The 144,179-nt window shown below is 44.4% G+C and overlaps 1 protein-coding gene across 1 annotated transcript; it reads right to left on the reverse strand.

Moving 5' to 3' along the window:
- Nucleotides 1-2,094: 2,094 nt before the first annotated feature.
- On the reverse strand, nucleotides 2,095-78,705 carry LOC119659291. Its single transcript, XM_038067303.1, has 8 exons — nucleotides 78,372-78,705; nucleotides 39,287-39,764; nucleotides 22,786-22,979; nucleotides 8,379-8,696; nucleotides 7,883-8,088; nucleotides 3,286-3,452; nucleotides 3,053-3,179; nucleotides 2,095-2,860 (listed from the first exon to the last, which is right to left on the reverse strand). Exons 2-8 carry the CDS (start codon nucleotides 39,640-39,642, stop codon nucleotides 2,732-2,734), a joined length of 1,497 nt encoding a protein of 498 aa, XP_037923231.1. The 5' UTR covers nucleotides 39,643-39,764; nucleotides 78,372-78,705; the 3' UTR covers nucleotides 2,095-2,731.
- Nucleotides 78,706-144,179: the final 65,474 nt, after the last annotated feature.

Genomic DNA, 144,179 nt, shown 5'->3' on the forward strand with positions numbered 1-144,179 from the left:
ACTTGCCGAGAATTACCATCCCATTTCCCTCCTCTCCTCCTGTTCCAAAATCCTGGAAAGATATGTCAGCGACTGGTTGTCCGCCCACTTTGGCCAACACATAGGGAAAGAATAGCACGGCTTCGTTAAACGTAGGTCCACTGCCTCCAACCTGCTTGACTTTACCAACTTTGTCGCCAAATGTCTAAATTCACGGCAAGAAGTGCATACCATTTACACTGACTTCGCGAAAGCCTTCGACACTGTAAATCACAAGAAACTTCTATCCAAACTCTCGTCCCTAAACGTTCCCATACCACTTGTTTTATGGCTTGCCTCTTACCTTTCCAACCGATCCTGCCGCGTCTCTTTTGACGGCTGTACTTCCCGCTCCTTCTCCCCCTCTTCTGGCGTCCCACAGGGGTCTATTCTGGGTCCTTTGCTATTTTTTTTTTTATTAACGACCTTCCTCCCCTGCTTACTTGTCCCTGTTTGCTCTATGCAGACGACCTTTAGCTGTTTTCCGCTATATCGTCGCCTATAGACTGTGTTTCCCTTCAGAATAACCTGGACACTCTGGTTCGTTGGTGCTCGACTAATGGTTTAGCGCTAAACGTCAGAAAGTGTCACTCTATGTGCTACTCCCTAAAATCCTCACCCACTTCTTTCTCCTACTCGCTTGACGGACATTCCTTATCCTGCTTAAATTCCACTCAAGACCTCGGAGTCACTTTTGACAATAAGCTCCGCTTTGACACCCATTGCCTCGATGTCATCAATCGAGCAGCAAAATTGTCAGGCTTTATTTTTCGCTCCTCCTCTGATTTTGACTCCATCCAACCCTCCTTAGCTCTCTTCAATACCCTTGTGAGGAATACCCTCGAGTATTGCTCCGTGATCTGGTCACCCACTCGTAACTGTGATTGTCTTGTCCTTGAAAATGTGCAACGTAAATTCACCCGTTCTCTCTTCTTTAAGAAAAGCTTCCCTCGTGTGGATTATCCCTCCCGCCTCCGCTTTCTAAACCTTCCCTTCCTACAACAGCGTAGATCCTATCTGGATCTATGCACATTCTTTAAACTTTCTTCGGGCCTGATGGACTGCTCCGCCGCTGACGAGATCACCTGCCGTCCTGCGTCTTATAACACACGTAACGCAGATATTTTCAACGTGCCCTTCGCGGAGCTCGAAGTCTATTTTCATTCCCCGATTCCCAGGCTTTGCCGAAATTATAATGCAAAACAGCTTGGTCCTTTCAACTTCCCTACTTTAAGTAGTTTTAAACGTAGGATAAGTTTTTTGCTTTCTCCTCCTCCTCCTGAGGACAATAATTAATTGGAATTCCCTCTGTTTGTTGTCCGTTAATTAAATAAATAAATAGGTTCCTTAACCTCGCAATAAAGTATAGAACAGACTTATTCGCAGAGTTATGAAAACATGTCCAGAAGAAAAGAGATATTTAGTGCATCATGGAAACGGCAGAAGCTGGTAGCACTTCCTAAGGCTGGCGAATCTATCTATTTTGTGGTGGTGACTCTTAACTTGCCGAATGCGTTCCATGCGGTCAATTTGAGTCCAATGCAGAGATCTTACCAAACGAAAGTTTCGATATGACACTAACAACTCAGGAGTTCGCACGAAAAGGGTGCCTTCTAGGCTCACCGCTCTTCTGATTCCGGAGGAGGCCACGGTGGTGGTTACTATATATATCGGTATGTGGTTGCAAGGCATCTAGAAGATACCGATTTATATTCATCGAAGCAACAAGTCCAGATACTTACGGGGCAGAAATGGAAGCGGCCCTCATTACCAAGAGAGAAAGGAGGGTAGTTAATAAAAGCTTAATCTTTTCTACTGCGACAATGTTCACAGCAGACGAAATTTCGAAAAATCCTTTTTAAAAGTAAATGTTTTGAAAATGTACTTACGACTAATAATCTTCTTAACCAGTTTGAGCCACTTTAGCTTCTTGAAGGGTCTATTAAGCTAATTGTCATTTTGAGCCCTAAAATACGGACGTAGACGTTGGCTCCTTGCTGCAGTTTTCAGATTTCATAGCAATTGTAACCCAAACTATTCCAAGCCATGAAATAATACACAATGTCCTTATTCCAAAAAAAAGTATTTGATTTTATTATTATGCCAAAAGCTATAGACATAACAACAACAACAATATCTGCATTTAAATACATCACACTTAAATTACGTTTGATTTCATTTTTTATTTAAAAATCTAAATCTTACTAACATTCACGTTCCTTATAATATGGCGATTTATTGTTGGCATTATTGTTACTATATTTGTCTCTAGTGGCTGTATACCCTTTAAATAGTCTCCGTTTAGAAAAATTACAATTTTTTTTCTACCCCTCAACTGAACTTTTGTTCTAGTTTCCCTGCTATATTTAAATATTCATCTACAACCGCTAAGTTAGTTTTCTGTTATTGTTTTAGATGCATCTTGTTCTTGTCGTTGGTGATTGCGATTCTCGCACTCATAAAATTGTTTTAGTTAACAAATCCCTCTAGGCCATTTCAATTATTGTATTGGTTGTCCTTTTTTCAATACACAAGACTGTGATAAAGAAGATATTGTAGTACGTATTATGAGATGATCGGTTTTTTATCGTTTGACATTAACTTAATAAACGCTCCGATTTCGACCTCCCTTGCGAGCCAATTATTTAATATTCATACTACACGAGTATAGTCCCTTGAACGTAGGAAGGATGTTGATGCGGAAGCACTCCAGTCAATTAATGTCGTCCTCGATAAAAGTATCTATTATGTATCTTTTAACTTCGTTGATAGAAGTCCTCAAGCTGGAGCACTGCGACTTTTCGTGGTTGCCGGGGATGATCAAGAGCTGCTGAAGGTCGCCCTGTGTGGGGTTATTTGAGTGTTTTGCATTACATTCGAGAGTAAGGGAAAATTAAATAAACGTCCTTGAAGCATCGTTAGAAGAGTTATTTTCAAAGTGAGGAAACACAATGTACTCGTGTATGTTCCTATCTATTGGAAATGGCAATTTCCGGTCTGTAAATTCATGCATAACTTTAAATTGAAAACTTACACAAAAGCTGCGTCCTCCAACCACGACATCAGCCGCATCTGGCAAAGCGAAGAGTCCTTTTGAAACAATGAAACTATCCGTCCACAAACAGTCCACATAAATTGTGATGAAATCTCCATTGTGCACACTTTGCAAGAGATAATAAAATCGAAAATATATTACAAAGTCCCCGTTTCGAAGTCAGGAAGCAGGTCTTTCTTGGAGAACAAGGATAACAGATTATTCACAATTACCTTATGGCTATCTGATGCCAGCGATTATCGTATAAATCTAACTTAATCGGAAGCATTTCGGTGACGTCGTTCCGCTCTTGGAATAGTTTCAAACCTTCCGGGCTTTGTTCTAAGTACAAATTGTGGGTTGCATTACGCAGAGAAAATATTGTCGCTTGTGACTTTATCTGTTTTAAAGGAGGATAAAAGATTCATTCCGGTTAGTTGAAAACTTTCACGTTCAGATTTGAATCAAATGTGAAGAAAGGATCCGTGACTGCGGAATGCTATATTGTAAAATAAAGGAGGGCAGGTTTCGAATAAATAAAACCGATGGCAAAGTTTAAGTAAAATGGAAAATAAATGTTAATAATTAATAACACCGCAAGCAGTTCAAATGAAAAAAATCTGATTCGTTTGAAAAAATAATAAGAGGTAATAGTTGCTTTCTGCATTGAATTTCCGGCTTTTCCAGGCTTTTATGAAACACAGTGCTACTCGATTTCAAAATTCATCAATTTTAATTTAATTAGAACATTTCAGGTAAAATCTGTGCCGAGCAACCAGCCTATCTAATTGCATTAAAATCCACTGGCTTTCAAAATACATTAAATCGAATAATTGATGCAGATTTTCCTAAAAAATGATTATCTGAAGGATTTTTTTTCTGAATTTTAATGGACTAGACTAACATAAACATCATAGTTTCCGGACAAATTAAGCCACATCTTATGAGACACAGTAACTAGCCAAAACTTGCCAAATCGGTTTACTTTCTCAGATAATAAGGGCCACGACAGTTGAGTATTAATTTTAAATCAAAAACAAGAACTAAACTTTGATCGTGAAGATACAGCTCTGAATGAGGAAGGAACATTGAGTTCATTAGTGGGGAACCTAAGCCTAGATTTATACTCTACAAATTAGGGCAATCGGGACACAGTTGTCAATGCCGGAGGCTAAACAGGTCCTTTCTTTTAGCACTCATGAATCCGAAATCCAATCGGTGCCATCTACTCATGGGTATTTATTTAACTCTGAGTAAACCACTCACTCAACCATATATTGTGTTTCATTAGATTAAATTGCATTCGATTGTATGCATTTCTTGTTTATCTTATCTTAAAGATAGTTTAGATAGATTATTTGATTGATGAGAAAACAATTCGCTGACTTGCACCCATCGTCCCAGATATCAGGCATAATAGTTTTTTGATGCCAGAGACAATTCACAACCTTCACCATCATATTATAATCTAATATAATGACAACCAAGTCATTTACCCCTTCTGGGGTACGTCAACTACACCTCACGTCATCATTTGCCTAAAATGCCCTTCGCCTACTGTTCTGCTCCAAGTGCCTTGGGGTACCCACTCGACGTCCATCTTGAAAGAGAGGATTGCACGTCATGTAATTGCAGCCCCTTCTTAATATATATCCTCTCCACTGGCGTTTCCAGTCACATTGCATTGCTCGACCTGTACGCTGACCAAATTTTTCGATCACAAATTGTATGGGTGCCAGGCTCGTGCGCAGATCGAGTTCTGCGTTTATGATAATATTTCGGGCAGCATCCAGTTCGGTGCCATCGTCGGCAGAAACTATGCTTCTTAGATAAACAAAGTGGTCGGCATCTTCGATACTCTGCCTATTAATGCGGATAGAGCCCGTGCGATGACCCGTCAGACTGAGAACCTTGATAATGTTGGTGTTGATTTTCAGTCCAAGTCTACTTGCATCTCTTTCCAAATCCAGAGCCGTTTGGCCAAGGTCCGTGAGGAGCAAACAGATGTCATCAGCATAGCCGAGTTGTTTCGGGCAAGATGTCACATTCCATTGAATATCTCCACTTCCTCCAAACAAGGCAGTATGAGACACGTCACCGATACCATGAAGAAATAATATCGGTGGCAGGAAGCCAAAATCCTCTTTTGACTTCAAAATCCCCCGAAGTTTTACCTCGGGGCAGCACGTTACCTTTTGTGTCGCAAAAGTCACTCTGATCATAGCTAATAGCTTTTCTGGAATGCCCCTCCTACGTAGAGCACTCCAGACGCTCTCTCGGTTCATGCTTTCGAAAGCTTTCTCGAAATCGATGAAGAGCAAATCCAGCGAAGATCTAAACTTCGTGCAGTGTTCCTAAATGATCCATAGGCTGTTGATGTGGTCAATGTAGGAGGATTCGAAGCGGAAACCAGCCTGCTTTCTGTCGATTAAGCTATCGAGATTGTCTTTCATGCAATCCAGGGCTATTTTAGCTATTCTCTTTGTGGCGGCAACGAACGCACAGGTACCCTTCCAATTGTCTCACTCAGAACAGAATTTTCCATGGAGAATACACATAAACCATTAAAAAAAATCGACAAAATAGCAGGGAAGGAGGAAGAGCTGACTGCGTTTGGAGGCTGCACAAAATGTCTCGCTCACCGCAGTGGCCAGCGGGGGCTGAAATATCCGATGTAACCTCGGGAAGCCTAAATAAAGAGGAAGACTTACCAAGTGGCCTGAGTGACGCTGCAGGTGGATTTGGACACGAGCCGAGTTAAAGTGCAGTCGACAATCTTAGCTAGAGTCGAGGAAGGAAGACTCATCAGGAAATCCTCGGCAATGGTGAAACGGTCGGCAACGTTCCTCCAGAAGAACGTCAACAAAAGGGTCGAAAACGGACCGAGGGAATTGGAGGAACTACTGGACCGCATCTCCTTCTAGAGACGAATGTGGAGAACAGTGGAAGACGCGTGTAAAGCGGAAACAGCCACACTTCCTGCTGAGAGCACTACAAGCGCCAAATGGACCGCAGATAGCCCACTTCAAAGCGAACTGGGGAAAAAGCGGAAAGAGGAAGTCATGCCTGAAGGAGGCTTTATCCAAGTAGTTTCCAGGGCGTAAAAACAGAATTGCAAACAAGGATAAAAGGAAAGAACTGACTACGCCGCCAGAGACCCCTCTGTCCAAAGATAAGAAGGTTGCAAACCAGCCAGTAGTAGCAAAGTCGAGCAAACAAAGGACTAGACCGTCGGCTCTGCTCATTAAGCCGAAAGAAGGAAAAACATTTCCGGAAGTTTTTAGTGAAATCCTCGACAGGATGAAACCCGAGAGGTGTCTTCCATACGAAAAAGGAGGGGTGGCGGAGTCCTCGTCGAACTAGGTTCGTAGACGACAAGCAAGAATACGTTCTGCGAAGCGGTTGAGGGGCTATTGGGGGAGAAGGTTGTTGTTTCTAGCCTAGAGCCTACGTGCTTTCTAGAAATCCGAGATCTTGACTGCTTCACAGAAAAGGTAAAGTGTGAATGTCCAGGGGTAACCAATAACCAGAGGGGAACTCGTGGCCAAAAATTCGCCTTGGTGGAAGTCCCCGAGCAATATGCGAGGAAACTTCTTAGCCGCGGGAAAGTCAAAATTTGATGGATAGCATACAAGGTACGAATTCAGATAGTGACCCACCGGATTCTGAAAATGGCTGGTAGTTTTAAACGCCGGATCCACGCCAACGTTTCGGCGTCCAAGCGGTTAAGGAAGCATTCCTGATATCATTTTTGCGTCGAAATCTCTGGCATCATCCATGGACGGATGGCAAGTCCTAGAAGACTTCTCGGCAAGTAATCACCAGTACATTGCGTTCGAAGTGGTTGACGCTACTTTCCGGCGAGCACCAACCCGACGCTCACCTTACGTGTAGACTGTTGCGAAGGTGAACATCATGAAGTTCGTCGAAGCTGCTGGAGCAAACGAAAGCGCGGTGAAGAGCGCTTCGGGTGAGGGGGAGGGGGGTGGTAGCGTCGCTGCTGACTCCGTCGTAAATTCAGTGATGAACCTCAACAGCTTGTGACGCTTCCATGCTCCGAAGAGACCTCAACCGCGACAAGCCTTCTATGTGCTGGTGGACGACAGAAGTGCGGACCTACGTTGGGAGTGTCATAAGGTCCGCCATTTGGCACAATGTTTACATGCAAAGGAGGAAGCATGCATCCTATAGGCAGAGTATAGATCAGCAACAGGGAGACTCCGCAGCGCGATAAACAAAAGCAAAGCTCTTGGCTGCAGAGGCTGGTCAACGAGGTGAATGAGGACACGTGAGGACTTGGCTATATTCTTGTCATCCGGAAAATCGTGGCTCTGCGGAAGCCCGGAAAACTAAGCACCGACCAGATGGGCTGCATTGTGCGGGTTTTATTCCCCGGACATCCTGTACGGGTAGATGTCAACAGCGCTTTTCCCTATGAGAGAGCTCGAAGAAGCGTTTTGCACTATGAATTACAAGAAGCCGCGAGGACCTGACGGCATCCCGGCGGAAGTTTACAGATTTGCTGCTTGACGCGTTCAACGTTTGCTTGAAGAAGGGCATTTTTCCTTGTCGCTGAAAGGTGGCTTATCAGCAAGGGTAAAGGAGATCCGGAGCTCCCGTCTGCATACCGACCCCTATGTATGCTTGACACGGCTAGATATGCTGGATTTCTATCATATTTTTAAGATATATTAGGACTTGGATGATACTTCAGTATTGTATTCTAAAGACTGCTCAGCGCAAAAAGTATCGGATAAAATAGATTGATGTCAATAATGAATGAAACAAACAAAATAACATGCACATATTAGAAGACAATTTTTCATTTACCTTTCCTCTTAACGTTATCATTATTGTAAAATTTAAGAAACTCTCCCAACTTCGGAAAATTGTTTCAGTTGAGGTTGCTTGGGAGGCTGCAAAAACAGTGGAGTTCAAAGGACTTTGTTGTGTGGTCATAGTAGATTTCATCTGTGATGACGTACCGTCATCACTCGATGGTTTTTTATAGAATTTCAAAAGATCCATTATATCATCTGTAAAGAACATTAAAAGATAAAAATAAATACGAAATAAAAACAGCACGTGTGCCAAAGTCAATAATCGGTATGAAATATAATATGCCATCCTCGGAATAATAAACGATCCCCAAGGTGGAAATAAGATTCAACTTTGCTGGCTTCCAACCACTGAAAATGCTCCCTTTCAGTGGAAAACTCGGATACCATTTGAATTCCAACTTAAGTAAGTCAGCCAACTTTCATCTCATTGTTCCCAGGATCTCAAAAGATTTCCCTGTTACCAAAGGAAGAGTCTTTCAACTTACCACTACATTCGAACACATTACAGTTCCTTTGCTCGATATTGTACCCCTCACACGACTGGGTTGACAATACCTTGCCCTTTTTCTTCCGTCGCTTTTTCAATCGGCTCCCAACCCCATACTTTTTAGGATTGTGTTTATTATTTTGGTCTGCACCATTTATTCTGAGGGTCGATGGCGACGGGTGGTAGTACTCTACTCGTGATTCCATCTCGCTGGTGTCGGCATTGTGGTTGTCAAGCAAACAGCGCCGGAAACGTTGCTGAACACCTTTGCCGCACATAACGCTGCACGCCGTGAAGTCACTCCAATCATCCCAACCTGTAAATGCAAATAAAAATTTAATAGATGTTTGCTGTAACGTTCCTCGAGGCAGGATTTTTTCTGGCTCCGAGGGGATGCTTCGGGGATGTGTCGACTTTGTATTTGTGGAGTTGACTGACACTCGCTGCAGGCTGCTCATATTGATAAAGAGGAAACAGTCGAGGCTTTTGACATTCTGATATTCATAGAAAAACGGATGAATGTATCTTGGATTTTCTTTCATTTTGTGTTGCCTATTGAAAAAGCTCTTTCCAATTCCTGAATGTTTCTATTATGAGGTGGGAAATTGAATAGACTTTTTCGGAGACTGTATCAACGATTTCATGGTTTTCATTAGAAATGTGCACATCGTTTTCGGCACCATTAAGTCAAAACACAGCCTTGACGGGGATATGAATAAATAACTCCAGGTCATATTGATAAGTGTAAATGAGAAAGATTTCATTGAGAACATTGAATGAAAAACGGTTTAGTTACATCATTAAGTTCAATACAAATTGGCCTGCATTGGAATAAAGGACCAAGGACCCAGGACCATACTAGGAAAACAATCTTAATGGTCGCTGACTAAAAGAGATATAAATATCTGTGCTAGCAATTTGGAAATTTCGAAACTTTACTGCTACCGCGTCTCGGATAAGGTTTGACCTCATGGCTACGACCTTTGGCTATGCAAAATGGACCATGATTGGTTTTTAGAATGTGCGCACGCTCCTGGGCAACGATATCGTGACTGACGCCGTAGAAGCAATCAGATTGGTCAATTCGCGATTCATAGTAGTTTTTCTGGATGTGCTTAATATGGCATACTATTAACATAATATGCTAGTCTCAAGCCCAGGTAAACAAGGAGGGTTTGAGGCAACGTACTTTACACTATCTTCAGTAAAGCAAAAATGAAATGCTGAAATCAGGGAAAGAGATAAATAGAGTATAGTTGGAGTTATTCCACTATTCTAAACCCTACCTGATCTCTCTTGGTGACAGGTCGTGCGACAGACCGACCAAGAAAATGCATACAAAGTCGTTAGAAACAAGATGATCGGATTGAGTCACAAGCCTTGGAAAAATTCTAGGGCGTCCACCTCAGTCGACACAGCAGGACGGACCCCAGTCCTGTCGAGAAATAGGCAAGGGTTCTTGACGCATGAACGGTGTCAGGACGCACGCAAGTTAGTCCAAATAAAACAAATACGTGACCCTAGTTTAGTTTAGTTAACTGGGGGGAGCGGCAGCTCCGAGCACTGCGAGCATTGTACTATCCCCGTAAGTTGCCTATTCAATGGCTTCCCGCCTACGGTGTTCGCAGGCTTTAGCGAATCTGAGAACATTCTCAAGAGGCAGAGAGTGTGCAGATTCTTCATTGAAAAAAACCCTGTCAAGGTGTCTTCATCTGAGATCTGAGGATGCCGGGCAGCTGCATAAAAAGGGCTGTCTCCTCCTCCTCCTCACATTGGCTGCACACAGCCGAAACCACTACCCCAATCTTTTCCATATGGTAGTTTAAGGGACAGTGTCCTGTCAAAAGCCCTACTAGGGTTTTCATGTCCCACTTCTTAAGGAGCAACAAAAATGCCGCTCTAGTGGCCCTAGGCTCCTTCACAAGGATTTTCGCTTGCCGGCAAGAGCTCAAATTTCTCCACTCGGTTGCGTCAGAGTAGACTTAACAGTAGACGGTCGGATTCCAAGAGCTGGTTCTGGCCCCACCATTGTGGATCCAGACCCTCGGCGAGCCAGTCAATCAGCCTCCTCATTACCGGCGATGTTAGAGTGCCCCGGCACCCACATCAGGAATGCTTCGTTCAGCCGGCCAAGTTTCAGCAGCACCTGATGACAACTCCACACCAACTGGGTTGATATGTTGTTTCCATTTAGTGCTGATAATGCCGCCCGACTGTCGGAACAGATTCGAACGGTGCGACCCCTCCATTTTTGTCACAGACATGCTACCAATGAAATGGCATATATCTCCGTCTGGAATATGGTCGTCATTTTTCCGAGGGGTCGGGCCAGTTCTATAATCGGATTCTCCGAGAACACACCTGCACCCAATCCATCCTCCGTGACTGACCCGTCGGTGAAGATTATTATGTCTGTAATCTGAAAAGACTCATGGCCACTTGTCGACCATTCTTCTCTTTCGGTGATTACGACAGTGTATGTCTTTTCAAAGACGAATCTGGAAACCATATGATCGGTCGGCATCAGGGCTACCGGATGTTTTTCAAGGAATTTCCAGATAGACGCATGCCCGTTGGATTGGCCGCCTTTCCACGCCCCAATGGTATCGAGCCTATATGCGTCGTTGGCCGCTTTCCGTTTCACCTCCAAGTGAATGGGGGTAAATTTAGGATAGCTTCAAGTGCCGCAGTCGGCGTAGTACTTATTGCTCCAGTAATACTTAGGCAACCAAGTCTCTGAATCTGCGTTAGCAGCTTCCTGCTGTTAGCAAAGTTCAGTCTTGGCCACCAGACGATGCATGCATACATCAAAATGGGTTTTATTATGGATGTATACATCCAATATATCCGTTTAGGTGAAAGTCCCCAGGTCTTACCTATTGCATTCCTACAGCACCAGAGCAATCTGCAGGATTTCTGGTATTGTTCCTGGTTATGATGCTTCCACGTTAGCTTGGAGTCGAAATGTACTCCTAAGTACTTAACTGTTTGTGCCAGCTGGATTTCCGCCCTTCTAAGGTGGGTAGCGTATAGTTGCCCCACCTTACGTTCCTAGTGAACATAACTAGTCCAGTCTTCCTAGCGTTCACCGTGAGTCCATTGCGGAGACACCAGCTGTGGATTACATGCAGAGTTGCATTCGAGCGGTCACATACTGTGTCCGCAAACTTGCCTGTAATTATTACGGCTAGGTCGTCCGCAAATGCTTGCGCGAAGACTTTTTTGTCCTCCAGGAGCCACAGCAGGGTATCCATCACCAAGAGCCATAACAGTGGAGAGAGAACCCCTTCCTGTGGGCAGCCCCTGAGACATCCTGCTTCAATAGACTTCTGGCCGATATATGGATTTTTCTCCACTCTAGCATGTGAAGGAGCCAACTGATTAGCAGCGGTTCGATTCCATGCTGTCTTGCCGCATCACAAATTGCCGCAAATGAGGCATAATTGAAGGCACCTTCGATGTCCATGAATGCGCCTAAGGCGTATTCTTTTTCGGACATCGCCTTTTCAATTTTTGCCGTAAGTTCATGGAGTGCTGTCTCCGTGGATTTGCCTTTCTGGTAGGCGTGTTGCGTATGGTGAAGTGGCCATTTAGGAATGTGTGTATCCCTTATGAACCGATCTACTAGCCTTTCTAGTCCTTTTAGCAGAAAGGACGTTAGGCTGATCGGTCGAAAGCTTTTTGCGCCTGTGTAGGTGGGTTTTCCTGGTTTGGGAATGAACAACACCTTCACATCCCGCCATTTAATTGGAATATAAGCGTGTGCTAGGCGTGCACGATATATATTCCAAATGTGTAGACCCAGGACATCCATTCCTTCTATTACTAGCGCAGGGATGATGCCATCTAGACCTACAGACTTGTGTCTATGCAACGAGTTAAATGCCCATTTCACTTGCTCCAGTGATACTACTTTGCATGCCAGATTCCAGTCTCTCGGTTGAGGGCTGTATGTACCTGTTGGCCCCGAGATTCGATTTTGGATGCTGCCTGGGAAGTGTACTTCAAGCAAATGATTTGCCGTTTCTTCATCGCTTTCTGTGTACTTCCCATTCTGTAAACGTAAATAACCCAGTTTCTGGCTACGTTCATTGACCAGAATCCGATTCAGCTTTGAGGTTGCCACAAGAGAGTTAGTCTCTCCGCAAAAGCGTCTCCAAGATGATCGTTTAGCCGATCTTATGCTCTTCTTTAGAGCCTTCTGTGCCGATTCCAGCTAGTGCTTGATTCACCCTTCAGAGCACGATTAAGGAGCATCCTTGTCGTTCTCCTCTGTTTTGCCAAATCCCATAACGAAATCAATGCGTCTGTGATCCGAGAGTGTGATATCGTTTGATACTCTCCACTTTCCGATCAGAGCCGCGATGTCAGGAGATGCCACCGTGATGTCGGGTTCATTACCCACATTTAGGATCTGCAAATCGGTTCCTACTAGATACTCCAGTAGTCTCGATCCTCTTGCATTGATGTTCGAACTTCCCCACCATATGTGGTGAGTGTTGACATTCACATCCTGCTATTACCCCCATGCCTCCACTTTTGGCATATTGGATAGCTCTGATGAATGTTCCACTGGGAACGTCTTCTACGTCGTAGGGGAAATATGCAGAGCACCATAGTATCTCTTTGTCTCCCTATTGACTTTTTATGGTTAGCTTAGCCGTGACCCTAACTAGAAAGCCCGAGGAACTTGCAAAAGCCCCTGGGAAAAGGCGCATTGATATTTGCGCTCTGCAAGAAACCCGATAGTTTGGTGCCAAAGACTGCGACATTAAACGCGAACGTGGTAAAAATGATGATAAACTTCTTTATTATGGTAGCCCACACACTCAATGTGGTATTGCCATTGCTATCTCTGTGGGTTTCCGTGATGCCATTAAAGAAGTCAAACATATTGATGATCGGCTGATGAAAATCACCATTATATCAGCTCATCGCACTATTCACTTTTTCACGGCCTACGCACCACATCCAGGTAACTTCTCGATGGAAAGACTTGTCACGTGCCTGCTGACGACTATATCATCATTACCGGGAAAGGGGTTCGGAGCGCGCAATAAGAGTGGCGAGCGTATAATCGATTTTGTGTATTATACATGGTTCATCAAACGATTGTCTCATCTCCCTACGTTTTATGGTGGGAACAGTAAAACCCAAATCGACTATATTCTCATAAGACACCGACATTTTGCCACTTTCAATGATTGTAAAGCCGTTCCCTATGAGACCATCGCACCTCAACACCGGCCGTTAAATGCCGTCCTGGGAATTAAGCCACCGATAAAACAGCGTGAGGAACGCACTGGCCGCCGCACATTGAATGGTGGCGATTTCGTGACAAGAAAGAAGAAATGATCTCACTTACGCGAATACCAACCATTACGAATATGGAAGAATCGTGGAACCACATGAAAGACACAATCCACAAAGCGGCCTCTGCAACCCTCGGGGTCACCAAGCCAGGTAAGCGGTACATTAACCGAGGTACTTGTTTTTGGAATGCCGGTGCTGAAAGTCCGTGAAAAAAAAACACCTCAACCACGAATTTCTCAAATGGACAATTGGCAAATTTGGAAGAATGTCAACTGGGAAGCAAAGAAAGCAGTCGCTGTCACCTGAGCGGGCCATTACAAAAGTCTTTACGATAAACTGGACACTCGGAATGACGAGAGAGATCTGTATTGACTTGCCAAAAGTCGTAACGAACGCACACAAGATATCGAATACTTCTGTTGCATTAATGACAAGAACGATACTTTGCTTACCAACCGTCGAGCCGCAACGGATAGATGGCGAGGATATTTCGAGCAGATTTCAACTGAAGAATTTGCTTGAGCAGTTCCACTGGCAACTGGTGCTCAGAGGTAGCGGTATGGAAGACGGGGCAGCAACCTTGTCGGCCAAACCAAAACCAAGCGGCCGAGGAGAACCTCCATAGTGGTGACACCGGGAGACGCTGTACTCACTTTGGCTTGCCGGCCGTAATGCAGTAGGCAAATGCTCCAAAGGCCTAATTAGGGCGATCAGATCCGAGTCTGCACGGGGACTCATCTGAAGTGGCAAATTGGTCACGAAACCTTACCAGGGGTTTACTGGTACCATGGGAACCAGGATAACCACTGGACTCTCATACTTCGGGTGAACTCCCGTTGTATGTGAGTACAGCTCGATTATTTGCGGTTGGCTCCATATTGGGAGTTTCATGGGGGTTATTGGTTATGCTCCAGCGAGAAGAGACCTTCGGGCCTCGGTGTGATGTTGCGTTTCAACACGGGTGCCGTACTCCTTAGTTCGGTAGAGATTTAGGTAGGCCTTGCATCCACCAGTATGAATGCTAAGCCATGCACTTGGTATAGACTGGTACCGTTGTTGCTTGCCACAGCGGGACTCTGATTGTGGTCACAAAATCAATCCGTGTCATAAGAAGACCGTGGGATTAAGTCGTCCAAACAGTTGCTCAGATAAAACCGTCAAGGACTCACTGTCAGCACAATTGAAGTCGAGGAGGCAATAAAACGAATGAAATCGGGGAAAGCCATAGGACCTGATGTCATCGCATCTGAGCTCTGGAAAGAGAAGAGCTGGGACCTAACACTGTGTCTCAGTGAATTCTTTAATCGAGTCAGGGAGTTCAGGAAGGAAGAACAACATCTAACTGGGAAGAAAGCACCATAGTTCCAATATGGAAAAAGAAGCTTAGTCCTGCACAATGTTCAAATTACCATCCGATTCGGTTACTTTCCCATACCATGAAGATTTTTGAACGCATTCTTGAGAACCGTATTCGCAAAATCGTTGAAATAACCTTGAATCAAGTCGGATTTGTTAAAAACTGCCAAACTACTGACACAATATACGCTGCGCGATTACTTATGGAGAAACACCGTGAGAAGCATCGCCCTCTTTACATTGCATTTCTGGATCGAGAGAAAGCGTTTGACCGTGTGGCACACGAACTCATCTGGTATGCTTTGCGACAACACTGGGTGCGCTGGGTTCAATGCCTCTACCATGATCCGAAAAGGAAAAATCTGAAGTGTGGTGGGTGTATCAAAACCGCTTCGTGTCTCTGTTGGTATTCATCAAGGAAGCGCCCTCTCACCACTCCTCTTTGTTCTTGTCATGGACACCGTCACACGGGACATCAACTTCCAGCGCCCTATACACTGCTTTACGCAGATGATGTTTTCCTAGCGTCTGATAGTAAGCGAGAAACTTGTCAAAAAATGGAATGATCGCCTCATGCAACACGGTTTCAGATTGAATCTAAACAAAGCTGAATTTTTGACTACCGCAGTGATCTGCCCAGAACTGAGCAATTTAAATACTTCGGGTCTACGCTATCAACCAATAGAGAACTGCGTTTGGAAATTGCTTCACGTATTAACGCTACGTGGATGAAGTGACATTCCACAACTGGTGTTCTTTGTGATCAACATATCAACGAACGTCTCAAATCTAAAATTTACCGCAATACCATCCGTCCTGTCGCTTTCTATGGTTCTGAGTGTTGGTCAACTCTAGAAGACAATGAACGGCGTTTTGCGGTAATTGAGGCAGAGATGTTGCATTGGGCTAGTGCTTTGGATTGAAGTTCACGTTAATGTAATGAAAAGTATCTTAGATTTATTACAATTAATCCTCAACGACTCTGAAAATGCAACTCATAGACCAGCATAATGCGACATTTTTAGGTACTTTGTGAAAAAGTTCATTACAGATTTCCCTTCCAGCATCAGTTTGAATTGAAAATACCTCGAAGAATCCCTATCCATTTTTCCCAATTACCCAGATTGAATGCCGTATTCGAGGAATTTACAATGAAAATCAATAATAAAATTCTTCTGGAAGCCTGAAGGAAAGAGAGACAGTAAACCATAATCTCGAATCTAGGGTGAAATAGTAAGTTCGAAAAGTAGTATTTTGTGTTTTCGGGGAGGTATTCTGTTGCACCCATGCAAACTGGCTTCAAATTACAATGGAATCCACTTGCATGGAATGCCAAATTGAGCTTCAATGGAATGATACTGAATTTGAAATCATAGCTAGAAACCATACATCTAAGTTTATAGGGGTTTTGGCTTTGCTTTTTGCTAACATTGCGAAATTTGAATCACAAAGGGAAAGTTGGACAGGTTGGTTAGCATTGTATGTTCGAGTCCATGGATATTAAAGTGAACTGAAAGCTAAAACGAAACGGGTTTCAATACCAGATTTGTTAATTTATTTATTTGATAATAATAATATGCGGCTTGATGTTCGAGCGGAGCAACTGGCTAGCGTTTGCTGCCACTTTTTGGGTCCATACACCTTTTTAAGGTTTCGTATTAACCACAACCTTATTGGAATTGGTGGACTGTCTGTCATCTTTTTTTGCCAGGATATGCCAGTGTGTGGAATTTTTACCCATTAAAGCTACTCCCGACTCTCCGTATGTCCCGTGGAAACACTAAAAGGTGCAGCTCACTGTAGCTCGGTCAATGTTCTTCTCTAGGCGGCGCACGGAAAAGAGCTTTTCTTGTGTCGTCTGCCTTTAGCAGTTTACTCTGGATAGATGCAATCAACTCATCTCCGCTAAGTTTTTCCTTTCTTCAATAGATCTTTGACAGTGGAAGAATACTCCATTGCAGTTTGGGAAATTAGCTGAGGTGTCCATTTTAAACCTGTACAGGTACTGACGATATGCTTCCTGCCCCGTGAGGAACTGGGTAAAATTATAGTTAACCTCACCGTGTTATCTCTCCAACCACACCTTGTTGGCGAGAATCAGTCTATGTAGTCAGCAACTCTCCCATGTGTTTCCAATGCCATCTATTTAGATATCTCTCCTTTCCAACGTCCTTCGTTCGGATAACAATAAAGGACAGATAAGCCTCGCATTGTATTCGTTCGCCATCTCATCTGATAAGATGTAAATCGGTATCGTCCCCGAGATGGCACCCTAGTTATAATTTACCGCAATACCACTCCACACACCCCGGTTTTGCGGCGAGGTCCACCAAATCGACTTCCCTAAAAGCTGTCTGTCGTCCTGGCCTACGCCATCGCTCCATCTTAGGCAGGGTCTGCCTCGTCTTCTTTTTCTACCATAGATATTGCCCTTATAGACTTTCCGGGCTGGATCATTCTCATCCATACGGATTAAGTGACCCGCCCACCGTAACCTATTGAGCCGGATTTTATCCACAACCGGACGGTCATGGTATCGCTCATAGATTTCATCGTTATGTAGGACAGGTATAATGCCTCGTTGTCAATTGTCAAGCATTGATTCGCTGCCCCACACCTTGAACATCAGTTGATGAATCGCTTGTTGTAATTTGTCACTTCCAAATTTAACCAATACGGCTATAATTCCATCGGCTCCTAGGCACTTATTTTTAAACTGGTGAGGATGAACTGCCCAGACTGTTCCTTCCATGTTTCTTGGTGGCAGTACTTGTCGTCGTGTTCAGTTGGTTGGTATTTTGGTTGTTAAGCAGTTTATCAAAGTAATCAACCCATCGCCTCAATATGCCCATTCTGCCGAAAATCGGATGACCTATAGGTAAAACTTCAGAGGATTTGTTGATAAAACTTCCGCAATTGGTGCGGTTGGTTTCTGTACTTTTCGAGTTCACAAACTTGTTGGTTCTCCTAAGCTTCCTTTTCTGTCTGCGAAGTCGGGGTCGGGTTCAGGAAAAAGGGCCCGCACAATTTCTTCAATCTTAGCTTCTTTCATAGAACAGGGCGATCGATAGGGATAGAGTTTTTTTCGGAACCATCTTATACTCGAGGCTTCATGGCTCTCCGTTTACATCATTGATTAGCTCCTGCCTTCAAAGTGCCTTCTGCCTGTTGATGTCGTAGCGAAGTTCCTTTTTCCCACTCTTATAGTCTGCGGTTCTAAGCGTCACCGCGTCTTTGCCTCTTGCGCGCTGAGCCATCCACCGAAGTCTGAGCCAACTCCTTCGTAGGATTGCGATTCCAGTCGTCCATCAGTACACCGGTAATTTCCCGGGATGCAGTTTCCTTTTGGAAGCCGATGCATTACAAGCTGCGGTAATTAGGCTCATTGTCGAATAAACTAGCGATTCAGTTGCAGTTCACTTGTCTGCACCTGGATCTTGTTCCTGATTTACCCGTCTTGAGAGAGCCTCGGCAACTTTTGCCACATTGAATTTCCAGATGTTCTACCCGGTCTGCCGGACAGCAGAACATTGGGAAGAGCCGTTTGTCACTGGCCACAAAATCTTTCAGTACCTTCCTTCGTTGGAAGACTGACATTAAGGACTCCGTAGCAAAAGTTACGTCAGGGATCGTGCCCTGTCCTGGCGGCCATCTCCAAAATCTGTGTGACTCCAGAAACTGATTGAGGCGTGCCCCATTGGAGGACTCTGGTGTTAAAATCTCTTCCGACCTGTATTCTCCCTTCCCTCCCTTTGACCATAATCACGTAATCATGTAACCTTCTTGATTACAATTGCAATCATAATGAAAATCATAATCATGATTACGATTTTGCCCAAGTCCGTGCGACAGCATAAGAAAAAGAATTTTAAATATATAAAAAGGTGACAAGTCAGATTGAATAAAATCAGTTTTTGCAAAATATTCAAAGTCACGAGTTTAAATATTATCTTTGATCTCTACTTCAATCGAAACTCCCGCCAGTTGACGACAGAGCGAGGCACTCCAACCAGAGGCAAAGCTCTTGGGGAATGAGAACATGGACGTGGCTACACCGGTAGTGGCAATACCCAGAGAAATCTGGCACCTGGAAGCGGAATCTTCTTCAGAAAGTAAGGACAAACTGATAAGATCCACACTTCAATGCGCGTAGTAAGCGTATGACCAACATATGTTATCTGTGACGGGAAAATGTTAGCGCCTTCTCCTACACCGTTAACAGACAAAGCGAAAGAAAGAGAAGCTAAAGACGTAAGCGAAACTGACTCGATGCCAGTTAATGGAATTAGATCTCTGTCAACCCACGCAAATTAACATGCACCGGAGTGCAACCGCTCACCAGTTGCTAGCACAGTTCGCTGCGGAAGTAAATGCTGATTTAGTGCTGATTAGCAAGCAATACCAAAACAAGGATCCGTCCTCATGGCATCTCGACTTCTCGGGCACCGCTGGCATTTGGGTTCGGGACAACGTCCGACTTCGTGTTCTTGTTGAAGGCCGGAGGAGCGGATTTGTCTCGATCCGGTATTTAGGGATAACGTTTTTTAGCGTTTACCTGACACGGAACAAGACGATGCCGAATTTTCGGCGCCGGCTTGATGCTCTGGAAGACGCCATTTCGAGCACGGAGAGACGAATCCTGGTAGACGATGATTTTAATCCTAGGGCTCTTGAATGGGGCATGCTTCAGTCAGACTCCAGGGAGAAACAGATTCTGGAAATGGCAGCGAGCACCGTTCTCGTAGTTTTAAACACCGGATCCATACCAACATTTCGGCGCAAGTATTCCTGACATAACTTTGTCGTCGGAATCTCTCGCATCATCGGTGGACGGGTGGCGAGTCCGGGAAGACTTCTCGGCAAGTGATCAACAGTACATGGTTGACATTAATTACGGGCGAGCACCGATGCGACGCTCCTGTGGAATGTCGCGAGGGTCGAGAGGGTAAACATCGAGAAGATCGTTGAAGCTCTTGGAGCAGGCAGGGCTGCGCTGGAGCGCACACCGAGGGGTGGTAGTGTCGCAGGCTGACACCGTCGTAAATTCCGTGATGAACCTGATAACGTCGGCGCGCTTCCATGCCCCGGAGGGGCCCCAGGCGTGACAAGCCTCCTATGTACTGGTGGACGGCAGAAATTGCCTACCTACGGAGGGAGTGTCATAAGTTCCGCCGTTTGGCATGACGTTTGTACGCCAACGAGGAGGCATGTGCCATAAAGGCATAGTATAGATAAGCAAAAAGGAAACTCCGCAGTGCTATAGATAAAAGCAAAGCTCGTGGCTAACCGAACCCTGCTAACGAGGTGAATGAGCACCCGTGGCGACTTCGCTATAAAGTTGTCACCTGCAAAATCGGGGCTCTGCGGGGGCCCTGCATAATAAGTACCGAACAGATGGACCGCATTGCAAGAGCATTGTTCCCCAGGCACCCTGTACGGGTTGATGTAAATAGCGCGGAAAGCGTCTAAGATTGAAGTGTTCAACACTTGCTTGAAAAACAGTATTTTTCCTTGTCGCTGGAAAGTGACGCGACTCGCATTGATCGGTAAGGGTGTGGCACAGCAGAGTTAGCAACATTCGAAATTTATTTTATTTTATGTGTAATTTTACAGTTAAATTATAACGAACCTTATCATTTTGAGAAAACAGAAATATAATTCGAAATACAAGAAAGAAATTTCATTTGTCATTCTTTAGAGGCAAATTTGTACAGATCTGAAAATCCTTAAATCCAAACTAATTTCGTGCATCATTCGCGAGTATTTGTCAGAAATAATTCGAAGTACTCCAGACATTTAAAAGGGTAAAGGAGACCCGGAGCTCCCGTTTGCATACCGACCGCTGTGTATGCTTCACACAGCCGGAAAAGTGCTCGAAAAGCTCATCAGGAGTAGACTCGCTGAAGCGATCCGTGCTGCCGGGGACTTATCCCCAAGGCAGGTCGGGTTCAGAACTGGGAGATCTACAGTTGATGCTGTTATGGAGGTCGTAGATGCGGTTCATCGAGCCGAGGCACACAGCCGCCGATCGCGACGGATAGTGCTCCTCATAACGCTTGATGTCAGAATTGCCTTTAATTCCGTAAGATGGACAGATATGCAAGGCACACTAGAAAACTCATTCCACGTGTCAAGCTATCTCTTGCGGATTTTGAGGGATTATCTAAAAGATATGAGATGCTACAGTGCCAAAGGAGAATGGCAATCACGTCGGGAGTACCACTGGGATCCATCCTAGGGCCGGACCTCTGGAACGCTTGCTACGATAGTCTGCTGAAACTCGATATGCCCGAAGAGTCGCGCCTGGTCGGTTATGCAGACGTCGTCGTGGTACTTGTTGTCGGGCGCACTGTTTAACAGGCGCAAAGCAGACTTGGCATATTGATGCGATGGGTAAGTTGATGGATGATGCGTCTCCGAACCGGCTGTGATGGTGAACGCGGGAGTGATCCCCATTGCTCTCCTTGCCAAGGCTATCTAACGCCGTAAGGACGAAAACTTAAGAGAGGTAGTTGCCCGTGAAGAATGTCAACGCACCCTTACCGAGTGGCAACTTTCTTACCAAAATGAGCCAAGGGGCAGATAGACTGTGCCGCTCATCAACAATTTAGAGCCGTGGTTGAACAGAATGCACGGTGAGATTGATTACTTCCGTACCCAACTTCTAAGTGGGCATGGAGGTTTTTAGTCTTACCTGCACAGGATCGGGAAGGCGCGATCTCCTGATTGTATGTTCTGCAATGGAGTGGCGGACGACACTGAACACACTTTTTTCTTTTGCGAGAGGTGGGACTGCTTTCGTCAGCAGCTTTATGCAGACACAGAGGAACTTTCTCCAGACAACATTGTCAGGGAGATGCTGAAGAGCGCTGGTAGCTGGAATCGTATTGCGCATTATATCCGAGCTCTTCTTATTGCGAAGAAGATTGAACTCGACGGGCGGAGGGATCGTACGGTAAGGGGTTCCCTGAACTAACAACTCCTTTCCTCCCCTTCCCTCCCGTTGGTGAAAGGAATTCCTTCACTTGAAGGCTCCCAAAGCCGAGAGAGCGGGAAATATTGTGTCAAACGGTGCCAAGCTAGTTCTCTGATGACAGGGAGGTATTTAGTTGGTAATCCGACAGCGTGCTGTTGCGGGAGTCCAAACGCATTCACCTACCCCTACTCCCAAAAAAACACCCACGTTAAATCGGAAACAGAAAAATACTTTCTATAAAAAGACATTTCTTGTAGTTGGGCATGTGGTCTGCACCCCCAAATGCCACAATTCTCAGAGATTTCGACGGTGAAAGGATGAGGGAACCGAGTCTTAGATAGTAGAGTATGAATTAAACTCAACTTTGGCCCATGCAGCCCCAATATGAGAAGTGATATACAGGGTACCATATGTTCTGTACAAAACGTGACCAATGATTTTGGGCTCATCATGATTGTGGTTGACACCCAAATCCAAATCCAAATCTCTTTTATAGGAAACAAAGGGTTCAGTATCAATACCAAGAAGTGATAGCTTTTACTACGCGGTCTTGATGTGATATCAAACATGCAGCTCAGTAAGTCACGTTATCATGTAGCACAGGAACTCAATTTGTGGAATGTCATGTATTGATTTCTAGTTGAACTCACTTTTCCTATGAAATTTCATAATACTAAGAACAACCCTATATGTTTCCTTTGTGTGGAACGTCGTAAACATGCTAACATTACAGGATCTATTCAAGCAAAACCGTAATTACCTAAATACTTCCAAATATGATTCTCGAATAATGGGGTCCATTTATGTAGGCCATTTGCGCTGATCCTCAATATATCACTTTGGTCGCCATCCAATTTTCCGAAGACAATTAATTCTGCGGGCAATACATTCAGAATGTTGTTATCCTTCGCCTCGGAGCAGAGCAGCAACGGGTCCAGTGTTGCATTTATTTGCCTGGAAAATGAGAACAATGTATTACTCAACACACACGTACGCATGAAACCCCGAATGGAAATTCAGCTTTTAGTGGTGAAATGTTAAAATGAACGAAATGAAATTTATTGAGCATGAACACTTAATTTTTGGAGGAAGAACGCTTTTGAAACTCATTATGACTTTCGGAATTCGTCATTAATTTTGATTGTTATATTTCGGGAACTTTTATTCACTTGAAATGAGGGTAATCCCTCTATGGTGCTTCTGGAAGTAACGACTATGAGCTTAACGGCGGAAATTAAAATGCAATTTTATAATTCCCTTACTTTCAATTCATTTTTCATCTGTTGTTACAATATGGAAAGAAAATGGTTCCAGTAATCATGGATACTCATATCTAAAAGGCAAAATACTGTTTGTGCCTATGGTGCCCTTTGACGTCATCACGTGCTGTTTTTCTTGATCTAAAAATCATTCATTTATTTACCAGTTGATCCTTTATCTGATATAGTTATTACAAAATGATTCTATAATGCAGGATTTGTCAAGGCGGTTCCAGGGGGATGGGGTGGTGAGTAAATTAAAGCATCTACGCATAGGGAGTTGGACTCCCGAACCGCTAGACTACCACTAAACTAGCCTGAAACCCTTTGCCACATTACTTCGGTCTACCCCTCTCACTTTCCCGCTTTAAGGAAGCTTCAAATCAGCCACTTCCTTTCACCAACAAGAGAAAAGAGGAGGAAGGGAACCATTAGTTGAAGGAACCCATTACCATTCGGCCGGTCCACCGCCCGAGCTCTATTTTCTTTCTAACAAGAAGAACTCTACCGTAATGTTCAATATGCTCCTCAGTATCTCCTTGACAATGTTGTCAGCAAAGCCCCTTGTTTTCAAATCAGGTTGTTGTTGATTCATATTCCACCTTCTCCAAGAAAAAATGTGCGGTCGGCCTCGTCCAGGACCCTATTGTAAAGCCCTCAATCAGGCATGTTCCTTCCCTGCAGGTAAGATCGAAAACTACTGTACCCACTTAGGAGGTGGGTAAGGAAATAGTCGGCCTCAACATGCTTTTGATTCAACCACGCACTTAAGGTGATTCGCCCATTTCATCTCTATCCTGTCACGGTTTTTCCAAGAGGGTTGCTACTCATTTGGTGTACGCTGCCTTTCTTCACGAACAAACATACCTTCCCCGGTGGGCTTTTATGCGGCTTTATGTTCCTTACCAAGAAAAGCAACGGAAATCACTCCTGCTACCCCATCACGGCCCATTTGAAGACAGTGCGTTAAGCAGAACCCACCTGTAAATCTGCAAGACGGTTACGATAAACCCGCTTACCTAGACTATTAGCCTATACATCCGCCCCAGCAGAACAGAATGCGCTGCACTCCTAAGAAGACGAGGTCTACTAGATATAAGACTCCCAATTACTGGCGTTACCCGACTTAAGACGGAAACTCCAGCTGCAGCCATGTTCGCTTCTCCTTCGATTTATTCAAAAAAGCTCACCTTTGGAGTAGAGCGTCAATCCGACGTTCTTAACCATTGGTTTTTAGGGGATTATCGACTGGCCGATCGATATAAGGTGCAGAGTCGCGATTCTCTTTTTAGTGAGGATGATTACTTCGTTTGACTTCATGAACTCTGGAGAGAGAGGCAGATTTACAAACCCCAGGGACCAAATCCTACTTCAAAACGTATGCAGGCTGTGAATATTATATTAGCCAACAATGGATGTGCCCAAGACAGAGGATTAGGCTTGATCTCCGCTTTGACCTTCATCACATACAATGATCAGCAAGCCATTTTTCTCGGCATTCAAAATGAAGGAGGTGACAATCAAAGGCGTAGGAGGTGAAAAAACAGGATAACTGGTTGATCCACTGGACCTTTCATATATTATGTGAAAATATCCACTTTCTTCAATTTGCAAAGAAGCGAAAAATTTGAGCTATGATAACTTTATAGTAGCAATAGTGCAATTTCCACCAAACTTGGTAGGATCATGCTCCATATTATACACATTGCTGCATTGCTGTTCTAGGATGAACTTAAGGGGGTTTCCCAGTAAATTACTAAAAATTATAGTAATATACTATTATCAAGTTTATTTGAACAGATATCGGCATGAAGGGTATTTTGGAGTCTAGGCACCATATGGTTGCAGACTTTAGATTTTTCCAGAGGACTATATTTTGTGAAAAGAAAAATTGCACCCACCTTTTCAATATATGGCGACCCCCTCCTTAAATTCGACATAGAATGATGTAAGTCGTTGAAGGCGTGAGCGTCACAGTTCTCACCTTTCCAATAAATTTGATGTCAATCGCTATAACCGTCTCTGAGAAAAATGCGTGTGACAGACATACAGATAGACGGATAGACAAAGAGTTGGAACATGAGGTGTTCAAGCGAAGCAAGACCTTGCCAAGAACACAAATTACGAAGGCAAAAAATGATGGGTTGAAAGGAAATCGCTGCCCGACTAAGGAATTTTCGATACCCACCGCATTTGTCCAAGACGGGCAACCACAGGAGGTACTCCGAGACCAAGGAATTAACGCATTCAGGAGAAACCCTTCAATTCAACAATGCCAAAGATGGCAAAATGTAAAACGCAGGAAAGCACGTTAAATGCTGAGGGTGAAGGTGCATTTAGCAGAAATCTAGCCAAGACTCACAGAGAGCAAAACCCTGACCCGGAGGAACTACCTTTCAAGCAGCTTGGAGCAAAAATAATTGAGCAGTCCGAATTCATCAAGGACAAACACAAAGTGCACCAAGCTATTAAAAACATAGTGAGAGCCATTAGGGTTCCCTATAAAGGTTACAGAAGGAGGAAATAGGTCCCAAGGAAAAGCCGAAACCTTCCATTCCAACAGAGTAGCAGGCGATCCAAGTCACACCGGACCGTCGTATTAGCGATCTGCCAGCAAAGACGATGATCTTATTGGGAATCAGCAGGCGCCTAAGAGAAAAAAAAGTACACAATCAGTTCCGAAGGACGGAACTAAAAGCACGGAAGGTAAGAAGCCTGCGCAAGCCTGTGTAAGCATCAGCAATCGAAGGGAAACATAGAGGAACAAAAATGGTTGATGGACGAAGGTTTTTAATGAGAAAGCAAAAGTGTGAACTCGCCCAGAGTCAATCGTTATGTCCAGTAAAGGCAATTTGTCTTACGTGGAGATTCTAAAAAAATATTAAATCTCATCCTGACCTAAAAAATCTGGGTTTGGAATGTTAGCGAGATCCGCAGGACCCAGAAAGGCGATCTCATGTTTGAGCTAAAAAATCCAACTTGGGCAAACCGATGTCTTTCGCACACAAGTGAAGAACTCCCTAGGGAGAATGTCACAGTTCGGGCCCAAAAGCATGAGACGAAGTGACATCCAGAGAAGAAATATGCACTACGTTAAAAGAATAATTTAAGTTGGAAGAACTGGAAGAAGAATCCATCGTGAGCTTGAGAAAAGCCTATGGTAATACTCAAACGGCCACACACAATGCCACACCAGAGCAAGCAGTGCAGAAATTATTTTCGCCCGGAAGAGTTCGAATTGAATGAGTTGCCTGTCGCCTGCGAGAGTGGGTTTCATTAAAGTGGTGCTTCAAGTGCCTCATGTTTGGACACTTAGCGAAGGCATGCGCTAGTGGCTTCGATCGATCCGATCGATGCAGAAGGTGTGGAGAAAGAAGACATATTGCCGAGGAGTGCTATAGGGACCGCAAGTGCCTATTGTGCGAAGGAAAGGAAGGATGGAATAACTAACATATTGCTGGAAGCAGGAAATTCAGGAAGGCGTTGGATGCAATGAAAAAATGAGATTTATTCAAATAAACCTCAATCATTGCAGCGTCGCTCAGGACTTACTTGAGCAGACCACTTATGAATCTCAGATGGAGATTGCCATTATAAGTAAACCCTCAAGAGACCGTGACGCTGCTGTATGGGTCACAGACTCGGCTGGTGGAGCGGCCATATAGGCGTGCGGCCACCAAGCTATATAATTCTCCATGAGTCAGTCGGTCAATGGTTTCGGGTTGGCGAAAATAAGCGGTGTGTACGTGTACAGCTACTACGTCCCACACAGTCTCGCATTGTCTGAATTTGAAGACATGCTAGACAACCTTGTTCTCGATGCAAGGAAACGATGTCCAAAAGTGATTGCCGGTGACTTCAACGCTTGGGCACTCGTGTGGTGAAGCAGGGAGAATAGCGCAAGGTTAACTCTATTAGAGGCCTTTGCTCAGTTGGATTAAGTTTTGGCCAATGAAGGTGATGCAAGCATCTTTCGAAAAGGGGGTTATCCTCAATCGTAGACCTGACCTTTGTCAGCCCTGTACTGGTAGAGAAACAGGATATCTAAAGCCAAGAAAGGCATCAGGCTGGTCTGCAAAAGCTTTGAATGAAGAAAGTGTGGCCAGGCCAACCTAGTAAGGCAGACGGTCCCACGAAGAGAGCTCTCCATGTCAAGCAATGCATCGCCGAAGCATGTGACGCATCCATGCCTAAGAGGTGTTCATTCTCCAATAGAAGATCCAATTATTGATAGAATAGTGAATTGGTTAGCCTTCGATCAGCCTACCACCGAACCAATCGAACGACGCAGAGGATGGTAGGAACAAAAAGAGCATGCTTACAACATAACCAGCAAAACCCTCAAGCTTGCTATTCAGCGGAGTAAGAGGACATGCTTTAAGGATCTCTTCTCGGAAGCGGATGTAAATCCGTGGGGGAGCACATATAGAACTGTGATGAGGCGGTTGAGAGGATGGTGATTACCACACATCAAGTGCCCTACTCTGTTGTTGAAAATCATCCACGGGTTATTTCCTCAGCAAGGGAGGGGGACTTATACATTTCAGAGCTCTATGAATGTGACGACAATTCCTGCAGTAACCACGGACGAACTGTTGAAGATCTGCAGCGAAATAGGTGATAACAAAGCTCTAGGTCTGGACGGTATACCGAACAGAGCCATTTAGTTCGCAGAACATGTTCGCTGAATTGTTCCAAGCGTGCATATCAGAGGGGATATTCCCTACAGCATGGAAACGGCAGAAGCTGATACTGCTGCCTAAGGCTGGTAAACCTGCAGGTGAACCATCCTCTTATAGACCCATATGTCTTCTAGACATTATGGGGAAAATTATGGAGTGGTTAATTTACAACAAATTACTCCCAATCGTCGAGCGCTAGGGAGGCCTCCCAGATTGACAGTATGGATTCCGTAAAACCAAATCAACCATTGCAATGCAATTCACGGAAGAGGAGTACCATCAAATATTGTATGGTGGTGACCCGTGAAGGGGGCATTTAATTCGGCCAATTGGAACCTTATTCTAAACTTCTTTGGAACATCATGTACAATGATATATTTAATCTTCCGGTTCCGGAAGAGACCACGGTAGTTGGTTATGCTAATGATATAGCATTGGTGGTAGTTACAAAGCATCTAGAAGGTACTATACTCTTGCCAAGCAATCAGTGCTTTTAAGGTCTGGTTAGATAGTACTGGACTGGCACATGCGGAGGAAAAAACGGAAGCGGTCCTCATCACAAAACGCTGGAAGCGAAATTATACCGGGATTAGAATCGGTAATCACATCATCACTTCCAAGCCGACCATCAAATACTTGGGAATGATGATAGATTCAAATTTAAGTTTTAAACAAAAGGTGCAATATGCTTGTGGCAAAGGATGAACGGCGCCCTGGCGAGAATAATGACGAAGGTAGGAGGGCCGCGGTATACTTGTCGGCTACTTATTGCCAGGGTGGTGAGCTCGACCTTGCTTTATGCCATTCCTATTTGGAGAAAGGCATTTCGCATATCATGTAATACTCATAGACTGAGTGCGGTCTATAGGAGGACGGCCCTAAGAATGTGTTCTGCCTTCAGAGCCATGTTAGATGAGGCTCATTCGTCATCTCAGGCATGATGTCAAGTAACATCTTGGCAGATGGGATGTCACGTAGATACAATCTGAAGTCAGTCTCCCCTTGTCGCAGACGAAGAACGCCGGAAAGGAGAGATCTGTAAAAAAAGATGACAAGAGAGAACCACCCGGGAAAAGGCCGGTGCACACAAAGACTGATCCCTACCATGAAGGAATGGCTGGAGAGAAAACATGGGAAGATTAATTATAATCTCACCAAGTTCCTGACTGGGCATGGAGGATATCGGCAGTACCCCTACAGGTTCAAATTGAACAATTCGCCCAATTGTCCAAACTGCGAGGGAATCCCCGAAGACCCAGAGGATATATTCTTCTACTGCCCGAGATTCAGGGACAAGAGGAGAAACCTTGAGGAAACTTTAGGTGAAGCATTGACACCGGAAAATGTGGTAAAGAGAATGCTAACATCGCAGGAGGGTCGGGATGCGATCAACTCAATGATCGCATCAATATAGGGCAAACTGCTAAAATCGGAAGAGATGAGGAAGGCGGGGTTACGAGCATCGCGTATAGAAGAGTGGAGAAATAGATAAAGATTAGATTAAGTTAGATGTGTTTTAAACTTATGATGAAATTATTATGGATAAAAATATTGTTTGAGTCGACTAAACTAGGCAACTGGTTTGCTCAGAGCAAGTCCATGTTGGATAGATATTATGAGCGAAACATCTCAATTCCGTAAAGTTATTATATATAATGCGATGAGAAATCATTGAGCATCTCAAATTCACTTTCACTAAAAGGCTATCTGAAACAAAAAGCTCCCTTCAAGGATCGAGTGAAAATTGAGTCAACACCCCCAGAAAAAGCCTATGCATCCCTAAAACAATAAAGAAAATTATCCAATAATAGATGAAAACTTCACAACGCCGGGTATTCACACAATCTGCTGACTAGACACCCTCCCGTCTGGTTACATTCGTAAGTGCGGCATCCTAGCAGCGAAACCTCCAAACCCATAAAGACACCAGCCAAGTATTAGCATAAAATAAACACCCCCGCCATGAATAAGGAAAATATGTAGATGCGGAGCAGCACGTTCTGGCCTCTCTGCATGTTAGCGGCCATGGACATTTTCTTTTGTCTCGGCAAAATCTGTCAAGGCGACATGATTTTCAAAATAATTCCCCAAGTATCAACTTCAACTGTGCCAATTTATTTCTCTCATTAGCATATTTATTCAGGCATAAAATTAGCTTTCGTTCAGAAAGTACCCTTTTGAAGTGCCCGGGCCGAGTGACTGCTAGGAGTCAGATGGGGGACACTCAAGTGACTCGGGACGACTTATCCGTGTAACTTAATTAGATGCTCATGAAGGGATTCTAGTGAATTTTTGTCGCGATTTCAACTTTTCCAGAAAAGATATCAAATTTAGGTAGGAAACTTGGAGTAGGCGAGAAGACTTCAGCACTTTTGCTTTATTGCCGAAGTTGTTCTGAGCTGATATCCTGGCCTCATATTGGGAAGGACCGATTGGACAATAGTTGCCTGGAAAATATTGCGCTCGTGCATTAACTCCAGGGCCATTTCGGTAATGAATTAATAATGAAGCCGGACTCTTGCTAATTTAAATTTGCTTTAATTATTCTCTGGTTAGTAGTAGGTTTCTGCACAGGAATTCAGTGACAATCGTTTTGAGGAAAATTCAATTGGGAATATTCCTGGAATGTTGAATGAAAGTGAACATTCTTCTGCCTCACATTCCACAGTTTACTCATCAACTACCCAAGAAGTTTCCTGGAATACCAATTCTTCACGGCATCAACTTCTTTATTCCCAGCGATGACCGTACGAATAGTCAACAAATTTCACCCAAATTTTATGATAGAACATTTCTCTCAAACTCCCAAAGCTTCAGTAATGCTGGCTCCACCTTAAACGAAAGATTCGCCGTGGGAGGAATAAACTTTTCTCTTTGCAAATTAATTTCTTTTGTTGATGGAAAATTTCAGGGTCTTATAGGCACTAAACAAAATGAGATTCTTTCTTAATAACGAAAGAAAAGTTTATTGGTTTTTGGAATATAAGTCTTTGAAGTTTCTGCACCAATTCCCTGAAGTAAACTTTGGGCTTCTGTGCAATTAATCATTAGTGTCTCGTGTTCATATCTTTTTATATAAGAGTACGCCTCAATTCGTTACCTTTAGAATGGACTCCTTGGAGGGAAAACCACCACAGGTAGTTAACCGTCCTTAACCAGGATTCGATCCATTGCTAGACGACCAAATCAAAATTACTTACAAGGACTGAACTATCCCAGAAACGCAATGAAAATGATTGAATTTAAAGTGCATGTCCGCCAGCACCTATGTACAGCTCTACTGTGACGTTCTTTACAAGTCAATAGCAAGTGTCCTTTAGCCGGTATCGGGGGGCCGTACTAGAACATACAAAATGGGAATATCGCGTGAGGTTGAAAAGGAAACGGACCGACTCGACTGCGCAAGCGGAGTCGGAGAAATCATAACACAGGTGCGGCAAGACGATGGTAATCCAGGGTGGGGACCTCAAAGCTGGCGCCTCATCAATATCTGAAGTAGAAAAAACGTCAACTGAGGATACAATCCATCATCATCTAGCAAATATCGTTGCATAGTAAGTGAGACAACGAGTTGCACTGCCAATTCCCTTTATCCCCGCAACTTATGTTTCATATGGCTGAAGTGTCAGACTCATATTCGCTGGAGTCAAATCAGCGAAACATATCGAAAATCGCTGAACGTATGCAGGATTTTCAGTATTTATAGAATACACTCAAAATTTTCCCGGCTGGTAAGAGGCGACTAAAAAGGTAGGAAAAATTGGTGGGCTGGCAACTTTCAAATTTTGAAAATTTTCCTGCTACCGAAAAGCCACTGCCATATTATTTACATAGCATGCTGGTCCCAAGCCCAGACATAGAAGGAAGGTTTTAGGCAAGGTACTTTGTGTTATCCTATCACTAAAACAAAAATAAAATGCAGAGATCAGAGATCAGAGAAAGGGATAAATAAATTATAGTTCAAGTTATCTACTTTGTTAAATCCTACCTGGCCCCTCTTATTGACATGCACCGCTACAGGCCGACTAAAAAAAATAATCCAATCTCGTTAAAAACACTGAGATATGCTAAGCATTAAGAAATGGTTATTTCCATCAGTCGAAGCGGCAGAATGGACCTCGGTCCTGTCGAGAAATAGAAAGGGTCTCTTGACGCATGGACGGTGTCAGGAATTGGCACCCTCAAAAAGCGCATTTATATTTAAGATCTACAAGAAACTCGATGATCTGGCACTTGATCTCCACTTTGGTAGCCAATATACTCAATACGGTGTCGGCATTGCAATCTCAGAGGGTATCCGTGACTCCATTAAAGAAATCTAAAGATTTGAAGACCGTCTGATGAAGCTCACCGCCTGATGCCGGGAAAACAACTTCCCCATGCAAAGAACTTAATGGTCATGTAGGTGAAAACACAGACGGAAATTGGTGCCATGGGAGAAAGAGACATTTTACTATCGTCACGGACTACATAGGCATTCCTTATGAGGCGATCGCACCTTAACATCGACCATTGATTGTCCTCCTGCAAATTAAGCCAGCGATAAAGCAGACTGGAGAACCCACTGGCCCGCGGGAACTGGATTCCGTGACAAAAAGGACGAAATGCTCCAAGCACTCAGACTTTTGCTAGGCTCATTCGGCTGCGTGAATCCTAGCCATTTCCAACTTCAGAGTAGGCTTGACAGTAGACGGCCGAATGCCAAAAGCTTCGGAAACTTGACGAGCCAGTCTGTCAGCTTTCTCATTATCAGCGATGTTAGAGTGCCCTGGCAGCCACATCAGGAATGTTTCGTCCAGTCGACCAAGTTTCAGGAGCACCGGATGATAACTCCACACCAACTATTTAGTGCTGTCTGACTGTCGGAACAGATTCGATGATGCGACCCCTATATTTTTGCCGCAAGCATTCTTCTGCTGCCAATAAACTGGCATATATCTCCACCTGGAATATGGTCGTCATTTTTCCGAGAGATAGACCCAGTTTCATAATCGAATTTCTGGAGAACACGCCTGCGCCCGATCCGTTTTCCCTGACTGAGATTATTAAGTCTGTAATCCCAAAAGATTCGTGGCCATCTATCGATCATGCCTCTCTTTTGGTAATCACCAAAAGCTGAATATGAGATGAATCTGGAAGTCATATGATCGGCGACCATCAGAGTCACCTGATGTTTGCCAAAAAAATTCCAGATGGACGCATGGCCGCACGATTGACCGCCTTTCCACGTGCGAATAGAATCAAGCATATACGCGCCGTTAGCAGCTTTTGATTCAAATAGATTGGAGGTTAATTTAGAATAGCTTCGGGTGCTCCGATCGGCGTACTACCCATTGCTCCGGTAATATTTAGGTAAACGAGCCTCTGAATCTCGTCAGCAGCTTCCTGCTGTTAGCAAAGTTCAGTCTTGGTCGCCAGACGATGCGCGCATGCGTCAAAATGGCTTTGATTATGGATGTATACATCCAATGGCCTTACTTATCGCAGTCCTACAGCACCAGAGCTATGTGCAGGATTTTTGATATTATTCCTGGATATGGTGTTTTCACGTTAACTTAGAGTCGAAATGTACTCCTAAATTTTTAACCTTTTGTACCAGCTCGGTTACGCACCTGCAAAGGTAGGTGTGTGTGCCTCTTTGTACCGAAGCCACCAAGCACTTGAATCAGACTTTAGAGCTCGGTTGAGGAGCGCCCATGACGTTTTTCTCTGTTTCGGCAGATCCGAGTTCCACCATGGTGTTTTACCCTTCTTTGGCATCATGAGAGAGCTGTCCCTCTTCGGCAGCTTCTCTCATGCTGGTAGTGATCATCTGGGTTGTTTTCCTAATTCAGCAATGGATTTAACGCGTCTCCCAGGGATCGTAACTCGAGTGCTCTTGATCTTACGCGATTACCAACCCTTAGAATGTGTAAGAATTGTTGAACCAAGTTGAAAACACAATGAGCAAAGCGGCATAGGCAAATTACCAAATCACCAAGCGAGATACTTGGGTTTGGAATAGCTATGCTCAAATTAAAGTCCGCGGGAAAAAATGAATCTACCACATGTTTCGCAACGATGGAACGTTGGCTAACTGCCAAATTTACAAGAATGCCCATTGAGAAGCACAGAAAGCGGTTGCTATTACCCTAGCTGTCCATTATAAAAACCTTTGCGATAGACTGGACAATCGGGTTCGCAACACAGATCTCTATCGATTTGCCAGAAGCCGACACCAACACACACTTTTGTTATGTTATGGCAACCTCTTGATTTTTTCAGATTTTTCTGTTGGATAGTTTCTAAGAATGGGTCCGTTAAAGAAATGATCACACTGATAGACAGACGGCAATATGGACAGGCCATACAATGTGCCGTAAGTAAGGCAACCAGAGCCTTTGTGTGGGCAAAAATAAGTGGTGTATATGTATACAGCTGCTACGCCCCACCAAGTTTGGAACTGTCTGAATTCGAGGAAATGGTTGATAATCTTGTTCTCGACGCAAGGGGACGAAGTCCAAAAGTGATTGCTGTTGATTTCAATGCTTGGACCCTTGAATGGGGTAAAAGAGAATCAAATGTTAGAGGCGCAGTTTATTAGAAGCTTTTGAGCAGATGGACATCGTTTTGGTTAACAAAGGTGCTGTGTACACTTTTCAGAAAGGAGGGTCAGGTTTGGTTGTAGAGCTGAACTTAGTCACTCCTACGCTGGCGTATGGTATGTCCTGGTGGCTCAGAGAACGCTACACCCACAGCAATCATCGGACTATCTTTTTTGAGACATGTGTCTACCCACAAGGCAAAGACCCGTCATGCCCAAAATCGAGAAAGATTTCAGGCTGGTGTACAAAAGCTTTGGATGAGCAGACCTTCATAGAGTGTGCTGTGGTTAGATCAACCTGATAAAGAAGATGTCCCCACGGAAAGAGCCATCCATGTGGCTCAATGCATCGTCAAAGCAAGTGACGCGTCCATGTCTAGGAGGTGCTCATTCCCCAGTAGAAAACCAAATTACTGATGGAATGGTGAACTGGCCATCTTTGATCAGCCTGCCACGGAGCCAGAAGAACTTCTCAGAGGGCGGTAGGTAAAGTCGATCAGGGGCAAAAAGAGCACGCCTATAAGGCAACCCGCAAAACCTTCAAGCTCGCCATCCTGCGAAGCAAGAGGAAATGTTTTAAGGAGCTCTGCTCAGAAGTGGACGTAAACCCGAGGAGGAGTGCTTACAGAATCATAATGGGACAACTGTAAGGCGTGTCCCACCCTCTTGCTGAAAATCATGCAGGGGTTATTCTCCCAGCAAGAAAAGGGAACCGACACATTCCAACCACCTCTGAATGTGACGGCAATTCCGCCAATCACCAGAGACGAGCTGCTAAAATCTGCGGTATAATCATCATTACCAATGGCGCAACAACCGGTATCCGGTCTACACCTGCCTTAAAAAGGAACTCCAGGCATCCCGGTTTTGCGCCGAGTTCCACCAATTCGAAATCCCTAAAGACTCTTTGGCGTCCTGACCTACACCATCGTTCCATCTCAGCTAGGGTCTGCCTCGTCTTCTTTTTCTACCATAGATATTGCCCTTATAGACTTTTCGGGTCGGATCATCCTCATCCCTACGGATTAAGTGACGCGCCCACCGTAACCTATTGAGCCGGATTTTATTCATAACCTGATGGTCATGGTATCGCAGATAGATTTCTTCGTTATCTAGGCTATGGAATGGTCCATCCTCATGTAGGGCGCCAAAATTCGGAGGACGTATATTTCGAACGCGGCGAAGAGTTCGCAATTTTTCTTACTAAGAACCCAAGTCTCCGACCAATACGGGAGGACTGGCAAGATCATTTTCTTGTACAGTAAGAGCTTTGACCCTATGGTGAGATGTTCAGGCGGAACAGTTTTTGTAAGTCGAAGTAGGGTCGGTTGGCTGACAACAATCATGCGCTGATTTCATCGTCGTAGCTATTATCAGTTGTGATTTTCGACTCTAGATAGGAGACATTATCAACGATCTCAAAGTTGTAGTCTCCAATCGTCATTCTCCCTGTTTGACCAGTGCGGGTTTGATGTTGTTGGTTGGTTGCTTTATGGTGCTGATGTTACCACCATATATTTTGTCTTGTCTTCATTGATGTGCAGTCGAAGATCGCGCGGCTCCTGCTCGATTTGGATGAAGGCCGTTTGTAGGTCTCGAGTCGTTCTTCCCATGATGTCGATATCGTCATCATAGGCCAGGGTGGACATAAGAGGATCACACCCCTGGCATTTACCTCACGGATCATTTTTCCCAGGGCCGGTTAAAGAGGACGCATGATAGGGCATCCCCTTGTGGTAAGCCGTTGTTGATGTTGAATGGTGTCGAGAGTGACCCTGTTGCTTTTATCTGGCCTCGCACATTGGTCAGGGTCAGTCAGCGGATAACATCTTGTAGATGGTACTCAGCAACGTGAAACCTCTGTAAGATAATGCCCCGTTGCCAGTCGTCAGGCATTAATTCGGTGTCCCGCACCTTGAGCATAAATTGATGTACCACTTGGTGTAATTCCATCGGCTCCTGGCGACTTCCGATTTTTAAGCCGATGAATTGCACGGACAGTTTCTTCTATACTTGGTTGTGACAGTGTTTGTCCGTCGTCTTCAGTTGGCGGGATATCCAACTCACCGATGTTTTGGTTGTTCAGTAGTTCATCAAAGTACTCAACCCATCGGTGAAATATACCCATTCTGTTAGAAATCAGATTTCCCCCTTTGTCTCGGGAAGATGAGCAACGAGGTGTGTAAGGTTTCATCCTGCTGACTTGTTGGTAAAACTCGCGCACCTAGTGCGATTGCTCTTTGTAATTTTCCAGTTCACAGATCTGTTGATTCTCCCAGGCTTACTTTTTCCGTCTGTGAAGTCGCTTCTCCGCTCGACGGAATTTGTGATAAGCCTCTGTACGTGCCCGCACCCTTTGAGAATGCAACATTACTCGACATGCAGCACTCTTCGGTTCCGTTGCTAGCTTATATTCATCGTCAAACCTGCCACTTCGACTCTTTTTGCGGCTAGGGCCAAATATGTTTGTGGCCGTATTTATGATGTTCAGTTGATTGTAAAGATCATTTGTTGATGCTTCATCTCCAGGATCTCTGTTAACTGCGGTTATTGCGGCATCCATTTCCCCCTTATAAGTGTTGCGGAGGGTTGTGTTGTGCACGGCTTCAGTGTTAACTCTCACCAGACTGTCAGAGGGGATTCTGAGTGGTGTTGTTATTCGAGCTCGGAGCACAATGCCAACGAGATAGGGATCCGAGTCTATATTGGCCCCCCTATATGTTCTAACATTCATCAAGGCTGAGAGCGGCGTTCGATCAGCTCGTGGTCAATTTGGTTGAAAGTGGTCCCCTCTGGAGAGGCCCACGTTTGTTTGTGGACCGCTTGTCCCGCAAACCAGGTACTCCCAACAACCATTTTGTATGACACTGCTAATTAAATAATCCGTAGTCCGTTACCATTTGTGTTTGGGTGAAAGCAATGGGAGCCAACGTGTCGCCTGAATACGGGCTTCGTCCCAACTTGGCTGTTCAAATCTCAAAGTATGATTTCAATATCATATTTGGGACTGCCTCGTACAAAGTATACTTCTCCGACTCTGCAATCTCCTCTGTACGGGCGCGAACGTTAATGAGGCTTATATTTCTAAATTTGCCTCGCAAGCGCAGAGTGCATAGCCATTCGCTTGTTTTTCCAAAGCCGACAGCAACAGGTTTCATTTTTTGGCTGACTAAGAAACCTACTTCGAGCACATGGTTTACTGGATGGCCACTATAACATATGGTGCAGTGACTCTTCTCCTGAAAACCGGTCCCTGTTCAACTCATCATATTCAATGCTGTTACGTTGGCCCTATATTGGAACAGGGTATCGGCTAGTCGCTCAGCAGCGTTCGGTCTGTACAGGGAGGGCACATTCCATGAGAAAATGCCCAAATCGTTATTCTGTTGTCGTTGCCGGTTTCATCGTTATATTAGCAGTCCAGTCCGAGGTTCCTATTGTGGCATCGTGACTTCGGTTTTCCTGTAGGGTTGTGAGCCCTACCCAACCCCCAACCTGGAGGACCAGTTGGTACAATTTGTTTCGTTTTTAGGCGCCGAAGACTTGCCTTCATCTTTCTCGGTCTGCAGCTTTTCGCTAAGAAAGAACTCCCAGCGGTAACCGCGTGGTGGTGAAGATAGGGTTTGGTAGTAGGGCTGTTGGTGTTGGTTTAGAAGGCGTTTCCCAGGTTTTATGTTCCATCGTGGGTAACAATCCACGTTTCGCCCTGGGACCTATACTACCCTTTGACCACTCAAAACAAATGCTTGAGATTAATTTTGAACAAGCCTTGGGATTATTCCACTATCGATTTTCAGCTTATTGCTAACTTTGCCAAAATTCAAGATACTTTAGCGAAATTATCATCAGCTTTCGTCTAATAAAAACTAGTAATTCTAATACCTATTTTGAACGACCTTTTAGGATAAGATAATTTTACTGTTTAAATCTGTGTTTGTCATAAAGTTGATAAACAAGGTTTTTCTTTTGCCCAGAGTTTTCCTTGTAGTAAATATTGAATTGAATTGAAGAGTCATCGATACGCTCACGCGATGTTCTGAAACGATCCCCCTGAAAAACATTTCTGCCCAATCTTGTGCGGGAGCCTTTGAAGATTCCACCCTTCGACCACTGGGCTTCAACGTCACCGAATGACCACCCGCAATTCGATGGGATGCATCAAACATAGCACAGGTGGCTGAAAGCTATAATGGCCCAAAGCAATCCTTCTTTCTGGCAAGTCTTATGACTCGTTCTCTCGAAGAATTTGCTGGAAGTCTTGCGAAGCTAGTCTACGGGGAGAACCAGCGATTCTCCATTGACCCTGCACTCGATATTAGGGCAGGCCTTAACACCACCCGATTTTTGCGTCTACTTAAGAACGCAATGCGGAAGTCGCACCTGAAAGCCAATCCCGCGGACGTGCCTAGAGATATCGACTTCTGCACACACGACCTAATTAGGACGGACGTCTCCCGCAGGCCGCTGAAGCGCTTCTTCCCGAAGAAAGGGCAGCCAGGAAGACGGGCAGAAATAGTGATTCATTGTACCATATATTAAAAATAAATTAGTTAGAGTTTTGAAAAATGCAATATAATCAATGACGAAGATGCTCAACTAACTCGATCATCACCTCGTCCAAACAGGACTATTAGTCCCAGTCACATGAAATTAAATTCCTTCCTCCAACCAAAAAGCATTTGATACTTCCAAGCCTCCATACGACACAAGAATAAAATCATCATCCAATAAACTTACCCGTCATAGTGATAGTACTCGCCCCCATCCACTGTCGGTACAACCTTCAATAAAGAGGCTCCTTTGTAGATTGTGGTGGGTGTTAATGTGATTAACGTCGATGTCGTTTGCGACAGCAAGGACGATAGTATTGTTGTCGTATTATTAGCACTATTGACTCCATTCTCTTCAATTTTCTGTTCGGATGGCCGGATATCGATGTCAGCGAAAATTTTAGCCCCTAAAGCTTTCAAAATTACAGGACTCGTTTTAATTAGCTCCTGGACACCCTCGAACTCACAACGTGCTCCGGTTCCACTAGTTAATGAGCTCCAATATAAAACGGTAATTAGGTTTATTAGCCAACTCGAGGACATTGTCTGGCCTCCACTCACACTTGCAAATTAACCTGGATGGAAGTCACGTTGGTGGTTTCATGGTTTGCTTTTGTAGTGGAGGTGTCCTGGGGTGCCTGCTCCCATTAAATCTTGAGGGGACTCTGAAAAAAAAGGAAAGGCATCAGAGAAAGTTACAATCATACATAATTAACGAATTCTGGAGATTATGTTAACTTTTCACCTGTGATATGTAGAGAATTCTACTATACTCTCTTCTTTGCAGCAACCCCAATTTCGTGCAACTTTGCTCACTTCTGCAAAGAATTTTAACGCACTGTTGAACTTCCCTTAGACGCCCCATAGAAATGAAAAGCACCGTTTGGTATTCAAGATAGAATTCCTCAAGGAAATGCAATGAAGACTTTAAAAACGAAGGAATTCCATAGAAATTCTTTGTGGGAAGGATGCTGGGTGTGCTATCTACCTGTATATGTGTGCTTCCAAACTAGGAGCAAGAAACGGCGTAGACGGTTCATTCGTATGTGATAAAGGATAACGAGATAAATTCGATTATTTGTATTTTGTGTGGGAGTTCGTTTGAAGTGTTTGCTTACCTCTACCTTTTCAAGCTTTGCTCGGTAGTTGAAGCGAATTCCAACTAAGGAATCGTATTTAACTGAGCAACGAAATAGTCAAAAGCTACACCATTGTGCCATGAATACATTATTCAAGGGGGTGGAACTGAATTCTTTTATGTCGGATCAAAGTGGAGCGAAAATACTGAACGTTTTATCTGTTTTATTTTACGAATGGATGCATGTTTTTATTTTGCTTTAAATACTGGAAAGGTTGATTCAGTGGAAACATCAGGGAAGTGCATTCATTCAAAATTCCATGATTCATTTAAATCTGGGGATGATTTCATTTAAGTTCGTTACTTGATTTTAACCCGGCGAGCAGAAGCTATAAAGCCAGATGTATTCAATTGAAATATTAATGGAGTCAAGAGTCATTCTTATAAAGGACAAAATTTAATGGTTCTCTCATTTTTGATACCATCGTGCTGCTCTTCTGTATGTATGTGGCGGAGCGGGTAACTCGCTTATCAAATGCACGCAATTGTGAGTCGTGGTGGCCATGATATCGAGAAATAATTTTTCACGGCGAAAATTGATTTTCGATGTCAGTTAAGACCAGAGCTGCGCAAAATCGTAATCATGATTACGTGATTATGAATACGAATTTCATGATTACTTGATTACAATCATAATCATGTAACCATAATCATGTAATCACGCAATCATAATCAAGTAATCATAATGGTGTAATCATAATCCTGCATTCACAAATGCGATTGAGTTTGAGGAGATGATATTAAGAATACTTTTCGAAGCTTGGTTGCTGTTGATGATGATATATGTAAGAAGCGTTAACTTTCTGGAAAGGTACTGATCACGTGTTCGTCTTTCTACAGGGCAGTGGGGGAGCTGTATTCTGCATAGTGACCTTGTAACTCACAATTTTTATTTGAATTTCGTTATTTGCAACAGTAGAAAGACATGAAATTGAAGAAAATTTTCATTTCGGGGGGGGGGGGGGGGACCATTTGGTTTTGTGCATTATTTAAATTTTAGGATGATCTAATTTGGTGGATTGGGGATACCGCTAATGGCCACTCGAAACGCACATCATCATCAACGGCGCAACAACCAGTATCCGGTCTACACATGCCTTAATAAGGAACTCGAGACATCCCGGTTTTGCGCCGAGGTCCACCAATTCGATATCCCTAAAAGCTGTCTGGCGTCCTGGCCCACGCCATCGCTCCATCTTAGGCAGGGTCTGCCTCGTCTTCTTTTCCTACCATAGATATTGCCCTTATAGACTTTCCGGGTGGGATCATCTTCATCCATACGGATTAAGTGACCCGCCCATCGTAACCTATCGAGCCGGACGGTCATGGTATCGCTCATAGATTTCGTCATTATGTAGGCCACGGAATTGTCCATCCTCATGTAGGGGGCCAAAAATTCTTCGGAGGATTCTTCTTTCGAACGCGGCCAAGAGTTCGCAATTCTTCTTACTAAGAACCCAAATCTCCGAGGAATACATGAGGACTGACAAGCTAATTGTCTTGTACAGTAAGAGCTTTGACCCTATGATGGGACGTTTCGAGCGGAACAGTTTTTTTAAACTGAAATAGGCTCTGTTGGCTGACAGCAACCGTGTGCGGATTTCCTCATCGTAGATGTTATCGGTTGTGATTTTCGACCCTAGATAAGACAAATTATCAACGGTCTCAAAGTTGTATTCTCCTATCCTTATTCTTCCTGTTTGACCAGTGCGGTTTGATGTTGTTGGTTGGTTCGTCTTCGGTGCTGACGGTGTCACCATATATTTTGTTTTGTCTTCATTGATGTGCAGTCCAAGATCTCGCGCCAATCGTCACCTGCTCGATCAGGATGAACGCAGTTTGTACGTCTCGAGTCGTTCTTCCCATGATGTCGATATCGTCAGCATAGGCCGGTAGTTGGGTGGACTTAAAGAGAATCGTACCTCTTGCGTTTACCTCGGCATCACGGATCACTTTTCCAAGGGCCAGGTTAAAGAGGACGCATGATAGGGCATCCCCTTGTCGTAGACCGTTGTTGATGTCGAATGGTCTTGAGAGTGATCCTGATGCTTTTATCTGGCCTTGCACATTGGTCAGGGTCAGCCTAGTCAGTCTTATTAATTTCGTCGGGATACCGAATTCTCTCATGGCCGTGTACAGTTTTACCCTGGCTATGCTATCATAGGCGGCTTTAAAGTCGATGAACAGATGGTGCAATTGCTGTCCATATTCCAACAGTTTTTCCATCTCTTGCCGCAGAGAGAAAATCTGATCTGTTGATGATTTGCCTGGAGTGAAGCCTCATTGGTATGGGCCAATGATGTTCTGGGCGTATGATGCTATCCGGCCTAACAAGATAGCGGAGAATATCTTACAGATGGTACTCAGCAACGTGATACCTCTATCATTGCTGCACTGTGTGATATCTTTCTTTTTATGTATGAGACAGATAATGCCCCATTGCCAATCGTCAGGCATTGATTCGTTGTCCCATACCTAGAGCACAAGTTGATGAACCACTTGGTGTAATCCTGATGACTTATGATTTTTAAGCCGATGAATTGGTAGGACTGTTTCTTATATACTTATTGGTGGCGGTGTTTGTCCGTCGTCTTCAGTTGGCGCGACTTGCAACTCGCCGATGTTTTGGTTGTTCAGTAGCTCATCAGAGTACTCAACCCATCGCTCCAATATGCCCATTTTGTTGGAAATCAGATTTCCCTCTTTGTCTCGGCAGGATGAGCATCGAGATGTATAAGGCTTCATCCTGCTGACTTCCGCGCCTGGTGCGGTTGCTCATTATACTTTTCTAGTTCACAGACTTGTTGGTTCTCCCAGGCTTACTTTTTCCGTCTGTAAAGTCGCTTCTCCGCTCAACGGAGTTCGTGATATGTCTCTGCACGTGCCCGCGTTCTTTGAGAATGCAACATTACTCGTTATGTAACGTTCTTCCGTTCCGTTGCTAGCTTACATTCATCGTCAAACCAGCCGTTCCAACTTTTTTTGCGGCTGGGGCCAAGTATGTTTGTGGCCGTATCAATGATAACGTTCTTCAGGTGGTTGTGAAGATCATTAGTTGATGCTTCATCTCCAGGTCCTCTGTTGACTGCGGTTATCGCGGGATCCATTTCTCTCTTATAGGTGTCGCGTAAGGTTGTGTTCTGGATGGCTTCAATGTTAACTCTCACCTGATTTTCAGAGGGGATTCTGGGTGGTGTTGTTTTTGGGGCTCAAAACACCATGCCAACGAGGTGGTGATCAGAGTCTATATTAGCCACCTTATATGTTCTGACATTCATCAAGGCTGAGAGATGGCAGCGTTCAATCCACACGTGGTCAATTTGGTTGGAAGTGGTTCCGTCTGGGGAGGCCCACGTATGATTGTAGACCGCTTTCCGCGCAAACCAGGTACTTCCAACAACAATTTCGTGTGGCGCTGCTAATTGAATAATCCGCAGTTCGTTATCATTTGTATTTGCGTGTCAGCTATGGAAGCCAGCATATCGCCTGAATACGGTCTCCATCCCTACTTGGCTGTTAAAATCCCCAAGTATGATTTTAACATCATATCTGGGACAGGCTTCGAGGGTTTGTTCTACTGCCTCGTAGAAGGTGTCCTTCTCCGACTTTGCACTCTCCTCTGCAGGGGCGTGAACGTTAATGAGGCTTACATTTCTAAACTTGCCTCGCAGGCGCAAAGTGCATAGCCGTTCGCTTATGTTTTCAAAGCTGATAACAGCAGGTTTTATTTTTTGGCTAATTAAGAAACCTACTCCGAACACATGGTTTACTGGATGGCCACTATAATACATGGTGTAGCGACTCTTCTCCAGGGAACCGGTCCCAGTCCAACGCATCTTCTGTAACGCTGTTACATCAGCCCTATATTGGAACAAGATATCGGCTTCATCTCTGTTCAGGGAGCGCACATTCCATGAGAAAATGCGCAAATCAGTATTCCGTCGTTGTTGCCAGGTTCGTCGTTGTGTAATCCATCCAGTCCGAGGCTCCTGTTGTGGCTTCGTAATAAGTTGTTTTCCTGTAGGGTTGTCAGCCCTACCCAACCCCCAACCTGGAGGACGAGTTGGTACAATTTGTCCCGTTTTTAGGCGCGGAAAACTCGCCTTCATCTTTCTCCGTCTGCAGCTTTTCGTTAAGAAGGAGCTCCCAGCGGTCACCACGTGGAGGTGAAGATAGTGTTTGGTGGTAGAGCTGTTGGTGTTGGTTCAGCAGGCATTTCCCAGGTTTTAGGCTCCTTCATGGGTACCAATCCACGTTTTGCCCTAGGACCTATACTACCCTTTGACCACCCGGAACGCACAGCAAGACCGAATAATGCCTGGTAAATTGGCAGGATACATGTATTGAAAACACCGTTATTAAATGTCTGTTTCAAATAAACATTCGTTTCAGACAAATCTTTATGACGGACAAACATCTGTCAGACAATTGTCTGTCTCAGACATCAGGCAGAAAAATGGGTGTATCTATGCCAGACAAATTTTTCCATCTGAACCGTACTTTACGACAATTGCTACTTACGAACTGCACCATATATATATTTGTGCGTATTTGGACCCACTATTTCGGCTTGCTACGGACGCGTTCGTAGATATATATAGATTATGTATATGCCCACAAAACTGAAAGCAATCGATTTCGACCCCAATTTCGGATGATCTATATTCATACCATGAGAAGCTGTTCGCACTTTGTAGGAATATACATATACGAATCTCGTTGTTATGATCACTACAATAACTAAGTCATTTTTAAACTTTTGTGTGAAACAAAATCTTATTAAAATCGGTTGAATGTCTATCTGTCAGTCGGTCACACCCGTTTTGTTCAGAAACGGCTAAAACTATTGTTACGAAATTTAGTGAGAATATGTGATCTGTATGTCACTTTACATTCAGCGACTGGCTCCATTTCGTGTTGAATTTTAAGGCGAGCTTCCCACACTTTCGAAAGGGGTAATTTTTCACAGAACATGGTAATATAGGGTATCAAATGAGAGAGGCCCAATTAGTACTTGAACATACCAGAGATAGTGCACAAAATGTGGGGCCATTCTTTAGAAATTTACCGGAAAGCCCCCCTTAAGTTCATCCCAGGAGTACAGAATTTGACATCAGCATAGACGATTATTAAATTATAGAACGTCAAAGTTTCGCACTTCAGGTAAATCATATAAATCATTATCATCATATAAAGCGGACTTATATGAACGGCGGGGTCGATGAGAACGTTTTCGTTTTCCTTTTTGGCTTTTAATGTTTTGTGTAAAACAAAACCTTATTAAAACCGATTCACTGTCTGCTTGTCGGTCTTTTACACCAATTTTTCTCCAAAATGGCTAAACCGATCCGAAGGAAATTTGATGAGCAGATGGGAACTATGAAATCTCACACATGCAGCGGGTGACATAAATTTAGGTGAAGTTTAAAGGGGATGCAAAGGGGGCATTTAAAAATCTTTTTCACCGGATGTAGTCGGATGTGTGGGGTATCAAATGAAAGTTAGCACTTTCCGAAACTGATACCAGTTTAGAAGTTAATTGTAAAATGTGCGAGCAGTAGAGTCAAAATATACACACTTACAGTGAAAAAGGAATACTCAACCCAAAAATGCGAAAAAAATCAGGGCGAACACTCAGTTACCCATTCACAGCTGAGTCGTCTGGTATCCGACATCCAGTCACGATGCAAATCCCACTGCTTCCAGTTAGATTTGAACCGTCATCTTCCATACGACAGCCTCGTGCTCTAACTACCTCTACATGGTTACTCCAAAAACGCTTCTTGTCTAGAATAACTCTCAAATATTTCACTTCTTCAGTGCGTTGAATTGTTGAACCCCTAATCTCTGGAAGACAGAGACCATTCAGTTTCCTCCTTTTTGTAAATAATACCATTGTGGTTTTACTTGGATTTAATGAAATGAATAATAAATAATCCCTGGAACACCAATTGCCAATCGAATCAATGGCGCGTTTTATATTTCTACACACTGTTCGGAGATCTCGATCAACAAACGCATAGCCACGTCATCCGCATACATACTTCGCAGAAGCGGCAATAGCACACCTCCTTAAGGGCAGCCTTTCGTCGCGTTCGTGTATAGGTAGCGATCAACACCCACTTCAGCACAATCTCTGCGTTAACATAGTGTAGATACAATAAATTAGAGTTTCATCAACACCCTGCTCTTCGGCGGCATCACAGATTTTTTGTAAGGGCCACAGTCAAAGGCGCCTTCAATGTCCACGAACACCCCCATCGCGTACCCGCCTTTCAGAGTTGCGTTCCCTATCTTTGAAACCAAAGAGACTCACAGGACTTTCCACGTTGGTAAGCGATACCCAATTCCACTCATTCACAGTTTGGCACATTCTATCGCAAACTGCCATACTTTTTCGACCGAGAAAATTTCCCGCCTACTGCGGCAACTTAGAATCGTTTTCCAAATATAAGACTTTTCACCAAAATGGAAGAATGTTAAGTTTCTATTTATCCGCCTTACCGTTCCAACACCAAGTGATTTGCATTACTGTTACCTGGTCGGGTGACAGAATTTTAGATTACGAGCTCCTCAAAGTTTACTCTGTCTTTCCTTGTAACAGAGACTGCACCCAATTTAGTAGGTCAACTAGCGGAGGTGCCAAAACCATCTTTTCCTCTTCCTCTTCCACCTGCGATTCTGCCACGTGCGAGTCATTCCGCCAAACGCACGTTGATTTATCATATCCTGTGAACATTTTCCATGGCTTAGCCCTCTTTCCTGTACGAAGATTTTATCGACAGATTATCAGAAGTTCTAACCGATTATCGGGGGAAGGACCTATCCCCTCTTTCGTCCTCTGTGGTGACGTTAACCATTATATGCGCTTTTAACCTACTACTCTCGGTCTTTCCTCCTTTCCTACATTTCAGCTCAGCGTTCTTTTCCTTTAACCATTTTCGCGAAGACCTGTGCCATCCTCGAACTGAACTTTTCCAGAAATGACCGAATCGCACTCTTAATTTTGGTCGTTTCAACTTTCCTACTTGTTGCTTTTCCAAATCTCCGCATGCGCCTTCTTACGCTACTCCTAATCCCCATCATTTGGTCCTCCAGTTTGATTGCCACATCACCCGCCTCCACCCCCTATCGTGCGCAAGTCTGCAAGATTTAACTTTTGTAAGGCAAATTCAGAAAGCGTGAACACAGTCCTGGTGGACCCGATCTTCTCTCTATTAACATGCCACCAAGCAATGAGCACCCTCTACTCTACTGTCAGATCTCCTTGTTTCTTACGTTCCCTCCTCCCTTAATCCCTGCACTCTTACCCAATCTGGTTTACCACTCAAGTCCACAAAAAACTTCATTAAAAACTTACTTCTAGTCAAAAGTTCTTGTATTCTAGAAACCATACTGACTTCTTTTTTCTTCAAAACTCGCTTACGTAAGGTCAGTGAGGAAAATCTTGCCAGTGTCGGCGCCCCTCTACTTCTTATCTCCATCCTGGTCGAGACCCCATTGGCGGACCTGAGTTCCAGCGACATAGTGGTAGTCAAATTGGAGCAGGCGGGGGCAGAGAGCGTGTATATTTCCTCGCCTTACATGGCTCATGGCCGATCAGCTCCGCCAGAAGAACTACAGCATTTGACAAGCACGCCAGGACGCCAATGTAAGGCATACGCTTTGGGGCAGCCCGGAAATCAGCGTTAGAGGTGAGTCTTTCTTTGATTTTATTATTAATACAAATCTATCGATGTATAACAAGGACAAAGTTGGTGTTCCATTTCTCCAGCTCGGAGAAGTGTAATTATCCCACTAACCGACAATGGAATTCTTAAGGTGGAGAACTGGAGATTGTCTGACTAGAGATCAGATCATAGTTGGATATTTTTCACAATGGATTTTGCCGCAGAGGTGTCTATAGCCTTCAAGATCGACTGGAGAAAGTTTGGTCAAGTAATCAAGAACAAAGTTTCCAGTACGCAGCTTGGGAAGAATGACACGACAGATGAACTAGAATCAAAGGTCAGGGCTTTGGAAGAGGCATTCGATACTGCCTTTAAAGTCTTGTGCCTTGCTAATTACGGCAAGAAAGCACAGTCAAAGTGATGGAATGAACATCTCTCCAGGATCAGGAAGCTGACCAGGGCAATTATCAACATCTGTTGCGTATATTGGCAGCCATACAAGGACTGCCTGAAGAAGTGCAAGTACGTCAGAACAGCTAAGAGGCGGTCTTGGTTGAAGTATTGTCAGAACATCAGAAGTACCAGCGAATCTGCAATGCTCAGTAAGATTCTTTCCAAGGAACATACGAGCGCATCTTTTGGATGGAAGGCTCATGGGCAGAGTCTTCTGGTAAAACCTTGGAGCTACTGGTTCTGACGGACTTTCCTGCTAGCAAAGAGGACTGGGAGTCAGAGCCTTACTTGGAGGATTTGAAGCCACCCAGCCGTGTGAGACGATCAAATCGGCAATTATCGAGGATAAGATGGGCTGAGCTATAAACAGCTTCCCCGCATATAAACCTCCGGGTCCCTATGGGATAATGCCAGTCAAGCTACGGAACCAGCAGGAAAGGGTTGTTCCGTGGCTTGTGGAGATTTGCCGGAGCTGTATCTCATTTGGATACGAACCATAGCCTTGAAGACGCGCACGAGTGGTTTTCATACCGAAAGCGAGCGAACTTGAGGGCGATTATGGAGAGAACACCTTTCTCTAAATCCCAGCATGCCTACCGCAAAGGCACATCCACAGAAACCCCTCTTCACAAGGTAATTACTACGGTTAGCGGGCACTGCAGCACAAGTAGTGTACCCTAGCTGCCTTCTTGGATATTGTGCGAGCATTGAACAACGTTAGTACCAACGCCATCAAGGAAGCGTTGACGTATTGGATTATATCCATGCTCAGAACCAGGCTAATCTAGTCGGATCTGGAAAGCAACCACTTGACCACTGCTGTGAACAGAGGCACGTCCCAGGGTTGCGCCATCTCTCCGGTGCTCTGGTTAATAGTGATAGATGTAATTTTGCGAACATTGGGCTGCAGGGGATGAAGGTAGTGGTGTATGCCAATGTCTTGGTGATATTAGTGCCAGCGATGTTGCCGTTCATTATGAGTGGCATCATGGAAGCGTTGCAAAAGGTGTACCTGTGGACCGCAAGAAGAGAACTCAGCATAAACCTAACGGAAACGGTCATGCTATTCGCCTCCAAGGGTACCTGAATTTCACCTATCGCAATTGAACAAAGATTGGTTCTTTCCTCCAATGTAAAATATCTGGATGTAATCCTGGATCCAAAGCTAAATTGGAAATTGAAGATAGAACTGAGGGTTAAGAAGGCCTATATAGTCTTTTATGCCTGCAAGGGAACCTTTGCAAAGAAATGGGGTTGAGGATGGCTCTCTGGATGTACACAGCTCTGGTGCTTTCAATCCTAACGTATGACTCAATTGGATGATGGCAGGATTTGAGAAAAAAGGACAATTAAACAAAGCTTAACAGGAATCAAAGAACCACCTTTGAAGTTGCAACCGGGGCTCTACAGTACTACCCACAGATACTCTCAATGTACTCCTTCATCGACTCCCCATAGACCACTACATTAAATACGTTACAGCGTGCAGTGACGTCAGACTGCGTGAGTCTGGTTGATGGACAGCGAAGCCTTGCGGCCCTAGCAATATCCTAGCCGAAGTGTTTTGGGAAATCTGGACATTCCCCACGGACTATGCCACACGCAAGCTGAACATCACGAGAACATTTGCTATGGACTATCCAACGGGCAATGGAGTGGAAAACCAGCGGTGCGTTGCAAGACTATGATGCGGTATTCTTCACCAGCGGATCAAAGATGGTCTGTGACCAGCCATTCTGACCGACAGCCAAGCGGCCATTAAGGCCTTGTACTGCAACGACGTCTTCCAGGGTGGTGGAACAATGTAGAAACGCTCTTCCTCTGAGTTCCCGGTCATATGAGCATAGAACGAAAGGAGCGAGCTGACGGATTGGCCCTGCTCTTGTAGTCCTTCGACGGATACAGTCGGTGTCTGGCTGGCAACTGTCAAGGGCGCACTACTTAGTTGCTGCCGACCTCAGATGGCGAAACCTCAGCGCCTGTTTCAAGTCAAAGAGGATTTATCCCGCTTTTAACAAAACTCGATCACGAGAGCCTCTGTATACATATCGGCATACCCTACAAATCTTATTGCCGAAGCTGCGGAGAAGAGGGGAAACCCTCAGGTTTTTCCTTTGCGATTGTCCAGGTCTAGCTAGAGTGACGCTATGGACACTGAGTAAACCATTGTTTGGGGACCTCAGGGAGATTTCTAGCTGCAGGGTGGGAGAGCTGCTTTTCTTCGTGTATGCTACCGGCTCTGAAGATCTGAGCTAGCCCGCATGTTGCGCGACAACTTCCATTTCAGCGAGTTTTTGGCCATTGATTACCTCTGATAGCCTTTTCTGTATCGGTAAAGTAGTCAACATTTCAGATGTCAGTCTTTAGAGCAGAATTAAACCTGCAAAATAGTACATGGGTTGGTAAAAATAAAGGAATCTTTTGAAAAATCTTAAACGCCCGGACTTCCGTTAATATTGAGAATTTCGAAAAAAAGACATTAACTCGTGATGACTAGCTTAGAGGAAAGTTGCAAAGTGATATATAAGTTGGGAGAACTAGATGCTTGGAAAATAGCCGGAAAGTGTAGGAAATATAAACGAGAGTTTTCTCTTTCTCACAGCTTCAGTTTTATCAAAATAGAAAATTTTTAGCACCTAAAGCTTTCCGTTTTGGAGCCATACGCTTTGATTAAGGAAAAAATATATTTTCATAATAACGCCAAATATGAATAATGTCCCTTCGAATTTATGATACCTTATCTTAGGAATATGAAGGGAGTTCGCTCCGAAGCTTGGAAATTTTGTCTTTATTAAATAGCTTAAAGGAAAATGGGCTCTAATGTGGAAACCTATCCATTTGGGTCGGGTAAGCTACTTAGCATCGTCCTGGTCCAATTTTGCTTCCTATTTTTCGAGAAGTTGTCGAATCAATACAAATTTTATCTGTCCAAAAAGCGTTGGAAGTAGCAATGAATAAAGTATAATGAATTAAATCAAATTTGAATTTCTGCTCCTAGCTCATCTGCTACAATATTGTTTATTGTGTGGGATAATGCGTAGATAAATCAAGTTTAGAAACTTTCCTCCTAAGACAAGGATATTCCAAGCGAACTCAGAAGGCAAATGTCTAATTTTCTGATGCATAAACTTCAAATTTGCCTGAAGACGACGAAATGAACCAATTTCAACTCTCTCTTTATATCTTTAAAAGGCTTCTCGAAATCTTCAAGTGCTATCTATAATCACCACCAACGCGTTCGTATCTATTAGGTAAGAGCAGAAGGAAGCGCGGAGCCGCACTCAACAGAAGTTAATTAATCACAGGATCTGAGAGCAAACACCACTTGTTACGTGGTCTGCAGAAAGCTTTTCGTGTAATTTGTTGACTGAAAATATCGACATCCGAGATTCAGGCTTCATGCTGCCATAAAATGTCTGAAATAATCATTTCGCTAATTAGTACTTATGATTGCCAACCATTAAAAGTCATTTGTATAGTTCAACGCGCTACGAGGGAGTTATTCACTCTCGTTTACGGCAAATTTACTTTAAATGTCGGGAGAGTTGGTCTTCTAGGTTTATTGCTATTTAAACCTTATTTTGAAAAACATTTCTGGGAGAATGTAAGGATAGGCACAGTCAAATTGGATCGAAATGAATTCACGTTGATGGGGACATTTTTATTTTCATGACGAAGGTAGTTTGGATAACTTTAGAATTTAGATGGATTCAAACTCTGTGTCAACAACTAGCATGAGCCAATAATTCGCAACCTTCTTATTTCACCATCCTACACCTTGTCATACTTTGAAAAATGATAGAATCCTTCTCTTTAAAAAGCTTAACTTCGAAATATTGACATTGATATTTCGAGTACTCAAAAGTGTAAATGAAAGAAATTGGCAGCAGCTGTTCGCCATTCAATATAAAAAGCAGCAGGGCCCAGGTTATCACCAAAATTGAGAGGTGAAGGCGGATTATGGTTTCGTACCAGGGCAGAGACGATTCTTCAGACGTTGTCTCACCAGGGCTAGGACTGGTTCCTAACTGCAAGATTCCAATACAGGTTAAGGAACATCACAATTGTATAGTGCTATGCGCCAACAGAGACTTCCGATAGAGTGGAAAAGGATGGTTTCCACGAGCAATTGGACACACTTCAGGAGAGTCTTCCTAAAGATGATATTGTGATTATGATGGGTGATCTGAATGCCAAGGAGACACCTTGCTCGGATATGTGATGGGGAAGCACGTTTTTAGCGGGAAGTTTGTGGAGTTCTGCAGCTTACACCGGCTCGTCATTGTTGGCATATTCTTTGAGTACGGAGCCTGCACTAAGATTATTTGGCTATTGACTAACCGACATCGATCCGGCTGACTGTAGAACCGTGGAAGCGAATCGATGAACGAAAGATATGCGAAGCTCAACTGACCGCTGCTAGCGGACACGACGCACCCAAAATCCCAAAATCCAATACCGAGCAAAATTGCGGGAAGTTTAACGTAATGCGCGCCATTACCAAAGGGAATTTGTTATTACACTGGTCAAGAAAGTGGAAGAAGCCGCACAACGCAATGATGCCAAAAGTAGAAGCCGATTCACGAAAGAACTTGGATGTAATCGCAAAGCCGATGGCCCGGTGAAGGAGGTTAACGGTCGACATCTCATCCACGATTACGAGCTGCTGAAGAGGTTCACCATGGTACTTAACTCTCCCCATTCCTGTGAAATGGCAGCTGTTGTGGATGAAATGGCTAGCCACCGTATCGTTCTTTGCTCCAAGCAGAAGAGAAACTGTCTGTACTCAAGCGGGGTAAAGTCACTGGGCTCGACAGTCTGGCTGCAGTCGCTGCAGATCTGCGACTTGCACTCGTATCGAAATCCTGGGATTTCCATACCCTCCCCAAAGATTGGCAGAAGGGGATGATTGTTCAGGGTCCAAAGAAGGGCACCCATTTTAAGGGTGAAAATTGGAGCAATATCTGTGTGACAAAGATCCTCTCCAGACGGGACCACTTTCAACCAAATTAACCACGTGTTGATCGAACGCCGCCACCTCTCAGCCTTGATGAATGTCAAAACATATAGGGGTGCCAATATAGACTCGGATCACAATCTCGTTGGTATAGTGCTCCGAGCTCGAATAACAATACCACCTAGAATCCCCTCTGACAATCAGGTGAGAGTGAACACTGAAACCATCCACAACACAACCCTCCGCGACACCTATAAGAGGGACATGGATGCCGCAATAACCACAGTCAACAAAGGACCTGAAGACGAAGCATCAACAAATGATCTTCACAATCACCTGAAGACCGTTATCATGAATACGGCCACAACCATACTTGACCAGAGCCGCAAAAGGAGTCGGAACGGCTGGTTTGACGATGAATGTAAGCTAGCAAGGGAACGCAAGAATGCCGCATACCGAGTAATGTTGACTTATCACGAACTCCGTCGGACGGAGAAGCGACTTCACAGATGGAAAAAGGAAGCCTGGGAGAACCAACAAGTCTGTGAACTAGAAAATTACAGGGAGCAACCGCACCAGGTGCGCAAGTTTTACCAACAAGTTAGCAGGATGAAGCCTTATACACCTCGATGCTCATCCTGCCGATACAAAGTGGGAAATCTGATTTCTAACAGAATGGGCATAGTGGAGCAATGGGTTAAGTACTTTCATGAGCTACTGAACAACCAGAACATCGGCGAGTTGGATGTCCTGCCAACTGAAGACGATGGACAAATACTGCCACCACCAAGTTTAGGAGAAACAGTCCGTGCAATTCATCGGCTAAAAAATCATAAGTCGCCAGAAGCCGATGGAATTACAGCCGAATTGGTTAAATATGAAGACGACCAGTTACACTAAGTGGTTCATCAACTTGTGCTCAAGGTATGGGTCAGCGAATCAATGCCTGACGATTGGCAACGGGGCATTATCTGCCTCATACATAAAAAGAAAGATATCACACAGTGCAGCAATTATAGAGGTATCACGTTGCTGAGTACCATCTATAAGATATTCTCCACTATCTTGTTAGGCCGGATAGCCCCATACGCCCAGAACATCATTGGCCCATACTAAAGAGGCTTCACTCCAGGCAAATCAGTAACAGATCAGATTTTCTCTCTGGGGCAAGCGGTGGAAAACTGTTGGAATATGGACAACAGTTGCACCATCTATTCATCGACTTTAAAGCCGCATATGATAGCATAGCCAGGGTGAAACTATACACAGCCATGAGAGAATTCTGTATCCAGACGAAATTGATTGGACAGACTAGGCTGACCTCGACGAATGTGCGAGGCCCGATAAAAGTAGCGGGATCACTCTCAAGACCATTCGACATCAACAACGGTCTACGACAAGGGGATGCCCTATCATGCGTCCTCTTTAATATGGCCCTGGAGAAAGTGATCCGTGATGCTGATGTAAATGCAAGAGGTACGATCCAAGTCCACCCAACTACTGATCTATGCTGACAATATCGACATCATGGGAAGAAACACCCGAGACATATAAACTGCCTTCATCCAGATCGAGCAGGCGGCGCGAGATCCTGGGCTGCACATCAATGAAGGCAAAACAAAATATATGGTGGCAACGTCAGCACCGAAGACGAATCAACCAACAACATCAAACCGCACTGGCCAAACAGGAAGAATAAGTATAAGAGAATACAACTTTGAGACCATCGATAATTTCTCCTATCTAGGGTCGAAAATCATAACCGACAACAGCTACGATGATGTAATCCGCGCACGGTTGTTGTCAGCCAACAGAGCCTATTTCAGCTTACAAAAGCTGTTCCGCTCGAAACGTCTCACCATAGGGTCAAAGCTCTTACTGTACAAGACTATGATCTTGCCAGTCCTCATGTATTCTTCGGAAACTTGGGTTCTTAGCAAGAAAAATTGGGAACTCTTGGCCGCGTTCAAGAGAAGAATCCTCCGAAGAATTGTTTGCCCCCTGCATGAGGATGGACGATTCCGTGGCCTACATAACGACGAATTCCTTTAGCGATACCATGACCGTCCGGTTGTGGATAAAATCCGGCTCAATAGGTTACGGTGGGCGGGTCACTTAATCCGTATGGATGAGGATGATCCCACCCGAAAAGTCTATAAGGGCAATATCTATGGTAGAAAAAGAAGACGAGGCAGACCCTGCCTAAGATGGAGCGATGGCGTGGGCAAGGACGCCAGACAGCTTTTAGGCATATCGAATTGGTGGACCTCGGCGCAAAACCGGGATGTCTGGAGTTCCTTATTAAGGTAGGCTTAGACGGTTGTTGCGCCGTTGATGATGATGATGGTAATGAAAGATCATAAATACCCACGAGCTGTAGGTAGGTAACACGTTAAGAGTCGCCCCCTTGCCGTTCCAGTGAAACTCACTGTCAAAACAATAACCGACGAGTGTGACACCCCAGGAGCATTTGGTACAGAACAGTAGATTCGGCAAGTCCTAGCTGGAGTTGAAGCTGAAATTAATGATAATTATGTGTTTAATAAGTACATACATATGCGTGTATATCTTTAAATTTATGAATGAATGGGTAAGTGCATAAGAAAAGTACAAAAAAAATTATAGCGAAACCGTCCAAGTTCCCGTTTCCTGACTTGTTATTTTCTATTATTGACCTCTCAGCAAACCCAATGTGACGGCAATATACACGGCACGTTACCATCCTATTGTCAATATATAATAACAATACACAACATAACAACAAGAAAAAATTTAAAAAAAAAGTGTTTTTAATTATGCCTGCCCAAAGACTAATGGTGGCTGGTAATGCACGGTTTTTGTTTTTCAGAAAAAAATTGATATAAAAAGTCGTCAGTGAATTTGTTACCTGGAACTAAAAAAACCGTCATCATCATTATGATCACCAACGCGGATCCGCTCTAGAACTAGCTTAACAAGGACATTTAGAATTCCTCGTTTTGCGTCGAAGTCCCCCCGATATTTCTCAAAGCTAACTGGAATTCGGACCTATGCCATCGCTTTTTTGACTCAGATTCTCTCACGTATTCCTTTTATATTATAGATGTTCGCCTTATAGACTTTCGGGGCTGGATCACGGATTAATTGCCTCTCTCACCGCAACCTCTCGAGCCGGATTTAAGCCACAACCAGTCGTTATATGCCGTACGAAATTGTACATCCTCTTCTGGGGGACCATAAATTCTTTGGAGGATTCTTCTCTCGAAAGCGGCAAAGATTTTCCAATTTGCTGTTTTTATCTGTCCTTCCACAATGGTCAGAGTCAGCCTAGTCAGTCTTACCAATTTAGTCAGGATTCGCTCATGCCATGTGCAATTTTACCCAAGCGGTAATGTATTTTGAGGCATAGATTTTGTAGAGATGCATTTCTACTTTTCAGTTCTTCGGATGGGTATGTTCTGAGAACGAGACCTGTTTCACTTTCTGGGGCACACATTTTGAGTCCTCACTCCCCAGTGTGTTATCTAATAAAGTCCTTACGTTTGATATTCAACATGACCATATTCTCATACTCTCTTCACCTAGGAAAAAGAAAATAATGCTATTCAATCGGATACAGACAGATTAAACCGATTTCAGTAACGTTTTATTTCACACAAAACCTTAAAATGGACTGTCAGGGACAGTGTACTTTTTCCTTCCATAAAGCTTCGGAGAGTAATGGTATGATGAGGCTACCTCTATCGCTACGACTGAGGAAGTCCTTGGTCCACAACGATTCCAAAACTATGACAAAAGCAGGACAAAATCTTTGTTTGTTAATACGAAGAAAGCCTTTAACAGATGATTTCGCATCCGCTATGGTAAACAACCTTAGAGTTGAAAGGAGCACTTCATCTAAATTTACAATATCATTAAAACACTGCAGCTCTAGGTCTACTGAGGATCGATCAGTACACTAAATCCACGGTGTTATGCGAACCATAACCATTGCATAGTTTGCAATCAGAGGCAACTGATTGTATCCGCATGCGGCCTCACTAATACTTGGTCGCCTCAGTGCGTAAGTTTGATCTTACCCCGGTGCAGAAGGCTATGCTATGAAGAACCAACGTACCCCAAAATAAAATGAATAAGCAATTAATACGAGGAGAGAGAAGCAGCAACCAAAGGGACCCCCATACCGGTCACATACTGATCCATCAGGCGGAAATACACATTCGCTATACTGACTAGATCCAAAGAGGAAGAAGTTGGAAGTAAAGTGGTGAAGCCAGCTCAGCCAGAACCAAAGAAAGCAATTGATCAAAAGGCAGAAACCATCTAAAGCGCATTTGAAGTTGTATATAAAACGTCAGCGGGGAAGTAGGTCTCAGTGGCTCCTCTACTTGATAGAAAGCCTAGCAAGCCCCAAACAAAACTCATAATAAACACGCCCCTTCAACACCCATACCTATTAAAAAAAGAACAGGGGAAAGCTACCAAGAAACTCAAACCACCCAGGGTAGATCAACAGCGAAAATAAAAGCCAAGTAAACACGGAAGTAGAACTACTTCCAATGAGAGGAAGCTTTACAATCTATACCTGAATCTTCTAGGTCTCAAGGGCAGCAAGGCACAGGGAAGTGCCACGTCGGAGGGGGAGGAGGATACTCCGACAGTAAAAAAGGTTTTAAGCGTTATTAGAGTCAATGATCAGCACTGTGCAAGTAAACCTCTGCCATGCAGAAGCTGAATCTGGAGTTACAATAATAGCCCTGTCATTAATAATAATGATCGTTGGTGCAACAATCCATATTGGATCAGGGCCTTCAAGTGTGTTAGAGCACTTCATTCAAGACCGTAACGGTACACTACAGTACACTGTAGGAGGCAATGTGGTCAGCATTGCGCTCTCCCGAGATTATTACCCTGATTTGACTCAGGTACTCATTCACAGCTGAGTCGACTGGTATCCGACGTCAAATCACGATACAAATCCACGATCCCACTGCCTGCCTGCCCTGCCATTAAAGCCGAAAACCGGGTGCGACCTCCAATTTCTTTCAGTCAAGACCGATTGACATGAAACTTGCGGTGGGGGTAGAGGGTGTCATAAGAAACGAAAGTCATATAGCGCCGATGTGCGCCTCTCTACACTCCCTCCGGGGTAGAACATTTTTTTTCGAAATAACCACAAAAATCTATCAAATGGTCTATTTCAAGTGAAAAATAGTTAATGAAATTTTTCGTACAAGCAGTAGTTTTCGAATAATTCATATTCAAACATGTCGTTTTTTCATCGAAATATATATGTTGTTGCTGGGTGGATAACTCGGCAGGCGATAATTGCATCGGACTACTATTACTTGGATAGGAGACGACACCCTGATCACACGCAAATTGGCCGTTAGAATGCAGAAGCATTTCGAAAGGAAGGCACTACCTCTTCTCCACGGCTGCGATACCAACGCGCAAACGAGATCTGGAGAAGTAGCGCGACATCAATAGAAGAGGTGCGGACCTTCTTCAATTTATCCTCACCAATAGGCTGGAAACATATAATGTGGGGAAGGTACCCACATTCGTGATCATCAATATGACCAGGGGTATAAGACATAATTCTGATTCTGATCCGGTGAACTGGTTGGTCAGAAACCCTAAAGTAGAAAGAGGGAGGAGAACAAATGAGGATTTTTCCGGAGGGATTGAATAAACCACAGAAGCATGCCTGGCATACAAAGCTACAAACAAAGAAAGGGCAATAGAAAGGACGAGGGTTTGAGGCAACGTACTTTGTACTATCCTCAGTAAAACAAAAATAAAATGGTTAGATCAGGGAAAGAGATAAATAGAGTATAGTTGGAGTTATTCCACTATGTAAAATTCTACGGGATCTCTCTTTGTGACAGGTCCCGCGACCGGTTCACCAGGAATATGCATACAATGTCGTTACAAACAAGACGATCAGATTGAGTCGCAAGCCTCGGAAAAATGCTAGGGTGTCCACCTTGGTCGACTTGGCAGGACGGGCCTCGGTCCTGTCGAGAAATGGGCAAGGGTTCTTGAGGCATGGGCGGCGTCAGGACGTAACCAAGTTAGTCCGAACAAAACAAATAGGTGTCTGCACGCTAAATATTGGGACCTTACCTGGAAAGACCGAAGAAGTCGCAAGAGCCCTTCGGAAAAGGCGCATTGATATCTGCGCTCTGCAAGAAACCCGATGGCCTGGTGTCAACAGCGGCGACATTGAACGCGAACGCGGTAAAAATGGCTATAAACTTCTCTATTGTTGTAGCCCACACACTCAATATGGTGTCGGCATTGCCATTTCAGAAGAATTCCGTGATGCCATTAAAAAACTCGATCGTGATCGCACTATTCACTTCTTCACCGCGTACGCAGCACAGGCAGGTCGACCTGATGCCGAGAAAGATGCCTTCCGGCAACTTCTCGATGAAAAGCTTGCCACGTGCCTATTGACGACTATGTAATCATTGCCGGCGACCTTAATGGTCATAGGGGTGAGGAGGCAGACGGCAACAGGTGCCATGGGGGAAAGGGGTTAGGAACGCGTAATGAGGGTGGCGAGCATATAATCGATTTTGCGGACACCCATGACCATGTACTTATGAATACATGGTTCCTCAAACGATTGTCTCATCTCCCACATTTTATAGTGAGAACAGTAAAACCCAAATTGATTATATTCCCATAAGACGCCGACATATTACCACCGTCAATGATTACAAAGTCGTTCCCTATGAGACCATCGCACCTCGACATCGGCCGTTGATTGCCGTTCTGCGAATTAAACCACCGATAAAACAGCATGAGCCGCGACGGATAGATGATGAGAATATTTCGAGTCGATTTCAACTGAAGAATTTTCTCATCTCCACTTTCACAATCATTGCCGACATTTGAACCAGTCCCACCTGTCAGCGCAATTGAAGTTGAGGAGGCAATAAAACGAATGAAATCGTGAAAAGCCACAGGACCTGATGACATCGCATCTGAGTTCTGGAAAGCGAAGAGCTGGGACCCAACATTGTGGCTCAGTGAATGCTTTAATCGGGTTGTTCAGGAAGGAAGAACACTATCTGACTGGCAAGAAAGTACTATTGTTCCAATATGGAAAAAGAAAGGTAGTCCAGCAGAATTTTCAAATTACCGTCCGATCCGGTTACTCTCCCATGAAGATTTTTGAACGCATTCTCGACAACCGTATTCGCAAAATCGTTAAAATAACCATGAATCAAGCCAAATTTGTCAAAAACTGCGGAACTACTAACGCAATACATAATAATAAACAGCGTGAGAAGCCTCCCTCTTTTGACACTGCATTTCTGGATCTGCCAGAAAAACTCATGCGCTGGGTTCAATTGCTCTACCACGATCCGAAAAGTAAAGTTCAAAGGATGGCGGGTGTATCAAAACCGCTTCGTATCTCTATTGGTGTTTATCAAGGAAGCGCCCTCTCACCACTCTTCTTTGGTCTTGTTATAGACACTGTTACAGGGGATATCCAAGGTCCAGCGCTCTACACACTGCTTTATGCAGATGATATTTTCCTAGCATGTAATAACAAAAATGATCTCGAGCAACTTGTCCAAAAATGGAATGATGGCCTAATGTAGCACGGTCTCAGAGTGAATCGGAATAAAACTGGACTTTTGGCGACCGATCCCCACGAAACAGGCACTATCTCTGTCAACGGCAGTGACCTGCCCAGAACTGGGCGATTTAAATATCTCGGGTCAATGCTATTAGCCAATGCAGAACTGCGTTATGAAATTGCTTCACGTAATAGCGAAACCTGGATGAAGTGGCATTCCACAACTGGTGTTCTTTGTGATCGACGTATCAATGAACGTTTCAAATCTAAAATGGCCGACTATAAAAGACAATGAACGTCGTCTTGCGGTAATGGAGACAAAGATGTTGCGTTGGACTGATGGCGGGACACATTTTCATTACATCCGAAATGAGGATATACGTGATCGATATGGGGTTGCACCGATCGTGGAAATGTTGCGAGAGAGGCGTCTTCGATGGTATGGTCACGTAATTCGCGCCATCGAGAATTCACTTGCCAAGATTGGTCTGAACATCGAAGTCGATGGTAAACGACCAAAAGGCAGGCCGAAACAACGGTGGTTTGAAACGCTAGATGGGGATTTAAAAACCTCGCGATTTCATCCAGATCAGGCATTTGATAGAGCCAAATGGCGAAATCGATCACCACGAGCCGACCCCGCTTGTGAACGGAACAAAGACTGAAGAAAAAGAAGATTACGAGTATTCTTATATCAGAAATACAGAAAACCTTTATACCTGGAGCGGTCAGTTTCCGGTTTCCCGACTGTAAACATGTCAGAAAGTACTGAAATCATCTTTAGAACGATCTGCGAGGGTGAGTTATCAACATAATTGATTTTGATACTAGTTCTTCGGGATTTTATATTTTATCGGATATAAATTGTGGCCGATGCGCTGAATAGATACTGTACGGTAGCTTTTTAAGTGTTCTCCCTTGTTATCACCAAGTAAAGTCACAAAAAATAGGTGGATTATAATCACCTTATGTGACTGTGTAGACGTCTTTATTGTATTTAAGTTTCTGCAAGAGTAACGATCTTCTCAACAAATATTATGTCAACAAGCTGGAACACTGGATTCTCCTTTTGGAATTACAGAACCATTAGTTTGGGTCTCTGACGTAATTTTCAAGATCTACCATCAGCGTCATTCAAGATTGCAGTGCCATTTTGCCACAAATCTGGTTCTTACTTCATTCCTTTCATCCCTTTCACCTTGAAGGCATTGCAAGTCACAGATTGTTCACTCATTTGTTTTAAGCATGTATTAAACAAAGGAAAATCTCATTCACTCACATATGCCACTGCTACCTTTGTCCGACAATGAGATTTCAGGATAATCTCAAAATCTGAAAATATGGTAAAAACGATTTTCCTACAAAAAAGGATCTCGTATTTATTATCTTCCTCGCTCACTGCTCCACGAAATGACCCCATTATACTTCATGAGGCTGCAATTAGTCCCCACATACGAACGGGTCAAGGCTCTAGAGCCCTAACAATATGGTACTAGCCCCACATAGTCGTCTTCAGACGCAGCCTGAGGCTAAGAGCTGAGGACATCCTTCGTAATGGCCACAAGTCTCATATGCTTTGAAAAGAGATAACATCCGTGGACGTCTACTCTAATCTTTCTAATCCTTTTGATTAGTGCGACCATGTATAGTCCGTATGGCCATTTGTATCTGCTGTTTTGCTTTTAGTTGCAGACTCTGACATATAGAATGGAAAAGGAGATTTCTCATCTATCTTTCCTTCTTTCTTTAATATTTCTTCCGCTGCAGGATCTTCTATTCTTTCCTGCTGGCCTCGTTCCAAACAGAATGAATATAAAAAGTTTTCGGGTTTAAACTTTTCTCTGTATGAGAAGTTTTCTGTGCTAGAATAGTTTTATCTATTTCTTTTTCCTCGATATTTCTTCACTGAGTCGGATAGTTCCTTATTGTATAAAGTTTGTTCCGAATCGTGAGTAATTTAGTGGAAGAAAAAAAATTTCATAAATCTAACGATAACAGTTTGAAATTTCATTTTATGGTTGATTGGAATGTAACTGGTTACGAGAAGTTCAGATTCTTTTATTGGCTCCTTTAGACTTCGAACTGATATCATCAGATGGAGTTGATGAATAAAATGGTGAAAATGAAGTTCACAATCGGTATACGATATGTTCTGTAGGCAGCGTCGGAGTGAGAAAATGCTGACCCGGGGTGAAAATAAGGGCCTTCTTCCCGAAAAACTCCAATGTCGGAGTCCTCTCGCGCTCTTCTCCTTGTCGTGGCACATCAGAGGCAAGAATCACCGACTGCATTGCTGGCGGTGAGATCACCTCAGCCGATGCACCGAACTGCAGGCGATCTGGCACGAGGTCGGCTCATGCGCTTCCTCCTTCTTCTTTTCCTGCGCAGCACAAGGCCACTACTCCAAGTGCTGCGCTTAGTCGTCCGCTGCAATCTTCAACTATTTTCGAAGGTGCATCAACGGCCATACCAGGACGGCCCACCGATTCCCATCCGATCACCGACGGCTTTCGCAGAACAGCACACGGCCCATCAACTTTATTTCAGCTATAGCTAGGACATCCACATTTTTCTATATTTAATATATAATTTGCTTTCTTCTTGCTTCGGCCTGCTCAGAACTTTGAAAAACGCTCTGGTTGCAACGACTCCCGGATAGCACCCGCACCATCTTTGCCTGTTCGGACTCTGGGTCGCCGCAGGTGTTGTCCGCCACGGTTGACAAAATCCACGAGGTGTACGCACGCCTCGTGGTCGCGGAAGTCTCTAGAGACAGTCGTCGGTAGGTTGAGAATTTGAAGCAAATGATGACGAAACTTGCAGATGCAGTTTTCAAATTTACGGTAACTGTAGGGAGTTTGCGTTTGAGAGGTAGATTTCGATCGCAGTCACGGTCGAGGTCTGCTTCACGAAAAGGGTGCTCGGGTAGCCGCACACCGGGGTCCCACCGGCTCCGACAATTTGTTGGTACCACTGTAAACTCGGAGCTCGAGCGACAAAATGCACCACCGGATGCAATTTTACTACACCAAAAAACCGGGCCTACTGGGTGCCTCGGCGGCGGCTACCCGAAGCGCAGTACCACGTCGCCTGACAATTTTTGACCCTCTGAGCAGGCGTTGTTTCTGGTCGATATCGGCGTAGAGCTGCCAGTGATCTTCTTTCCATATGGTCCCCAAGCTTCTGAATACTCAGACAATTCCTGACCGACACTTTATTCCAGGCATCCATGACTTCACGCATTCAGAGACAAACCGCCGTGTTTTCACGACCTTGAATCTGGCCAAGACTTACCACCAAAACCCTATTGCTCCCCAAAACGTACCGAAAACGGCTTCGGATTACATTTGAGCAACGCTGCGCTGTCCTACGAAACTTCTATGAAACTTCTGTTTCGTCTACATAGGTGATGTTTTGGTCACCTCCTCTTCCGAATCTAAGCATTTATACCAGTACCAGACTAGGCCTGCCTTAATAAGCAACTTCAGACATCCTGATTTTGCGCCGAGGTCCACCAATTCGATATCCCTAAAAGCTGTCTGGCGTATCGTTCTATCTCAGGCAGGGTCTGCCTCATCTTCTTTTTCTACTATAGACATTCCGCTTATGGACTTTCCGTTCGGGATCATCCTCATCCATGCGAATTAGGTGAGTCAACGCAACCTATTGGTATCGCTCATAGATTTCGTCGTTATGTAGGCAACGGAATCGGCCATTCTCATGTAGCCGAAAATTCTCCTGACGATTCTTCTCTCAAGCACGGCCAAGAGTTCGCAGTTTTTCATGCTAAGAACCCAAGTCTCCGAGGAATACATGAGGACTGTCGAGAACATAGTCTCGTATAGTAAGAGACGTTTTGAGCGAAACAAGTTGAAATAGGCTCTGTTGGCTACCAACAACCGTGCGTGGATTTCATCGTCGTCGCTGTTATCGATTGTGATTTTCGACCCTAGATAGGAGAAATTATCAACGGTCTGAAAGTTGTATTCTCTTATTTTTATTCTTCTCGTTTGACCAGTGCAGTTTGATGTTATTGGTTCGTTGGTTTTTGGTGCTGACATTGCCACCCTATTTTTTGTCTCGCCTTCATTGCCGCCTGCTCTATCTGGATTAAGGCAGTTTGTACGTCTCGAGTCGTTCTTCTCATGATGTCGATATAGTCATCGTAGGCCAGTAGTTGGGTGGACTTAAAGAGGATCGTACCTCTTGCATTTACCTCAGCAACACGGATCACTTTCTCGTGGGCCAGGTTAATGAGGACGCAGGGCATCCCCTTGTCTTAGATCGTTGTTGATGATGAATGGTTCGATGGTTCCGAAAGTGATCCTGCTGCTTTTAGCTAGCCTCGCACATTGATCAGGGTCAGCCTAATCAGTCTTATCAATTTCGTCCGGATATCGAATTCTCTCATGACCGTGTACAGTTTTACCCTGACTATGCTATCATACGCGGCTTTAAAGTCGATGAAAAATAGTCCAACTGATGTCCATATTCCAGCAGGGTTTCCATCGCTTGCCGCAGAGAGAAAATCTGATCTGTTGTTGATTTGCCTGGAGTGAAGCCTCTTTGGTATGGGCCAATGATGTTCTGGGCGTATGGACTATCCGATCTAGTAAGATAGCGGAGAATCTCTTATAGATGGTACTCAGCAATGTAATACCTCTATAATTTCTGCACTGGTGGTATCCCCCTTTTTTTGTATAGGGCAGATAATGCCTCTTTACAGTCGACAGGCATTGACGCTGTCCCACACCTTAAGCATAAGTTGATGAACCACTTGGTGTAATTGGTCGCCTCCATATTTAACTAACTCGGCTGTAGTTCCATCGACTCCTGCCGGCTTATGATTTCAAAGCCGATGAATTGCAAGACCTGTTTCGTTTCGGCCAGCCTTATTCGCGCAAACAATCCGATGTGACGCCGCACCCTCTCTTCGAAAGCCCTATCGGGAGTGCAGAGCACAAGCCTAAAATTCCACTAAACCACGAACCTGTTTAGGGTAATTTATAAAATAAGTTGAAAAATGGCAGCCAGAGAATCAGAGCCGTAAAGATAAAATTCGACCCGACGTGAATATTATGCGGAAAAACGAAACTAAGGGTGAACATCTGTGTTTGTGGTGAAAATTATTCGAGCTTCGCTATTATTCCCTTTTCCAATGAAATTTCTTTTCTGTGCCCCGGAGAAAACTCCGTGCTCAGGAGAAGAAATGAAACACCAATATAACATACTACATCTCTACCTCAGAGAAATATAAGTAATGCAGTCAAGTAAGCGGGTATACCAGTTGCCTGATCGGAAAGAATGGCTCGAATTTGGAAAGAGTGGGCGGGAAAGTAGCACAATGTATATAGAGTATCTCAGAAATTCCAAGGAGCAAGACATATCCAGTTTCATTTGCGCAACGAATGGAAAAACATTTATTCAAAAAGCTCCAATCAGTTTGGCAATAACATTTTAAACATTCATACTCAGCACTCATACTCATACTCATACTCATATTCATATTCATGCCCTTGGTATATATCCCTAAGTTATGGCGGCCTTTACCACTCCAAAAATGATTTCAAGGTCTGTTTAGAGTAGTGCAGGGAAAATTCAACCTACTTCGGGCGATTTCAGTAGTTTAAAGATTCCCACTACCCATCTTACTCTAGCTTCCAAATAGCTCTTTCGCTACTATAGTTTCCAGTTTTCCTTTCTATCCCTTTTATTCGTTAGCAGAATGTCATTGCCTTCCGCTATGGGGTAGGACCCCGGGAAATGAGTTCTGAGAAGCATCTTCCTTCTTCATGCAGACAAATGATATCGCCTTGCATTTGACTACAGTTTTCTGTAGCATGGATTCTTCCGTGATTTGTTCTACCCCTTCACAGAATTCTTTGAAGCTGTTTCGTTTTGCTTCCCTGATCGTGTTGCTATTCGTTGTCAGTGCTCTTTTGCGCCTCTGCCAGTCGCCCGGTTGAAGAGTTTTTTGACAACTCTGTTCAGATCATCCACTTAGTTTCTAGGTCTATTTCGCTCCTCATGTCACCGCTCACCGGTAGACGAGCCATGGTGCCACTCAGGGTGTCTTATTGGCCTAGGATTTCTTATTATTCTATCTACCTCCGGACTGTCCTTAATGTTGAATCTGATTATTCTGTGATCCGACATGGAAGGCTCATCCGACACCATTAAATTCTGTGCAAGGCCACTGATCAGAGTGTTCCCTAGAGTTATGTCCAATATCTCTTGATTGGTACCTGTCACAAATGTTGAAGTGTTCTTCACACCTCATGGTGGGCGTTGGCATCTTACCCCAGAAGAAGTGGTAACGCCTCCCTCTCGCAGAGCTTCGACTAATTCCAGTGGGATCCGGTTATCGTGTCGTGAAAACTATCCTAGTGCGACGACTGCCCCCCGACTTCCAGTAAGACTTGGACAAACACTAGATCTTCAGTTAGAAACTCTAAAAGACATATGTATCTTGAGCTTCTCCTGAGAGTGTTGCAGTTTTTCAAAAGGAAAATCGAAAATCAAATGAATACTTCCTTCTTGAAGATTGCGAATTTGCCCCCGGTACAGCCAAGTTTCTTAAGGTAGTGTTATTATTATGTTATCCTTGAAAATTGCTCATATAATTACTGCAGATGTAGCTTTTCTATGGTGGAAGTTTACCTGGGCTATATTAGTGTTGGTCATCGGCCCTGTTAGCGTTTGGAGCTCTTCTTCAACGCCGGAGTATTGTCCTCCCTCCTCCGATATGGCACTTCCAAATTGTGTTTCGCCGACCGACTTGAGCCCTAGAAGTCATAAGTGAAGGTCGCTCAGCTTCTTTCCCTCCTCGGTCCTGCTCTTTCAGCCTCTATGGCCTGCGCGATTCCTTCGGGGACCGGGGATGTCCTCCTGATGCATCCTCCAAAATATCCTTCCTGTACTTCTCCCTATGCACGTGCACAGGTATGCTACCAAATTTGTAATTGATGGGGCAGTTATGACATCTAATGGCCTTCAAGGATCGGTCGCCTACCCCGATCGTGAAAAGTTTCCCTTTACCCTCCTCTTTGCTTCTAAAAATCCTTCATATGATGATGAGGAGGAGCAGGAGCTTCCCGTCTCAATCGTTAAGGGTTGGGAAGGTAACCGTCACCATATGTGCCCCTAGCATATCATCTCCAGCGCATGTCGACAGTTCCATTCTCTTCTATCCTGACAGTTTAAGGATTATGGTCCTAGGCCAGTCCGTCGTGTCCTTCGTCGCACAGGGTGCCAATAGAAGACATGGACGCAATGGTCTCTTGACTCCTGTCTTCATCCCCCATCCCCCCGAGATTTTCCCTTTCTTAGGCTCGGGTTTAGGTTTTATGGGAGCTCTTGCGGGCCAATTTCCGCTGCTCCCCGCTTTCTTGGCTCTGATGCTGAAAGCTTAAGTCTGTCCTGAACTTACTTAAAGGCCACCTTTGTTTTTAGGCCTCTTTTTACATTCGCTTTACACTCCTAACATCTTACATGATGTATTGAACAAAATTAGGTTACTATTCATATTTCAAAACAAAATCCTTCCACGGGTTGATTCTACCTATCTACCAAAGGAGAAACCCCCCGCAGCACTAATTCAACTTACTTAAATTGTGTGTTAGATCTTTTCAACTGTAGATAAATCGTACTCTCTTTCCGACCTGAACAGAAACATGAGCCCTGATGTCCTTTTTCAGCAAACCCCAGATGATGGAATGAGAACATTTCAAGTATAATTCAACTTATAGTATGCAGCCCATATCGCTCCGTTTTATTGGCATCCATAGCTCAATCCTGAACTAATTAGTAACAAACTGAAGATGATTCTGCGCAGTTGAATGCACCTGACTGCATCCTGCAGGAATATGTATCACATGCAGCGATCAAAGTGTGGGAATCAATCTCTCTATTCGAAAAAAAAACTCAAGTGTGCTCTTGAAACTTCATTTTCCATGAAAAAAATGCAAAGTGGATGAGTTTGTTGAATGAATGAATATGGAGCGAGTCGAAAGCAGCAGTGAATATTCAAGGAGTTAGGTTGGAGAATCATTCAGCATACCATTCCCAGCAGTAGTTTTACACAATTGCAGATAATACCTACCCTTTGAAGCGTGTTTGCTGCATGCAATAGCTATTCCGAAAAGTAGATGCTTTCACCGGGGACCCGCTTGTTCAGGTATGTGAATTACATTGAGTAAAGGAGTATGTATAACATAATATGAACCTGGATGTGAAGGGCTTTCTGAAATGTTGTCGACCATGTAGGTCACAGGAAATGTTTTTCAGCCATTGCCATACTCCACTGAACTTAGTATGGACATCCATGCGAAATGAAAGCATCCTTCCGTCATGACTGATTTTCCAATTGTGAAAACCGTCAACACACGGAATGTTTCGATAGTTATTAGATAAAGGGGGAAATCTGCAGGAAATCTGCAACAACAACAAAACAAAAACAAACAACAACAAACAGCCTTTGGGTTAGAGATAAGCTGCACCTGACCCTTTGAAAATTAACTTTTCTGCTATAATTCCTGTTTTCAATATAGTTCAGGTTTCTAGCTCAAAGGAAATTGTTAGTGGCTCCCTAAGTTGCTTAGGGTAATGCAATGTGAGCAAAGGCAGCCCGGCTCATTCCGTTTTCAAAGGAGTTCTGCAATATTACTATTGTTGGTGATTGCCGCCCGTTCTTGTACTAAAATAGGTGTCCCTACTATTTTGACTCCTTCTGGATACTTGCTCGGAACCACATGGCAATGATTGTACTCAGGGTAAATGCCGACAGATGTTAGATTTTCACAAACAAATATCCTGTCAGTGGAATTAGTTGACTCAGCAGCAACTTCCATTTGCAGTCACAGGTTATACTGTTACGAACGAAAGTGGAAGCCTTGGTACATTCCCGCATAATTTCTGCGCAGCTTTCCAGGAAATTCGAGATAAGCACCTGCGAAATCCCAAGGAGCATTCACTTCATCTTCCACTTCCAGAAGGCAATCAGACCTGAGTCTGCAAGGGACTTATCTGAAGTGGCTCTTGCCACGAAGCCTCACCGGAGGTTAACTGGTACGATGCGAACCAAGGTGACCCTCTGAGAGCATATGCGCCAGGAGAATTTCTGGAGATTTCGTTCTCGGCCCAGTTATTTGCGGTTGGCCCCCTCGTGGCAATTCATGGTGGTTGTGTTGTGCCTACATCGCGGGCAGACCTCCTTGAAGCTCAAGCGTGGAGTTGCGCCGTACAACTTGGGTGCAGTACCCCTTAGTTGCGGCAGAGCTGTTAGATAGGCCTTGCATCCACTGGTATGAATGCTGAGCCTGCACTCAGTATATAAAACTACCGCTGCGCCAGTCATGGCGTGGCTCTGATTTAGTGGTCTCAAAATCAATCTGCGTCCGAAGAGGACCATAGGATTATGCCTACATGACAGGTACTCACGTTAAACCCTCAGGACTTTCATGTCCACGAAACTAGAGTCGAGGAGTGGGAAAGCCACACGACCTGACGACATCGCATTTGAGTTTTGGAAAACGAAGAGCTGGGACCCAACACTATGGCTCAATGAATTTTTCAATCGGTTTATGCAAGAAAGTGTTCAAATTACCATCCGATCCGGTAGCTGTCCCATACCATCACGATATTTGTACGCATTTTTGACAAGCTTTTCCCGGAAATCTTTCAAATAAGCTTAAATTAAGCCGGGTTTTTCAAGAATTGAGGAACTACTGACGCAATACACGCTGCGGGATTACTCATAGAAAAACCCTGTGAGCAACATCGACCTCTGCATTTCTGGATCTGAAGAAAGCGTTTGAGGGTGTACCACACGAACTCACCTGGTATGCAACAACAATACTTAGTACCAGAGGAAATCGTGCGCTGGGTCAAATTACTCTACCACGACCCGAAAAGTAAAGTTGGAAGTGTGGCGGGTGTATCAAAACCGTATCTCTGTTGGTGTTCATCAAGGAAATGCCCTCTCATCACTCCTCCTTGTTCTTATTATGGACGCTGTCCAACGAGACATCCAATGTCTAGCGCCCTACATACTGGTTTACGCAGATGACGTTTTCCTGGCGTCTCATATCAAAAATAATTTCGAGCAACGTGTCCAAAAATGGAATGATCGCCTCATGCAGCACAGTCTCAAATTGAATCTGAATAAAACTGATGTTTTGACGATGAAACAGGCACTATCACTGTCAATGGCAGTGACCTGCCCAGAACTGGACGATTTAAATATCAGCGAACTCTTGGCCACGGTCGAGAAAAGAATCTCCGAAGAATTTTTAACCCACTACATGAGGATGGACGATTCCGTAGCCTACATAACAACGAAATCTATGAACGATACCACGACCGTGTGGTTGAGGATAAAATCCGGCTCAATAGGTCGCGGTGGGCGGGTCACTTAATCCGTATGGATGAAGATGATCCAACCCAAAAAGTCTATAGGGGCAATGTCTATATTAGAAAAGGAAGACGAGGCAGATCGTGCCTAAGAGGGAAGAATGGCGTAGGCCAGGGTGCATTGTAGTGAAACTCTCTATGCCCGATTTTCGATTGTAACTCTTCACGGTCACAGACTTCGAATCCACCACCACTTTAGGAAATCAGGTCCTCGATCGAGACTTCACCAAATTTATATTCCCCCACGGAGAAATCTGTGAAAGGCTCTCCACTGGAAAAGTTACACCCAATGTATACGGCGCGGTCAGCCAAAAAGGATAGTACAGCAACTCCCTTAATGAGAGGAACTAGAAACCTGACTACAGCCAGCCTGTCAGAAGGAAACTTCAGCTGCAAAGGAGAGGGGACCACAGGGCTGCCAGAACCTGCTCCTCCGCTTCTACCAGGAAAAGCGGAAGAAAGGGAAACTGGAGATGTGGACGTAACTGATCTAATTCCGGTATGTGCAAAACAGATCTATGCAGCCCGGACACCGTGAACCTGACAGGGCTCCCAACCGACAACAACGAAAGACACTGCTAAAAAAGGCAAAGTTTCTTGACCAGTGTGCCGGTATCCAAAGAAATAGGACGCAGGAAAGCAAAACTTTCGGCGAAAGGTAAGGACAAGCTGGTAACCGCGGTGAGGTCTACACTGAACGCAGTAAACTTTTCAGTTAGCGGCGGTTTTCATATTAGACTACACTTATGTCTACAAACATAAGAGTCAACCAAATTAACATGCAACATGCCAAAGCCTCTTCCTATCTACTGACAGCAAGGCTGGCAAAGTTGCAGGACTGTCTTGATATACTTCTACTGCCAGAGAGCATGGTGAAACTTTAATTAAGTGGATCTAAGCCATACTAATGCAGAGATTACAGAGATTACTGTGTGCTGAAGTGGGTGTTGATCGCTACCTAACAACAGCGACGAAACGCTGCACGCTAGGAAGTGTATCGCACTTCTGTTGAGTATGCTGATCGACTCACTGCCAATATACCGTTCAAGATTCTGCGGATGACGCGGCTGTGCTGGCTGTTGGTCGAGATCTCGGAATAGTGTGTAGAAATACACAACGCGCCGTTGATTTGATTAACAGTTGGTGTCTCAGGGATAGACTTTCAATAAATCCAAATAAAACCACAATGATATTATTGACAAAAAGAAGGAAACTGAATGGTTTTTGCCTTCCAGAGATGAGGAGTACAACTCTTCAACTCTCCGAAGAAATGAAATATCTGGGGGTTAATCTATACAAGAAGCTTCTTTGGAACAAACATGTAGAGATAACGATGAAAGAAGCTCTCACAGGGTTGTGTAAGCGGCCCTTTGCCTCGACATGGGGACTTAAGTCTCAGGTAGTAACGTAATGTTGCTATCAGTAGGCGGATGTTCGCTTATGCATCCGTAGTGTGGTGGATTAAGGCGAAACAAAAGAGTTTTCGCCTTAAACTAGCCACACTACAAAGAACTGTGTGTCTGACTATCACCGGTGCCACAAGTACGACATCACGCGCAGCTCTGCATATATTACTCAATTTGCAGCCCTTGGATTTATTTAGTCCGAGCACTGCAATGAGAGCAGCTCATAGACTAATTCGATTAAATCTATGGGGAAACAATGGACGTGGTGGACAGAGCATTAGAAAAGTTATTGGGAGAATTGAATCCAATCAATCGATCAAACGAAAAGAAATCTGGGACAAACCAGAAGAATGTGTGTCAAGATATACTGACGTCTTCTACACGATGGCTCAAAAACAAAACAGGGTTCTGGAGCCGGAGTCTACGCCTCGAAAAAAAATGAGAAGTAGGCTTTTCCCTTCGAACAATATAGAACGGTCTTTCAGGCTGAAGTGTATGCGATCCTAAGGGCGGCAACCTGAATTGATGAGCGGTTGAAGGGCAGGCACAACTAATCTGTAGCGATAGTCAAGCTGCATTGAGTGCGTTGAGCAGTCCTTTAATTGCTTCCAAAATCATTCAAAAATGTAGAAATGAACTCTGTTTCTAAATTCAATACGGTAGAACTACTCTGGGTACCCGATCACTGTAGTGTAGAGGGAAATGAAATCTCGGATGCTTTAGTAAAAGAAGGTTCAATTTTTCCATTCGCGGACCGGTCAGTAGCATTGGCTAATGCTTCTATCAGGATCGCTCAAGGGCAAAAAACATGCGTATAGAGAAGCCTGCAAAAGTTTCAAGCTCGCCATCCAGCGGAATAAGAAGGAATGTTTTAAGGAGCTTGTTTAGCAGCGGATATAAATCCGTGGGGTAGCGCTTATAAAATCATGACATTACAATTCAGAGGCCGATCATCTCCGCAGATCATGTGCCCTATGCTCTTGTTGAAAATAATCCGAGGGTTATTTCCCCAGCAAGAGGGGGGGAAGGGTACTGGCACCTTCCAGCGTCAAATGTAGACCGGATATGTTCGCGGAGTTGCTCGAAACGTTTGTGTCCGAGAGTATCCTTCTTGTGCCATGAAAGCGGCAGAAACTGGTGCTGCTGACTAAGGCTGGCAAACCTCCAGGGGAACCGTCTTCCTATGGACCCAAGGAAAACATTGTCTCCGCGGGTCTCCCACAGGGCTCTGTACTGGGCCCACTATTGTGCAACATCTTGTAGATGCATTTAACCTTCCGGTTCCGGAGGAGGCCACAGTGGTGGGTTACGCCGACGATATAACACTGGTGGTGGTCGCAAAGCATCTCGAGGATGCTGAGTTGTACTCAAGCAAAGTAATCAGTGTTGCAAAGGCTTGGTTAGACAGTGCTGGACTGGCACTCACGGAGGAAAAGACGGACGCGGTCCTCATCACTAAGCACTGGAACCGTAGGTTTAAGTGTGTCGTATTCGAAGATTCGATTTTTTTTTTTGGTATCAATTGTATCTAGATGTAATGTAAACTATTTGAGCAAAGTGATTTTTTGATATTCAGAGTTATTCGGAAATTACAGTGTTAAAAAGATAAAATGTCACAAGCCAGGTTTATGTCGATTTGTTGGCCCGAATAATATTCGAATAACCTCGGTAAAATCATAAGAATTGAAGCCAAACCTTAACTTGTGTTTCTCCAAGAAATCTAAGGTTTATGGACTAGGTATGACAGATTAATGGTCAGTTAAGATTTTATGCCTAAAAATTGCATTCTACTTTTTAAATGCGTTTTTTCTTGAAACTACATATTCAAAATCTGCTGCCACCATAGTCCAAAATCTATAAAACGAAATTCTTCGAAGTTTTCATGACTTATTCAGAACATATTTCTTCCATCCGCAAACTAGGATAACTGCGATTCATTTGGTAGTTTTTTTATTCATTAAAAGAGCCTTGAAAAACACCAAAAAAAATTTAACACGGCGCCAAAAGTTGCAATATTTTTTAATAATTCAATATTCAATTCAATTCAGTATTAATAAATATATGGTGAAAATTTCGTATTTGTTCCTTTATACAGTTCTTCACAAACAATTTCGAAAAAAATCGAAAAAAACAGCCTTGACCCAATTAAATTGGACAACTCACCTAATTGTTCAAACTGCGCATTTTCCCAATGTCCTGGGTTCATGGAAGAAAGGTGGGACTTAGAGGAATCTTTAGGTGAAGTGCTATCACCAGAAAATGATGTCTGGAGAATGGTACTTGCCAGTAATCCAGGATAAACTGCGAAAATCAGAAGAGGTGAGGAAGGCGCGGTTAGGAACCCCGCGGGTAGATGGAAGGAGACCTAGCAAGTAAGCTAACTCCGCCCCATGATGTAATACCTAAAGGTCATTCCTCGGGGTAGGGGGGAGTCGGGGGTGATTTCAGTGGTTAAAAATCCCTGACTCTAGCGTGCCCTTCTTATGGAACCCCGCAAGAGAGTACTCAATTACCAAAACCTTCTGCAGGTGAACCCTTTGAATTAAGGAGATAATGAGGACTCAACACAGACAGTAAGTCAAAAAACAGTACCTATCAGAAGAAATGAGGCAATACCCTGCACGGGTTCCACCAGGGAGTTCAAAATGTCCACAGTCCAACAGAGATCCGAAAGCAAACAACAAACGAGATTTACTAAGACGAATCTGAAGCACCGCGAGCCCATGACCATCTCCTTAGGCAGTCAGTCGAAGAGCTCCATTTGGACGCGGTGATCATAAGTTATTCAAAAACAAGTCGGGAAACTGGAAGCTCGGCGCTTCAGGTGTGAAAGGTTTTGTTTGCTTCTTCTGTGTGTATATTTGAGTGTAGAACTATCCCATTTGTACGTAGTTCGTTATGTATATGAATTTAGCATGTCCAACTACCCACTTTAGTACGATATTTATATTTAGTTCAAGCAAATTTACACGTTAAAATCAACTACTGAGCTACTGTAGCTTTGTTACTAATAATATTATTTTGATCAAACTTGGGGATAATATGCTTCATATTATATTTTATACTACTACTATAACTCTGGGATAAACTTAAGGTGGGTTTTTCTCAATTTCCCCAAAAATATGGTAATATACTATTATTAACTTAATTTGAGCAGATATCGATATGGAGAGTATTTTGGGGCCTAGACATCATATAGAAGCAGCTTTATGATTTTTTTCAGATTTTTCGGTTGGGTAGTTTCTGAGAATGGATCCGTTAAAGAAATCACTTTCCACCCCTTCCACTCCCCGCCTTTCTAACAAATCTCAAAACTAAGACCGGATTCGAAAAGTACTGATCGAGACCTTTCATTTAATACCCCACATGACTATATTCGGTGAAAAAAATGTTTACACCCCCTTTTACATTTATGGGGACCCCCCCTAAATCTCAACGTAGGAGCAAACAAAACCTTAAAAACACATTGAGTGCGCTGCAAATAAAGGATCTTCCATCACTGAAACGATCCCGAGTATATGCAGTGCTTATCGAACAACATCAGGAGAAGCAGCATTTGTACTGGCAGGGACAATCCCCATAGACATTTTGCCGGATGAAGGTCGGCGTCTCTACGACAAAATGTGTGCAATCAGGGAGTCTATTGTACTTCGACGGCAACTAGCACAGCGGGAATCCATCGCAAAATGGCAAAAGAGATGGAACGAGGCAGAAACTGGCCGTTGGACCTACCGTATCATTCCACACATTCGAAGATGGATGGAAGGAGCCACGGGGAACTAAGCTACGAGCTAATACAGTTTTTAAGTGGACGTGGAAGTTATCGGGCTTACATCTACATCTATTTGGACACGACGAGTCACCAAGATGGGGTAACGTGGCTGAGAATACGGAACATATTGTATTTGAGTGCCCAAGGTTTACAGGCAAGTAAACCACAAGGAACTAGGCTATAGGCGATGACAGACAGGCGCTTAACACCTGGAAATATAGTGGAGTTTATGTTGGAATCAACGGAGAGTGGTAATTGAACTGAAAATGATTCATCAACAGCTAAGGCATGGAGATTTGCCTATAAAAGCAATGCCCCCCCCCCCCCAAGGTTTTCTTTTATATGTGGCATTCTCAGTATCTGTATGAATCCTGAATTATTATGCATTGTTCAGTGCAATATACATATGTATCTTTTCGGCGAAATTCGGTATTCGCGATTACTGTCCTCCCTTCCCGCCGGAATAAACCTTCATGTTATTTTTCCATACCAAACCCCATCTATGCATATTCAGATTGATAAAGATAATTTGGTCAGAAAGAAAAAACATTGCAGTGCGTGAGCGTCATAATCATACTAAATGTCAGACTCATAGCAAATGAATACTTCTCCTACTCAGAGTTTCAACCAAAAAGTAACCAAAAGGTCAGTTCTACACTTTGGGATTTAATGACAATCTTGTTGCTCTTCATCCTTACTTTGAAATCCTTATGGAAGCAAATAACTACATAGATTCTGGTAAAACACCATCATTCCGCAAGAACACCTAATCCTAAGTCAAGAGCAGATATTATGGGTTAGATAGATTGCAACGTGTGGATTAACGTGTTTATGTTTAACCAACAGACTTTTGCCCTCAAGTACAAGCGCTACTACCCAAATGGTAGTCATGCTCACTATCCATCCCCGATGAAGGGCTGAACATAATGGAAATAATTTCCAACAATAAATTAATGATGGTAATGAATATTTAATTTGGATCATTAATGAATGTTACCTCATATAGATACAAAATTACAACCCCCAATTTCTCGACTTCTGTGCTCGGCTAATTTAAGAAAAATTAGCTCAACTGAATTAACCCCAAGGACTACTCCAGAAGCATAAGGAATCCAAATGATGACAGACAGCCTTATCAACACCTAAATAATAAGTGGGGATGAAGATTGATAATAGTCCTCACTAAATGTTAAAAGCAATATATTCGGGAGTTACAAATGTATTTTCATAACAGAAAACGATGAGCTGATAGAAAAGGAATGCTTAATTGGAAACTCAATCCTTTGTATCAAAAAGAAGACACATGAGATGGGTCAATTACATCATTCTGCCTTCTTTTTCCTACCCGAAACACGCGAAATTTGAGCTGAACTTAGTAACATACGCTACTTCCCCATTATCTCCTCTTCCAGTTATTGCTTGAAATCCCTGTTACTAAACGACGCAAGGTTCAACATCCATACTGGATCGCCCACTTCAGCGAAAAACGATACGATTCTTCTCGAAGAAATTTGTCACCCCAACTTAATACGATCCTCCTTTACCAAAAATTCTATCTCATCAGAGCAGCAAGTGCGTACCACCCTCCTCCGGTTGCCTTCTTATCACATTCTTAAAGATATGCTCCATTCACTTTTTCTCGGATGAAATTCCTTCCGAATACTGTAAATTCCACATCCTTGAATTCCATTTAACAAAAACACGTATAGCATCTTGACGAAAAACGTCGCCTTCACACTCTCGTGTGGGATAAATGGCGAGGACACATATTGTAGAATGTTTGTCGGGCACTAACCCGCAGACAGAATACGTATTAAGAGAGAAAACGTGAGAAGCTTAGACGCAGTCTTTTCGTGCAGCAAATTGTGAGCAAAGTCGACAAAAACTTACTTAGGACATCGATGCGGCTTTCCTGGCTTTAAAGATCCAAATTATTCAGAACCCCTGGATGCATGGCTTCGGAAACAATTTAATGCAGAATAGTTTCCTTCAAAACTGACCACATGCAAAGTTGCCACCACAAAAACAATTAACACGTTAACCACACCTAAGTATCACCGAAACCCTAACTGAGAACATCCTTGTAAACAAAACACTTCTAAGGAAAACACTTGATGCTTAAAATGTCCTTTTCACTGTAAAAATCACGGATATCCGACGAGGGTAGTTATTGGAAAACCCGCCTGCTCTCGAGGACGATTCACTCAGAACTGATATATCTGTTAACAGCAAACCTTACATGAAACTACTGCTCAGAAGGTAGATGTAATATTTGCTTCAGGAAGGGATCCTTTCACAGTGTACTGAAACCTAGAAGGAATTAGTACTGAAGCTATGCAAAAGGATTTCAGCTACAGCGATGAGGAGCCTAGAAATGAAAAGAAATATTCGTACAGAGAATTTCCGCTATTCACGGACAATGACTGATTGATTAAACAAAAGGTTCTTTCTTAAATTTACCAGTCAAATATCCTTAGAAATGGAAACCGCTTATGTATTGATCAGGTTTCCAGAGGGTTTGAAAGGAGTTCCCAGGGGACCTTCCAATTTGTTTAAAAAGCGCGTCACAACTAGCAAACATGACACACCTCCGCTCGCTACAACCTAGACAGCTTTGGCAGATGTTTTCACAAAGCTCAAGATATCCTTACATATATGTAAAGAGCACTCTGAATACAAAAACGATAACGAATAGAGAAAAGGGAGGACATTGGGGTTAAGCACAGTGTAGGATTCTCGCAAAGAAACGCGGTTCAAATCAAGGAACTCCTTTCACCAAGAGAAGGAAAGAGAGAGAAACGAACTGCTAGTTCAAGGAAACCCCTGCCATCCGCCCCTCAACCGGCCGAGCTTCATTTTTTTTTGCAACGAGAAGGAACCCGAACGTAATAGGCAACACGGCATATCAACGACCATGTTGTTTGGAGAGATATCACTTTTGTTTAAATAGAGTTTCTGACGAATCCCATCCCACTTTCCATAAGGAATCCCACTGCAAAACACACAATCAGGAGATCGTAGCTTTCCATTATTGTGCAAATAAGACTGAAAATCTCCATTCCCACTTAGGAGCTAGGTAAGGATATAGTAAGTCTCACCATGCTTCCGATTCAGCCACGAATAGTTGCCAATAAGCCGCGCAGTCCATTTACGTACGTTGTTCTTCACGAGCAACCACCTCCCTTGATTCTCCTCTTTAGCACTTTTATATGACTTTGTGCTCCTTAGAAAGAAGGGCAACGTGTGGTACGCAGATGCTACCTGCAATACTCTTTATTTCTGTAGGCAAGACACTTACGAAATACTTCCTTCCTAAGAGCGTCAGATCATACCTCTTTGTCGTAGACCAGAACAAACTGCATTGTACCCATCAAGATACGTCGCCTGCTAGCCAGGATGACTACTTTGGTTTATTTTTCCTATGGCAATGTTGATACAATAAACAATCACCCGTCCGCCTACCCGGCATAAAACCCCGCGACATCATCTGCATAATTGACCAGGCGCGACTCTTCTGGCCTGTCAAGTCTGCACAGACTATCATAGAAAGCGTTTCAGAGGTTCGGTCCTATTATGGAACCCTGCGCTACCCACGGTGTGACCTCCACCTTCCTCTGACCCTCTAAAGTCTCATAAAGTATGAAGTGGTTGCTCAGATAATCTCACAATATCCATAAGAGATAGCCTTTCATATGGAAAGTGATCTCTAGCGTGCCTAAAATATCTTCCCATCTTACAGAATTTCTGACGTCAACCGTTATTATTATTCTGTTAAGGGAAAGTCCCGCCGCATCCTTAAAGAATTATTGTGCCCCTTTTGCTGGTTATAGTGTACCTATTAATCATAGCGTTTCAAGCAAGCCTATTCCCTACTTCCACATCTTTCATCTTTGCATCTGGTCTATAGTGAACATTTTCGCCTGAAATATGATAATGTACTTACCCATTGGCTCCAATTCCTTTTTCCTTGCACCAATGACACCGGTACCCGCCCCCTCTGCTGTGAGGGATCCGTTAGTGTACCAAATAATCAGTTACTGGTTAAAGCCGCATGTCACAGCCACACACTCCCAATTTGCCTTGTTACTCCAACGTGTTTCAAACTTCTTATCAAAGTGTCATGTTATCCCTAGGTTTCAGTAATTCGGGACACCTCCTAGAAAGAATATCAATCTTCCTTCGGTTTAGGCCGCTCCCCGCCTCACTGACACTCCCAGCCATCCTGAATATTGCCCTCCTTGCCTGCATCTGGAGAGTGGTTAATCCCAGAAGGACCTCCATTACCCCATTGACACACATACAAGCCAATCTTTGGAGTTTGTGTAATTCCCTGGCTTATGTGCTGAGTTCAGTTGTTTCTGCCCAGATTACTGCCCCGTAGGTAATCATTGTCCTTACTATTGCAGTGTATATCCAAAGTAGTATATCCAAAGTAGTATCTTCGGGCTGCCACCCCATTTTTTTCGTGTTATGGACTTGTAAGTCATCAAAGCCCTCGTAATTCCCAAATACTTGACCTCTGTTTCTCGTTTCACCTCTATGTCATGTAGCCTTATGGCTCTTAGGTGATCAAGCTTACGTCTCCTAGTGACTGGTACTATGGTGGTTTTGGCTGGATTCATCCGCATTCCCACCTTCCAGGCACTTGTAACCCTTAGTCCAGTTTGGATTCTATCACATAGGGTATCCTCATATTTACCCCTACAGATTAAAATAATGTCGTCCGCGTAACTCTGGACCTGTATACCAGTATTTGTTAGCACGTCCAGGAGTTCGTCCACTACTAGACTCCACATAAGCGGCGATAGTACACCACCCTGTGGACAACCTTGACTAGTATTCATGGCAATAGAATTTGTACCTGTCGGTACTTCTATTTGCCTACTGTCTACCATTTTGATAATCCAGAAAGCCCATTCCCTTACGGATCAGGGCATTTTGTATCTCTGTGTGCAATGTGTTATCTCCTTCGATATCCAAAAACGCACACAGTGCTATTTTATTGTTTCTATGACATCCCGTAGTATATCCATCAGCTGATACAGAGCAGTTTCGGTTGGCCATACTGCCCGGTAAGCGTGTTGACACTGATATAGGGGGTTACGGTTTAGAACGTTAGTTCTAATATAGTTGTCTATGACATTTTGAGTACGAACGATGTTCGGCAAATTGGTCTGAACGATTTAGGGTGAAAAGGGTCCTTTTTACCCCCTTTCGGAATAAAGACCGCTTTTGCCCGTCTGCATGCCTTTGGTATATATCCCAGGGCTATGCTGCCCGTTACCACCCCCAGAAGACACTCTAAGATGATTCCTAGGCCTTTCTTCTTTCTTTCCAGTTCTCCTTACTTTCCCTTTTATTCGTTGTTGAGGTGTCCGGCACAATGTTGTCCCCTGCCGTCGTGGGGTAGGACCCAGGTTAATGAGTTCTGAAAAGCAGGTGTAACCTGTCCTCCTCATTCTCAGTAAAAGTCCCAAATTCCTTCTTCAAACAGAAGGAGGATTTTGCTCCGTCTTTGGCTACAGCCTTGTAAAGCCTGGTTGCTTCTATTCGACCCCTTCACAGAATTCCCTGAAGCTGTTCCGTCTTGTTTCCCTGATCGCGTTGCTATAACCAGTCAGTGTATTTTTGTACCTCTGCCAGTCCCCGGTTCATTTTGCCCGGTTGAAGGATTTTCGTACCTCTGTTCTCCCTTGATGACTTAACTGTGTTAGCCGAACAGCTGGCCTGATATACGTCAATGACGACTGTGTTGAGGTTTTCCACCACTGCCTCTAGTTCTAGTTCGCTCCTGATGTCACCGCTTCCTTGAAGGTGGGCCATGTTGTTGCTCAGATGTGTTACATAGGATTCCCAATCCGTTCTCTTTGTATTCTTTATTATTCTTTTTATTTCGGAGTTACCCTCAATGTCGAATATGATTATTCTGTGATCATCCGAGACCCTCCAATTCCTGACCAGCCCATTCATAAGAGTATTTCCTAGAATTTTGTCTGCTGGTCACAAATGCTGGAGTGTTCCCGAAGTTATATATATCTGACTTATTTCTAAGAATAAATTCAAGAAGGTACTCACTTCTTCAATTGGTGTCGCTGCTTTCTCAAACTTCATGATGGGCGTTGGCATCGTAGTCGAGAAGAAGTGGTAACGCCCTCTTCTCACAGTACTTCACCAGTTTAGCGACTTGTTCCGGTGGAACCCGGATGTCGTCTCCTAGGAAGTATCCCAATGCGACGACTGCCTCGCGAGTGTTCCTCCCGGCTTCCAATGAGATTTGAATAGCCACAAGGTCCTCGGTCAGGAACTCTGAAAGACATATGTATATATTTTAAATTACATTTAAGAATTATGCAAGCTCTTGATTTTTCACAAGAGGAGTCTCAAATTACTTGCATGCTTCCTCCTTGCAGACCGCGAATCTGCCCCCGGTACACCCAGAGTTCTTGAGCCAGCACTATTCCAATGTTCTCCTTGCAACTTGCCCTTGCAATTGCCCCAGATGCAGCTCTCTCATGATGAAGGTTTATTTGGGCTATCTTAGTGCTGGCCATTGGCTCCATTATTGTTTGGACCTCTTCTCCACTGTCGGAGTATCGCCCTCCCCCTCCGACATGGGGCTTTCCTGCGCGTTGCTGTCTACTCTGAGCCCTAGAAGTCCTAGGTCTGGGTCGTGCAGCTTCTGCTCTTGACTAGGCAGCAGCTCTACTTCCCTGGTTCTATCCATCGGAAATTCTTATCTCGTAGCCTGGCCGCCAGAACGTGGGGGTGGATCCGGTGTTTAAAACTTCAAGTCCTGTTTTCGCAGCTGTTTTGAGAATTCGTTTCTCTCCAGTGAGGTATTTAAGTGTTTCGGCATTGAAGTCACCCCCCACTAGGATCCGCCTCTCTGTGCCTAAGATAACATCCTCCAGAGCATCAAGCCTACATCGAAAGTCCGGTATAGTCTCATTCGGTATTAGATTGACACAGAAAAACGTTAGTCATAAACACCGAACCCAGACAAAGCCATCCCCTCACCGTTGAGTAAGAAAGCTAAGGCAGGTGCTATTCCGAACCGATATGTGGGAGTGCCATGAAGCTGAGTCCTTGTTTTAGTATTGTTCACTAATGAATACTAGATCAGCTTTGGTGCTGCGCTGATAGTTTGTGAGCAGTTGCACTCCGATGCATACTTATCTGTAGGATGCCGATTATGTTAACCGCGTCCTAGCTCTTGCCAGTTCTGCTCTGAAGACTGAACACCGCACCGAGCAGCTTACGTATTGCGCTCATCAGACGCGCCACGTTCCCTACTTAGAAAGAAAACTCTCCTGTTCGTTTCCCGTTGTTCTCCTTATGGCCTGCCTGACCGCATGAGTTGCTGCCCTTCTGTCATGTCCTTGGTCTGTAACAGACGTGGAAAGAGCAGCATAAGAAATAAATCGGCGACTGTAGACGACTGAAAATTTTTATTGTCTCTGCAAGCGAGAGCGAAGGTTATGCGCTAAAGTACTGATACCGCGGCAAATCTTCGGAATAGAGAGGCTGTAACTGTCAGCTTTTCGTCCACGATGGGAAGGAGCTTAAGAACTGGAAAGTACATTCCACCGCTTCTGTCAACTATATCACATCTACGGAAGCTACCTATCCTGAAAGAAATAACTAGACGCCAAAACATACGCATATTACTCCTCTTCTAAACATAAGAGAAATTATCCCACCCATCAACCAGAGATCCCTCCTAGTTGATAGGAGAAAGGACAATCGTAAAGATTGAGAAGAATGGCACCCGTATTGATGAAAATGAAAAGCGTATTTGTAAAGAATGTCTAGAAAGGTTACAGAGAGAAGGTTAGTTTCTATTTTAGATCACCCTGCAATGACCACATCAACACACTTATGGAATGTTCGCCCCAGGAAAGCCATTTCGGAAAAATTAGTAGCTATTTTCAGAGCGACATATGAAACTCTAAAGGCGAAGTTCACCAAGGTTGCATTCTGTCACCGATACTGTTCCTTCTTATTGTCGGAGGTTTTTCCATGCTACCTTGTCTACACGATACCTCGAAATTAACATCAAGTAGGAGTTTTAGTAATTAGCGTAGTAGATTCGAGAATCGGATATGCGCCTTTTCCAAGGAGTTTTCCTAAGTGCTGCATTCTACTTAAACTGGAGTACAATCATACACCAGCGTCCTGATCACCTACTTATACCAGCCAGCAACTGCAAATTCGACCGAGTATATATTGTTGCCACTTATCCCTTAATGGGATATAGCGCGTCAACCACAACTACGCCCCGCCATACGCGGTTACCTAAAACGCAATTCTATTCCCCCAACGACACCCCCTTTTTCTCCCTTGCTACGCCAAGTGCCCTTTGGGGGACCCATTCGGCGCCCATCTTGGCAGAATGTATTCTACTGCATGTCGTAGCCAGCAATGAAATTGCCGCCCCTCCTTAATATGTAACCTATCCACCGCCACTTTCGTCTGCCAATCACATCGCGTACGATGTGCCAAACCTGTGCACCGATCAAGTCTTTCATGGCAAACAAATTTTGACGAAAGCTGGGAATCTTTGAGTGACAGTCGCAGTCACTTGCTATGTGCTACTCTCATATGCCAACACAGAAAGGACACTTGCACAGAACGGTCTCAACTTGAGTTTGGTGTTAAGATAACTGCGTAGGTGTTTGATGGTCGTTTCCCATTAACACGTGAGCAAATAACAGTTGGAGTCTAAAATTTTGAGTTGTCTCTGCCCTGGACAAAACCGCAAGTCATATGTTTTGCAACTTGGGTGTTTGCCCGAGGATGAGGGTTCGGTGGGCCACAACCGAGAAAGCATGTTGCTTTCCAGTTCTAGTTTTGGTATCTGTCCATGAAGCGTACTCGCCGATCTGACTGGCACGGTGTGAATGGTGGAAGATTCTGGTTTTCCGTGAAAACAACAAGCGACACTGGTCGTTGACCCTGGTCGTCTGCTTGGGGGGCGACGGGCAGCTAATTGTATACTCTCACAAGAACGATTTTCGAATAGACTGGATAGCGATCAGAGCACAGTACATCTAATAGATGGTATTCACAGTCAATGGTATCGAACTTACGAATGTATTGGAGAAGCTTATGCATATACAGGACCATCGAAAGATTTGCCACTAAATGCAAGCTCTTGCGTGATGCGGTATACACTTCTGAAATTATTGGCCAGACAACGGGGTCGCTCGATATTGAAGTTCGAGCGCGTCATGCCTGCCATCACTCCCATCGCTCAATAGAACCAGATCTTAAGATGCCCCTTCGGGACATAGCTGGTGACCTGCATAACACCCGAGAAAAGAGCATTTTTTTGTGGCAGTCAAATTCTTATCAATAAAGTTCAAAGTTTGGCAGGGAAGACTTTAAGTGTATTTTGAAGCCCCAACCCACAGGGCAACGAAGGACCGAATAGAATGCAACTAAATCTGATATTCACCACAAAAGGAGGCTTCTGTTCGAAAAATTGTCAACTTGTCCTAGAGTTCCCCAGTTAGAATCGGCTAGACAAACAACTGATAGCTTCTCTGGAAGTCTGATTGGCATCTCAGTTGAGAGACACAAGTTTGTTATGCTTGACACGGCTAAAGGCTAAATCACATGAGTCGTTATTTCAGACTGCCATAATGTTTGCCTTTGCTGATATCATAACAGTGGAACTCACAATGTGGCGAAATATGAGCTGAAATTAAGCCCACCAAATTACGATTCCCATCATCAACGGCGCAACAACCAGTATCCGGTCTAGGGCTGCCTTAATAAGGAATTCCAGACATCCCGGTTTTGCGCCGAGGTCCACCAATTCGATATCCCTAAACGCTATCTGGCGTCCTGACCTACGCCATCGCTCCATCTTAGGCAGGGTCAGCCTCGTCTTCTTTTTCTACCATAGATATTGCCCTTATAGACTTTCCGGGTGGGATCATCCTCATCCATACGGATTAAGTGACCCGCCCACCGTAACCTATTGAGCCGGATTTTATCCACAACCGGACGGTCATGGTATCGCTAATAGAATTCGTCGTTATGTAGGCCACGGAATCGTCCATCCTCATGTAGGGGGCCAACAATTCTTCGGAGGATTCTTCTCTTGAACGCGGCCAAGAGTTCGCAATTTTTCTTGCTAAGAACCCAAGTTTCCGAGGAATACATGAGGACTGGCAAGATCATAGTCTTGTACAGTAAGAGCTTTGACCCTATGGTGAGACGTTTCGAGCAGAACAGTCTTTGTAAGCTGAAATAGGCTCCGTTAGCTGACAACAAACGTGCGCGGATTTCATCATCGTAGCTGTTATCGGTTGTGATTTTCGACCCTAGATAGGAGAAATTGTCAACGGTCTCAAAGTTGTATTCTCCTATCCTTATTCTTGTTCGTGTTTGACCAGTGCGATTTGATGTTGTTGGTTGGTTCGTCTTCGGCGCTGACGCTGCCACCATATATTTTGTCTTGCCTTCATTGATGTGCAGCCCAAGATCTCGCGCCTATTGCCGCCCGCGCGATCTGGATGAAGGCAGTTTGTACGTCCCGGGTGGTTCTTCCCATGATGTCGATATCGTCAGCATAGGCCAGTAATTGGGTGGACTTGAAGAGGATCGTACCTCTTCCATTTACATTAACATCACGGATCACTTTTTCGAGGGCCAGGTTTAAGAGGACGCATGATAGGGCATCCCCTTGTCGTAGACCGTTGTTGATGTCGAATGGTCTTGAGAGTGATCCTGCTGCTTTTAATGGCCTCGCACATTGGTCAGGGTCAGCCTAGTCAGTCTTATCAATTTCGTCGGGATACCGCATTCCCTCATGGCCGTGTATAGTTTTATCCTGGCCATGATATCGTAGGCGGCTTTAAAGTCGATGAATAGATGGTGTAACTGCTGTCCGCAGAGAGAAAATCTGATCTGTTGCTGATTTGCTTGCAGTGAAGCAAGCCTCTTTGGTATGGGCCAATGATGTTCCGGCCTAGCAAGATAGCGGAGAATATCTTATAGATGGTACTCAGCAACGTGATACCTCTATAATTGCTGCACTATGTGATATCTCCCTTTTTATGTAAGAGACAGACAATGCCTCGTTGCCAATCGTCAGGCATTGATTCGCTGTCCCATACCTTGAGCACAAGTTGATTAACCACTTGGTGTAACTGGTCGCCTCCATATTTAACCAATTCGGCTGTAATTCCATCGTCTCCTGGCGATTTATGATTTTTTAGCAAATGAGTTGACTGTTTCTTCTATACTTGGTGGCGGCAGTATTTGTCCGTCGTCTTCAGTTGGCAGGACCTCCAACTCGCCGATGTTCTGATAGTTCTGTAGTTCATCAAAGTACTTAACCCATCACTCTAATATGCCCATTCTGTTGGAAAATCCTTGTCGCGGCAGGATAAGCATCGAGGTGTATAAGGCTTCATCCTGCTGACTTGTTGGTAAAACTTCCGCGCCTGATGCGGTTGCTCCCTGTACTTTTCTAGTTCACAGACTTGTTGGTTCTCCCAGGCTTCCTTTTTTCGTCTGTGAAGTCGCTTCTCCGCTGGACGGAGTTCGTGATAAGTCTCTGCGCGTGTCCGCGTTCTTTGAGAATGCAACATCACTCGGTATGCGGCATTCTTGCGTTCCCTTGCTAGCTTACATTCATCGTCAAGCCAACCGTTCCGACTCCTTTTGTGGCTGGGGCCAAATATGCTTGTGGCCGTATCCATGATAACGTTTTTCAGGTGATTGTGAAAGATCATTTGTTGATGCTTCATCTCCAAGTCCTCTGTTGACTGCAGTTATTGCGGCATTCATTTCCCTCTTATAGGTGTCGCGGAGCGTTCTGTTGTGAATGGCTTCAGTGTTCACTCTCACCTGATTGTCAGAGGGGATTCTAGGTGGTATTGTTATTCGAGCTCGGAGCACCATGCCAACAAGATAGTGATCCGGGTCTATATTGGCCCCCCTATATGTTCTGACATTCATCAAGGCTGAGAGGTGGCGGCGTTCGATCAACACGTGGTCAATTTGGTTGAAAGTGGTCCCGTCTGGAGAAGCCCACGTATGTTTGTGGACCGCTTTCCGCGCAAACCAGGTGCTTCCAACAACCATTTCGTCTGACCCTACTAATTGAATAATCCGATTATGGTTTCTGTTATGAAATTAAGAAAAATTGTACCGATACACTACATTTGTACCAAAGCATACCATCCTCCTTGACGCGCATGCACCCTAAATTGTGGTAGAACCTGATGGAAAGCTATTTACCAGCCAGCGAGGGGGGAATAACTGCGAAAACGAAAAGAATGCCTCTCAAGCACTTTCAAAAATGAAGCGAAAACTGCTGATAGTAATTTCAACATCTTTGTTTAATACAAGCATCTCGCAGAAGTGTACATATCTAATATCTATAGTGCCAGCCGCACTATTGTCTGCCCACATAAAAGAACTCGCTGCAATCAGATGCATTCAGACCGAAAATACTATCTGCACAGAGTTGAACTCGCTAAAAGCCAAGCGTCATTGCTCGCTTTAATGGATTAAATTCTAACATTTCTCAAGCAACCACCCCCATCCATCCCCCCGACGGTCTCCAACTCGCACTCCTGCCGCGTCATTCAACTTTATCTTCTGTAAGGGAGAGGCAAAAAGCTAACCGTATGTGGTCCATGGACCATCCAGCCACATCATGTCACTTGTAGAAATATTTCTTTTTCACTCGGTTGAGATTCCGCCGTCAGGCATTTCCTATACATCACCGTCGACGTCGGAGCTGAAAAAGACCTTGGAAGGCCGAGACGACGAAGCACAAGGACGAGAAGGAAAATTGCTAGGCTGAAAAGTTGCAAACAGGCTGCAAGCCAAAGAAACAATAATGAAGAGTTGAAAAAAACGTTCACCGGTTGGTTGCTCTCGTTTCAAGTCCACCCGTGTCTATCCCTGAGCCCCTAAGGTAAAACCACCTGTTTGCGTTGAACTGTAGAGCATCAGGACGAAGCACACACCTGTTGTTAACCCTCTTGCTCTTACGGAGATTTAATACATACCAGGTGAATGGTGGGGGAGCTGTGGCCTCTTCGGAACTGTTACGACTGAGAAGCAATCAAACAAGTAGATTTGGTGATTCTGGGGGTGGTTGTTTATCTTGAACGTCCCGCAGGGATTGCGATATTAACGATACAATTGCAGACGACGAAAGGACTAATGCGTGGTCTGGCAAATGAATTTACTGTAAAGGAATGTGTATTTGAGTTGTCTAGTTCTCAGCGAGTTGGAACGCAGACATGGATCAGTTTATATTTGCAGAAGTGTGACCATTACTCTGAGCGTAAAGTGTTTTGCTGTGTAAAGTTTCGGGAAAGAGAAGAAGATTTTTAAATTATGCCTAGACTTTTGCAGGATGATGACAAAGGTTGATTGAACTTTATGAAATAAACTAAAGGGGCTAATACTTAATTGTTTTAGGTCTTCTACGATTACTAAAAATAAAGGCGCCAGGTGAAAGATTCTACTTCAGGAGAGGACTAATTTACTCATATAGACACTGGATACCTTGGGCAAGTCTCCTGACACATGAAGAAAGTAATTAAATGTAATTGCCACAGGTCAAGACAGGTAAGAAGAACGTCCTCCAAATTTTCTAGAGGGATTTTAATTGAAAATATAAGATATTTTGGGGGTCAAAGGATAGCTTAGGTCCCAGAACGAAACGTGGATTGGTACCCGCAATGGAGCACAAAACGTCTGCTGAACCAACAGCAACAGCTTTACTACCAAACCTTATCTGGGATCGCTGGGAGTTCTTTCTTAATGAAAAAGTGCAGAAAAGAATGAAGGTTAGCCTACGGCGCCTAAAAACGGAATAAATTGTCTTATAGGTTGGTGTTGAGTAGGACTGACAACCGTACACCGAAAACCGACGTTACGAAGCTACGAAATGAGCCTCGGACAGGATAGAGTTTACAACGACAACGGCATAACGATTTGCGTATTTGCTCACGGAACGTTCACTCCCTGTACAGAGAAGGAGCTGCCAAGCAGCTAGCCGATACCTTGTCCCAATATAAGGCTGATGTAACAGCATTGTAGGAGATGCGTTGGACAGGGACCGGTTTCCTGAAGAAAAGTCGCTACACCATATATTATAGCGGCCATCCAGTAAAACATGTGCTCGGAGAGGGTTTCTTCACTCTATGCTTGCGAGGCAATTTTAGAAATATAAGCCTCATTAACGTTCAGACCTCTACAGAGGAGACTACAGAGTTGGAGGAGGACACCTTCTACGAGGCAGTAGAACAAACCCTCGAGACCTGTAAAGTATTTAAACGCACAAATATTAAAACACAAAAGAAATCCGTCAATTTGTCTTTATTTCGTGCTCGATATTCGACCGAGATCTTCACTCTTTTTTTTTTTTTTTTTTTTAAATCATTTATTTAAAAACCAGTGACTTACATTAAATACATATCGTTTGTTTCTTATTACTAGCCTAAATGTAGCTTATGTGTCATAATTAAATATTTAAAAAAAAACGGGTGGCTATTACATTGTTTGGCCTGCCCGACCTTCTCTGACATTACTTTTTACTGTGTATTTACTTTACACATAGATCTTGACAATTCATGATTAAAAAAAACTGGACATATATTTGAAAAAAAAAACTGCGCCTGCACCTAGAGCGCGAGAAGGCTTATTTACTTACTTATTCTGACTTAATCTAATCTAATAAATAATACTTAAATCTAATTCTTATAACTAATGTTTTTATAGCGCTCACAATTTCGCGCTTAACCTCTGTGCACCCCTACCAGGCAAGGAGTGTCGAAGAGAGAGACAATGGCGGGTTTTAATGCAGAGCTCACAATTTGGCAAGGCCTTAAGAATGTGGCCAATGGGGTGGAGTTACCCTCCAGATAAAGTTGCCTCATGAGTGGATTCGGGTGATTCTCCGTTCTTTCGAAGAATCTTTCTAACAGGTTGAGAGCGAACTCTCGAAGAGGTTTAACTTTTGCTCGCCTGTACACTTCGGCATTGCGGCCGCACTTCTTGGTTTTCCAATTGTACGACAAGCCGACGCAGTGTCTCAAAATTTTGCGCTCGAAGGACTCGCACTTCTTCATAGCTTTGGTCGAGCAAGAGATCCATGTAGGGGCTCCGTAGCAAAGAATCGGTCTTATGAGGACTTTGTATAGGGTCAGTTTAGATTTAGTGCAAAGTCCTACTCTTTTACGAAGAATAGAGTAGATTTTACTTAGTGCACCGCGTGCTTTGCTGAGAACAAGATTAAGGTGGGGGTCGAATCGTAGGTGTTCATGAAATAGCATTCCCAGGTATTTCATTTGTTGTGAACTGTTTACTACGGTATTCCCGATGCGTAGCTTTAAGCGTTTAGCTTTTCTGTGGATAGATCTAGATCCCAAGTATCTGGATTTTCTCCGAAGAGTAATAACCTGTGTTTTAGCCTCGTTGATTTTTATCCCCCAGGTCTGGTAGTACTTGCAGAGATCTGTTAAGTATTTCTCAATACCATTAGCTGCCTTACCGGGTCGGAGGCTCGACGAGAAGATAAGCGTGTCGTCAGCGAACTGTAATAGTTCTGTGCCGCTCTCTGGGATTGGAGCGTCGGCCGTGAAAATGTTGTAGAGTGTAGGCCCTGAAATGGATCCCTGCGGTACTCCAGAAGTGACCGGTAGGAGATCGGAATAATCATTTCTCACGCTGACGTAAAAATGCCTATCTTCGAAGAAACTTATTATAAGTCTGATCACCGGGATAGGGAAATCAAGGCTGATTAATTTGAAGATAAGTCCGTTGACCCACACGGAATCAAATGCCTTTTCGAGGTCTAATGCACACACTACTGTGGGCTTGTTATTGACGTTAAGTCTGCTACTCACTGAATCGTGAAGGTAGCTTAGTGCGTGTTGGGTCCCGTGCTTAGTCCGGAACCCGAATTGATGGTTCGGAATAATGTTTTCCCGATCGCAATGTTGGACTAATCCCACTGTCCATACTTTTTCGAAGAGCTTGCCCAAGTTGGAGAGGAGAGAGACGGGCCTGAAGTTTTGTGGTTCGTGGGAGCCGCCTTTTTTTTTAATGGCGATTATCTTTGCTACTTTCCAAGTAGTGGGAAAGTAACCATTATTGATGCAGTTGTTGAAGACTGCAAGAAGGAACTTCATTGATGCCCTAGGGAGGTTTTTGATGACAATATTTGCTATGTCATCTGGTCCAGTTGATTTTTTTGCCGTTAAGGCTTTTAGTGATGGCTGCGAGCTGTGATAAGCTCAAAAAGGTTTTTGGGTCATTTGGTTTACAGGATGGGTTAAAGGTGGAGAAGGTAGTTAATTTTAGTGAATGCTCATGAAGAAAGTCTTTGATTGTCGTGTCTACAATCGAACTGACGGCTCGGTTGTTACTAGGTGAAGGAGAGTTTAGTTGATTTAGGAAAGACTCCGCGAGTATTTGAGCTTTCCTAGCGTCACTGCCGATGTTTTCATTGTTTTTGGTAAGAACGAAGTTTTTGGATCTGTTGCGGCCTGACAGCCTATTTATATGTACAAAACATATTAGATCCGGGTTTCACATCTGCTAGCTTGCGAATGAGTTCCTTGCTACGGAATTGTTCCACCATTTGACGGATTAATGTACTAAGGCAGTTAATCCGCGAAATTAACACTTTATATTCCGTGTTAGCTCTGTTGCCATTTTTGTGGAAGATTCGCTTGAGATTTCTGCGCCAGATTTTTCTGACTTTCAGGTGTTTCATTATCTCGTGCGGCAGTTTATTGAACTGAATCTCATCGATTTTGAGGAGCTTTGTGTTTCTGCGTGTAGCAGAGTTGATGGCATCAGTAGCCAAGATGATGGCCTCATCGATTTCTTTGTCCGTTAGATTTTGCGAGACAGTGATCTTTTTCAGATTTAGCTGTGGTGCCAATTCTGCCCTGAATTTATCCCAGTTAGTATGGGCGAATGATCTTATTGCGCTGGGTACTCGCTTTTGCAGTTGAGAGTTTAGGGAAAGTATAAGTTCAACTGCGAAGTGATCAGACATCCCTGGTAAAGTTTTGCACGTTAACACCTGCAGTGTGAGGGTGGCGTCTGCGGACATTAGAAAATAGTCAAGTATTGACTGACTTGCAGGCCTTGTGGGTGTGTCTGGCAAGATCATCTCAAGCTGGTTTAATGGACTTTGATTATGGATCCATTTTTCGAGGGCAACCCCATTTCGGTTTTTTGCCACATCGCCCCAGGAAGTGTGCCGTGAGTTAAAGTCCCCACCAAAAATTAGGTATTTAGATTTAGACTGGAGATCGCTCAAGATTTGTAAGTCTTGGCCCAGTTGTTCAGGGGGAGAGTTACATTTTATGTAGACTGCAGCTATTAAGATGCGTCTATTGTCGTTAGTTTTAACTAAGGCCGCTGCCGCGGAACAGGTCTGCAGGTTTTTGATGGAGACTTCCTCAAATGCATAGTCTTTTCTGACTAAAAGGGCGGAACCGCTGTTGGTGTTGTCCCGGATAATGTTATATCCGGTAAAATTAACGTTGTGCCTGCTTTTTAAATGTGTCTCTGAAACACAGAAGAAGTCTGCTTTCAGGGAATCGACCAACTCTTGTGCGGTGGCACGTTGGGCGTGTGAGACCAAGGACGCGGAGTTAAATGTGACGACTTTTAACTCCATAAACTCATCAAAAGTTGGATAGCGGCTAATTGTCGCTGTTCATTTGTTTGGGCCGACGCGATAGTTTCGACCAAGTTTTGGAAGGCCAATTTATTGCCTTGAGGGACTTGAGGGGCTGTAGTTCTAGGAATAGTGTTCCTAGTTGTTTGGGTAAGAGGAGTTTGGGGGGCTGCAGCTCTAGGGAGAGTATTCCTAGCTGCTTGAGCGTAAGAAACGCCCGGTTTGGCCAAGCTTTGTGACATCTGAGTCACCGCCTGTTTGGCATTTATGGTCTCGGCATTTTTTTTCGCCCTGCCAGCTTCCCTTCTGGCAACCATGTCCTTGTATGCCGGGCATCCGCGATAGTTGGCGGGGTGTCCGGCCTGGCCGCAATTGCAGCAAGTTGGTTTGTCTGCGGTGGGATTTGAGCATTCCCCTCGCACATGGGTTTTCGTGCACCTCACGCACCGGTGCACGATGGAGCAATTGATGGCGATATGCCCGAAGTTTTGGCAGTTGTAGCACTGCACTTCTTGAAACGGCTTGACTTTCTCAAGCGAAATTTTCTGGTGAAGGATATATTTCACCTTAAATGCTTCGTTTAGATCTTGTTCTGGCTCGAAAGTAGCCATGAACAGCCCTGATTGCGACTTCAAAGGAGATGCCGGGTTCAGGCTGTGGGCCAGTTTGTCGGCTCGTGTGACTAGATTTGAGACACTTTTCAATTTTAGGTGCGGATACTCTTCGTTGAGTTCGCGCATTATGTCAGCCGGCTCAGTCTCTCTATGAAGACCACGGATGACCAAGGACTGAGTCCTTAAAGCCGGAGGGGTACTGGTCGTGGCATGCAGTCCCTTTTCCTTAATAAGGTTGAAGATCGCTGCATGATCCTCAAGACTTTGAGCAAAAATGAGGGTCCTATCGGCCCTCGTATTTTTTAGGGTTGCTTTTAACCCTTTCTCTTTTAATAGCCTCAAGAATTGAGGAACATTAATTTTATACCCAGTGATGGGCGGAATTTTTGCCTTTTTTGGGAGGGTAACCTGGGGGGAGGGTGCCTGAGGGTTTGCCGGAGGGGCATTAACTCTACTTACACTCACCTTTTCTCTGTTTCTCTTTTTCCTCCGCTGGACGAAGTTAAACTCGTCGCCTTCCTCTTCTTGGATGACGACGCACATCTCTCCATCTTGATGATGTTGTTGATCCTTCTGTTGTTGCTCCTTCAGTTGTTGCTCGTGTTGTTGTTGTTCATGTTGATGTTGTTCACGATGATGTTGTCGTTACTGCTGCTCCGACGTTGCGATTGGCATCCTCCCTTCGAGGGATGCCAAGCGATCCTCTAGCCGCTTTATAATTTTTAGCTGACAGTCCAGCTGCTGGACCATCGCGGCTTTTTCTAGCTTCAGCCCCTCGATTTTTTCGAGGAGGGTCGCGTTTATTGCTTGCAGCTCTGGGGAGCTGCCTTCTTCTTCCGATGACATCTCCTCGGGGTGTATCATCTTACACCTCTTGGCGGACATCCTGTCCCCAAGCCCGTATTTGCTGTTGTGCGCAGCAGCTCTGGAATGTAACAATATTTTTTTAATTTAATGTTCTTATAATAGTTACCCTTTTTCGGACGTGAATGACACCACTGTCCAGAACGTATACTTCCTTCTGGATTCTTGTTCAGCTCTGCTCTTAATGACCGTTCGCTTCGAGAGCTCGGAGCGAACTGATCTTCACTCTTCTATAATCTTCTTTTATCTAACTATTTCACGGCGTATCTCCGATTGAGATCCTTTCTTATCTTAAAGCGTAAAACTGGGCAACTGGAAGGGTTTCAAGCTAAACCTGTTTTCACACACACATATTCACCACACACATGTATTATTTGAAGATCTCCGTCAAGATCCATTCCCAATTTTCTCATTTATGTAGGATTGCAAGCTATGGCAACAAGTTAATACGTCTACTAATTGCGTGTTACCATGCTCGTCCTACACGTTTAACTAAACCTCTTCCACGACAATTATGTAATTACAGTTTTCATCCGATTGCGCATTGATAATCAATGAGTCGGAGACACCATAACTCTCATTGCACATTCCGAATACGAAATAAGTGAGAGATATAGAGCTCATATTTTGTCTCAGTTTTGTCAGCTTTTTACACATTTCGATTTCACCACTTAACAAGACCTATCCAAGGTATGATATCAAAATCATGCTTGGGGATTTTAACAGTCAAATAGAAACGGAGCCCGTATTCAGGCTATACGTCGGTTCCCATAGCTTCCATAAGATGCCAATGATAACGGACTGGGGATTATTCAGTTAGCAGTGTCATACGAAATGGTTGTTGGAAATACCTGGTTTGCGCGGAAAGCGATCCACAAACAAACATGGGCCTCTCCAGATGGGACCGCTTTCAACCAAATTGACGACGTGTTGATTGAACGCCGCCACCTCTCAGCCTTGATGAATGTCAGAACATATATGGGGGCCAATGTAGACTCGGATCACTATCTCGTTGATATAGCGCTCCGAGTTCGAATTACAACATCACCTACAATCCCCTCTGACAATCAGGTGAAAATGAATACTGAAGTCATTCCCAACACAGCCCTCCATATCACCTATAGGAGGGAAATGAATGCCGCAATTTCCGCAGCTAACAGATGTCCTGGATATGAAGCCCTAGCCCCGAGAAAAGTCGGAAGGGTTGGTTCGACAACGAATGTAAGCTAGCAACGGAACCGAAGAATGCTGCATACCGAGTAATGTTGCATTCGCAAAGAACGCGGGCACGCGCAGTGACCTATCACGATCTTCATCAAGTGAAAAAGCGACTTTAGAGACAGAAAAAGGAAGCCTGGGAATGACACAGCTGCGCTTTCCGCCGTGAAAAAAAGGTTTAGCCGGGCCAGGGAAACCCTCTTGATGAAGCAATCAACTTGGAGGCTGAAATGGTGTAGGTCTTGTTCGAAATTCTGTAAGGGGTAACAAGCAGTGACCTGCTGACAGGAGTCGAAATCCCTGGACACGTCGCCGTGTCTTTTGCGTGGTTGACGAAATTGGCGAGGGGAAACTTAGTCGGGCATCACTTCTTCCGAATACCGGACGACGGGCAGGTATGTGTCTAATAACTCAAGATCGGTCGAGGTTTCGCAGTACAGAGTGGAAATCTCGAAACCGAAAGGTGTGCATATTACTATTTTCAGAATGCACGAATTTGATGATATGCCTTGACTTCGCCCAAGGTTGAGAAAATACTGCAGACTGCAATAGAGGACGCAAAATGCTGCATGAGTGGAATGGAATATTGGTCTCCAATCGCTATTAGTCCAAGGGCCAAGTGAAATGACAAAGAGCAACAGCTGTCTGAAGGTCTGCAAATACGCTGCTTAGTAAGTTGTTTAAACTCTTCCGCGCAACTATGAGCGTCTGCGGTGATAATGAATGAACATTATGTTCAAGGTGCTCAAAGGGGCTGCACTCGGTCGGGCAGCAGGTGTCGGTACTTGCCGAGGGTCCTGAGGGACTACTATCCAACTGCGCTTTCTGGAGAACAATCTAGAACGTGATCTTGTTCCATTTTCCGAACGCAACGCACCAACTGCTTCTGCCAATTTAGAAATCGTGGCTGTTAACACTGCAAGTGTCTGCTGCAACGGGCTTACCTGTTTTTTGCAACCTTCCTAAGGCGAAGCGACGCAACCTTCAAGCCAACGGATTCTCCCGCGAGAAACAAAGGCTGGAGATAGCAGAGAAAAAAGACGATTTTTTATTATTATAATTTTTTGTTTTTCAGTGAACTAAAGTTGATATATTTAGAGATTGATTTATTGATGACTTCAACTAGCGGCCGAGCCGAATTTTTCTGACTTGCTCCCCTGGTCCAGACGGATGGTCCGCTGGAATGCTGCCTGGTCCATATGCTGAAAGCTGATGGCTTATAAGCTGAAAAGCTTGTGTTCCATGAGGTTGATAGTGATTTTAAGTAGGCTCGTACGTTGATGGCGGTGGATTCTGTGCCTGTGGTGCCAGTTGTGTAGTCTAGAACTGAGTCAATAGGTGGCTTTTGTACCCTGGATTAGAGTTGAAGTTCTCCTCGCCAAGGGAGAAAATTATCCAACTGGGCAGACAGAAGGAGGCCAAAAGGTCCAACGTGCAGTGAAGGCGGAGCAACATGAGTGCTTTCGTCAAATTTTAACAGAGAAGAATAGACACACGCAGTTGAGTTGAGCACTGATTCCTTGCTTTTATTGCACTGCCCATTCACCAATTTTCACTGAGACAGTCGATTGTTTCGCGAAAGATTTTCGAAGATGTAATTTTTATAATATCAATCATATTTCTGGCCTTTCAAAATCATCAATTGCTAGAGAAATCTTATTTTTCTAATTTACTTAGTAAACATTTTTATTGATCATATTTTTGTCACAATCTCTTGCACTAAGCGCTAAGCATTTATGGTCGGACGATCCTACCTACTTAAAAATAAACATAAACAGGCTCTGTAGTGGTAGGGGCTATTGTTCTGTCAATGCGAGAATCCGTCAAGAAATCCCCACAATATTGCATACTTTTGCAGATGGGTGCATTTTTCCATGGTAGCAACCAGACTGTGTGAGGAACCCAGGACATCGAGGGAAGCCCCGAGGAATTGAGGGTACAATATCTGCCGCTGATAATGTTATCATCATCATCATCAACGGCGCAACAACCGATATCCGGTCTAGGCCTGCCTTAATAAGGAACTCCAGACATCCCGGTTTTGCGCCGAGGTCCACCAATTCGATATCCCTAAAAGCTGTCTGGCGTCCTGGCCCACGCCATCGCTCCATCTTAGGCAGGGTCTGCCTCGTCTTCTTTTCCTACCATAGATATTGCCCTTATAGACTTTCCGGGTGGGATCATCTTCATCCATACGGATTAAGTGACCCGCCCACCGTAACCTATTGAGCCGGATTTTATCCACAACCGGACGGTCATGGTATCGCTCATAGATTTCGTCATTGTGTAGGCTACGGAATCGTCCATCCTCATGTAGGGGGCCAAAAATTCTTCGGAGGATTCTTCTCTCGAACGCGGCCAAGAGTTCGCAATTTTTCTTGCTAAGAACCCAAGTTTCCGAGGAATACATGAGGACTGGCAAGATCATAGTCTTGTACAGTAAGAGCTTTGACCCTATGGTGAGACGTTTCGAGCGGAACAGTCTTTGTAAGCTGAAGTAGGCTCTGTTGGCTGACAACAACCGTGCGCGGATTTCATCATCGTAGTTGTTATCGGTTGTGATTTTCGACCCTAGATAGGAGAAATTGTCAACGGTCTCAAAGTTGTATTCCCCTATCCTTATTTTTGTTCGTGTTTGTGTTTGACCAGTGCGGTTTGATGTTGTTGGTTGATTCGTCTTCGGTGCTGACGTTGCCACCATGTATTTTGTCTTGCCTTCATTGATGTGCAGCCCAAGATCTCGCGCCGCCTGCTCGATCTGGATGAAGGCAGTTTGAACGTCTCGGGTGGTTCTTCCCATGATGTCGATATCGTCAGCATAGGCCAGTAGTTGGGTGGACTTGAAGAGGATCGTACCTCTTGCATTCACCTCAGCATCACGGATCACCTTCTCGAGGGCCAGGTTAAAGAGGACGCATGATAGCGCATCCCCTTGTCGTAGACCGTTGTTGATGTCGAATGGTCTTGAGAGTGATCCTGCTGCTTTTATCTGGCCTCGCACATTGGTCAGGGTCAGCCTAGTCAGTCTTATTAATTTCGTCGGGATACGGAATTCCCTCATGGCCGTGTACAGTTTTACCCTGGCTATGCTATCATAGGCGGCTTTAAAGTCGATGAACAGATGGTGCAACTGTTGTCCATATTCCAACAGTTTTTCCATCGCCTGCCGCAGAGAGAAAATCTGATCTGTTGCTGATTTGCCTGGAGTGAAGCCTCTTTGGTATGGGCCAATGATGTTCTGGGCGTATGGGGCTATCCGGCCTAGCAAGATAGTGGAGAATATCTTATAGATGGTACTCAGCAACGTGATACCTCTATAATTGCTGCACTGTGTGATATCTCCCTTTTTATGTATGAGACAGATTATGCCTCGCTGCCAATCGTCAGGCATTGATTCGCTGTCCCATACCTTGAGCACAAGTTGATGAACCACTTGGTGTAACTGGTCGCCTCCATATTTAACCAATTCGGCTGTAATTCCATCGGCTCCTGGCGACTTATGATTTTTTAGCCGATGAATTGCACGGACTGTTTCTCCTAAACTTGGTGGTGGCAGTATTTGTCCGTCGTCTTCAGTTGGCGGGACCTCCAACTCGCCGATGTTCTGGTTGTTCAGTAGCTCATCAAAGTACTCAACCCATCGCTCTAATATGCCCATTCTGTCGGAAATCAGATTTCCCTCTTTGTCTCGGCAGGATGAGCATCGAGGTGTATAAGGCTTCATCCTGCTGACTTGTTGGTAAAACTTCCGCGCCTGGTGCGGTTGCTCCCTGTACTTTTCTAGTTCACAGACTTGTTGGTTCTCCCAGGCTTCCTTTTTCCGTCTGTGAAGTCGCTTCTCCGCTCGACGGAGTTCGTGATAAGTCTCTGCGCGTGCCCGCGTTCTTTGAGAATGCAACATTACTCGGTATGCGGCATTCTTCCGTTCCGTTGCTAGCTTACATTCATCGTTAAACCAGCCGTTCCGACTCCTTTTGCGGCTGGGGCCAAGTATATTTGTGGCCGTATCCATGATAACGTTCTTCAGGTGGTTGTGAAGATCATTAGTTGATGCTTCATCTCCAGGTCCTCTATTGACTGCGGTTATTGCGGCATCCATTTCCCTCTTATAGGTGTCGCGGAGGGTTGTGTTGTGGATGGCTTCAGTGTTCACTCTCACCTGATTGTCAGAGGGGATTCTAGGTGGTATTGTTATTCGAGCTCGGAGGACCATGCCAACGAGATAGTGATCCGAGTCTATATTGGCCCCCCTATATGTTCTGACATTCATCAAGGCTGAGAGGTGGCGGCGTTCGATCAACACGTGGTCAATTTGGTTGAAAGTGGTCCCGTCTGGAGAGGCCCACGTATGTTTGTGGACCGCTTTCCGCGCAAACCAGGTACTTCCAACAACCATTTCGTGTGACCCTGCTAATTGAATAGTCCGCAGTCCGTTATCATTTGTTTTTTCGTGTAAGCTATGGGAGCCAACGTATCGCCTGAATACGGGCTCCTTCCCTACTTGGCTGTTAAAATCCCCAAGTATGATTTTGATATCATATCTGGGACAGGCTTCGAGGGTTCTTTCTACTGCCTCGTAGAAGGTATCCTTCTCCGACTCTGCAGTCTCCTCTGTAGGGGCGTGAACGTTTATGAGGCTTATATTTCTAAACTTGCCTCGCAAGCGCAGAGTGCATAGCCGTTCGCTTATACTTTCAAAGCCGATAACAGCAGGTTTCATTTTTTGGCTGACTAAGAAACCTACTCCGAGCACATGGTTTACTGGATGGCCGCTATAATATATGGTGTAGTGGCTCTTCTCCAGGAAACCGGTCCCTGTCCATCGCATCTCTTGCAACGCTGTTACATCAGCCCTATATTGGGACAGGGTATCGGCTAGCTGCTTATCAGCTTCATCTCTGTACAGGGAGCGCACGTTCCATGAGAAAATGCGCAAATCGTTGTTCCTTTGTCGTTGCCGGGTCCGTCGTTTTAATATCCGTCCTATCCGAGGCTCCTGTTGTGGCTTCGTAACGGTTGTTTTCCGTGTAGGGTTGTCAGCCCTACCCAACCCCCAACCTGGAGGACCAGTTGGTACAATTTTGTCCCGTTTTTAGGCGCGGGAGACTCGCCTTCATCCTTCTCCGTCTGCAGCTTTTCGTCAAGAAAGAGCTCCCAGCGGTCACCACGGGGAGGTGGAGATAGGGTTTGGTAGTAGAGCTGTTGGTGTTGGTTCAGCAGGCATTTCCCAGGTTTTATGCTCCATCGTGGGTACCAATCCACGTTTCGCCCCGGGACCTATACTACCCTTTGACCACTGATAATGTTATGGGATCGGCAACTACCCACTCAAGACGCAGAATTTTTTTGATTTCCGGCCAATGGCTCTTCTCCACGTATTTCCATTCAATGCTGATACAATGAGGGATATCAACATCAATAATAAACGCGAAACGAAATGCCTTGTTAACTAGCAGCACATCAGCCTCCTTGTGCGGTATGTGGCGATCAGTTAGAACTTGCGATCCCAATACGTGCTGTTTTTGTGGATCACGTTACATAGAGTATTGTACCTATCCGTGTATTGCAAAGGTGGCATAACAGTACAGGCAGGAATTAGATGGTCCAACGTATCTAACTCTGAACCACACATTCTCCAATGGTCGTTCTCCACCCACTCTTTTATTACGAGCCTTTTTAGAGATGGTGACCACGCCGCACACATAAATCTCCCCGTCTCAGCGAACAGCTCCCTAGCACATAGCCATCTGTCCGATAGATGGAGATCGACAAACGTCTACCAGAGGCAATGCGCGTGTTTACCGTGCATTGCTTTTGATTTCCATTCATGGATACGATCTCTCACTCAGCCGATTGAAAGATCAATCCCTAAAGTTAAGTAGATTCCTTACAAGCAGCCGAATTCAAGGAAGTCGTCAGCGCGTTGCGGGTGGGTTTGGTGGTGATATTGTCCCGCAATGTCAACCACACCCCCTGCTTCCGATGTCACGAGGTAGGTTCGTCGGTTCCACTGTAGAGTTTGAATGGTGCGTTCAGAATTTTTACATAATTAGTAGTCCGTATCCCCCGCTGGACAGCTCCAGATCGATCTTCCCCCACGGTAATATTTCGAATGCATATGCCAGTGAAGGGACTCCGATTTCAGCAGCTGCTTCACACGTAGGAACAATTTAGGCCGCTGAGCATCCTTCAGATCATCACATCGAGCATGGGTTGCTTGCAAAATTCCTAGGTACTTGTAGAAGTCCATCTCGATCATAGCTACGAAAGAGAGGTCACCAATGCTATGTCCGGCATGCGGCTCATGATTTACGAATGGCTTGTATTCGACACTTGTCAAATTCCATTCGAATATCATCATCATTGAATATTTGTAACAGACTTCTAAGGTAGTCGTCAGTACCAGCATACAGCTTGATGTCATCTCAATATATCAAGTGCCTCAGCTCGCACTTTGCACATAGACCATATTTAATTGCGAAACCACGCCTTCTAGCATTATTCATTAGCCATGAAAGGAGTGTCAGTGCCATACTGAACAAAGGAAGATCGATTAGCTATGTGTGTGGGTCGCTGTCCAATGCCTTAGCATAATCGGTATAGCAACTAAAGAGATTTGTCTGGCCTCTTTGTCCATTGTTTTTTGCAATCCCTTGATCGCAATCGATAGTGATTCCTCCTTTCGACTCTGCTGGAATGTGTTGAGTGATTCGGAAAAGCTCCGTTGGTTGCTGGCGTGCGTTCCACGAGTAACGCGAAAGCGAATCTTCTAACCGTGCAGATGACAGTCGTAACTGCATCATAATACGCAAGTGATTTTTTTTTTGCTATAGCAGAATATCTGCACACAGTCGAGGCGCAACCTCATCATTGATTTGAGATAGAATCCCCGGAGGTGCTGGAGATACATAAAGCCTGGGAATACCAAATCTATGCACAGGATCCATTTCCGAATATTTTATACACGCTCTTTGGAATTCGTCCGGGAAATCAATGGAGACTTCAATCGGACGGTAGAAAAGAGTGCTTCGGCTTGTACTGAAACTATTGCCAAAGGTGCGGCGTGCTGTTCTTAATGCCACCGCTTCATGGTGACCAGCTTCCTTGCTGATTTCAATCCGAATCCGCTCACTGACGATAGCAAAGATTGACTTGTTACGAGTAAAAAAGCGCATATTTAGGTCACGTTCAACGAACCTCTGGCGCAACAAGGGCTTTTTAGATGTTGTAGCTGCTCCGATGTTGTTATCTCATGGTAGTCCACTTTATCCTGTAGTGGTCGCCACAGATTGTGGTCAAATAGCTGCAGCAGGCAAAGCCATACTCCTGATCATCGTGGCCGCTAGACGTCGAACCGCTCCACGATTAGCGGTTTCGATGCTCTCTCATAATGGACCTTGACCCAATCACCAAATCAGACGACTCCCGACGATTTTCTGTACCGGACCTTAAGTTCCTCCTTATCCTCATTTTATATTATAGATTTGCATTATATACCTGCCTGCCAGGTGTGGTGACAACTTTTCAGTTAGTAATCTGCAAGACTGCAGAATTCGTGCACTGTCCTCATTGCCCCCTGACCCGCAATGTGTCAGGGTGTGCGTACAGACATTCAGACTGAAGCTAACCATCCCTCCTCCTCCTCCTCACAACCGGACATGATGGAGTTTCATTGATCTTATTGTTATAAATGTAATTTCTTTAAATTTATTGCTTTTCATTTCTCACTCCCTTCTCTAGCTTTTCACTTCGACTGCCTCACTGAAGCCGCCCAAAAACTGACAACTGTCAAGTCATACCCCACTCATTTACAATTGCGTGCCTTCGTCATGCAAGTTGCTCGCTCTGTCACATTGTGATCATAATAGGTTATTCAAAGGGTGAGTTCTGACAACATCTTCCTCGGATATGTAATGGTAAGGCATGGCCTTGATGACCCTAACAACAACGGTGAAAGATTTGCAGATTTCTATAATTTCTACCGCATCGTCATCAGCAGTGGATTTCAACTGACCGAAAGGAAACATCGAATCAGATCGACCATATCGCATTTAGCGGTAGTGTCAAGAGTTGAACTTTGAATCGCCGTAATAAAAATGGTGCTGACATTGGTCTCGAAAGGTGACGAAAGGCTTACCTTCGCTTGCGTGCCGCTACTGCATCTGCTCGCAGGTAGCGCTGACTCCCAAAGTCAATATGACCCATCTCCGCGGTCCGACGATGGTCCAGCAGTAAAAAAGAGCTTTCACACCCGGTTTGGCGCCCACAAAAGTAACGTCATAACAGGCGGCAGAGTGCAGAAATACGAATGTGGTTTGGTGAACATAACGAGCATCTCATTCCGTTGATGGCGGCTCTGTTACCGTGAAAAGTGTAGTGTGGTCATAAGCGTTTTCATAGTCATATGAGGGATGGCAACGGTCAGCTTCTCATCCATAACAATGAACAGCCGAAAAGCTGGAAGAAGCACTTCACTACGAGCCCCAATGTATAACATCCATTGCAGTTCTACCTCCTCTGATTGACATGGTAAATCGCCATAACATGGACTGCTTCTCTACGTAGAAGTGAAATTATTTTTGCCATCACCGCCCTCATGCGGAATAAAGCCTCGGGCTTACTGCCCTCTTCACACTGTAGCCCTTGCAGTTTATACTTAACCTCATGCGCTGATCCTGGCAATCCGAGGGAGAATTGCGTGAGTGGAAGATAGAGATTGTAGTCATTGGCTGCTGTAGATAAAGGATTAAAACACGTTACACCCAATCTTCCCTCCCCACGAATGCTAGCTTTTAAGGGCTCATTAAACCTTGAAAGCAACGAGGACAAAATAAAGCCCAAACAGCAAACCCCCAAGCTAGCGTATGGAATTGTATGTGAAATCCCACATAATCATTGAATAATTCAACCTTACATCCGAAAATTGAACTCAATTTGCATTATAAAGCGCAAATCATCAGCTTTCCTTACCAAATGACGACAGCTCCATCAAGGACGACGGCAGTGAATGTATGTACATATGTAGACGCTCCTGAATGCCCCCGTGTAATTTTCACTTGATTTTCAGGACCAAACTTCATCAAGTGTCTTCAAATTTTTCCAAATCAACTTGAACTGAAAAGAGTATTAAATTGGTTTTCCCGAAATAGAAAAATAAGCAAACCTAGCGTGACAGAATTGAACGAAATGGCTGGAAAACAAGGGAGTTGTATCCATCCGTCCTCAATCTTTGCGGAGTATGTGATTCTTTTTGCTTATATATATTTTTTCTGGCGCTATTGTAATCGAATTAAATTTGCACAGGCTCGCAAAACTTTCAAATGCCCCTGTATCGAAAAAGTCTATCTAAAAAGATTTTATAAAGGAAACGCATTCATCGATTTATATTTTGTGGGAGTTTATTAGGACGTGAATGGAATTTCTGAAGGGAGTACGGTTGACAAAGTGTTTGAATATGAAGGGATGATGAAGAATACTTTTCCACTTTGCCAGTCCCAGAAATCAATTTGTTCAAGACGTTCTTGAAATGATTGGTTTTTCTATAAAAGGTAGGGAGAACTGAGGGTGGTCCGTGTGTTTGATGAGCAGACGTATCTATACCGAAAGAATTCTGTATGTAAGAGTTCCATGTAAAAATGATTTGGAGATGATTTACGGGGAATTATGATGAGTTTTGTGAGTACTATTCCATATTATGTTTGTACTTGGCACTAGCTAAAGGTGGAGTCATGAGGTTTCATGAATTCAAGTAAAACAATCTGAACTCATGCCACCGGTGGAAAAGATGTGTCGCAAGGCTGTCGGAGCGTCATTTTTATTGTCACTTTAAAAGTAGGACATAACAGCCATAGTGCGAGACATTGCTTCCCAATATAAGAGTGTGGCGGTACATCGGAGGCGCGAAGCTAAGCGCCAACATGAATTTGCCTCCACTGCTGCATTCGATGGCCGCAGAAACAGCTGACGGACTGACATGAGACTGGGGCGAAAAATGTCAGGAATGACGTTTTGCGTGGTTTCACCAGTTGTGCTGGCCGGTGTTATGGCGACGCCACAAGGTTCAACCACGCACTTATCGATCACGACGTGGAGACCATTGGACACGTCGCGGACGTGATAAAGGAGTGCTCGTACGTCCGCTTGAAGAAGCAGCTTATTCGGCGCTTTTCAGTGAGCCAGGAAGCAAAGCTTAATCACTTGGTCAATGAGCTGACGCTAGATGACCGTGCCCCAGGCAGTTGCTACGAGAAATGAAGCAGTTGGGTGGGGATAAGGTCGGCTCTGAGCTGCTAAAGTCTCTCTGGCTGCAGCGACTTCCGGAAAACACCGACGCCATCTTGGCCTGCGCGGACTCGGGATCGCTGAAGGTGTTGTCCGCCATAGCCGACAAAATGCACAATGTATACACGCGCCCTGTGGTGGAAATCGACGAGCTGAAATCGATGGTGACGGCATTGGCCAACGCGATCACCAAGCTCACTGCGATGGTAGATACTTCGCGTTTGGGAGGTAGACCACGTTTAGCGCAGTAAAAAACTAGGCTCGCTGAGTGCCTTGCGACGGCTACCCGATGGGCAGTACCACGCCGCCTTACAATCTTCGACGCCCTAAGCAGACGCTGCTTCCTGGTCGACACGGACGCTGAGGTGTGGGTTCTCCGTGTACTCCGTCCGAACGCCCTTATTCCGCAAAACCTGCGTTCAGTGGCCGCGAGCTCATCTCCAATCAGCACCTATGACTATAGACAGGTGGACGTGACTCTCGGACTTCGCCGGTCCTTTTCGTGCAGAACAGGACATTAATAGACCTCGTTACAGATGTCAGGGAAGATTTCTACCTGCCGAAATGGCACTCTTTCGATAATTTTCGTGGACGTTATTAACCATCACTCCTCCAAAAGCTTCGCAATATCTCTACGGAAGTAGTTTCTCCAAGCAAGTCAAGCACGATGTGCAGCACCATATCAATACCACCGGCTCTTCAATCTTCTCAAAGGTGCGTCCTCCTTCACCCAAGAATCTTCCTGTTGCGAAGAGAGAGTTTGAAAATTTGATGAAACAGGGTATCTGCAGACTATCAAATAGTTGTTGCTCTCCGCTTCCCTAAGCCAAACGGCGAATGGGGGCTATGCTGAGATTATAGGCGTTTGAATGCTCAGACAGTTTCAGACCAATATCCTATACAACTCATCCATGATTTCGCGCACTCATTAACGAATCCCCCCTTAACAAATCCCTGTATCTCCCGAAGACATTCCGAAGATGGCTATTTGCACACCTTTCGGACTCTTCGAGTTCACTAGGATGACTTTCGGCTTGTGCAACGCTGCGCAGACTTTCTAGAGGTTCAACGACTCTGTTTTACGAAACTTTTGTTTCATATACGTGGATGATGATTTGATGTTTTTCGCTTCCGCTTCCGAATCTGAACACTTAGAGCATCTCGAGTTCATTTTTCAACGTCTCCTTGATGCCGGACTTGTCTTAAACGTTGAAAAATGCAGATTCCTACAGAAACAGATGAAATTTCTCGAACATTTAGTTACCCTTGATGGTACCCAACCTGACCCAGACAAGGTTGAGGCGATTAAAAGTTTTCCACTACCAACCATGGTGAAGGATCTGCGAAGGTTCTTGGGCATGTTAAATTGCTATCGTCGTTTCTCGCCCAGAGCTGCTCATCATCAAGCGATCCTGAACGCCTACTTGTCTGGGCTCAAAACTAAAGACTCCCGTGAGGTTGCATGGTCTGCTGAGGCCGTCCACGCGTTTGAGTCAGTCAAACAACAGCTTTTTGAGGCAACACTGCTGACAATGCTCAGTCAGATGCTCCCCTAGCTGTGTTCGTCGATGCCGCAGATACTGCATTAGGCGCCGCTCTGCACCAACGGGTGAATTAAATCTGGCAACCGCTGAGCTTCTTTTCTATTACAGCGCGTACGATCGTGAACTACTCGCTATAAAATTCTTCCGTTTCTACCTTGAGGGCAGGCCGTTCACTATGTTCACGCACCACAAGCCGCTTATTTTCGCGCTTAGACAAAGGCCCGACAAAGCGTCCCCTCGCCAACTTAGGTAATATCAGCCAGTTTACTTCTGATATCCAACATATGTCTGATAACGACAATGTTGTTGCAGACGCTTTGTCTTGAATTTCGAAGGTCGCAGTCCTCGCCCGGTTAGTCACCGAAAAATATTTCTGGCCGTCCATGAACAAGGACGTAAATTCTTGGGCCAGACAGTGCATCGCGTGCCAGAAGTGCAAGATCAACAAGCACGTTCGAAAAGAAGTAGGTGTGTTCCCTTGGTCAACCAAGCGCTTTCACACCATCCATCTCGATTTCATCGGCCTTTTGCAAGATTCGCAGGGTTTTAAGTATTGCCTCACAATCATCGAGAGGTTTATGCGGTGGCCTGAAGCAATACCTCTTTCTGACATTGCGGCGTAATCATGTGCCGCGGACTTCTGTCCAGAATGGATTCCGCGTTTTGGTGTTCCAGCCATCATCGTCACGGAAAAAGGAATGCAATTCGAATCTAGTCTTCTCGCGTAGTCCACCATCCACAGTCTAATGGTTTGCTGGAACGTTGATACCGAACGGCTTTAATGACCCGCAATAATCCGTCATGATCGCGGTCCTTGTCTTTCGTCCTCCATGGCCTCCACACAGCCCAGCGAGAGAAGTTTGCGACCAGCCCAACGGGGATGGTTTACGGAGAGAATCTACACCTCCCCACCGATCCTGTTCTGGACGGGAATACTGAGTCTACTTAGGGACAAGATTTCGAAGATGCAGCCAACTCAACCGGCCAGACATGCGACATTGGAGGTTAACACCCCCAGGGTTCTTGAGAAGTGTGACCAGGTCCTCATCAGGGTGGACGCACCCCCAGAAGCCGCTACAACCACCATACGAGGGTCCCTTAAAGTTGTGGAACGAAGCGAGCACTGGTTCAAACTCGACGTCCGAGGCGGGCCAAGCGAGTGTCCGCTACAAGTATCGCGCTGAGAAGAAGTATCGGGTCACATCCGGCGACCGGAGAGAAGGAAAAAAGAAATTTAATGTTAACCTATTGAACATATTGGAACTTAAAATATATTTCGGTGATATCGTTATAAACATAAAAGTGTGTAAGTTAAAAGACGCTAAAACAGCAGAAAAATTAATGTGGCAGTCTCAGTTATTGAATGTAAGAAATGTAGCGAATGTAACAAATGGAAGGCGAAGTTCAAACGGAGATGCCCCACAGGGTCCTCCCGCAAGGCGGGAGAGTTCGGGGGCTGGCCCGAAGTAATGTGACAAACGGTTTCAGGCTAGCTCTCTGACGATGGGGAGGTGTTTAGTTGGTAGTCCGACGACGTACCGAATCGGGAGTCCAACACTGTGTGCGTAAATGCATTCACCTACCCTACCCCAAAAAAAAAAAAAAAAACAGGGTCCCCTTCAGCGAAAATTCTGTACACTCTCTTCTTCTGGGGGTTTAAAGGGTAAACCTCACTTGTAACTTTAAAAACAACCATGTTTTCAGATTCCCAATCAATTTCGAAAGAGTATACTTATAATGAATATAATGATACACTAGTATTAACCACATTTAAGCAGGTATCGGCATGGAGAGTGTTTTTAAGCCTCGACACCCCCCCCCCCCCCCATATTAATTTTCAGGTATTTGGGTTGAGTAGTTTCTGAGAACAAATCCTTGAAATAACTGACCGTTTTCGGGCTCCGAACTCCTCCCTTTTTCAACCAATGTCAAAATATCCATTTCAGAAAATACTAAGCGAGACCTTTCATTTCATACCTTCCTTTTGCATATATGGGGATCCCCCCCTTAAACTTAACGGGGAACTACTGTATGCAATGGGATTCACAAGTCCTACCTTTTCACCAAATTTCGTATCAGCAGGAGTAACCGTTTCTGAGACAGATAGACAGACGGAAAGACAGACAGATAGACGCCTGTGAGGAGTTCCCACATCTCCCATCAGGCGCGTCCCGCCGTGCAGATAAGGGAATTCCCGATGGTGTACGAACATGCACTTGTACGCATTTTGAGGTGTGCGTGCATGGTCATGGTTATGGGCAGGTCGAGTAGGTGGGGGGAAAACGACTCCCATGGACAAAAAATAGCTATAAGAAGGATACCCAAAACAAAAGCAGAAGTAACTGCGTCGCAGGCACATGTACACGCACCAGTTATTGCTGGTAGAGTAACCATCTGTATCGCCTTGTAAACGGACTTCCCAACTGAACGTGTCAGTGTGACGCTCATGTTCTCCCCAGGCAATACAATAGCCCAGGTAGAGTTGTGACTGATCAGTTGAGGTGAACGTTTCCTGCGGGTTTCGAAATCCAACACGCCACAATCCCGAGACGGGTGAACCGCGGTTTAGTGGGGATAGCAGTGCTAAACTAGCGGAGAAACTTGAGTTATTCCAGGGGAGATGTGGAAGAGGAACTATTACTGAAAACCTATGAAACTTTCGGGGGCAGTCTACTGTTTGGTAGGTGGGCAGTTCAAAGAGAGGAAAGAACAACTGGATGAATTGAACCTCCTATGGAGCACAGGGGTAGTGGGAGGCGAAAAGCTGGCGACTGCCATGGCTGTGGTCCGAGAACGTGAGCCGGTGCCTGAATTTGGGGCGAATACCCGAGCAAAACTATGGATGAAGGAAATAAAATCACCATCATCATCAACGGCGCAACAACCTGCATCCGGTCTAGGCCTGCCTTAATAAGGAACTCAAGACATCCCGGTTTTGCCCCGTGGTCCACTAATTCGATATCCCTAAAAGCTGTATGGCATCCTACGCCATCGCTCCATCCCAGGCAGGGTCTGCTTCGTCTTCTTTTTCTACCATAGACATCGCCCTTATACACTTTCCGGGCGGGATCATCCTCATCCATACGGATTAACTGACCCGCCCACCGTAACCTATTGAGTCGAATTTTATCCACAACCTGACGGTCATGGTATCGCTCAAAGATTTCGTTGTTATGTAGGCTACGGTATCATCCATCCTCATGTAGGGGGCCAAATAATTCTTCGGAACATTGTTCTCACGAACGCGGCCAAGAGTTCGTAATTTTTCTTGCTAAGCACCCAAGTCTCCGACCCTCTCGACCCTATGGTGAGACGTCTCGAGCAAAAAAGTTAAAACTGAAATAGGCTCTATTTGCTGCCAACAAACGTGCGCGGATTTCATCATCGTAGCTGATATCGGTTGTGATTTTCGACCCTAGATAGGAGAAGCTATCAACGGTCTCAAAGTTGAAGTCTCCTATCTTAAGTCTTCCCGTTTGACCACTGCGGTTTGATGTTGTTGGTTAGTTGATGTTCGGTGCTGACGTTGCCACCATATACTTTCTCTTGCCTTCATTGATGTGCAGCCCAAGATTTCGCGCCCATTGCCGCCTGCTCGATCTGGATGAAGGCAGTTTGTACATCTCGAGTCGTTCTTCCCATGATGTCAATATCGTCAGCATAGACCAGTAGTTGGGTGGACTTAAAGAGAATCGTACCCATACAATTGCCTCAGTATCATGGATCACTTTCTCTAGGGCCAGGTTAAAGAGGACGCATGATAGGGCATCCCTTTGTCATAGACCGTTATTGTTGTCGAATGGTCTTGAGAGTGATTCTGCTGCTTTTATCTGCCCTCGCACATTGATCAGGGTCAGTTTAGTCAGTCTTATCAATTTCGTCGGGATACCGAACCCTCTCATAACCGTGTACAGTTTTACGACTATGCTATCATAGGTGACTTTAAAGTCGATGAAAAAATAGTGCAACTGATGTCCATATTCCAACAGTTTTTCCATCACTTGACGCACAGAGAAAATCTGATCTGTTGCTGATTTGCCTGGAGTGAAGCCTATTTGGTACGGGCCATTGAGGTTCTGAGCGTGTGGTCGTGGCAGTATTTTTCCGTCGCCTTCAGTTGGCCGCACCTCACCGATGTTCTGGTTGTTCAGTAGTTCATCAACCCATCGCTGCAATATGCCGATTCTGTCGGAAATCAGATTTCCCTCTTTGTCTCGGCAGGATGAGCATCGATGTGCAAGGTTTCATCCTGCTAACTTGTTAGTAAAACTTCCACGCCTGGTGCGATTGCTCCCTGTACGTTTCGAGTTCACAGACCTATTAGAGTTCGTGATAAGTCTCCGTGCGTCCTATGAGAATGCAACATTACTCGGTATGCAACATTCTTCCGTTTCGTTGCTAACTTACAGTCATCGTCGATCCAGCCGATCCAACTCTTCATGCGGCTGGGGCCAAGTATGTTTCTGGCCGTATTTATGATAACGTTCTTCAGGTGATTGTGAAGATCATTGGTTGATGCTTCCTCTCTAGGATCTCCGGTGACTACAGTTATTGTGGAATCCATTTCCCTCTTATAGGTGTTATGGATGGCTGCAGTGTTAACTCTCACCTAATTGTTAGAGGGGATTCTGAGTGGTGTTGTTATTCGAGCTCGGAGCACCATGCCAACGAGGTAGTGATCCGAGTCTATATTGGCCCCCCTATATGTTCTGACATTCATCAAGGCTGAGAGGTGGCGGCGTTCGATCAACACGTGGTCAATTTGGTTCAAAGTGTTCCGACTGGATAGGCCCAGGTATGTTTGTGGACCGCTTTCCGCGCAAACCAGGTACTCCCAACAATCATATCGTGTGACACTGCTAATTGAACAATCCGCAGTCTGTTATCATTGGTATCCCAATGTAAGCTCCTATCCTCCTCAAGTATGATTTTGATGTTCAAAACTTTGAGGATTCCTTCTACTCCCTCGTAGAAGGTATCCTTCTCCGACTCTGCAGTCTCCTCTGTAGGGGCGTGATCCTTAATGGGGCTTATATTTCTAAATTTGCCTGTTCGCCTATGTTTTCAAAGCCGATAACAGTAGGTTTAATTTTTTGACTGAGTAAGAAGCCTACTCCGAGCACATGGTTTACTGGATGACCGCTATAATATATGATGTAGCGACTTTTCTCCAGGAAACCGGTCCCTGTCCAACGCTTCTCGTGTAACGCTGTTATATCAGCCCTATATTAGGACAGGGTGTCGGCTAGCTGTTTACCCGCTCCATCTCTGTACAGGAAGCATACGTCCCATGAGAAAATGCGCAAATCGTTATTCCTTTATCGTTGCCGGGTTCGTCGTTGTGTAATCCGTCCAACCTGGGGCTCCTGTTGTGGCTTCGTAACTTCGGTTTTCCGTGTAGGGTTGTCAGCCCTACCCAACCCTCAACCTGGAGAGCCACTACAGGGTACAATTTTTCCCGTTTTTAAACGCAGAAGACTCGCCTTCATCCTTCTCCGTCTGCAGCTCTTCGTTAAGAAAGAGCTCCCATCGGTGACCACGTGGAGGTGGAGATAGGGTTTGGTAGTAGAGCTGTTGATGTTGGTTCAGCAGGCGTTTGCCAGGTTTTATGCACCATCATGGGTACCAATCCACGTTTCGCCCTGGGACCTATACTACTCTTTGACCACTTTCGAAAGCCTTAGCATAATCCAAATAGGAAGTCTGGTGTCTATCCTAGTACTACCGAGTCGATAATGAATTGCTCTTTGCAACCCTTTGAACCTACTCGCAGCCCCTATTATTAGTCTCGATGTGCGAATTGACCCTTCCACTAATAATGGACGTTATGAATTTTTAGAGGGTTGGTGCACCTTTTCCTTTTTAGGGATAAGGTAGGTAATTCGTGCAGTGGGAAGGGTGGAAATTCTTCCGGGGGATAAATGACCTAGTTTAAGCCATGTGCTAACCGATTGTGTATACTGGTAATTTTTTTATACCAGAAATTCTGTACCCAATTCTGACCAGGGCCCCTCCAGTTCTTCGAGCTCTTTATGGCTCGTCGAACCTCCTCTTCGGTAACATCGGCAAAGTTCATGCCAGGCCTAGTGGCATGGCGGGCACCTTCGGCAGTGGTCCACTCAGCATGCTAAGCATAGATAACCCCCAAAGTCCACCCCAATATTTTTTCGCTTCCATTACCGTAAACTGTACTGTCTGTACGCTCTATTGTCTGTGGGTGCCTCTCAAATTAGTCAGCGATTACATAATACAATTATTAGCAACAAAGGCCTTAGGCTTAGAAGAAATTGCATTTGTAGAAATTCTGTTTTTCCCAAAATAAATGACTTAAAGATCAATGAGAATTTTCAGCCCCGACTCTATCTGTCTATTGGAAACTTTTAAAGAGGAGCTAAATCTTTATTATCTTTAAATGTTTGAAATTCCCCACTTTCCCTAATAATATTCCAGTTTTATCCTGCCTTACTTCCGGCTTAAAAATGAACTATGTGAATGGATTTTTCCTTTTTTCCCTGCTGTGTGTTTTTCCGCTTTCACATAGCAGGATGTGGTCTGTAAAATGGTATTCCAATTTATGTGCAATTCCATTTATTGAATTTCTCTCGGATTGTACGAAGAAGAATGAGAAAATCGCAGGCACTTCGCTATCCTGTCTTGACAGAGGAAGGACGTCTTAAAATGCCACCCGCATACCTACAGTAAGGAATTGCAATTGGAATGCGTTGTCGCCGTTGCACACTTTGAACTGGTAAAGAGCGAAAATGACTATGAGAATGCAGTGGCAGGAAATGCCAGTCAGTGAAGGAGGAATCGAATGAATGATACGATTAAGTTCCCATCCATTCACATTGGAGGAATCCAATAAAGCTGGAATATGAGTTAGGGGCGAATTGAATTCTTTAAATCGAAATCTATTCGGGGTGGATTTAATTTCAAGCAATGGCTGGACAACTAGCAATTTCGTTTTCTGAACAAATTAAGGAGATCTCTTTGGGAGAACCGAAGCCTGACATGGTTTTCCCCTGAAAGTTGATATAATTAATTTTATGGTTGGCTTCCAGCATGAACTCTAATTAGCGAGCGTAGAGTTATCGTGCTGGACAGCGGAATGTTTGAAATTGACCAGTTCGTCGTATTCTATTCTCATGGGGCTATTTCAACCATTCGATCACTCACATTTCCAAGGAAATAAAATAGATAAATCTACATTGTAAGATGTTATATGTGTAGCCACCTATCAGGAACCTCAAATGTGATGCTTGTTATACACAAAGTACTGGATAAAGATGTAATTGAACCAAAAGGAAAACCGTCTGGATAACTTCTATTCGGAATCCGGAAACTAATAAATCTTACAAAGAAAGTGGGGACTGTCTAAATGTTCAACTAGTAACGAACCTTGATTCATCTATAATAATAATACCAGGAACTCGCAAACAACGGGGTAGGTACATATTAGTATAGTGGAACGGAAGTAGTATGGAAGGAAAGACTTCTTCAGTTCGGGAACAATAAGTAATAAATAACGGCTTGGCATAAAGAGTCAAATTGACAGTTCGGCAAAAGGGTGAGTTCGTCATGGGTGCTCCTATTCATCCTTTTGTTGCCCCGTTGTTGCAGGTCTACAACTTACATAAATAAATTTTGTTTAAATTATTAACTGAGCAGGTAAATTCTCTACGTTTGTTGGAAACAAAACTTTATTTATCATCATCAACGGCGCAACAAGCGGTATCCGGTCTAGACCAGCCTTAATAAGGAACTCCAAACGTCCCGGTTTTGCACCGAGGTCCACCAATTCGATATCCTTAAAAGCTGTCTGGGGCCCTGACCTACGCAATCGTTCCATCTCAGGCAGGGTCTGCCTTGTCTTCCTTTTCTACCATAGATATTGCTCTTATAGACTTTCCGCGTTAGATCATCCTCATCCATACGGATTAGGTCATCAACCCACCGTAACCTATTAAGTCGGATTTTATCTACAACCTGACAATCATGGTACCGCTCATAGATTTTGTCATTATGTAGGCTATGGAATCGTCCATCCTCATGCAGAGGGCCAAAAATTCTTGTGCTGCCCTCGCATTTACATCGGCATCGCGAATCAGCTTCTACAGGGCCAGGTTAAAAAGAACGCATGATAGGGCATCCCCTTGTCTTAGACCGTTCTTCTTTATCTTCTTTTTCTTCAAACTCCCGCAAGGGGGCCAACCGCAAATAATCGGGCCGAGAACACATCCTGCAGGAATTCTCCTGGAGCATATGCTCTCAGAGGGCCATCCCGGTTCCCATGGTACCAGATAACTTCCGGTGAGGCTTCGTGGCAGAACCACTTCAGATGAGTCCCTTGCAGACTCGGGTCTGATCGCCCTCCTCGAGTACGTGGGGACGAGTTGAGCTGACATGAAAGTCCTGGGGGTTTAACGTGAGTACCTGCCGTGAAGGCATAATCCCACGGTCCTCTTCGGACACGGATTGATTTTGGGACCACAATCAGGTCCCCGCCATGCAAACACAGCGGTCCTGGTCTATACTGAGTGCAGGCTCAGCATTCATACCAGTGGATGCGAGGCCTATCTAACACCTCTGCCGCAACTAAAGGGTACTGCACCCGAGTTGTACAGCGCAACTCCACGCTCGAACTCCGAGGAGCACTGCCCGCGATGTAGGCATAACCACAACCACCATGAAACTTCCACTAAGGGGCCAACCGCAAATAACCGGGCCGAGAACACATCGTCCAGGAATTCTCCTGAAGCATATGCTCTCAGAGGGCCATCCCGGTTCCGATGGTACCAGATAACCTTCGGTGAGGCTTCGTGGCAGAGCCACTTCAGATGGGTCCCTTGCAGACTCGGGCCTGATCGCCCTTCTCTAGTACGTGGGGATGAGTTGAGCTGACAGTAAAGCCCATAGTGTTTTACGTAGGCACCTGTCGTGAGACTTAATCCTACGGTCCTCTTCAGACACGGATTGATTTTGTGACCATAATCAGAGCCCCGCTGAGACAAGCAACAACGGTACCAGTCTATACCAAGTGCATGGCTTAGCATTCATACTGGTGGATGCAAGAATTACCTAAATCTCTACCGAACTAAAGAGTACGGCACCCGTGTTGATACGCAACACCACGTCGAGGCCCGAAGGTCTCTTCTCACTTGAGCACAACCATAACCACCATGAAACTCCCACTAGAGGGGCCAACCGCAAATAACCGAGCTGTACTCACATACAACAGGAGTTCACCCGAAGTATGTGAGTCCAGGGGTTTTCCCGGTTCCCATGGTACCAGTATACCCCTGGTAAGGTTTCGTGACCAATTTGCCACTTCGGATGAGTCCCCGTGCAGACTCGGGTCTGATCGCCCTGAATCACGGCCGGCAAACCAAAGTGATTACAGCGTCTCCCGGTGCCACCACTATGGAGGTTCTCCTCGACCACTTGGTTTTGCCGATAGGATTGCCGCCCCATCTTCCTCGCCGCCACCTCTGAGCACCAGTTGAGCTGACAGGTGGAACTGGTCCAAATGTCGGCAATGATTGTGGAAGTGAAGGATGAGCAAATCCTTCAGTTGAAATATGTTCGAAGTATTCTCGCCATCCAAATTTCGCTGGGGGCAGAGGAATTTGTTATCGTGATTGGATGTCGGACACCAGTCGACTCAGCTGTGAATGAGTACCTGAGTCAAATCAGGGTAATAATCTCGGGCGAACGCAATGCTGACCATATTGCCTCCCACAGTGTACTGTGGTGTACCGTTACGGTCTTGAATGAAGTGCTCTAACACACTTGAAGGCCTTGATCCAATATGGATTGTTGCGCCAACGATTATTATTATTATTATTATTATTATTCTCGCCATCTATCCGTTGCCGCTCGACGGTTGGTAAGCAAAGTACCGTTCTTGCCATTAACGCAACAGAAGTGTTCGATATCCTGTGTATGTTCGTTACGGCTTTCAGCAAGTGGATACAGATCTCTCTCGCCATCCCGAGTGTCCAGTTTATCGTAAAGATTTTTGTAATGATTCGCTCGGGTGGCAGCGACTGCTTTCTTTGCTTCCCGGTTGGCATTCTTATAAATTTGCCAATTAGCAAGCGTTTTATCGTCGAGAAATTTGTGGTAGACGTTTCTTTTCACGGATCTTCATTTTAACATCATCATTCCAAAGCCAGGTATCTCGATTGATGTACCGCTTACCTGACTTGGTGACCCTGAGGCCGCTTTGTGGATCGTGTCTCTCATTTGGTTCCATGATTCTTCCACATTCGTAATGGTCGGCAATCGTATGAGTGAGATCGTTTCCTCTTTCTTCTCACCAAATCGCCACCATTTAATGCGCCGCGGGCCAGTGCGTTCCTCACGCTGTTTTATCGGTGGCTTAATTCGTAGGACGGCAATGAACAGCCGATGTTGAGGTGCGATGGGATAGATCATAAGGAACGACTTTGTAATCAGTGACAGTGGTAAAATATTGGCGTCTTATGAGAATAGAATCGATTTGCGTTTTATTGTTCCCACTGTAAAATGTAGGAAGATGAGACAATCGTTTGATGAACCATGTGTTCATTAGTACAAGGTCAAGGGTATCCACAAAATCGTTGATACGCTCGCGACTCTCATTGCTTGCTCCGAACCCCTTTCCCCCATGTCACCTGTCACCATCTGCCTTTTCTCCCACATGACCATTAAGGTCGCCGGCAATGATAATATAGTCGTCAGCAGGCACGTGACAAGCCTTTTCATTGAGAAGTTGCCAGAAGGTTGACCTGTCTGTGGTGCGTACGCGGCGAAGAAGTGAATAGTGCGATCAGCTGATATAATAGTGAGCTTCATCAGTACACCATCAAATCGTTCGATTTCTTTAATGGCATAATGGAAACCCTCTGAGATGGCAATGTCAACACCATATTGAGTGTATGGATTACCAAAATAGAGCAGTTTATAGCCATTTTTACCGTGTTCGCGTTCAATGCCGCCGCTTTTGGGACCAGACCATCGGGTTTCTTCCAGAGCGCAGATATCAGTACGCCTTTTCCGAAGGGCTCTTGCGAGTTCCTCGGTCTTTCCAATTTGGGGGCTAACATTTAGCGCACACGCTTTGTTCGGATTAACTTGTTTACGTCCTGAAGCGGTCCATGCGTCAAGAACCCTTGCCCATTTCTCGACAGGACCGGGGCCCGTCCTGCCGCGTCGGCTTACTCACTCAATCTGATCATCATATTTGTAACGACATTGTATGCATTTTCTTGGTCGGCGTGTCGCGGGACCTGGCACCAAGAGAGATCAGGTAGGATTTAGCGTAGTGGAATAACTCCTATACATACAGAGTACGTTGCCTCATACCCTCCCCCTTTACCTGGGCTTGGGACAAGCACACTATGTTAATAGCATGGCGGAGTTCCCTTGCCCCTGGTTCCTTGTCCATATTCCAACAGTTTTTCGATCCCTTGCCGCTGAGAGTAAATCTGATCTGTTGCCGATTTGCCTGGGTTGAAGCCTCTTTGGTATGGACCAATGATGTTCTGAGCATATGGGGCTATCCGTCCTAGCAAGATAGCGGAGAATATATTATAGATGGTACTCAGCAATCTAATACCTCTATAATTGCTGCACTGCGTGATATCCTCCTTTTTATGTATGAGACAGATAATGCCTCTTTGCCAGTCGTCAGGCATTGATTCGCTGTCCCACACCAATCCACCAAAAGTTGCATAGCTAAGATTTATGCGGCACAACGACAGGATCTTCTGCAGGTTGGTAGATACGTGTTCAACGTTTCGGAGAATGAGGTTGTGAAGTCATACAAATGTTATGGTTGTGTTACGAGCAGCAAGACGGGGCATCATTTTAAAGCATCATGAGGAAGTAAGCAGTAGGAATTTGTATGTCACCGAAGCTATAACGAAGGGCAAACGGCGGTTTTAGATGCTTAAGATCAAATTGCGTAAGATTATGTGACCAATATGACTTTGCAAACGGGCCGAAGAGGCGAAGACGGAAATACATGTCCTCAGGTTGGAACTACATTCGGAAGGAGTTTTATGGTTGAGGTAAAGCCGTCAAAATGGCACCCTTCAAGTAATAAGAGTGAAGCAAGATTTGATTCAAGAACGAGTTTTTTTGGCTCCTTCGAGGATCAAGTGGTATTGCTCCAGAGTTTACAGCTTAAGAAAGGGAAAACACCATCTATCTAACGAAATTCTTTGAAATTTTGACGACCTATTCAGAACATATTTCTACGGCCCGCAAACTAGGATAACTGCGATTCATTCAGTAGTTTTTTTTATTCATTGAAGAAGCCGTGAAAAAACATCAAAACATGAAAAAAAAGTTTCACACGGCACCAAAAATTTAGTTTTTAATATTTTTTAATAATCCTAGTTTGCGGACTGTAGTTAATTCTGTACGTTAAAATGTCGTTTACTTTACTAACTTACTAACGTGGCAGCATAAAAATACCTTTCTTTGGAGATAAGTGTACACATTGCTCAGTATTTCAATAACGAACTATGCGATCGGGCTGAAATTACTATGAACGCTCAAGATATTAGTAAATCTATGGTAAAAAATTCGTATTTGTATCTTTATCCACTTGTTCACAAAAAATTTCTAAAAAAAGCCAAAAAAACGGCCTTTACACGGGATGACCCCCTTAAATAAAGTGGATAAAAGCCGAATGAAAATGAAATTTGAACACCTGGAGAGATGAACACGAATCAAAAAGTCCATAGGACAGCAGCGATTCTTGTTCGGGGCGAATGAGTTTAGACCGTGGGTAGTATAACGAAAATCACTTTGGGAAAAATATCTGTAGGACGAATATTTAGTTAGGGCAATTGTCATCAGATGGCTCTAATGCTAATAAAGAGATCTTACCAAAAGCACAAAACAGTTTTCTAGTAAAATCTCTGCATGCCTTTCTGGAATGTTCCACGGGATGTAAAAAAGCCGAAATTCCACCCACGAAGTCAGTTCAATTCTAGAGTTAGATCAGATCGCGTCGGTTGTAAACACACCTCGAATTGTACCAGTTGAAGGATTTATTCTATAATTAATTATACAGGTGATTAACTTAGTGTAAAATAGACGCTTATATTAAAGTTATTGAATGGGTTTTGTCCAGTGCTACGCAATCAAGTGATGCGAGCTATGTAAAGCAAGAACGTAACAATAGGTATGCTTTTGTGCATGAAGTAAATCGGAAATAAGCGTACGGTCAATTTATATACGTGCATGTATAAGTATAGTATTCGGTAATAAGCAATATTTGAGCAATATTGATTACGTTACGTGTGTATTATATATGTATATCTTGTAATTTGAAAAAAATGTAAAGGAATTTTTTGGGTTTTTAGTCATATATGAATGTTTTTCTCACAAAGATGAACACAAAACCTTTATACCCGAAGTAGTAACTTCCGGTATTCCAGCATGTTTTTGACTGGCACTGCCATGGGCACTAAGTGCAAGTTTGTCATTGAAGTAGAAACATGCGATCCCCGATTTTTTCCGCGACAAGACATGCATTTGACGAGATTTCCGCACCTCACGCTACTTAATTGCAAAAAATAACGAATCGATTTATGTGTAGTTATTGATTCACTTCAAATCAGACTTTGAAGCGGTGAAGTGGATAGTGAGACATAAAGCTGTTGACAGCAGTGGAAAAGTAATTGCACCTGCAAAAAGGTATTCCTCTATAAGACTACAACCTGCACTTGGATTAGCAAATCTGGAAGTGGATAGCTAAATAATTAGCCCGTGAAGGGGAAACAACCGTAGAGCCACAGACACAAATCGCAACAACCGGTATCCAATCTAGGCCTGCCCCCCCGGTTTTGCGCCGAACTCCACTAATTCGATATGCCTAAAAGCTGTCTGGCGTCCTGACCGACGCCATCGCTCCATCTTAGGCAGGGTCTGCCTCGTCTTCTTTTTCTACTACAGGTATTGCCCTTATAGACTTTCCGGGCTCATCATCCTCATCCATACGGTTTAAGTGACCCGCCCACTGTAACTTATTGAGCCGGATTTTATCCACGTCGTTATGTAGGCTACGGAATCGTCCATCCTCATGTAGGGGGCCAAAAATTCTGCGGAGGATTTTTCTCTCGAACGCGGCCAAGACTTCGCATTTCTTCTTGCTAAGAACCCAAGTCTCCGAGGAATGCATGAGGACTGGCAAGATTTCGAGCGGAACAGTTTTTGTAAGCTGAAATAAGCTCTGTTGACTGGCAACAACCATGCGCGGATTTCATCATCGTAGCTGCTATCGGTTGTGATTTCCGACCCTAGATAGGAGAAATGCTCGCTGCAGAATAAACCAGACAGGCCAACAAAAACGTACTATATGAAACCAAAATAAGACCACGGATAGGTCTAATATCCGATCGTTCTATGAAAGCACTTGCACCTTAAAAGGTCAATATTCGAGTGCCAACATGCAGACTTTGCACGCAAGAGGGCTGATGATACAAGGCTGTCTCTGATAGTGCGGGATAAATATACTAGCTAGGGAATAACAAACCCAAGGACGATTACCGGTTTCACTCAGCTGAATATCTTCTATACCTAATTAATAGGATGAGACTATTTACTTTACTCAAATTTGAAATACAGTAAGCTAACTGACTGCAATATGGCGCGTCAAAAGCTAAGCGCATGCAACTTATCTATCCTTCCACCCCCCAAGCACAAGCACTTTCATTCAAGTTTAACTTTAACTACTGGACTTTTGGGGATTACTTTTAAAAATGTTTCCTCTTCAACTCTCCCCCTTTTCTTTTGTAGCCCTTTTCCGGGCAGCACAATTTTCACTCTAATTATAAGATAAACTAGGCACTCTGAATTCCGAAATTTGCATTCTCGATGAATCTTTTCTTTCCTTAGCTCTAATGATACAAAGTAGATATTATTCGGGCATCATCTCAGCTGTTAGGAGCGAAGAGATAGATTTTTCGCGAACGAACGTTTCTTAAGATGATTTCAATTCGAGCTTAGCAATAATCTTCTTAGCATGAATAACATCATCGAATCCACTTCACTTAGAAGACCCGTAAAACTATTACGTCCTTCATAGACTTGAATTTCCATCCCCATAACTTTCAACTTCCTTTAAACTTCAAACTAACTTGACAAGCTATGAAACTGTATCAGTTTAAAGTATCATCCGATGGGGAATCCCCTTCCACTTATAACCGGGAACCTATAACCTTTCGACGTATTACATTTTTAGTCACTTGGCTCCTTCTCAAGTCCTCATAGAAGAAAAAAAGGTAAAAGGCAAACTTCGCTGGAAACGCTATTAAATTCACCTTAAATTTATTCCATTGCAAGAGATCTTGAGCCGGGAGCAGGAAGAAATCCACTTTAAGGACTTGAACTTTTATGAATTCAAACCACTTCTTCTGATATGACTTCAATTTTCAAGCTTCCTCAGCTGTAACCGTCATTCTGCCATTCATCAGAACAGCACAAGGAAGAGAAGCAGGCGACGGGTGGATACCTCTTCTTGCATTTCCCTCCAGTTTCAATCAGTTATGGCTTTTATCAGTTTATCTTAAAGCTCTTGAATTCGTTTCGCATGCTTCCTTGTCTACTAAGTCTCCTTTTGATTTCCTTCGATGGAACGCCAAAGGAAATTGCGGTTTTCCAGTGCTGATGCTTGGAAAACTCAATTACTGTCGCCTTCGAACTTCAACGATTCGATAATGGCGTGCAGATGCTGTCGATATTGGCCGTAAGGAAACGAATGGCGGCCGAAAGTTAGTTATCGACGTTAGTGATAACTTTTGGAAAATGATTTTTTCACAGATAAGTAATAATAGAGCTCCTGGTTTTAGCTGTTGAAGCTCTTCGATAAATTTCCGTGTCAAGGATATCGAGGAATCTTGGGGGGTGTGTTGTAATATGCTCATGTTTGTAGAGAAAGCTCGATATTCACAGGGCCAACATAGGAAAAATGTTAATTATTCAACGTTGAGTAGACTCCGTGACACGATTCTAAATGAAGATATTAAATGATGTTGACTGAAGTGGAGATAACGGAGCGCGTCCCGGAATGTATTTTTCTTGCTTCGCAAATCCTCCTAAATATGCACGAATATTCCACTCAACCCTCACCCTAAGAACTGTTGATTAGACCAAAGGAACAAATCGCAAGTGCATTCTCTGCCACCCCACCTTTAGGACTGACCTTTTCAATAAAATATAAAGGGTGTAAACACCGAGCTGCAGAACTTCAATTTATATATCCCACTGACTTTCTAGCATGACATTATCAGCATCACTGTAACCTAGCATAGCAACATTAAGTGAACTGCGTTTCTGAAGAACCCCGATTTTTCCGATGACCAGTTTATCACCGGGTCCGCACGGATCTTCATTCACTTCGTCAACTGAGCCCTGCCAGCAGTCTCCGTTTGGCTGATCTGTACTCTGTCATTGTGTTAGATGCCCCCTCTCGGTCTTTTAAATCATATGTGAAATAGCGCACTTTATGGCACTAGTTCCGCATTTCGGCAATTTCCGCCGTCCATCAATACATTAAAAAGATTGCCGCAACTGAGTGCTCTTCTGGATATGCAAGCCAAACAGGATGTCGTTATCAGATTCATAATGTCAGCTGCAGCAACACCCCCAACGTGCCTCTACCTTTTCCAAGAGCTCGAAAGAATCTCCTGATGTTCGTCTTCGCGACATTTCACACACGGGGGAACGGACATCGAGAGCTAGTGTCAATCACTTCTACAGCTGTGTATTCATTACCTGCTGGGGAGTCCTCCAGAACTCGCTACCCATGCACCAGTAATTCCAACGCGAAGAATACATCGAAAATGCTTGGGTGTCGGAAACTTAGCGTGGATGCGGTATTTACCATAAAGCATCGTCTCGTTCGTAGTGGTTAAAGGGTATTATAGGTCCCAGGGCGAAACGTGGATTAGTACCTACGATGGATCATAAAACCTGGGAAACGCCTGCTCAACCAACACCAACAGCTCTACTACCAAACCCTATCTCCACCTCCACGTGGTGACCGCTGAGAGCTCTTTCTTAACGAAAAGCTGCAGACGGAGAAGGATGAAGGCGAGTCTCCCGCTCCCAAAAACCGGACCAACGTGGCTCCAAAGCCACAACGGACGGGATGGATAACACAACGACGAACCCGACCATGACAAAGGAATAACGATTTGCGCATTTTCTCATGCAACATGCGCTCCCAGTACAGAGATAGAGCTATCAAACAGCTAGTCGATTCCCTGCCCCAATATAAGGCTGATGTAATAGCGTTGCAGGAGACGCGTTGGGCAAAGACCAGTTTCCTGAAGAAGAGTCGCTACACAATATATTATAGTGGCCATCCAGCAAACCATGTGCTCGAAATAGGTTTCCTAGTCAGCCAAAAAATTAAACCTGCCTTTATCGATTTTGAAAATATAAGCGAAAGGCTATCATTCTGCGCTTCTGGGGCAAATTTAGAAATATAAGCCTCATTAACGTTCACGCCCCTACAGAGGAGACTGCAGAGTTGGAGAAGGATACCTTCAACGAAGCAGTATAACGAACCCTCGAAGCCTGTCCCAGATATACTTGGGGATTTTAACTGCCAAGTAGGGACGAAGCTCGTAATCAGGCGATACATTGGCTCCCATAGCTTACACCAAAATACAAACGAGAACGGACTGCTGATTGTTCAATTAGGAGTGTCACACGAAATGGTTGAAGTACCTGGTTTGCGCGGAAAGCGGTCCACAAACATACGTAGGCCTCTCCAGACGGGAGCACTTTCAACCAGATAGACCACGTGCTGATCAAACGCCGCCACCTCTCAGCCTTGATGAATGTTAGAATGTCAGACTCGGATCACAGGCTCGTTGGCATGGTGTTCCGAGCTTGAATGACAACACCACCAAGAATCAACCCTGACAATCAGGTGAGAGTTTACACTGAAGCCATCCATAACACAGCCCTCCGCAACACCTATAAGAGGGAAATGGATTCCACAATAACCGCAGTCAACACAGATCCTGGAGATGAAGCATCAAGAAATGATATTCACAACCACCTGAAGAAGGTTATCATAAACGCCGCCACAAACATACTTGGCCCCAGCCGCAAAAAGAGTTGGAACGGCTGGTTTGACGATGAATATAAGCCAGTAACGGAACGAACGAATGCTGCATACCGAGTAATGCTGGATTCTCAAAGAACGCGGGCACGCGTAGAGACTTATCACGAACTCCCGCGAGCGGAGAAGCGACTTGACAGACGCAAAAGGGAAGCCTGGGAGAAACAACGGGTCTGTGAACTCGAAAAGTACAGGGGGCAACCGCACCAGGCACGCAAGTTCTACCAACAAGTCAGCAGGATGAAGCCTTACACACCTCGATGTTCATCCTGCCGAGACAAAGAGAGAAATCTGGTTTTCGACAGAATGGGCATATTGGAGCGATGGGTTGAGTATTTTGATGAATTACTGAACAACCAGAACATCGGCAAGTTGGAGGTCCCGCCAACTGAAGACGACGTGCAATTCATCGACTTACAAATCATAAGTCGCCAGGAGCCGATGGAATTACAGCCGAATTGGTTAAATATGGAGGCGACCAATTACATCAAGTGGTTCATTAACTTGTGCTGAAGGTGTGGGACAGCGAATCAATGCCTGACGACTGGCAAAGAGGCATTATCTGTCTCATACATAAAAAGGGAGATATCATACAGTGCAGCAATTATAGAGGTATCACGTTGCTGAGTACCATCTATAAGATATTCTCCGCTATCTTGCTAGGCCGGATAGCCGCATACGCCCAGAACATCATTGGCCCATACTAAAGAGGCTTCACTCCAGGCAAATCAGCAACAGATCAGATTTTTTCTCTGCGGCAAGCGATGGAAAAACTGTTGGAATATCGACAACTGTTGCACCACCTGTTCATCGACTTTAAAGCCGCCGTGATGAAACGTGATACCTGTACTGCACTGTATGAGACAGATAATGGCTCTTTGCCAGTCGTCAGGCATTGATTCGCTGTCCCACACTTTAGCACAATTTGATGAACCACTTGGTGTAACTGGTCGCCTCCATATTTAACCGATTCGACTATAATTCCATCGGCTCCTGGCGATGTAAGTCGATGAATTGCACGGACTGTTTCTTCTATACTTGGTAGTGGCAGTATTTGTCCGTCGTCTTCAGTTGGCGGGACCTCCAACTCGCCGATGTTCTGGTTGTTCAGTGGTTCATCAAAATACTCAACCCATCGCTCCAATATGCCCATTCTGCCGGAAATCAGATTTCCCTCTTGATCTCGACAGGATGAACACCGAGGTGTGTAAGGCTTCATCCTACTGACTTGTTGGTAAAACTTCCGCACCTGGTGCTTTTCCTCCCTGTGGGTTTTCGAGTTTACAGACCTGCTGTTTCTCCCAGGCTTCCTTTCTCCGTCTATGTTTAACATCAACGCTGAATTGTCTGGAGGGACTGGTTGAGCGTCACATTTGCGAGAACGCGCTAAGGTCGCACCCACTAAATGAAAACCAACATGCTTATCAACGTAGGAAGTCTTGTGAGTCTACTCTTTTTGGTTTCAAAAATAGAAGACGCAACTCTAAAAGGCGAGTTCGCGAGGGGATGTTCGTGGACATTGAAGGCGAGTTTAACTGTTCGTCCTTCCAACAGTTCGGTGATGCCGCCAGAGAACATGGTGTTGATGAAATTTTAATTAAGTGGATCTACACTATGCTAAGACAGAGTTTGCTGTGCGCTGAAGTGGGTGTTGATCGCTATCTAACAACGCAAGCGACGAAAGGCTCAGGAAAGGGTGCTACCGCCATTTCTGTGGAGTATGTTGATCGACTCTCTACCATGCGAACTACAAAGTCTCCCAATACATGTTCAAGCTTATGCTAACGACCTGGCTTTGCTAGATGTTTGTCGAGAGCTCGGAATGGTGTGTAGAAATCTAAAACGCGCCATTGATTTGATTGACAAGTGGTGCCTCAGGTATGGACTTTCAGTAAAACCATATAAAGCACAAAGATATTGTTTACAAAACGAAGGAGACTGAATGGTCTTTACGTTCTAGAGATGAGGCGTACAACCCTTCAACTCTTCGAAAAAGTGAAATATCTGGAAGTTATTCTATTATATATAAGAAGCTCCTTAGGAACAAAGAGGTAGAGGTAAAGAGAGGGAGTTATTCTAGACAAGAAGCTCCTTTTGAACAAAGATGTAGTGGTAAAGATGAAACGAGCTCTCGCAGCTTATGAGCTGTGTAGCCGAACTTTTGCCTCGTCATCGGGACTTAGGCCTCAGATAATAATGTGGATATATGTTGCTATCATTAGGACGATGTTCGCTAGTACATGGGTATTTTGTTAGGTTACGCAATGAGAACAGCTCATAGACTGATACGATTAGGTCTATGGGGCAACAATGGACATGGGGGCACAAGGGATTGGAAGAGTTATTGGGAGAACTGAATCCAGTTTTCGCAATGCCTTCTGATTCTCAGATCCCCCTACATCTGTTTGGTTGAAGATATGAAGTTATATTGAAACGGAGAGAAATCTAGGGCGAACCAGAAGAATGCGTGTCAGGATATACTGACGTCTTCTACACCGATCGCTCAAAAACATAACAGAGTTCTGGAGCAGGAATCTATCTCTAATAAAAAAAATAAGTGAGTTTTTCCCTTGGAACAATACGGTCTTTCAGGCTGAAGTGTATGCGATCATAAAGGGGATTGACAAGCGGTTGAAGGGCAGGCGCATCGCAATCTATAGCGATAGTCAAACTGCATTGAGGGCAGTCCTTTGATCACTTCAAAAATCGTTTAGCAATGTAGAAATCGATTGAACTCCATTTCTAGATTCAATACGTTGAAACTACTCTGGGTACCCGGTTATTGTAGTGTAGGGGAAAATGAAATCTCGGATGCTTTAGCAAAAAAGCGTTGAATTCCTCCCGTACCAGGACCGGAACCAGCAATTTGAGTGTCAGTAGCATTGGCTAATGCTGCTATCAAAAACTGGCAACAGCTTCTCATAATGACGGGCGACTGAACCTTAATACTGCTAAATCCCGCGATACATATACGAATCTAGGATATTACGTTGGACGAAGGAATCGAGTACAATGGACCACTAGGATCTGAACGCTCAGAGGCTTTGCTTCTTCCCCACCTCTGACACATACAGAACCACGTCCTAAAGATTTGACTGCTTCGAGTCAGCCACAATTCCGATTTTCCTATCAAACCCTATCTACTCACACAAATTCAAACTAAATTCTCCAAAAGAATGGCATTCCGACTATGACGCATTCTGCTGATTACAATTCGAGAACGTAAATTCTATCTTCTGACATATAGAAGTATCTAAGCATTATGGCACCACGGTTACGTCTCTGATAACTTTTCTCCTAATTTTCGATGAAATCCTCACGATTCTGTATTTACTCTTATCTAGCTTGTCCACAGTACAAACAAACGTCAAATTCAATCTTATTTATCTCACCCATCCAATGCCGTTCTCAATCTATTACTTCGCCACAAGGAACAACAATTGTCTGTGGCTTCATTCCTTACCTAAGTCCCTCTAATCCTATTCAATATACTCAGTACGTACGAAGGAGATATAACATGATAGTAGCTGTTCAATCTCAGGCATCACGTCAAGAGATAAAACCTCATTTCATCCTGATGAAATAATACTCCCTTCAGCAGATTCTAGCTCTCCGACTTTTTTGCTTAGGATAAAGCTACATTCCAGACTACTTAACCTCTCCCGTGTGCGGAATCTAGGTGTGAAATTCAAAGGATTTGTACGTAATGTCAAGGATGTGAATGTCATATTGTTCTGTAGGTAATTGTAGATACGAAGAGATGGAAATTTGCCTTTTGGCTTGGAGACTTTATCTGAAGTTCACGAAGGTTTGTAGATGCAAATAGATGGAAGTACAAAAGAGTGGAAATAAAGTTCCGGCGTTGAAGGTCCTATTTACTGCTTTAATGTGAAGATTAAAGTGGTACTTTGTTTTTTTTTCTCATTTTAAGATAGTGCTTCCAACTGAGACTTTCCTGTTTTCCATAATGAACAGCTGCTGAATATAATGCCAGCAGCGCCGATGTATACATAGTCCAGGGTATTAGTATACATCTCAATTTGGACCAGTCATTCCAGTCCGTCTTCATCGGCACCCCTTGCAAAATTCTTCGCATTTTCTCTCTATTTTCCGAAAAAAAATATTTCTCTCATCACTTCAATAGCAAATTTAACCAGTCCTGACACTTGAGTGATTGGAATAAGTTACGAAAGCATGAAATCGAAATCCCCAAAAGTTTCTTTTCACTTGGATCCACGTCTACAACTCCACCCAACATGATGAGGCAATTTTCCGCTCTGGGATTAATTTTGTAATTGTTTCCATTCCTGGAACATGGTTACGAGTCGATTAATAAGTTAATCCTTTCCCAGACACTGAAATTCCTGATTAGAACTGTTCATTCGAACGGGATTGAAGAGGGTTTATTGGAGGGTATGGGTCTCTGGGTCTATTGCGGTCTACCATCAGAGGCAACATTGAAATTATGAGAGAATAAATTAATGGTTGGAACGAATGGAATGGAAGTGTGGGCACCTGAATGAGTACTTCTCTTTGTTTTCTAGGAGTCGTATGTGGTCCCTTGTACTGAATAAATTTTAAATGTTGTCGAGACATTTCACTGCTGTTTGATTGGCACAGACAATTGTCCCCACTTTTCAAGTAACTCCGCAAAAGATCCCAAATTCGCTTGAGTCTGATTATCTGAAGGGTTGTGTGTCACCAAGGCGGGAAAGTAATAGTGCTTTATATAAATAGACAGCATTTTACTTCACGCTTTGAGTTAGGAAGTTAAAATTCGCTCAAACTAAAGCACATTAAAAGCACAAGATTATCCGCTTACCGCATCCAACTATGGTTCGACCGTCGGAGAATTATCTTGCTGGGCAGACGGGCAATGTAACGACAAATCCATCTGCGGACACTATCGGTTGGCGCAAATCTCATTCTCTGCTTCTTCTAGGCTTCTTTGGCCCAACCTTACTCCAAACGTCGTGCGCCTGTTCTTCAGACATCGGCTCCCCTGATGGCGCTGGTGTTTTTGGCACTATTCTCCCGCTTACCGAAATTTTAAGGCCCTTCCTTAAAGTGGGCGACACGCCTTTTTGTTTTTTAGGAACCTGCTGATCTCCTGGGGGTTCCTCTTCCTATTCACAAACCCTCTTTTTTCCCGGTCCATCCACGATTGTACGGTTGGGTGTCACCTACCTTAAGTGTGTTACCGTTCAATGAGTAATTTTAGGAGTCCCCTTCGATTGTTTTGCATCTTCCCGCTATTTATTATATACCTTATATACCCTCAGGGCTGTCCTCCTGTAGACTGCACTCAGTTTGTTAGTGTTAACTGACATCTGCACCGCCTTCCTCTAAACTGGGATCGCATAGAGCATGATTAAGTTCAGCACCCTGGCTATAAACAACCTAAAGGTATGCCGTGGCCCTCCCACATTCGGCATCACCCTTGCCAGGCCAATACTAATAGTGGATGATTTGTCACAAACGTACTGCACATGCTGCTTATAGGTGAGCTTCCTGTCAATCACCACCCCCGAGTATTTGATGGTCGGTTTGGAAGTGATGATATGATTCCCGATTGTAATACAAGCGTAATTTTTCTTCTGGCGCTTGGTGATGAGGACCACTTCTGTTTTTTCCTCTGCAAGTGTCAGACTAGAACTCTCTAGCCACCTTCAAACACCACTAATTGCTCGCTTGAGTATAACTGAGCACCTTCAAGATACTTTTCGACAACAACCAGTGCTATGCCGTCCGTGTAACCCACCACTGTGGCTTCTCTTAGAAGGGGAAAATTAAGTACATCGTCGTACATGACGTTCCACAGTAGTGGGCCCAGTGGGACAGCCGCGGAAACAACGCACTCCTGGGGTCAGTCATCGGTGTCATAGCAGAGCCGCCTTTCAGTCAAATAACTATCGAAGATAGCAGCAAGATAGGCGGGAATACCAACCTTCGCTAGGGATTTACGTAGTAGATTCCAATTGACCGAACTGAATGCATTCACATCCAGGATTATTACCACGAAATATTTGCTGGTACTAGTCTTTCCATGGATTGCATTTTCGGCCAAGCCAGTAACCAATTTGATGACATCAATGGTTGACTTGGGTTTACGGGACCCATACTGTCGATCTGAAAGGCCGCCTTGGCTCTCGACAACCGGAAGTAATCTATTTTAGATTCCCTACTCTAACATTTTCCCGACAGAGCCCAAAAGACATATGGGTCTGTATGAGAATGGTTCACCTGGAGGTTTACCAGGCTTAGGCAGAAGTACCAACTTTTTTCACTACTACGCCACTAGAAATAAACCCTCGGACATCCACGTTTCGAACAACTCAGCGAACATGTCCGGCCTGGATTTCACGACAAGCTTAAGGGCCTTTTTCGGTACTCCGTCCAAGCCCGGCGCTTTATTGTCTCCTATTCTACCACAGATCTCCATCAGCTCGTCTCTGGTGACTGACGGAATTCCCGTCACATTCAGAGGCCGCTGGAATGTGCTTCTGAACACAGCTCCTTGAAGCATTTCCTCTTCCTTCGCTGGATAGCAAGCTTGAGGGTTTTGCAGACTGCCTTATAGACACGCTCTTTTTGCCCCTGATCGACTTTACCTACCGCTCTCTGAGCCGCTCTTCTGGCTCCGTGGCAGGCTGATCAAAGGCTGGTCAGTTCACCATTCTACCAGTAGTTTGGTCTTCTACTGGAGAATGAGCACCTCCTAAGCATTGACGCATTACATGCTTTGGCGATGCATTGCGCCACATGGACGGCTCTTTCCGTAGAAGCATCTGCTTTATCAGGTTGATCTAACCACACCTCTATGAAAATCTGCTCATCCAAAGCTTTTACAGACAAGCCTAAAATCTTTCTCGGTTTCGAACATGAAGGGTCTTTGCCCTATGGCTCGACACATGTCTCAAAGGAGATTACCCGGTGATCACCGTGGGTGTACCGTTCGCTGACGCACTAGGACCCTTGAGTGCTATGCCCCAAACGAAGGGTCAATGGGACAAAAAACGTGGGAGTAAGCTGCTCTCCATTTGGTCCGGTCCAACATTAAGTGGATGTGTTCTTAGGATCCCTATATTCCAAACAATAATCTAGCTTTAGTCTAGCTTAGCCTCAAATTATTGGTGGTTGAAACTTGGATATAATTCACATCCTTGTCGTGTTTTTTATGGAGGAGCGTTTCCACCTGTTACCACTTTGACAAAACCAAATTTTCTGTTGGTGGATTCAATATTTTCAAAGCGACAAAAAAATATTTGTCGTATGAAGCCTCAAACTATGTGTGTTATTTATTATAGACAAATGTCATAACAATAGGAAACTACTGGCAGACCACTACGGCGATCTGTCTATGAACAGCCTCGGCCTTCAAATGAATGGAGGGCGGTTTATACAAATACTAGGAACCAAGCATCTTTCCAGAGATAATTCAGATGCCGGTGACTTTCTACCAGCATCTACTAGTAAACATACTAGATTGAAAAGTGCAAGAAGTATGAAAAGGGGGGCCATTTTTTTCAAAAATTGCACTGAAGATCAAGACCTGCTCTTGCAAACCGGAGGGTCGAATGTGTACGCGGCGGTAACATGCGAATCTTATTGGAATTAGTAGTGCTAGGTGGTTGAAAGACCCATCTGAAAACATACAAGGAACAATTACATTCCCGGGAACCGGAGTGAGGACAAACGTCAACGGTGTGCATACATATTGTTGTTATGCCCTTCCTAGTGTTACAACAGATCAATATTAGAAGGGAGGTCTATGTTGAACCGAGAAAAGCACAGCTCTGCCAGTGCCATTTCAACGCGGGCGAAATCCAACTTAAAATTTTTTGCTGAGTGGATATCATACTACCTAATGTTGGATGCCTTTCAAGGCTCGATCGTCGATGTGACTTACCCCAGCAGTCAACAGTTTAACAAGACGTCTTTTTGATCCCCTAGTTGACTGAGGAGGTAGTGCAAAAGATTTGTGATGAAATTGGTGATAAAAAGACTTTGAAATTGGATGGAATTCCAAACAAAGCTTTGAAGTTTCTGCTAAAATCAGGCCCACATGGTTCTTATGTTCGTTTGGATCTTGGCGTGGCGGCGAAATCAAGGCAACTTGGGTTAAGTTGGCTGTCCTTTGTTGATTAGCTGGGATAATTCAGAGCTATCTCTCGCAGAGACTTTTTGGTACAAGACAAATGACGAATCGAAAAAATATGTTGTGAAAGCTAGTGTTCTCCAAGGCTTCATATTGAGGCCCCTGCTGTGGAATATATATATAACCGAGTGCTTGGCCTTCACGCGCCCCAATAGCCAATAATCACTGGTTCCAAAAGCGACCTAGTCGTGGTGGTTCTTGCGAAGCACCCCGAGAAAGTGGAACTTTAAGGAAGTGAAACCATTCATGAGATCAAAGCCTGGTTATGAATGGCTGAACTGGATCTGGCAGACGAAATTGCAAAAGCAATTGGCTTTTCCCACAGTAAACAAAATTCGCGTTGATAATCACGAGGTCGTTTGAAGATCAATCATTAGGCAATAATGCTGGATGCCAAGTTGAGCTTCAAGGGGCACTTGAACTGTGCGTGCGAAAAGGTTGGAAAGTTGGTTCTTTTCTAGCCAGGATGATGTCCAATTTTGGACGGCCTATATTTTTATAGTCACTGTCTGCTTATAGCAGGATTGATGAAATTCATCATGCTATATGCGATTCCGGTCTAGGCGTGAGGACTGCTAAACGTGGTGAACGGGAGAAAGATGCATTCGGCATACCAGTCAATCGCGGTGAGGGTGTGCAGCGGATATAAAATAGTATGTCATCACGGGAATGATTCCTTTGGATATTCTAGTGAAATATCACACTGTCTCTACTGGAAAAGGAGTGCAAATCCGGCCGATGTGACTACAAACTTCCGAAAGAAAACTATCCTGATGGCGCCGCTACAGCGAGTAAGTACGTACCGCATCTTATTTTAGACTATCAGAGAATCCTGGGCGAATGAGAAAGGTCAAAAACAACTAGGAGCGCGGTAATCGCAGCAATAACTGCAATACCTGAAATGCTCCAGGAACTGGATCTAGCTCAAAAGCAAGAAGGACGTGTGATTTAGTGGTGCTTATATAGACTAGAACCGTCCCCTGAAATAATACTTTACGGAAGCTGGACGTTTCATTTGAAAGGTTTTGTAAATTATTCTTATAAAGACATTTGAGGATGGACTTGTCCCATTAGTACGTAGCACTAATATATGCAAAATATCCACTTTCTGGTGATAGTGACATTCAAAGTTTTAAATTTGCGACTTTGACCGATACTCCCAACCTTTCCAATAAATGTCAAAACCAAGACCGGTTTCGGAAAGTACTAAATTCGACGTAGAATTATGTTGCTCACTGTATGCGTGATGTCAATCGCTACAACCGTCTCCAAAAAAATGCGTATGACAAACAGACAGACCTGTGAGGAGTGGCCAGATCTTCCATCAGGTACGACCTCAGCTCGCGGATTGGGCCAGACCTACTGATGTGTAAATATGTGCTCATGCACTTTTCTTTTCTGGCTGTGCATGGGCTAGTGTTTGCTCATCTCTGATGCCCAGACCAAAATAGTTATGGGAAGGATACCCAGAACAGACTTATAAAACCAGTGCAGAGGTTCGGAAACCCAATAGCGGCGGGAATGAGCAAGCGAGCTCCCGGATAAGAAGCATGGGGAGCAGAGCCCTAATCCAGAGGTATCGCCCTTCACACAGCTTGGTGCAAAAATAGTTGAGTTCATCAAGGACAAGCTTAACGTGAACCAAGCCATGAAAAATACGGTGAGAACAGCAGGAGGGACGAAATCCCAAGGACAAGTCGAAATCTACTGCCCCAACGGTGTTACGGACGACCCAAGTGATACCTAATCGTATCGGAATCAACCTGCCAAAAAAACAAGAGAGTGCAGTAAAAGAGAGAAAATCCTCTGGGAAATCAACAGGCACCTAAGAGGAAAAAGGCCATAGTTCCGAAAAATGGAACTAAAAACACCGAAGAAAGAAATCATGTCCCCCCACGGCAATCGAATCGGCAAAGTCCAAGGGGAATGAAAACGGTGGATGGACCAAGGTAGTTGATAAAAAGGCGAAGTGCGAATTCGATCTCGATGATGTGACATCCAAAGGAGAAATTTGCACTACCTTGATGGAACAGTTCAAATTGGAGGAACTTGCCGAGAAAGGCCATATTACCAAAGAGTGCAATGGGGACCCCAAACGGTTATTGTGCGAACGAAAGGAGGGACGGGATTACCGGCATATCACCGGATGTGCTGAATGCCCAAAATTTAGAAAGGGGCTGACTTCAATGAAAAAATTAACCTCAATTATTGCAAGGTCGGTCAGGATTTACTCGAACAGTCCACATACGAGTCCAAGATGGAAATTGTCGTCATTAGCGAACCCTATAGACATCGTCATAATTGCATAGGGGTTACAGATTCAACTGGTGAAGCGGCGATATAGGCATGCGCTCGAAAAGCCATACAATGTACTGGGAGTCAGACAGCTAGCGGCTTTGTGCAGACAAAAATAAACGGGGTATATGTGCACAGCTGTTACGTCCCACCAAGTCTGACACTGTCCGAATTTGATGAAATGTTTGATAGTCTTGTTCTCGACGCAAGGGGTCGTAGTCGAAGGGTGATTGCTGGCGACTTTAATGCTTGGGCCTGTAAGTGGGGTAGCAGAGAGACAAATGCAAGGACCCGCCGTCTGTTAAACGCTTTTGCACAGTTGGATATAATTCTGGCCAATGAAAGTAATGTAAACACTTTTAAGAAAAGGGCTCTGCCTCAATCATAAACCTAATTTTTGTCAGCCCTCACTGGCACGTAGTATGTCCTGGTACGTCAGCAAGAACTACACCCATAGCGATCACCAGGCAATGGGCTATGGGTGGAGTCACTGACCAGAAGACCATCAGGCTGAGATCGATGTCAGGCTGGTTTGCAAAAGCTCTAGATGAGCATACCTTCATAGAGGTGTGGTTAAGGTTTGACACTGATGACGGACCCCAGGAGTACGTTGTCTCTGTGGGTGTACCACAGGGCTCCGTACTGGGCCTGTTGCTGTGGAACATCATGTACAACGATGTTCTTAATCTTCTGGTTTCAGAGGAAGCCATGGTGTTGGTTGTGGTCGCAAAGCATCTCGAAGATGCTGAGTGATACTGATGAGAAGCGATCAGTGCTGTTAAGGGTTGGCTAGATAATTCTGGTCTGATGCTTGCCATCTGATCTCTTCTTTATCGCAGACGAAGAAAGCCGAAAGGAAGAGATCTCTAAATAAATGACAAGAGCATTGGGAACGCTCAGGAAAGGGTCGATGGGCACACAGGCTCATCCCTGCCATCAAGGAGTGGTTGGAGAGACGGCACAGTGAAATTAATTATAAACTTCCGCAGTTTCTCGCTTGGCTTGGAGGATATCGTCAATACCTGTTCGGGTTTAAACTAGATACATCACCCGACTGTCCAAACTGCAATGGAGTTCTAGGGGACCCAGAAAACGCATTCTTCCTTTGACCAGGATTAGTGGAAGAAAGGGAGAGCGTAGAGTAGACTCTAGGAGAGGTGCTTGTGCCAGAAAATCTGGTGCGAAAAAATGCTAGCATGTCAGGAAGACTGGGATGCGATCAACTCCATTGTCGCATCTATCCAGAGCAAACTGCGAAAGGCAAAGGAGACTAGAAAAGCGCGATTACGTACGCCACATAGGGACGAAAGGTGACCAAGCTAAGGAGAGCTGACTCCGCCCCTTGATGTAATACCTTATGATGGTTTCACAGGGCTTGGAGAGATTCGGGGGTGGTTTTAGTGGATATAGGAATCCCACACGCTAATGTGTCCAGTGCCAGTGACTTTTGAAGATAACCACCTCCTCAAAAACAGACAGACAGACAGTGTTAAAATTGCTTAACAAGGTTTTGTTTTACACAATTAATAAAAAAGTAGGGGTAGTTTTAGTGGTTGAGAATCCCACAGACTGTTGCAACCTGGCGCAAACTCCATCCGTAAAAGAAACCCTGCTCTCGCAGAGATAATCCAAGTAAGTCAAGTATTCTTCTCCGTCCGGAAATCAAGTACTCCATCACTTATCAAGGACCTCATACCTTTTACTTTTAATTATTGCAAACTTATTCCTGATTTCCTGTCCTACCTCTTTGATAAAACTTATATATTCATCATATATCATACGAATATGTTTCACCACCTCTGCGCCAGGAATACAACAATTCCTCCCTATAAAGTATGATAGATTACCATCCGCATAACTATACCATCCGTTTGAGATGCCTCAACTGACTCCCTGACATATGTGTGTGTGTAGTCGGTCCTAATTAAATCTAGGAAGGGTCCCTTGCTAACTATTCTCAAGATCCTTCGGTGGCCCTAGAACTTTATATCCACACAGAGTCTACTGGTCCGCTACGATTGCTAGCCATTTTTGCAGATAATTGAATCCAGAAGAAAAGTAGTTCACATGGTGTAGTTTATGCCCAAAAATGATTGAACAACTAAACTCCAATTAATTCTCGCCAAAACAATACTCCTCCTTTGAAAGTGCTTTCATCACACATAGTATGCATGCGCTCCTAGCGAAACAATGACTGTCATCCCTGTCTCTAATGAATTGTGTAGTTTGATGAATATCTCGACCGACGAAAGACTTTCCCCATAATCTGATAGTAGTTCATCTCCTGGGGGATTGTTGTGGAAACACAAAAGTGAGATGTAATCAAGAGGGCACAGGGCAGATATCCATGACTGTGTGCTAGGCCAACAATAGTTTACCAAAGCGAACCTTCCAATACTCCAAGCGGACACAAAGCTACTATATGTGTGCAGGGATGTACATGCCCGAGTATAACCATATGATGCCTGGATTTTCATTAAAACCATTCGTTCAAAACAATGAACTTGAAAAGGTCCTGGGCCGGGACACAGCGCCTTTTTTCCGTAGCGGCCGAGAACATACCGTATATCTGTATCTGTGATATATCAGCAGAGCGATGTGAGATATTAGGAAAAGTTAGTAATCTAAATGTTCATAGTTAGTTGGAGAACATTTTGTGAAACAAACAATATTGTGGAGTCATTAAAGTCCTTATAAGAAGGGTAGAGTCGGCATCGGCCGTGATGACTGGAGCGCACATTAGGACCAGGACATTAAGAGATGCCACAGGCCAAATCCCATTTCACAATTAGGGATGACTATTAAAACCGAATTAATGGAAGTTAGGTGGATTTACAATAGTTTGACTGCGAATAAAGAACATGTGTTTTGTGTCAGCAGAGCTAGTTTTTACGATGAGGGTAGTGTTTGGGGATCTGAAACAAAACACCCTGTCCTGGTACCATTGTCAAGAAACTAATTAAACTGATGTAGGTTGAAAATGGCTGGTATTATCTGATGTATTTAGGTAATCACTTCCTGAACAGGATCTTGTTTACAATCGTTGGGTCTTTCAGGATTCAGTTTGTTATAACTAAGCCCGCATATTTAATGAATCAACGCAAACTTGATAAATTGTAATGGCTTTCCACAGGAAAAGGAGTATTCATTTTATACAATGAAATGCTTCTTGATAAGAATTAGGCTTTCGTTCGAGCGATACAAATGATTTTGAAATGAATAAACTAATTCAAATCCGCATTTCTTCACACATTTTTGGGATAATCTCCGGGCAACCAAACAAACAAAAAACAATGGAAATCTACCCCACAAGAAAAAGGAAAGCGGACGGAAGTTTCCCTTGTGGCAATAAACGCATAGTAAATAAAATTGTTCAGCACTGTTTATGGCTTTTCATTTCATTTAATTTAGGGCAAAGGGAAAAATTGTGAAGGTGGGTCTTTTCTTCCGTAGGACGGAATAAATTTAGCTGGGCTAAAAGTCAAGGAAGTCCGGAAGTGGATAGGCTAAACATAATCCCTTTATGCAGTCCAATAGCTATTTATTACTGGTAGGAGAGGGTGATTATCAGACTCTGTTCTCTATGACGCTAATGGCAGGGAGGGAATTCCCGGTAACTTAGATTAGGTTCATAGCAGAAATTAGTAGCTTGCTGAGCGAGAATAAATAGAGATCTATGGTGCCCAAACTCTCTGAAACTTCCGGACAACTTTTCTGTTTCATTTATTCATGTTTGGTCCTAAGTTTGTACATGCGTTTATGAGTCGATTATTATGGGGAAAATTTCGGTTCACGCTTCGTAAGTCATTCTGCTGCATCCTCCGCCACAAAGTCCACCAAGCTAAAGGTGTACCATTATATATGAACGTGGTATTTTATCCACCATACGTCTGGCCGACGATACGCTCCTTACTTTCTTCTTCCTCCTCACTGTTGTATATTTGTTTCTTGATCTCGCCCGCATACCTTATGCAAAATTTTCTGGCTCGCCCCAACCTACCCAAGATATTTTCGATCCTAGGTGTGCTAGCGATGAATTTGCTGGACTGGCAGAAGATTTGATGTTTCCTAAGTCTTCCTTGAGACCTTCTTCTGTTTCACACTTTTCTTTAGATAGCCAAGATAAGAATGAGATTTGTTACCTCGTTGATGTCTGATACTATAAATTTAGACCTGCTCTTTACAGTCTAAGTCCTTTCGCTTTATCAATTGTAATTAATAGGCGACATAGTCGGTTATCTGGTGCGCGCATTAACCAAATTGTTCGCGTCGACCAAGATCTTCGTTAGTTCTTCACTGGGACCAGAATTTCTGGAATACTCGACACAGACATGGAGTGATGAGCCTGGAGCTTTCTAATTAGAGTGAGGATCATTTTTCACGTAGCACTCCTATATAATAACAATAGAAACTCCACCGAAGCCGGTCCCAAGCCCGGTTGTGAAAGGATGAGGGGTTGATAGCTTCAGTCTGAATGGCTGTACGCCACCGCAGCGTCTCAGGGGGTAGGTGAGGAAAGTGCAGGAACTTCAGATTACTCACTGAGGAAGCTATCCCCACAACTGGCAGTTAGGTATAAAATGCAAATCCGTCCAATGAGAAGAAGGAGAAATTTGAGGTCCGGTACGGAGTCATCTGACTTGGTGACTGGGTCGGGCTCCCGTAATGGACAGCACGGCGTCGAAACCGCTAGTCGTGGGGCGGTTTGACGTCTAGGCGCCATGACGACGAGGAGCACAGCTCCGCCTGCTACAGCTGTTTCGCCACAATTTGTGGCGACCACTTCAGCAGGTTCGCGTAGGAAGCGGATGAAATGGACTGAAGAAATGAACCTCCGCTCCTACTACGAAATAACGTTGGGGCAGGTACAACATCTTACCGCCCCTTGTTGCACCAGAGATTCGTCGCAGATCAGTACCGCTTTATTACTCGCAGCGGCACAATCCCGGCCACCACCGGGGAGCGTGTTCGACTTGAGGTCATCGGGGAAACTGGTGACCGAGAGTCGAGGGGAGCAGAGACGGGGGCATCAAGAACAGGACGCCGCACTGCAGGCAACAGGTTCAGTACTCGCCGAAGCACTCTTCTCCACCGTCCAGCTGAGGTTTCCGCTGAGGTTCGGGACGAATTCCAAAGAGCGTGTATAGAACTCTCGGATATGGATCCTTTGCATAGACCAAGTATTCCCAGGCTCTACGCATCTCCAGCAACTCCGGGAATTCTACCTCAAATCAATGATGAGATTGCATCTCGACTGTGTGCTGATATGTCGCTGCTGCAACTACAATCACTTGTGTATTGTGGTGCAGTTGCGGCTATCAGATTGCACGGTCAGTAGATTCGCTTTCGTGTTATTGAATTGATTGACGAAAGAGATCCACCATGGAACATTCGTCTGGAACGTCGGCGGGACTCACTAAGGCAGGACATTGCTAGACTGATTCAGATCAGCACTGGCAATGCCAGCCGACGGATGAGAAAGAAAGTGCAGAGGGTTTACCGGAACTATGCCATCCCCAGTAAGACACCCGAAGTTGAAATTCTGGACACACTAAAACAGAAGCTTTCTGTCGTGTCCAGAATGCAACATACGCGAGGAACCAGCGGAGCTTTTTCAGATCTCTCAACGAATCCCAACAGAGCGTCCAGACAATACAGTTCCCGGTGACGGAAGCGAAAAAGTATTGGAGTGGACTTTGGGGGTTACCTGCCCAGCATGCTGAGCATGTTGAGTCGATCACCGCCGAAGACACCCGCCATACCAATATGCCTGGCATGAATTTTGCGTATGTTACCGAAGAGGAAGTTCGACGAGACATAAACAGCTCGAAGAACTGGAGGGGCCTAGGTCTGGATCGGGTACAAAATTTCTCGTGTAAGAAATTTAGCGTACACAGTCGGTTGGCACGCAGTATAAATTAGGCCATGAGTCGGCCGGAGGAATTTCCATCCTTCCTCATTGCGGGGATTACCTACCTTATCCATAAGAAGGACACGGTGCAGGACCCCGCAGACACAAGACCGATCACTTGCTTACCAACCCTCTACAAATTCATCACGTCCATTATTAGTGGAAGGATCAATGCGCACCTCGAGACCAACAATATTTTGTCCGAGGAGCAGAAGGGCTGCCGAGTTGGGTCAAGTGGTTGCAAAGAGCAACTCATTATCGACTCGGTAGTTGTAGGACAAGCAACTAGAGGCCAAAGAAATCTCTTCTGTTGCTATATCGATTATGCCGAAGCTTTTGATAGCGTTCCGCATACCTGGCTAATCGATATCCTACATCTGTATCGCATTGATCCGAAACTAATAAAGTTTTTGGCGACAGTCATGGAAGGGTGGCATACCACCTTATCAGTGCGTACATCTGAGGGTGCTAATACCTCAGAGCCCATCCGTATACGGAGGGGCATCGTCCAAGGGGATTCATTGAGTCCCCTTTGGTTTTGTATGGCACTGAACCCCCTCTCATGGCTACTGAATGATACTAGAAGGCATGGTTTTGTAATAAAATATGGCCCACGTGCTAAGTGCGAACTGACACACTTGATGTACTTAAATGATATCAAGCTATATGCAGGGACTGACGACCATTTTAGAAGTCTGTTGCGAATAATAGACATGTTCAGCCGTGATATTCGGATCGAGTTTGGATTAGACAAATGTCGAATCCAAGCCATCCGCAAAGGTCATCACGAGCCGCATGCCGGACATAGCATTAGCGACCTCCACATCGAAGCTATGACCGAGACAGACTTCTACAAGTACCTAGGAATTCTGCAAGGAACCCATGCTCGAGTTGGTGATCTGAAGGATGTTCTGCTGTCCGAATTCCTGCGACGTGTAAAGCTATTGCTGAAATCGCATCTCTGGGGGAAGAATAAAATAAGCGCGTTGAATGTATTCGCTGTCCCTTC

This window comes from Hermetia illucens, chromosome 6 (genome assembly GCF_905115235.1).
Source record: "Hermetia illucens chromosome 6, iHerIll2.2.curated.20191125, whole genome shotgun sequence".
In the NCBI taxonomy this organism is placed as follows: Eukaryota; Metazoa; Arthropoda; class Insecta; order Diptera; family Stratiomyidae; genus Hermetia; species Hermetia illucens.

What these genes read in the sequence shown, in the direction of transcription:
- LOC119659291 (XM_038067303.1), bottom strand. Translation starts at nt 39,642, where the DNA reads ATGTCCTCGAGTTGGCTAATAAACCTAATTACCGTTTTATATTGGAGC. An exon ending in TGATAACGTTAAGAGGAAAG is followed by an intron (nt 3,453 to 7,882) that starts GTAAATGAAAAA and finishes CCTTTAAAACAG; the next exon opens with ATAAAGTCACAAGCGACAAT. An exon ending in TTGGAGGACGCAGCTTTTGT is followed by an intron (nt 2,861 to 3,052) that starts GTAAGTTTTCAA and finishes AACCCCACACAG; the next exon opens with GGCGACCTTCAGCAGCTCTT.